The 126,222-nt window shown below is 43.2% G+C and overlaps 4 protein-coding genes across 4 annotated transcripts; 2 read left to right on the top strand and 2 right to left on the bottom strand.

Annotated features, from left to right (window-relative positions):
- Positions 1-10,607: 10,607 nt before the first annotated feature.
- On the top strand, positions 10,608-24,728 carry OLAH (oleoyl-ACP hydrolase; the record flags this gene model as incomplete). Its single annotated transcript, XM_080717214.1, has 8 exons — positions 10,608-10,639; positions 12,964-13,094; positions 14,984-15,122; positions 18,084-18,183; positions 18,643-18,729; positions 19,875-20,044; positions 23,938-24,020; positions 24,586-24,728. 8 exons carry the CDS (start codon positions 10,608-10,610, stop codon positions 24,726-24,728), a joined length of 885 nt encoding a protein of 294 aa, XP_080573340.1.
- Positions 24,729-29,827: 5,099 nt separating this feature from the next.
- On the bottom strand, positions 29,828-32,544 carry ACBD7 (acyl-CoA binding domain containing 7; the record flags this gene model as incomplete). The annotated part of the gene is made up of 5 exons (XM_080717212.1): positions 29,828-29,901; positions 29,989-30,051; positions 30,167-30,284; positions 31,448-31,498; positions 32,389-32,544. 5 exons carry the CDS (start codon positions 32,542-32,544, stop codon positions 29,828-29,830), a joined length of 462 nt encoding a protein of 153 aa, XP_080573338.1.
- A 9,811-nt stretch (positions 32,545-42,355) lies between these two features.
- On the top strand, positions 42,356-43,207 carry RPP38 (ribonuclease P/MRP subunit p38; the record flags this gene model as incomplete). Its single annotated transcript, XM_080717021.1, has 1 exon — positions 42,356-43,207. One exon carries the CDS (start codon positions 42,356-42,358, stop codon positions 43,205-43,207), a length of 852 nt encoding a protein of 283 aa, XP_080573147.1.
- Positions 43,208-46,676: 3,469 nt separating this feature from the next.
- On the bottom strand, positions 46,677-74,831 carry NMT2 (N-myristoyltransferase 2; the record flags this gene model as incomplete). Its single annotated transcript, XM_080717211.1, has 13 exons — positions 46,677-46,697; positions 46,885-47,022; positions 50,480-50,647; positions 52,759-52,929; positions 62,426-62,534; positions 64,297-64,467; positions 65,936-66,052; positions 66,167-66,258; positions 66,355-66,473; positions 70,111-70,255; positions 73,915-74,074; positions 74,228-74,348; positions 74,660-74,831. 13 exons carry the CDS (start codon positions 74,829-74,831, stop codon positions 46,677-46,679), a joined length of 1,704 nt encoding a protein of 567 aa, XP_080573337.1.
- Positions 74,832-126,222: the final 51,391 nt, after the last annotated feature.

Here is a 126,222-nt window from a genome sequence, read left to right as displayed (position 1 = left end):
GGTAAAAAGAAGGCAAAACCAGCCCAGTTTTTGAGTGAGACCAGGCCTCTTTAATTAATTGGCACCTTTGGGCAAGGTCTGCCGACCATGGGAGAAGGGGCCAATTGATGAGCAGAGTCGCCCCACAGAGAGGAATTGAGGGTATTTATGTAGCTGGGGTCTTGGGCTGGGCTAGCGCCGTGGGAGAATGCAGGTCCTCTCGTGACATCTGGAGTCTGCCCTGCAACATCTGATCCTTTCACATCTGGAGTCTGCCCCATCTCCACTTCTGACTTCCAGGGTTCCGCCTACTGTCCCAGCTGCCCATGAGGGGAGGGGGAGGGACGGGACCTATCATCCCAACCTTTGGTGATATTGGTTGATGACTGAATCAACCACTACTTCCTGCTGTCAGAGGGGACACCGTTATAGGGGCCCCTTGGCCAGGAGAGGTCAGGTCATTCGGAAGTGGGCAGGCAGGAGTATGGCTGCAGCAGGAGTTGATTGAAGGTTACCCTGGACAGCTCAGTAATGCATGTTTGAATAAAATTTAGTAGACAAGGGGCTATTAAAAATAAAAGGCAAATCATGATAAAGGGTCCCAGAAGGGGAAGGAGTCAAGCAACTACCAACCATTGGAATCCTTCCAGATATGAGGTAGACTGTCGATATCGTGTTTTTAGATTTTTGCCTAACCTGGTCAGAGTTTGGACATTTTCCTCCACTAGACCAGATTTATTAATGTAATAGCAGCATTTTTCCCTGGGAAAGAGAGACAAACACCACCCTTTTCAGAAGTGAGTAAACGGAAAGCCCATCTATTTTGGAGGGCTATCCTAGCAAGGGAGGTAATTTTTCACTGAGGCCAAAGAGGAGACTGTAGATTTTAAGAATCACCTGACGTTGCCTCTACTTGGGTTAGGCGATGTGGGTCAGTCTGGTCAAAAGGAAAACAAGCTATTGGGTCAGGAGCATCAGTAACAGATTTTAGAGAGAGCTCAATATTTATGGTTGTTTGGCATCCAGAGAGAGAGAGAGAGAGAGAGAGAGAGAGAGAGAGAGAGAGAGAGAGAGAGAGAAAGAGAGAGAGCGAGTGCGCGCACCGTGCTGACCCCACCTTGTGGTTGGTCCAGTGTTTTGTGGAAGGGGCAAATAGGTCTCCTGCATGGTGAATTACCAGACATAAACAGGTGGGCCTGCTTTCCTGATGGAATTTTGGCTTCTCATTTTGGCTTCTGTGGGTGAAAAATAAAAACAGGAGACAGGCGTCCCCATTGTCCCACTCAATGTCTGGTAACAGGGCCAAGAGGAAGGGAGGAATATCCCCACTCCCTTTTCAAGGCTGGAGGAACCAAGAGGACAGGAAGGATTGCTCCACTCCCTTCTCAAGGGCGCAGGACAGCCCAGTGTTCCAGAGGAAACTCTGATGCGGCTGAACATTTGAACAAACAGAGAAGCTGGACGCGAGAAGCTTGCGGAGATGACCCGCTGACCAGAGGAAGGGAAGGGAACTCACCCTGTCCAAAAGTGGTTGGTCCAATTAAGGGTCAGAGAATCCAGGTTCCTGGGAGTAAAGAGGAGGGCTGTCCTCAGGGGACCTGTGGAACCACCAGGGCTTGGGGATGGGTAAAAAAAAGAGCGAGAAAAAAAAAATCCTCCTGGATTTGGTACCCAATGTAAGGTTGAAATTGAGTCAGAGTCCCAAAAAAGAACAAAACCATCCAAATTTTTGTGTGAGACCAGGCCTCTTAATTAACTGGCACCTTTAGGTGAGGTCTGCTGACCGTGGAGGAAGGGGCTGATCAGTCAGCAGAGTCACCCTGCAGAGAGAAGTGAGGATGTTTATGTAGCCTGGGTCTTGGGCTGGGGCTAGCGACACAGGGTAATGTGGGTCATCTCGCAATATCTGGAGTCCGCCCCATCTCCGCTTCTGGCTTCCAGGGTTCCACTTCCTGTCCCAGCTGCCCGTGAGAGGTGGGGGAGGGACCTAACCTATCACCAGACCCATTTATTTATTTATTTATTTATTTATTTATTTATTTATTTATTTATTTATTTATTTTTGCTGGTACTGGGGTTCCTGGAAGCCCTTCTACCTCCGGGCTGCACTCCCAGACCTATTTTATACTTTTTTATTTTTTGGAAACAGGGTCTCTTAAGCCAGTGAGGCTGGCTTCAAACCAGTGCGATCCTCCTATCTCCGCCTCCCAAGCGCGGGGATTACAAGCATGCGCCACCACGTCCAGCTTGCTTATTTATTTATTTATTTATTTATTTATTTATTTATTTATTTTTGTGGCACTGGGGATGGAACCCAGGGGCATTCTACCTCTAAGTGACATCCCCATCCCTATTTTTTATTCTTTATTTTGAAACGATCTCAGTGAGTTGCAAAGGCCCTCACTAAGTAGCTGAGGCTGGCTTTGAACCTGCAAAGTCCTCCTGTCTCAGCCTCCCAAATGCTGGGATTACAATTGTGTGCCACCATGCCTGGCTAGGCCCATACTTTTAAATCATTATGTGCTGACTCAGGAAATTCTTGAGGCAATCAGAGTTTCACCTTTTGTCTGCTTCCAGGAAGACCCTCCCCCCAAAAAGTCACACTTTTAGTTAAAGAGCCCTGTACCCCAAACAGCCCTGCTTCCTGTCTCCACTCCCTAGAAATCTTGTCCCAAAAGGAAATCCCACCTTTTCCTAAGCAGAAAGCTTCAAAGAAAAGAGGCCAGCCAGCCCATGTGCCCTGGCCACCTCCTTTCTAGTAAGCCCTACATGAAAGTATAGCTCTGAGGAGCTCTGGGCCATTTGGGGGCCATGGTGGGGCCATTTGAGGCAGCTCTGGGGCAGCTTTTGCAGCTCTTGCCCCAGTCCCCACAGCTCTCACGCTCTTTGAGATGTCCTGCATTTCTCTGAATGTGTTACTTTACTTGAATTAAAACCTCTGTCTTTATCCCTGACTGGCATGAGTTGCAATTCTTTTCGCCGTGGAAACCAAGAACCCACCGAAGGTATCTTATGACATATTCTTTGTTTAGCCCAATGTGGAACTTTGAGAAATCAGCAGTGGTAATTCCATTCATGGCATATTCTTTGGCACTCAACTGCAGGGCTTTGGAGAAATTGGTATTTGTAAGTCCACTGAAAAAGTTTGGTTGTCTTTATCCCGGTTTTTAACTGTTCTGTTTGTGTGTGCAGATCTCGGGGTGATGCTGGAGGAGCTCAGAGGTGTATGGATTAGAGAAGCAAGTGGTGGGGCTGAGCCCGCAGAGGCGAACTGGCCGCCCACCACCCGGGAGAAGGGAGCCAGGGCTACTCCGCTACCTCAAGCTGAGGCCCACGCGGGACCACACCCAGGGTTGTGTGCTGGCATTGGCCTGCGGTGCAGTCTGCCACACTGTCCACAGTTGCGCAAAGGCCCACCCCACCCCTCTTGCTGTTTGCTGGGTGTTAGCAAGCCGCCTGCAGGGGCAGCTGCCACCCCCAGCCGAGTGCCTGCCTGCTGCCCAATAAAGGTGTAGGACTTTAATACTGTTTCTATCTCTCCATCTTTGTAATAATAAAATCGCTTAAGCTTACAGCAAAAAGAGGAGTTCTGGCCATTGTTTTCTACACATAGCTAAGAACAACCCCCCCATCTCACCCCCCATCTCACTGTTACAGAGAGCCAGAGGCAGCTTCTGAAAAGCAATTCACCTCACTTCACCATTGAATGGATTCTGTGACCAAGACCTTCTCTCTCTTTCTTTCTTTCTTTCTTTCTTTCTTTCTTTCTTTCTTTCTTTCTTTCTTTCTTTCTTTCTTCCTTTCTTTCTTTCTTTTTTTTTTTGTGGTACTAAAAAGGAAAAGCGAGGGAAGTCCTACCCCTGAGCTACAGCCCCAGCCCTATTTTATTTTTTATTTTCAAACAGGGTCTCAGTGAGTTGCTAAGGACTTTGCTGAGTTTTTGAGACTGACTTGGAACCTCTGGTTCCCACTTCACTTTAGTGTGTGTGTGTGTGTGTGTGTGTGTGTGTGTGTGTGTGTGTGTTCCTGGGGATTAAATCCAGGGGCATTCTACCTCCATGCTACACCCTCACCTTGTTTTGATTTTTTATCCTGAAACAGTCTTGCTAGGTTCCTGAAAGTCTATCAGAGTTGCTGAGGCTGTCCTTGAACCTGTGATCCTTCTATCTCAGCCTCCCAGTTACTAGAACTACAGGCATGTGCCACCACACTTGACTTTCTTTTGGCTGATTGAACATTTTTGTTTTTCAATTTGGATAACTTAGGTTCTGTTTTTGTTCTTTTCAGGGTTTCCCCTAAAATTAAAGTCTAAATTTACTAATCTATCATCTATCTTTCTTTCTTTCTTTCTTTCTTTCTTTCTTTCTTTCTTTCTTTCTTTCTTCTTTCTTTCTTCTTTCTTTCCCCTTTCTACTTTCTTTTCTCTCTTCTTTCTGCTTTATTCTGTCTTTCTTTTGTAGTACTGGGGATTGAACCCAGGGGCATTCTACCTCATTGGGATACTGGCCCCAGGGGGAGAATTGGCATACCACGAGGCCACCATTAAAAACCTTACACGTGCTCTTGAGGGTTTTAAAATAAGTTCCAGAGATGCTATAAGAGCCCTTAGGAAATTGGGCAAATCCTTAGTGAGAGTGGTACTTGACAATCAAATGGCCATTGATTATTTGCTTGCAGACAAAGGTGGTGTGTGTCCTATCCTAAATAAGACTTGCTGAACTTATAGTAATATCTCAGAAATAGTTTAAACTAACATTAAAAAAATTTATGAACAAGCATCATTGTTACAGGACTTTAACAAGTAGACAGTTCATCAGTGTGGACAGCTCTTCAGTCTGTTCTGCCTTTCATGACTTGGTTTCTACCATTTTGGGGGACCTTTAGTGGTCATTGTACATCTGCTTATATTTGGCCCATGTGTATTAAACTATGTGGCTAAGTTTGTTTCCAACAGATTTAAGCCATCAAACTCCAGATGGTGTTACAGATGGAACCATCTCATGGTGCCTCCTGGATGGTGACACCACTGGGAACGCCAGCTAAGCAACAACCCCCCCACAAGTAACTTCCTCACATCCTCAAGGCCGGGGCCCCACTCCAGCCCCTCTCAGCATGGAAGTAGCTCGACTGACTTTCTTTGTCTCTAGTCCCTTTGGCCTGATGGGTGTCAAGAAGTTAAAAGAAAGAGGGGGGAATGTGCCGGTATTAGAAAATTGCTCTGTATTAATTTCCAAAATGTAAAAAGTCCATGAGAGCCTGGGTGTTGCACAGGCATTCGGCAGGGAAGGTTGGAAGCTGTTACAATGCAGAGTTCCCCTCTGTGCCTTTTGTCCTAATTTTTACCCATAGTAAATCTGTTAGCTCTAAAAATATGTAGAAACTATTAAAAACCCTAAGACCACAGTGACCCTGCCTGGGGCATTTCTCAGCCATAAAGATAAGGTGAAGCTAGGTAGATAATTGACCCTGCACTTGGTAAGCACACTGCCCAGAGGCAAAGAGGTACCACTTGGCTAAGAAATAAGTTACTAGCCCATTGCCTTGGTAACGCTGATAAGAAGATACCAATACAAAATGTACCAGTATTGGGAATGGCCTAGGAAGATTTGAGAAAGCTCTGATTATTAATATATTCCAAAAATCGGGTGAGGGGCAAATCTGTGAAAGGACTTGGTTTCTGCCTAGAAGCAGGCAATTATTCCAATGTAAATTAATCGCCAAAGGTAATTAGCAAGTCTACAGGAGAGGGGAACTAGGACTTCCTCATCCTCATTCTAAAGACCGGTTTACATAATAACTGGATAGTCTAGCTAGGATGGGAGGAGGGGTCGACCTTCGTGAAAGGAGACACCTTGCCACACCTTGCTGGGGGAGGAAACTTACAGGGTTTTTACTACCTCAGAATTACGTAAACAAGATGGAAGTCATGGGTATAAAAAGTCTGGTCCACGTGTTGTATCTTTGGTGGGGCATTTGAAACCCCCCGTGCCATTCTGGCGTGGGGCTGTAACTGTCTTCTGTATTTCTATCTTTTTAATAAACTTCTTTAAATCTTCAGCAAGAGTCCGGGCTAATGTGTATTTGCCCTTAGCTCAGGACAAGAACCCGCAGTTTTTCTGTTTTTTGGGTTTGTTGTGGTTTGAGGGGAATTGTGTCCGGGACCCTATGAGGGGTCCCTGGGGACAGTTTCCCCAAAACTATACATTCCCAAACCGTAACACAAAATATATTTAAAGGCTAGGGTTCTGAGAGGGGGTCAGAGTTCCATTTTTGGGCTCTCTGGCATGTGTACCAGCAGGTTGCTTTTCCTTTTTCTTCTCTTTCTATTTCCTACTGGTGTGTGTGTGTGTGTGTGTGTGTGTGTGTGTGTGTGTGTAACCCAGGGGTATTGTACCTCCAAGCTACACCCCCCCAGCCTTATTTTTTAGTCTTTTTATTTTTTGAAACAGGGTCTCACTGAGTTGTGAAGGACCCCTCTAAGTAGCTGAGGCTGTCTGCAAACCGTGATCCTCCAATCCTCCGGCTCAGCCTCCGGAATCCTGGGATTATAAGAGAGCGTCACCACGCCCGGCTCCTACTGATTTTGTAATAAAGACCTGTTAAAGCTGCTGCAAACTGCCCGTTAGTTTTAATTCTCCTATTCAACAAATTTTAGTTGAATAAAGAAAAAGGGCTCACAGCGCCATTTACAACTGTAACACAAGGTCTCACTAAGTTGGGGAGGGCCTCACTAAGTAGCTGGGGTTGGCCACAAACCTTTGATCCTCCTGTCTCAGCCTCCCAAATGCTGGGATTCCAAGTGTGCACCACAATGCCTGGTTTTAACACCTTTTTCTTTACCTATGCCTAACATGTTATTTTTGTCTGGTATTTTAATTCTTTACATATTTTAAGACCCAGTAAACATTGCCATAACTACTTTTGCCATGTCCAGACATATTTGCTCATCAGATTTGATATTGTGTTTGTTTTTCATTCTTTTTTGCACTTCATAAATTTAGTCTGGGATCATTTTCTTCTACCCAAGCATTTAATTTAGGGAATGTCTCCTGATGCCACATGCCTGTAATCTCAGTACTTGAGAAGAGAGGGTCATAGGTTCAAGGACAGCTTCAGCAACTTAGTGAGGCTTACAGTAACTTCGTGAGATCTTGTTTCCAAATAAAATATAAAATAGGGCTGGAGGTATAGCCTGGAGGTAGAATGCACCTGGGTTCGATTACTAGTACCAAAATAAAAACAAAAAGCAAAACAAATCAAAACAACAACAAACTCGGCCTGGTGGCGCACCCTTGTAATCCCAGCATTGGGGAGGCTGAGACAGGAGGATCATGGTTCGTGGACAGCCTTGGCTCTTAGTGCGGTTCTTTGCAACTCAGTGAGAACCTGTTTCAAAATGACAAATAAAAAATAGGGCTGGGGATGTCACTCATATGTAGAATGCCCATGGGTTCCACCCCCAGTACCGCATAAAAAAATAAAAATCAGAGTGCGTTATCTCTTGGTGACAAGTTATGATTTTACTCATCTAAAAATGTCTTTATTCAGCCGGGTGTGGTGGCGCAGCTTGTAATCCCCACGCTTGGGAGGCTGAGACAGGAGGATCATGCAGGTTCAAAGCCAGCCTCAGCTGGCTTAAGAGACCCTTTTTCCAAATAAAATATAAGATAGGTCTGGGAGTGTAGCCTGGAGGTAGAAGGCCCCTGTGTTCCATCCCCACAGACATAAAAAAAAAATGTCTTTATTAAAAAAATAAGAATGTCTTTATTTTGTAATTTTCACTGGGTATTAGAATTCTAAGTTGGTGGTTCTTTCTTTCTTTCTTTCTTTCTTTCTTTCTTTCTTTCTTTCTTTCTTTCTTTCTTTCTTTCTTTTTTCTTTCCTTCTTTCTTGGCAGTACTGGGGATGGAACCCAGGGGCATTCTACCTCTGAGCTATACCCTGATCCCTATTTTTTATTTTTATTTTTTTGAAACAGGGTCTCGCTGAGTTCCAAAGGGCCTCACTAAGTAGTAGATGAGGCTGTCCTCGAACTGTGATTCTTCCATCTCAGCCTCCCAAGTGCTGGGATTACAAGCGGTGTCACCGGCTTGCTGTCAATATTTTTTCCTGACTTTATTTCTTTGTTTTATAGTTTCATTATGATACCTCTGTATGGAGATATCTTTCTTTGCAATCTGTTCTTCTTGGAACCCAGTGGGCACACTTTGTCTTTGAGCTGGTGTCAAGCTGGTGTCATGTTCTGAAAAAATCCAAGCTCTGACTGCTTGAATATTATCTCTGTCCCTTTCTCCTTCTTCTGCTCTCTAATCAAAGGAGCGCTTGTAGTGTTTTTCCTGGAGGGAAGGCCACTATTGTTTTATTGGAGGAATCTGCCAGTGTTAAGAAATGATGCAGAACATCTTGACTTTCAGAAAACATTTGCCGAACAATCAGTTTGAAACCCAAGTTAATGTTTAATCTCTTAGATAGAAGACCCATGGTGTGCCAAGTCAAAAATATAATATCAAAATAGAAGGGGCTTAACCTACTTCAATTAGGAACCGCTGGAGTAATTTAACCAAATTCTCTTGAAGCTTCGTAGCCCTCAATAACAACCTTCAGTTGTAAATACACACCAAAAGTGTGTATTTCACTTTTGTTTTCCTGTTTTCCTTGGAAGGCAAAAGTAGGTATATTTGTCTAGTATTTATTTATTTGTAATACTGGAAATTGAGTGCAAGAGCATTCTACCCCTGAAGTACACCCCCAGCCTGATTTTCTTCTTATTTATTTATTTACTTTCGTGGTACTGGAGGGTGAACCTAGGGGCATTCTACCTCCGAGCTACACCCTCCAGCCAGATTTTTATTTTTTGTTTCTGCAAGAGGGGCTCACTGGGTTGCTGTGTCACTGAGTTGCTGAGGCTATCATCGCACCTGCAGACCTCCTGTTCTAGCTTCCCAAGTGCCGCTATGCCTGTTTTATTTTTTGTTTTGAAACAGGGCCTCACTAAGTTGCTGAGACGAGCCGTAATTCTGTGACCCTCTTGTCTTAGCCTCCCAAGTACTGGGGTTACAGGCATTTGTTATCAAATCTGGCTGCATTTAATATTATTACCTGGGACCAGGGGTGTAGCTCAGGGGTAAAGCACTTGCCTAACTGGTACAAAACTCTGATTTTTATCTCTAGCATGCACATATCTATGTATTTTAACCAAAGAAGAAAGAATTTGCATACAGTAAGTAGAATTTGCATACTAATAAGTTAATGAAACCGAATAAGTAGGTGAAATTTCTGAGAGTTTATTTACTGATGGCTCTAGTCTATTGCAAATAAATGCTCCGAGGAACAAACAGGACTTCTCACCTTCTGTGAACTTTCCTCCTCTATTTAAGCAACTCTCTCTCTCTCTCTCTCTCTCTCTCTCTCTCTCTCTCTGTCTCTCTTTTTTTTTTTTTTTTTTTTTTTTTTTTTTTTTTTTGGTTACAGGTCTCAGCACTTATTCTGTGCAACTCTGGCTGAGGGTATGAAGTAAATCCTGGCCTTAAAATGATTACTGGAGATTCAAGGAGCATCTAGGAAAGTTAAGTGGCTTAAAATATTTACAAATGACAGATCCTTTTGGAAATTGCTTTTCTAAATATGTGAAGTTTACAAAATTGGAAGCTTGGTATGTCAACCCTTTCTTGGAATCCTTAATTCTTTCTTAAGATTTTTTTAAAAGAGTACAACTTTTAGCCAGACATAATGGCACATGCCTGTAATCCCAGTCTTTGGGAGGCTGAGACAGGAAGATCACAAATTTGTGGTCAGCCTCAGATACTCAGCGAGAATTTTAACCTAGTGAGACCCTCCTGTCAAAACAAAACTAAAAAAGGACTGGGGTTACATACTGAAGGTAGAGTGCCCCTGGTTCAATCCCCAATGAATAAAATAAAAGAATACAACTTTATTTACCAGAAAACTATGGCAACTCTATTTTCAAAACAAATATTCCCTACTCCAATTATCTAGTAAGTGCAGAATGTTTTCTACTTATCTTTAGGATTTTTTTTTTGGCTAGTGTTTAGAAAGATTTTATCATTGTCTTCCTGTATATTCTCCAAAAGTCCTGTTAATACTTGAACTTACTGGTTATATAATATGAACAAAGGTAAGATTCAATGTACAACATAGAGAACAGTTTTCAGCCGAGACTCTAATCTGAAGCTTCTCAGAAGTATCCCCCACCTCCTGCCTCTCAGGCCTATTTATATGTTGATGATGAGAGTGTGGGTCTCACTAACTTGCCAAGGGCCTCACTAAGTAGCTAAGGCTGTCCTTGAACCCCAATCCTCCTGTCTCAGCCTCCCAAATGCTGGGATTTCACGCAGGTGCCACCATGCCCAGCTCCTCTTTCTCCTCCTCCTCCTCCTCCTCCTCCTCTCCTCCTCCTCCTCCTCCTCCTCTATTTCTTTAACCTCCTCCCCTCTACTTTTTCTAACAGGAATCAGAGCAGTCAATACAGTCATTAGATGTAAAAATTAATCTGGCCACTCCCCTGTGTGCACAAGGCTGATTGGAGGTTTATACCTAAAGAGAAATTGAATTCTGCATCGGTTCCGCAGGTTGCTCAGAGCAGTGGTTGTGCAGCAGTTCTTCACAGCATGGAGAGAAGAGACAGAGCTGGAAGAACCAGGTAGGCTACTCCTAGTGTGACTTGGCTCTTTCCCATCCTAGGTGTGCCAGAATCTTGTATTTACAAGATTGCCCTTTTATTTTTTATTACTTTTTTGGTACTGAGGATTGGACCCAGGGGCATTCTACCTTCAAGCTACACCTCTAGTCCTTTTTAATTTTTCATTTTGAAATAGGGTCTCACAAGGTTGTTGAGAGTCTCTCTAAGTTGCTAAGGCTGGCCTTGAACCTGTGATCCTCCTGTCTCTGCCTCCCAAATATTGGGATTACAGGCCTGCACCACCACTCCTGGTTTAAAATCGCCCTTTTAGATTGAAAGAGACTTTCACAGTAGCCTAATTTGATGGTCACTGATGCTAGTTCGAGGTATTATAAATGGCATCAACTATTCACTATGTAAAATAATATTGACTCGGAGGTATTTTTAAAGTAAAAATGTATATATCTGTCTTGTGTGAAGAGGTGAAGCCAAGAGTCAATTTACACACCAAAGTGGAGAACACCCGGGTGTGGTGGTGCGCTCTTGCAATTCCAGTACTTGGAAGTTTACACAGGAGGATTGCAGATTCCAGCCCAGCCTCAGCAACTTAGTGAGACACTTAGTGACACACTTGGCAGTATCTGGTTTCAAAACAAAAGATAAAAAGGGCTGGGGATATAGCTTGGAGGTAGAATGCCCCTGGGTCCAATCCCCAGAGCCACCACAATAAAAATCATTGGACTATGATTTATGATCATTGGGAAAGTTATAGATCTTTGTAAGAAATTCAGTGGCCAATTTTAAAATGTTAAGGGAAGGATTTAAATTGCGAATAATATAATATTTACATTTAGGATAACTTTTGTGTGTGTGTGTGGTACTGGTGATTGAACCCAGGTGCATTCTACCTCTAAACTATACCCCCAGCCCTATTTTATTTTATTGTTTTATTTGGAAACAGGGTCTCATTAAATTGAGAGATTGCTGAGGCTGTCCATGAACCTGTGATCCCAAGTCTCAGCCTCCCAAGTATAAGGATTACAAGTGTGCACCACCATACCTGGCTATGAGAACTTTTTTTTTTTTTTCTTTCTTTGTGGTACTGGGGATAAAACCCAGGGCCCTTTTACCTGTGGGCTACACACTTATACCTATTTTACAATTTATTTGAAGCCAGGTGTGGTGGCACACGCTTGTAATCCCCTTGCTTGGGAGGCTGAGATAGGAGGATCGCACAGGTTCGAAGCCAGCCTCAGCTACTTAGTGAGGCTCTCAGCAACTTAGTGAGACCCTGTTTCCAAATGAAATATAAAAACGGTCTGGGAGTATAGCCCGGAGGTAGAAAGCCTCTGGGTTCCTCCCCCAGTACCACCAAAAAAACCCCACAAAAAACAAAAAACAAAAAAAAACCAATTTATTTGGAAACAGGGTATAAGTTGCTGAGAACCTCACTAAACTGCTGAGGCTGGCTTTGAACTTGCGATCTTTCTGTCTCAGCCTCCCAAGTACTGGGTTTAAAAGTGTGCACCATCATGCCCAGCATTAGGATAGCTTTTTAAAAAAGAAAATTTCCTAATATCAGGTGATTGGGTACTTGGATATTGTTGTTGTTGTAGGTACTGAGGATTGAACCTAGGCCCCTTTACCAACAAAGCAGTACTCTCAGCCCTTTCTTAGTTTTTATTTTTGAATATAGTTTTATTAAGTTGCTGAGGTTGCCCTTGAACCTGCAATCTTCTTGTCTCAGCCTTCCAAGTACCGGGGTTGCAGGTGTGAGCCACAGTGCTAGGCTGGGTACTCGGATCTTATGATAATTTTTCCAGTGACATCGTATGCAGATTCAAAAGCCCTGTTTATTGGATGCTCAGAAAGGAGTAGGAATTATATGCTCTGGAAAACTGTAGGATCATTTGGCTTTGGTGTTAATGAACACAGATTGAAGCTATTCAGGAGAGTTTGGATACAATTAACTTTTTGAATTGTGAACAAAAGCAGTTCCAATACTGATAGTATATCACTTTCACTGAACTACTGTCAGTGAACTGCCTCACTGTCGTGTTAGAAATTTGACTACTCCACCTAAATCTCTAAAAGTTTATATATTTAACTTGTCAAACGCAGACCATAAAAAACCTTTTTTGGCCTTTCTTCTTGGAAAAAAAATGGTAATCATCCTATATTTGAAAAGATGCTCCTTAAAATTAATAAAATTTTTCATGAACACATTTTAATTATTATTAATATTTATTATCAATAATTAGTAATAATATGGTTATATTTAAGTCTAATTCAGTTTGGAGAATTTAATTGAGGCGATGTTAAACATATTTCGATTTTCTTTTTAGGAGTGAAAAAATTTTGAACTGCTTATACCAAAATCCTGATGCAATTTTTAGGCTGATTTGCTTTCCCTGGGCAGGAGGTGGTTCCATTTATTTTGCCAAATGGGGTGAAAATATTCATGATTCACTAGAAGGTACGTTCACTTTTGTCAATATCTAAGCAATTTAGGTCAGATGACATGTATATATAGAAATTTGATCTTGTTGAGTTTCTTGGATTATGATTATTTAATTTGAAAAATTTTCAGTCACTATGTCTTCAAACATTTCTTTTCTGCCTTTTTCTCTGTGTCATGCCACCTGATATTATCTTCCAGGTCACTAGGGGCATTCATCCTCTGAGCTAACCTCTCCCAGCCCTAGTATTTTGAAACAGGGTCTCACTAAGTAGCTGAGGCTGGCTGTGAACCTGTGATCCTCCTGTCTCAACCTCCCAAGTACTGGAATTACAAGCGCGCGCCATCACACCTGGCTTAAGACGTTAGTATTTGAGCCGGGTGTGGTGGCGCACGCTTGTAATCCCCACCCTTGGGAGGCTGAGACAGGAGGATCGCGCAGGTTTGAAGCCAGCCTCAGCTGGTTTAAGAGACCCTGTTTCCAAATAAAAAATAAAATAGGTCTGGAGGTGTAGCCCGGAGGTAGAAGGCCCCTGGGTTCCATTCCCAGTCCCACCAAAAAAAAAAAAAAGTTAATATTTATTTTAGTGCTACTAAATTATGATATTATATTATACTCACCTCGGCACTGAATTCTTGAGTTTTGGACAGCCAAAAAGAACCTTTATTTAATGTTCACTTTTGAAAAATATCTCACAAGTTATAGAATTCTAGGCTGACAGTTGTCCTCTCAGTGTTGTCCCCTAGTTTGCAGTTTTCTGACATTTTTACATTTGTCCGTGGCTGCTTCATATTTGTATTGTGTTTTTAGCAATTTGTTTATAGTATGTCTTGATGTGGTTTTCACTATTGTCTGTGTTTCTTTGAGCTTCTTGGCATCATCCTTTGTATCAAATATAGAAATATTTGGCCATTATTACTTCAAATGTCTTTCTGTTTCTGATTGAATCCAGGGGAATCTTATCTCCTAGCAAAACCCACTGTGTTTTTAAAATTTAATATAATTTATATATTTGTGTATGTATGTATGTATGTATGTATGTATGTATGTATGTATTTGCTTATTTTTCTGGTGCTGGGGATTGAAACCAAGACATTCTGCCTCTGACCTATACTCCCAGCCCTATTTCATTTTATTTTTTTATTTGGAAACAGGGTCTTGCTAAGTTGCTGGGGTTGGCCTTGAACCTGCAATTATCCTATCTGAGTCTCCCAAGTACTGGGATTATGGGGGTGCACCACCACGCTCAGCTCAAGGCTCCCTGGATCACCCTTGAAAGCCCATGTTTTATTTTTCTGATATCAGCAATAGCTGTCAGGGTTCCCATTCATTACTACATATTCACCTCTGCAAGGTTCAGTTCCCTCTTATTTTTTCTTTAGGATTTCCCTTTACTGTGAGCTAATAATATGTGTGTTTCATCTATCGTTTCTACATATTTTGAAGTTACCATTATTTTTCAGCTAAGTAGTCTGTTATTACTCTGTTATTGTTTTTCTTATTAGCAACTTCTAAACCTTTTACCTTTCTGAACCTGGCCATTATTTGTTTTTTTGAAATTGTTTAAGCCGGGCGTGCTCACACCTGTAATCCCCATACTTGGCAGGTTGACACAGGGTAACGGAGACCAGCCTCAGCAACTTTACGAGTCTCTCAAAACCAAAAGGTAAAAAAGTGTAGGGGTGTAACTCAGAGGTGGAATGTCTGTGGGTTCAATCCCCAGGACCATGTAAAAGAAAAAGAAATTGTTCTCCTGGTGTAAACATAGGCCTCTTATAATATTGCAGCATTTCCTTCATTAATAATATTCATATAATATTCATATAAATATAATATAAATATAAATTCATGTAATATAATATTCATATAATATTGCAACATTTCCCTTGTGTTTCTTAACCTCCAGTGCTCTCTATAAGACTTGCTGGAAGGGAAAGTCGTCTTGAGGAACCTTTTGTAAGTGACATCAAGCAGGTAGCCGAAGAGATCGCTCAGGCTCTGCTGCCGGTCATCCAGGACAAGCCGTTTGCTTTTTTTGGCCACAGGTAATTTGAGTTTTATTTGAAAAGGCGTTTGGGGGAGTTTCTCCAATCATGAGTCTATGGGTAATGTTGTTCTTTGTGTCTTGTGAGTTGTATACCTTTTGTATGGATGAAACAGCCTGGGTAATTAGGACCAATCACAACTTTTATGGTGCTCCAGTTTGTAGAGTAAGTATACATTTTTTAATTATTTATTTTTGGTACTGGTGATTAAAACCAGGGGCATTCTTCCCCTGAACTACAGCCCAAGCCATACTTTTTATTTTTACTTTTTTTTTTCATTTTTAAAACAGGATTTCATTAGGTTGATGAGAATCTCACTACTTGCTGAGGCTGTCCTTGAGGATCCTCCTGTCTCAGCCTCCTAGGTTCTGGAATTACACATATGTACCACAACGGTCTGGCTCCTTTTTTCCTTTTAGGCAAAAGACCAACTTATACAATGAATACCATAGCAGCAACTTACATGCAATTCATTTTTTTAAATATAAAGTTTTCAAATGTTTCTCCAGTTTGGTTGTATAATTTTGAGGCTAGGTCATTGATCCTGGGGTTCTGACTGCCTCTTAGTGGCAATGTGACACTGGGAAAATTCTTAGGCTGGTGAATTCCTTTTCTCCTCTATATATCTGGAATAATAATAGTCCCTTTTTGGGGAGATTAATGAGAAGTGATCATAAATAATTTGGTGTAGCCAAGTGTGGTGGTGCACAACTGTAATCCTGGTACTTGAGATGCTGAGACAGGAGGATCACAAGTTCGAGGCCAGCCTCAGAAACTTAATAAAACACAGTTTCAAAAAAAATAAAAGGCTAGGGTGTAGCTCAGAGGTAGAATGTCCATGGCTTCCATCCCCATACCACCCCAAATTAAAAAAAAACATGGCATATAATAAGGACTCAATCATTTTGGCCTCTACATAATTTTTATAAATATAGCAAAAAACTGAAAAACAAGAAAGTATTCATCATTCTCCCTACCTGAATTTTATCACTTAAATATTGCAATGAACACCTTTCATAGCCAGTAAGTATATATTGTTTCCTAATTTATTAATCTCCTTTTATGAATTATTTCTTTTTATATTATAAGCAACACTTTAATTAATATTCTTATAAAAAATTTAGCATAAATCTTCTCTCTCTCTCTCTCTCTCTCTCTCTCTCTCCTCTTTTTATACTGGAGATTGAACTCAGGGGCATTCTACCTCTGAGCTACATCCTCAGCCATACTTTATTTTTTATTTTGAAATAGGGTTTTGCTAAATTGTTCAACATAAATCCCATTACTTTCTTAAGATAAATTTCCAGGATTCAGGTTAAATGAGAGGCAGCTGTCAAAGTCTCAGTATACGTTTCCAAATCACTTGCACTTTGCAGTCGCTTTATCAGCAACGGGAACGGGATATAGGACTTTATATTTATTTATGTTTATTCCCAGTACTTGGGAAGCTGAGAGGAAAGTTGCAGGTTCAAGGACAGCCTCATGAAATTGTGAGACTCTCATTAACCTAGTGAGACCCTGTTTCCAACAAAAAATAAAATATAGCTAGAGTGTAGAATGCTTCTGGGTTCCATCCCCAGTAACACACACACACACACACACACACACACACACACACACACACACGCACGCGCACACGTGCGCAATAATAGTAATAATAATAATAATAATAATAATAATAATAATTTCTAAGCTGCTGTGTGTGTTAACCAGCTTCCTTTATTGTAACCAAATACCTGAGACAATCAAGTTATATAGAAAGAAGGTTTGTCCTGGCTCATAGTTTTGGAGATTTCATTCCATGATTGGTTGGCCCTGCTGCTTTGGGCCTATTATTTCTGGAAGCAAACCCTGACCTTAGAGCCAGGAATTGAAGGAGAAGCAGAGAAAGGGCCTGGGATCCCATGGTCCCCTTCAGAGGCACTTCCCCAAAGGTCTCCCACCAGGCTCTGCTTGGCAGCATTGACACTAGAATTACCAAGGAAACTTCTTTTCCTTGCTTTCAAGAAGAAATAATTATTCCCTGAAACCTGGAGATGACGAAGTCCATTTCCAAAGCTCCCCCACTTTCCGAAAGTGCCAGGCTGGGAAACATGTTTTTTTTTTTTTTTTTTTTTTTTGCGGATCTGGGGATGGAACCCAGAGGCATTTGACCTCCTAGCTACAGCCCTGCCCTATTTTTTATTCTTTATTTTGAAACAGAGTCTCACAGAGTTCCAAAGGGCCTCACTAAGTAGCTGAGGCTGTCTGCGAAACGTGGTCCTCCGGTCTCAGCCTCTTGAATGCTGGGATTAAAAGCATGCACCACCACGCCCGGCTTGCCCTTTTTTTTTATTCTTTATTTTGAAACAGGGTCTAAGTTGCGGAGGACCAAAGTAGCTGAGGCTGTCCATGAACCGCCATCCTCCAGTCTCAGCCTCCCGAATGCTAGAATACTGGAATTACAAGTGTGCGCCACTACGCCCGCCTTGAAACAAATCTTTGACACATAGGCCTCTGGCGGACATTCTAGCCCCAACGTATAACACTGGGGAAATCAGTACAAAATATTAAGATTGAATTATCTACAATCTTTGAAATACTTTTTCTGTTTACATTAATCACTGAAAGTATACCTTTATGGGGATAGGGTACTGGGGACTGAACCCAGGGGCATTCTACCTGCGAGCTATACTCCCACACCAGTTTTACTTTTTACTCGTAAACAGGGTCTCGCTAAGTTGCTGAGAGCCTTCTAAGTTGCAGAGGCTGGCTTGATCCTCCTGCCTCAGCCTCCCAAGTAAAGGATTACAGATGTGTGCCACCATGCCCAATTTGAAAATATGCCTTTTATAAATCAGTTAGTGTGACGAACCAATGAACTTCTGCTTTTGACTATTACGTGGTCATTGCTGTGTTTATCCAGATGACTTATCATGAACCTTGAACAGTTATTATTATGGTTGTCTTTTCCTAATTTAGCATGGGATCCTACATTGCTTTTATGACTGCTGTGTACCTAAAAGAAAACTACAAATTGGAGCCTGTGCATTTCTTTGTGTCAAGTGCAACTCCTCCCCACGTAAGTACTTTAGTTTCTTTTGGAGAGGAGTGTGAGGAGAAAAGCAATAGGAAAATAAAAACCAAGCTGCTAGGCAGGCATGCTGGCTCAGCCTGTGATCTCAGTGCTTGGGAGGCTGAGACAGGAAATAGCAGGTTTCAGGCCTGTAGTGGATGGTGTTGATCGATTGATCAGATGTCTCTTGCATGAATGATAATGCAATCATAATGATATTTAGAGAAAGAGGGAAGCTGAAGAGGCTGGGAGGAGAGTTATCTCTTCTACCTGTCCTTCTACCTGTAATCTTTCTTTTATTGAGAGTTTTAACTGAAACATCGTAATCACAGAAGACAGCAAAGCAGTCATGGGTGAGTCAGAAAAACATCAGTGCAATCATGGATGAATCAGAGAATGAAAGGGTAAACTGGGAAATAAGGAAGTCGCCAGGGTCCTTGTCAGCCTCATTTGGTCCTTGGGTAGGCAGTTTGTCGTTGGGGGGGCCAGACCGAGGTGACCTCAAAGCTGATGATTAAGAAAGATCCCAACGGAGGGCAGCGCAGCGAACTTGTGAGACTCTGTTGCAAAACAAAAAATAAAGAGGGCTGGGTGTGCGGCTTGGTGGTAGAATGCCCCTGGGTTCAATCTCAAGTTAAGAACAAACGAACAAACAAACAAACTTGAGCTGCTATTTTCCTAACTGGCCAGCTTTGGTCCGGCATGAGAAAGATGGTGGAGAGCCTGTTTGGTAGGAAAATCTCTCAAATCTCTTTCTTTGCCATTCTCTCTCATTTCTCTGGGCTGCTCTTGAGCTGTCGCTGGTGGGCCTGTGCGCTCCTGTACCTCTGAGGTCTGCTGACCATCAGGGGTCACCTGGGGACTTCACCAACTTCCAGAGAAGTAACCAATCAAAGCTGAGAAAGAAATTTCAGAAGGCAGACAGTGATGTCAAACTTTTGGAACCACTGTGACTATTTATTATTTATTTATTTATTATTTATTTATTATTTATTTATTTTGTGGTACTGGGGATGGAACCCAGGGGCTTTCTACCTCCAGACTACACTCCTAGACCTATTTTATATTTGATTTGAAAACAGGGTCTCACTAAGTTGCTAAGAGCCTCACTCAGTAGCTGAGGCTGGTTTTGAACCCATGTGATCCTCCTGTCTCAGCCTCCTTAGTACTGAGATTACAAGCATGTGCCACCATACCCGGTTTACTGTGGATTTTTAGAACAAGGTCTGAGCTGAGCGTGGTGGCGCACGCTTGTAATCCCAACATTTGGGAGGCTGAGACGGGAGGATCCCGGTTCTTGGCCAACTTCAGCTACTTAGCGAGGCCGTTTGCAACTCAGTGAGACCCTGTTTCAAAATAAAAAATAAGACATAGGGCTGGGGGTGTAGCTCGGAGGTAGACTGCCCCTGTGTGCCATCCCCAGTATCACAAAAAAGTAAATAAATAAATAAATAAACAAATAAAATAAGGTCTCGCTTATTCCGGATCCAGAATGCCATTTTGGTGATATTATGAGACTAGAATTACCGAGGGACCTTTTTTCCCACTTTCAAAATAAATAATTTTTCCCCTGAAGCCTATAAATGATGAACTCCATTTCCCACCCTGGTTTTAAAGTCTTTTCCTTTAGAGAGTTTTCAGTTTATGTGAAGGTGTATTTTATAACATCTCAGGCCTGTGTTTGTTGATGTTTCAAGTCAGAGGCCTGGCCTCAAATTCCCAAACTTAACGAACTGTCGGAAGAACAAATTATCTCTTACCTTGTGGAATTCGGAGGCACCCCCAAGAGTCTGATTGAAGACAAGGAACTTTTGAGGCAATGCATTCCCATGCTACTGGCAGACATACAGCTTGTTCAGAATTATGGGTAAGTGAGACCAGTTTTTGTGTGGCTAGTTATAGAAAAATATAGGCTGGGGTTTTCAAAGGCTGTGTATATATGTAAAGACAACATACTAAGAATTAAATTTCATTTCCTACGGGGCCATCTGTGATATCTGTACTGCCTTAGACTGTAGCGTGGGCATAGAAATCGTATCTATAAAAGATGACCAATAAAGCCAGGTTGCAGCGGTGCACACCTGTAATCCCAGTACTTGGGAGGCGGAGACAGGGAGATCACACGTTCAAAGCTGGCCTCCACAATTTAGTGAGATCCTGATTCAAAACAAAAAATAAAGTAGGACTGGCGGTAGAGCTCAGAGGTAGGTTGCCTCTGGATTAAATCCCTAGTACCATACACACACAAAAAAAAAAGAAAAAAAGAAAGGAAGGTAGGAGGAAGGAAGGAAGGAAGGAAGGAAGGAAGGAAGGAAGGCAGGCAGGCAGACAAAAAGAAAGAAAGAAGCCGAATGTGGTGGTGCACACTTGTAACCCCAGTGCTTGGGAGGCTGAGACAGGAGGATCGCGCAGGTTCGAAGCCAGCCTCAGCTACTGAGTGAGGCTCTCGGCAACTTAGTGAGACCCTGTTTCCAAATAAAGTATAAAATAGGTCTGGGAGTATAGCCCGGAGGTAGAAAAGCCCCTGGATTCCGCTCCCAGTACCACACAAAAAAAGAAGAGTATACATTTTCATATATATATATATATATATATATATATAATACATATATATTACATATATACACATACACGGTAGACAGATTTTTTTTTTTCAGTACTAGGGAATGGAACCTAGGGGCATTCTACCTCTGAGCTGCACCCCTAGCCCTATTTTTTATTTATTTATTTATTTATTTTTTGTGTGTGTATGGTACTGGGGATGGAGCCCGGGGCTTTTGACCTCCGAGCTACACCCCCTGCCCTATTTTTTTATTCTTTATTTTGAAACAGGGTCTCACTAAGTTGTGGAGTGCCTCACTAAGTAGCCGAAGGTGTCTACGAGCCACGATCCTCCTGTCTCAGCCTCCTGAATGCTGGGATTACAAGCGTGCGCCACCATGCCCGACTTATTCTTTATTTTGAATAAGAATAGGGCCTCACTAAGTATCTGAGGATGTCGTGACCAGATCCCCCTGTCTCAGCCTCCTGAATGCTGGGATTACAAGTGCGCACCACCACACCTAGCCTGATATACATGTTTTACCATATAGTGAATATTCATTGAATAACTTAATGGAAAAACAGTCTCATCTTAGAGGGATGGTCAGAAGCAGGTCACTACTTTTTATTTTATTTTTTTAGTGTGTGTGTATGGTATTGGAGATTGAACACAGGGACATTCTACCTCCAAGCTATACCCCAGCCCATTTATTTATTTATTTATTTATTTGTTTGTTTATTTATTTATTGTGGTACTGGGGATGGAACCCAGGGGCTTTCTACCTCCGGGCTACACTCCCAGACCTATTTTATGTTTGTTTGTTTGTTTGTTTGTTTGTTTGTTTGTTTGTTTGTTTTTAGAAACAGAGTCTCACTAAGTTGCTGAGAGCCTCATTAAGTAGCTGAGGCTGGCTTCGGATTTGCACCATCCTCCTGTCTCAGCCTCTCAAGTACTAGGATTACAAGTGTGGGCCACCACGCCTGGCTCATTTTTATTTTTTACTCAGGGTCTTGCTAGGTTGCGAAGAGTCTCACTAAGTTGCTGACGCCGATCTCAAACCTGTGATCTGCTTGCCTCAGCTTCCCAAGCACTGGGATTAGTTAGTTGCTGTTTGTTAACTGTGGAGACCAGCCAGCAGACAGCAAGAGCTCACTAGATTTGCTTCCTTTTGAATTTATTCCAGAAATCATTTACCTCCATGACACGCTCCACTCCTGTCTCGTGGGATATCTGGAAGGATGCTTGATTCTTGTAGGACTGAAGTCCTGACACTCTAAATCCTTTCTTGTCCAACACCTAAGCCTGCGAATGGCTCTTCCTGGCCTCGCTTCCTCGAGCGGATCCAGGGGACCACTCAGAATCAGCGTCTTCCCTTCTCTGCCTCCCCCGGGTCTTGTTCTCCGGCTGTCCATTCCCTGAAGCAGATGGTTGGGCGTCTGTTCCTTTAATTTCCTCCACAATGTCGGGCTGGCACTGGACGGCCAGGGCCTGTGCCTGAGACCCAAGACACCCACCATCACAGAGCCCTCCATTTGCTGCCCACCCCCAGTCTCTTGGCAAGTCCTCGACTCACTGCCTAGAGATCCCAATCCTACCCGTGTCCCTCCATTTCTATCCCGGCCATCTTAGTCCAAATGTAATTTGGGGGGGGGGGGTTGCTGGAAATTGAACCCAGGAGCATTCTACCTCTGAACTACACCCGCTGCCCTACTTTTTATTTTTTCATTTTTGAAACAGGCTCTCGCTAGGCTAATGATAATCTCACTACTTGCTAAAGCTGTTCTTGAACATGCAATAATCCTGTCTCAGCCTCCCAAATACTGGGATTACAAGCATGTGCCACCATGCCTGGCTGGCCTGTCTTGTGTTACTGGCTTAGTATATGATCGGGATCAAATTAATATTTATCTCACAGTAAAAATAAAAAAAACAAACACACATATACACAAACAAAAACGGATGAAAGGAAAAGAAACTTGAGATATATATATATATATTGGTGGTACTGGGAGTGGAACCCAGGGGCTTTCTACCTATAGGCTATACTCCCAGACCTATTTTATATTTTATTTGGAAACAGGGTCTCACTAAGTTGCTGAGAGCCTCACTAAGTAGCTGAGGCTGGCTTCGAACCTGCGCGATCCTCCTGTCTCAGCCTCCCAAGAGTGGGGATTACAAGCTTGTGCCACCATGCCCGGATTGATTTTTTTTTTTTTTAAAGCCACAGTAATCAAATGCATGGTATTGGCACAAAAACAGATATATCAACCAACAAACAGATAAGAAGTCCAGAAATAAATCTACACATTTATGTTAATCAATGAAAGCTCAAGAACGTACAATGGAGAAGGGAGTCTCTTTAATAAAGGCTAGCTGGGCGTGGTGGGCACACTTGTAATACCAGCATTTGGGAGGCTGAGACTGAAGGATCATGGTTCATGGACAGCCTCGGCTATTTAGTGAGGGCCTCCGCAACTCAGTGAGACCCTGTTTCAAAATAAAGAATAAAAAATTGGGCAGGGGGTGTAGCTCAGATGTCAAATGTCTCTGGGTTCCATCCCCAGACGCACAAAAAAATGAAAATAAAAATAAAAAACACTAAAGAATGAAACTGAACCTTTACCTCACACTGTATACAAAAATCAACTCAAGCTAGACATGGTGGCCCATGTACTTGGGAGGTTTGCAGGTTCAAGGCCAGCCTCAGCAACATCAGGCAGACTTTCTGCAACATAGTAAAACTCTGTTACAAAACAAAAAATAAAAAGGGCTGGGGTAATGCTGGATGTGGTGGGGCACTCTTGAAATCCCAGTAACTTGGAAGGCTGAGATGGGAGGCTTGGGATTGTGGACAGCCTCAGCTACTTAGTGAGGACTTCTGCAACTCAGTGAGACTTTGTTTTAGAATAAAGAATAAAAAATAAGGCTGAGGGTGTAGTTTAGAGGTAGAATGCCCCTGGATAACACACACACACACACACACACACACACACACACACACACACACACACACCTTAGATGATGTTTTGAGGCTGAGACCCCAGTGAGTGGGACCACAGGTTCTGAGAGGGAGCGGTGCCCCAGGAGACAATGGGTTTGCATTGCCAGAAAGCAAATCGCAAGGCCATTCCATGTTTCATTTCCTTGAAGCTATGAACGGGAAAGGCTGTGGGAACAACATCGTGAAGAATGACTAACCAGCTCTTTCCCGTTGACAGCTTTGACCCCCCCACTAAGGTCATTCTTTCTTGTGACTTAACATGTTTTGTTGGATCTGAAGACCTTGCAAAGGATATAGAAGGTGACGTTATCTTTATAGTTTGGGGGTATTTTATTGAAATACGTGTTCGAGCCAGGTGTGGTGGCGCACGTTTGTAATCCCCGCGCTTGGGAGGCGGAGACAGTAGGATCGCGCTGGTTTGAAGCCAGCCGTGCTGGCTTTAAGAGACCCTGTTTCCAAATAAAAAATAAAAAATAGGTCTGGAGTGTAGCCCAGCAGTAGAAGGGCTTCCAGGAACCCCAGTACCACCAATAAATAAATAAATAAATAAATAAATAAATAAATAAATAAAATTTAAAAATCTTAAAAAAAAGAAATATGTGTTCGATGGTTTTTAGCAAGTGCCAATGAACATTGCAACGAGTGACCGTTGGCCAGCGTTTTCTGTCATCTAAGTGGGGAGATACTGATCTCATGTAAAATGAGAGGACCCAGTAACACTGCTGTCTACTGATAGGTCACGTAGAACCCGAGACCTTGGAAGTAATTCTACCACGGGGTGTCAGCTTCTAGAGGAATACTATCCGGCAGTAAACCTCTAAGTGTAGTTGGGAATGTCATTAAATTAGCTTTTGTTTGTGTTTAGCCTGGAAAAATGTAACCAGTGGCAGTGCAGACTCTCAGGTGCTGCCAGGAGACCACTTTTACCTCATGGAGCACGACAACGAGAAGTTCATCAAGAACTATGTGACCAAGTGTCTGGAGCTGTCCTTGCTCGCCAACCTCTAGGCGCTCTTGCTTTTGGCCTGAGTGTCGGCGGCCCTATGGCGTTCTTCTTGGTTATTCAGATATAGCTCATTAGTTTTATTTAGCGATTGGAAATCATACACTCTCTACGGTCAGGGCGATTGATTATATGTTAATGCATTTCTCCACGGAGTCTTTGTATCTGGGGTGAAGAACAAACGGTAAAGAACATGTCTGGCAGAGGTCTTTGTCTCCGTACTAGACTCTTACTTGATTCTCATCTATGGGAAGGTTTTCAGGAAAATGTATGCCTTGTAAAATTATCTATTTTTCCTTCAATTATTATTTTTTTCCCCCAGGTTTGGGATGGAATCCAGGGTCTGTGCATGCCACGCAAGCCCTTACCATCGAGCCCCACCCCCAGCCCTTTTCAGTTGTTTTTAATGGTGAAAATGATTTGCCAGGGAGAATGCTTGAAATTAAATCATTGTTCAACATGTGCTGTGACTCAAAGATTGATTTGATCTTTTGAAATTGAGAGCCGGGCATGGTGGCGCACGCTTGTAATCCCTGCGCTTGGGAGGCTGACACAGGAGGATCGCACAGGTTTGAAGCCAGCCTCAGCTACTGAGTGAGGCTCTCAGCAACTTAGTGAGGTCTTGTTTCCAAATAAAATGTAAAATAGGTCTGGGAGTATAGTCCGGAGGTAGAAAAGGCCCTGGGTTCCACCCCCAGTACAATAAATAAATAAATAAATAAATAAATAAATAAATAAATAAATGAAAAGTAGTCCTATTTAATAAGAAAATGTAATTCGAAGCTGGGCATGGTGGCACACACTTGTAATCTCAGTACTTGGAAGACTGAGAGAAGAGGATTGAAACCAGTCTCAGTAACTCTGTGAGGATCTCAGCAACTTAGAGAGATCCTTTGTCCAAATTAAAAAAAAAAAAAAAAAGGAGCCGGGCATGGTGGTGCATGCTTGTAATCTCAGCATTTGGGAGGCTGAGACAGGAGGATTGCAGTTCCCAAACAGTCTCAGCTACTTAGCAAGGCCCTTTGCAACTCAGGAAGACCCTGTTTCAAAATGAAGAATAAAATATAAGGCTGGGGGTGTAGCTCACAGGTAGAATGCCCCTGGGCTCCACCCTCAGTACCACAAACAAACAAACAAACAAATAAAAATAAAAAATAGGGCTGGGGGTATAGCTTGGAGGTAGAATGCCCCTGGGTTACACACACACACACACACACACACACACACACACACTCACACACACACACCACACACGCCGACGACCCCAGCCTTCTTTGTGATGAGTTCCTTCTCCATCAATTACTGGGAGGCTCTGTGGCCCTGATGGTGACTGATGGACCCAGGGCCTTCCTCCCAAGGACAGCCAGCCCACGGTGTATGTAGTGGTCATGAGGAGGTAGAAAGGAAGTAGGCAGATAGGGAAGAGGCCTCGGTAGAAAAACTTAATTTCCTGAGGGGTGACAAATACTAATTAACTTCCAAGGTTCCTAAAAGAGGCCAGCTCTTCCAAGGTTCAGAGATAAGAATGACCAAAGCTTCACAAAACCATCTGTTTACTAATCAACAAACCCAGGAGACATCACTGGAGCAAGTCTGACACCCCTACTGAAAGGAGACCGCTCAAAGGACATGCAAATACCTTATGCAGATTTTAAGAACTGCCTTCCAGACTCCAACCAACAGAAGACATGCAGAAATATATAAACCCCTAGACCAGTCACCAGGACGGTTGCCCACTCTGGGAACCCCTCCCCATTGGGGAGCTTTTCTCTCCCTCCCTCTCTCTCTCTCTCTCTCTCTCTCTCTCTTTCTCTCTCTCTCTCTCTTTCTCTCTCGCAGGTCGCATTAGCTTTGAGAGAAGGTGGGGTGCAATTGAAGGCACTTGGCCCAGGATACACTCGGGTAGTGACCTGAAGGCCTCTGCTGGACATCAAGGCCGACCAGGGCCCCTAGGGGTGACCTGCACTTCTTTTCTGGCAGATCGCGTGGACTTTAAGAGAAAGCAGCTTGCAACTGAAGGCACTTGGCCCGGGCTACACTCGGGTAGCGACCTGAAGGCAGCTGCTGGACACCAGAGCCCTGATAGCCCTTAGGGGTGTTTGGCCACTTTTTCCTATTCCCTGTTGCTTCCAATAAACCTTTTACTCCTCTTCCTGTGGTCTGCAGGTGTTATTCTTTGCTCACCGCAGACAAGAATCTGGTAAGGAAACACCGTGTTTTTTCTCAAGAAACCCCGTTTCAGTCACATGCAAACGCCATGTCCAACAGCCTGCCCAGCTTCACTCTCTGATAGCTTGAACTTAACACAGGGAGAAAGCAAAGCAGTTGGAAGCAAACAGGTACCAAAGAGAAAGAAAAGCAGAAATAGGAAAATTTAGCTGCCATAGAACAATAGCAGAGTCCCAGTATCACTAAATAGGTAGGTAGGTAGGTAGATAGATAAGTAGATAGATAAAGATAAGTAGATAAACAAATAAAATGTACTTCATTCATTTCATAGGATTTCCATATTATCTATTACAATTACATGAGACTCTGTAGTTATCTCAAAACACCTAATGTTTACAAATCAAGGTTGATTTCTCATTTAAAAAAGTGGAAAGTAAAAATGATTCTCATCCCTACTAAGTGTTATCTAAGGATAGAAGGTTTCCAAACTGAGCTCAAGGTCCAAGTCCTACAAAGGGAAGACACAGGCAAAGACAGGCCTGGTCCTCTGCAGTCGAAGGCTTGGAAAGTCTTTTCCTCTGGAAAGGGCCAGCACAAAAGCCTGGCATGGCTGCAGTGGGAGGCTCTCAAATGTGAACTGCACTGACTAAAGTTTTATCAAATTAATAATCACAAATACAAATTACTCTTGTACCAATCCTTTAGGAAGGGAGCATGGGAAAGTGCATCAAATTAAGAGCAAGATACAACACAAACTACGCATGTGATAGAATTCACTTGAGGCGAAGCCCAATTTCATTATGTGATTTCTAACTCACAAGGTTAATTTTATATCACTTGCCTCAGCAACTTAGTGAGGCTCTCCACAACTTAGCAAGACCCTATTTCCAAATAAAACACAGTGCTAGTAGTGCTAGAACTTTGATAGAATGCCCCCGAGTTCAATCCTTACCACCTCACACACAAAACAAAACAAAACAAAACGAAAACAAACAGAGCTGGTGAATGAATCATAGGTCAGTATTCTGGGTTCTATGTTTTGTTTTGTTTTGCGGGTCTGGGGATGAAACCCAGGGGAATTCGACCTCCAAGCTACACCCCCTGCCCTATTTTTTAATCTTTATTTTGAAACAGGGTCTCACTGAATTGCAGAGGGCCTCACTAAGTAGCTGAGGCTGGCTGCAAACCGTGATCCTGTGGTCTCAGCCTCCCGAATGCTGGGATTACAAGCATGCACCACCACGCCTGGCTTGGACTCTGTATTTTCTACTCTGACAAAACTGAACTCAAGGGCGGAGCAGTGGTACAGTTTGTCACTAGATATGTTTTAGTTTGATTATTTTATTTATCTTACATATAAAACTTGATATTTTCATGGTAGCTTCTTTTCTTTCTTTAAGGAGTTATAGCAGAGATTCCAAAATTTGCAGAATCACCATTCTGTTTTCTGAAAGAAAGTTACTCAGCACCCCTGTGGGTGCTTCTGCTGCCCCTTATTTTTATTCAAGGCCCCCCACTTGCACCACTGCCCTGGACAGACACTTTGGTGGCAACAAAGTGGAGGATGCTGATTTTAGGAAGCTCTGAGCTATAGACAGGCTCGCAAGTTTCTTTCTTTCTGCATTTTTGTTGTGCTGGGGATGGAACCCAGGGCCTCATGTATGCTAAGTAAGTGCTCAACCCCTGAGCTACTCCCAGTCCCATATGTTTCTTTGTAAAAGCATTTGCAAAGCTACCCAGTGTGACAAAAAAAGTCATCTTGCTCCTGATTCCTAATAAACTGCTTTTATTACCTCAGTAGAACTAATTAATTTTGAGCCAAAAGATAAAGGACCAAATAACATTTACAGTTTTGGTGTACATCCTACCAAAGCCATAGTGTGTGTGTGTGTGTGTGTGTGTGTGTGTGTGTGTGTGTGTGTGTTACTAGGGATTGAACTTGGGCATTTTCCTCTGAGCTGCACCCCCCCAGCTCTATTTTATTGTTATATTTTGAAACAGTGTCTCACTAAGTTGCAGAAGGTCTCAGTAAGTTGCTGAGGCTGGCCACTAATTTGTGATCCTCCTGTCTTGGTACTAGGATTACAAGTATGCACGACCACCCCCGGCGAGCCAGTTTTTCTAATGTTTTTTTTGTTTGTTTGTTTGTTTTTTTGTGGTACTGAGGGTGGAACCCAGGGGCTTTTCTACTTCTGGACTATACTTCCTGACCTATTTTATACTTTATTTGGAAACAGGGTCTCATTAAGTTGCTGAGAGCCTCACTAAATAGCTGAGGCTGGCTTTTTTATTTTTATTTTTTGGTGGTACTAGGGGTGGAACCCAGGGGTTTTCTACCTCTGGGCTATACTCCCAGACCTATTTTTTATATTTTATTTGGAAACAGGGTCTCACTAAATTGCTGAGAGCCTCACTCAGTAGCTGAGGCTGGCTTTGAACCTGTGCGACCCTCCTGTCTCAGCCTCCAAAGTGCTGGGATTACAGGCGTGCGCCACCATGCCCAGCTTAAAAGAACTTTTACTGGGTGTGATGATGCAGGCCTGTAATCCCAGTACTTGGAAGGCTGGGACAGTTGGACTGCAGGCTCCAGGACAGCCTCAGCAAGTAGTGAGATTCTCTGCACCCCAGTGAGACCCTGTTTCAAAACAAAATATAAAATTGGGCTGGGGGTATAGCTTGGAGGTAGAATGCCCTGGGTTCAATCCCCAGTAACACACACACACACACACACACACACACACACACACACACAGCCTTTCAGTAGCTTGGTTTTAGAAAGTGAAATTTACTTAGCTATGTCATTTCAGCATACTCCAATTCCCGCTCACAGCAAAAATACACTCCCCAACCCACAACATTCACAGTGCTTCCCCTCTAGAGGCCAGGCTGTGATACCACGCTGGAGGCTTTGGAAGAACTTTCCCATCTGTGAGTTCTAAATTCCATATTTTTCAATCAGCTCTTTTGCTTTAGAAATATAGGCACTCATGGCATCTTCCCTGGACAGCCCTAGAAAGACACAAAGAGATCGTGTCACTGGTGGGCGCAAGGGGAGAACAGGAAGGTAGGTCTGAAGCTTGCTTAGGAGTCAAAAACCTTTTTGGAGGTTCCAGGCTTCCCACTTGGCCCTGCCTTTTACATCCAACATTGCTGGACACGCTGCGAAAAGAAGGGGAAAGAGAGAGGGGATTCAAAGCTGACTTCTTACTGTGCACGTCTGCAGACACTGCCCAAACCAAGGATGCGAGTATTTTAAAAAATGATGGTTTGATACCGATATCAATGTCTCCAATGATGGCTTGCTTGTAAAGGCCGTAGAGTACCTTCAGCTCTTCGTCCTCTGGTCTTGCTTTCAGCTTCCTCACGTCTTTTGTGGCCTGGTCAAAATCATCCTAAAGCCAAAACGAGAAAAGAAAAAAACAGAAGGCTCACAGTGCATTTGTTAACAGGAAAGCCCGTTATGACTTGGAGTGTTTACCACTGGGAAATGGGAACTGGAGGAGAAAAGCTTAAAAAAGATACGGATTACTGCCGTCTGGGCCCACCAGCGTTGTCCTCATCTACTGCAATCATGGGCACCATTCTTGGTACTGAACTGATGTACAGACCAAATAGAGACAACTCAAAAAAACCCGTAACACTGAAAATGATCAATTCATCTACATATTTTAAGGGTATTACACTCAGTGCAGCTTTCTGGATCACTGCATGTCTACCACCTTCCTCTTCCTAAATCTATACTTGACACAGGCAGGCGGGTTTGCTTCATGTTAACCCCTGTGCAAGACACTTCTCTCCCAGGGCCTGTGTATCCACATTCAACATCAGCACACTGATACTCACTTAGTGCAGTGGCTGGTTTCTGAGGGCGATCAAGATTCCTGATTTACTTAGATTGCCTGTAGAGATTCCTTTTAATTCAGAAACCAAAAATTATGGCTTAATTTCACCTGATTTCAATAAAAAGGAATTTTTTTTTGTCAATTTAAAGCTAATTAGCAAAACTTTATACAAATATACTTGAATAGAAAACCTTGTCTGCCCTATCCTGAGTTAACTCTGAAAACTTCGAATACTTTGTATCGGTCAGTTTTCCATCACTGTAACAATTACTGGCGATCAGTGAACTTATAAAGCAGAAAGGTTTTATGTTTTGTTTACAGAGATTAAATAACTATGCCACAGGCAAAGTTGTGAGGGATGTATGTGACCCTCCATGACTCTGGAGGATGTCCCTTACCCATGATAACATCTTGCTCAAAAAAGAAAAAATGGTTAAAAAAGTTAACCACACTCATTCTGTGAAATTTTATGCATTGAAAATAATTGCATTTTGCCGGGCGTGGTAGCGCATACTTGTAATCCCAGCGCTTGGGAGGCTGAGACAGGAGGATTGCACAGGTTCGAAGCCAGCCTCAGCTACTTAGTGAGGCTCTCAGCAACTTAGTGAGACCCTGTGTCCAAATAAAGTATAAAATAGGTCTGGGAGGATAGCCCGGAGGTAGAAAGACCCTGGGTTCCACCCCCAGTACCACAAAAAAATAAAAATAATTACATTTTTAGGAGAATCTTTAATGATGAGGAACTGTTCATAATACAGTGTTGCCTGCAGGGAGAAAATGGTATATACACAATAACACCACACGTATGTTGCTATATCCACGTATTTGTGCATGCATAATCATGCACACCACACATGTGAAAAATATGTACAAAGAAGTAACATGTCAAGTGGTTTTCACTTGGCAAAGGAATTCCTGATAATTTTCATTTATTCATATTTGTTTGCTTTCCCAAAGTTTTCCAGCTTAACATATCAATAAAACTGTCCTTTAAGCAAGGCATGGTGATGCATGCTTTTTTTGCTGTTGTAGTACTTGGGGTGGAACCCAGGGGCTTTCTACCTCCGGGCTATACTCCTGGACCCATTTTATACTTTATTTGGAAACAGGGTCTCACTAAGTTGCTGAGAGCTTCACTAAGTAGCTGAGGCTGGCTTCGAACCTGCGCGATCCTCCTGTCTCAGCCTCCCAAGTGCTGGGATTATAAGCCTGCGCCACCACACCCGGGTGATGTTTATAATCCCAGTACTCGGGAGGCTGAGACAGGAGGATCACATATTCGCCGCCAGCCTCAGCAACTTAGTGAGATCTTCTTTCAAAGTGAAAAGTAAAACGGGGTTGGGGGTATAGCTCGTGGGTAGAATGCCCCTGGATTCCATTCTCAGTACCACAAAACAGAACAAAAACCCCATGCATTTTATTTTTATTTTATTTTTTGGTGGTACTGGGGATGGAACCCAGGGGCCTTCTACCTTCAGGCTCCACTCCCAGACCTATTTATTTTATATTTTATTTGGAAACAGGGTCTCTTAAACTAGCTGGGGCTGTCTTCAAACCTGCAGGATCCTCCTGTCTCAGCCGCCCAAGCGCGGGGATTACAAGCGTGAGCCACCACGCCCGTCAAACCCCATGCATTTTAAAGTTTAAATTTCACAGAGCTCTGCTGTTCAGAAAAATACTTGCCTAATAACCCGTGGCGGCCCCAGTGACCAAGGAGGTGCGGGATGACACCTCCCTCCACGAAACAGAAGACTGGGTGGAGGAGGGTTCGCTCCTGCTCCTCAAGGGCTGTGTCTACTCCGCTCGGCATACGGCATAGCTCAGCCATTCCCGAGGGCCAGAGGGTTACCATAGGGAAGCTGAGCCCTAGTCAACAGGCTGCACCCTGCAGGGTGCTTTGCGGCGAGGAGGCGCTCGGGCAGGTGTTGACGGCCGGCACGTCGGTTCCACGCACCTTTTGAGCGCTTTTCTTACATAGCATCCGCATCCCTCCCGCGCGGCCTCCGCCCGCCCCGTGTTACCTGCAGGGACATGGTGAAGACGGCGGGGATGCTGCTGCTTGCTCTCCTGGCGGCGGGTACTTACTTGATCAGGTGCTGGGATGCTACTTAAGGCAGATTTCTGCTGGCGGCTCCCATTGGCCAAGCTCGGAGCCCTGCAGGCTCCCATTGGCCAAGCTTGGAGCCTTGCAGGCTCCCATTGGCTGGGGGGGCGGGCCGAGGCCAGCTGGAGCAGGGACCGCGCCCCTCTGCGGCCAGCCTCGCTGCTGGCCAAGCAGGTAGAAGGGCGTTCTAGAGAGAGCCTCTCCGCAGCTGGATCACCCTTCTAATTTTTCTCAAGAGGTTGTTTTCAGGAAACCCAGAGAGGTTTCCCCAGAGCACGGACCTCACCTGAGATTCATTATTGATTCATACCTCCCTCTTCTCCATAATTTCTGGAAACCTGAGCAGAAACGGTGATTCTTCGGGCCACCCCACCCCCCCCGAGTCATCGCCGGTATCTCTAGGCGCCGTTCATCACGAAGGAAAAGGGCTGGGGGCTTCCGACGTTTCACTTTGTTAAAGCAAAACTGTCTAAACTTTTGAACACGAGCTGCAAACATCCCAACTTGTAATTATTGGTAAAAGCTCCTGTTCAACCTGACCCAGTTTTTCAGGGGAGCAGACCCAATGTCTCATGAAGCCTGCAGGCTCTCCGAACCCAACTATGAGTTGCGTTTTACTAACATTTCCAAAGAACTGGAAACAGATGCCCTGGTCACGTGAGTGAATTTCCACTTCTTCGTTTAAACAGCAGCATTCAAGGAGAAAGGTCGCCAGCAGAAAAGAGACTCGGTGTGAAGAGTCTCGGTGTGGAGCCCAGGGACTACAGACAGGGCGAAAGGCCCCTCGACTTGTTGGCTTGACTTTGCAAAATTACGTTTTAAAAACATTGGCCTTTTCATGCAAATCTCTTTTCTCCCTCTGAAAATATTTTTGCTGTAAAACTAATGAATTTCAAAATCAAGGACAAAAAGCCAATTTTAGAGAACTGTCTGGGCAGCGTGCGAGTGAGTGTGTGTGTGCGTGTGTGTGTGCGCACGCGTGTGCATGTGTACGTGTGTCTTTGATGATGGCACACGCATGGTGGGGCAGAAGAGCGAATGGGAACTTGAGAGCAACGTCATTCAGTATCCTCAGTGGAGACATTTGGTCACTGTAGTCAGTATAAGAAAGTAGAAGAAGAGGAGAGGAAAGCTACACTGCGCTCCGTGTTATTCTGTAAGTCTAGAAAAGTCTCTTCAAAATCCTTTTTTCCTGAGCTGCTGTCCCCCATGGACAGGCCAGGTGCCCAGTTTCAAGGAACAAGAAGGCACCCCGGATGCCCCCACCCACTGACATCATATGCCAGGTGCATCAGACACTCCGCTCTCTGCAGTGCTTAAGGAATGAGTCGATTTGGATAGACAATGTTTTTAAAAGATCTTTATTAAATATATATAATGTAAATCAACATTCATACATGAATATCTATGTAACATTAGGAGAATCAAAGGCTCATCCATGAACTTCTCACCAGTTTAAGAAACAGAACTTTCCCTCCAGCTTGGAAGCCCTTTGTGACTCTGCCAATCCCTTTTCCTCTCATCTTGCACAAGCGCCCACTTATTCAAACATTTAGCAAGTGCCAAAGAGGAGCCGGGTGCTGTTCTAGGTTCACCTTCCACGGCAAGTACGAGCATGACCTGCCTTCTCTGCGTTGTCCTCTTCTTTATCACTGCCTCCGTAGCCCACCACACGAGATTTGGTATGCCCCCTCGGCGTCTGGTTTTCACATTCTGTTTCTGGTAAACCCCAAACACAGATGTCTCTGTATGTACTTGAACTTGAATCTTCAGAAGCTCCCAATGTTCTGTGCCAGCCCTGATGACTGTCGGAATGACAGGCGGGGGGCATGCCAGCGAGCAAATTCTGTCACCAAGTCATAGGTGCCCAGTGGAGTCTCCTTTGGTCACACCTGTGGAAATTGCCTGACACATAAAGGACTCTCAGTAAATACTGTTGAGCTAACAAAATAGAATGCTATTTATATATTTTTGCTCAATAGAAATACATGATACAAGCCGGGAGTGGTGGCGCACACTTATAATCCTAGCATTCGGGAGGCTGAGACCTGAGGATCATGGTTCATGGTTCGGTGAGGCCCTTTGCAACTTAGTGAGACCCGGTTTCAAAATAAAGGATAAAAAATAGGGCAGGGGGTGTAGCTCGGAGGTCGAATGCCCCTGGGTTCCATCCCCAGACCCCCCCACACACACACAAAAAGAAATACATGATATGTATACATACATAAACACATACATATTTGTACTTCAAAGTGTTTCCTCAACCAGTTCCTCTACTTCTATTGCTTCAGAAAGAATTATGAAAAAAAGGCAAGTGTGGTGGCACAGCTACTCTGGAGGCTGGGGCAGGAGAATCGCTCAGCCCAGGGCTTACGGGCCAGCCTGGGAAATATAGCAAGACCCTGTCTAAAAAAGATCTGTGATCATTTAATTCATACAAACATCAATATTTTAATTGTAAAATATTAGGGTCTGTTTATGTGCTTTATGACATATTTTGAACAGCTACTTGCAGCTAATTTTATGAGTGCAATTCATTTTCACCATTGATGCTGTTATTTAGGAGATATGGAAAATTTAAAGGTCGGCATCATTTTAGACCTCTTTCTTTTTTTGGTGGTACTGGGGTTTCTGGAAGCCCTTCTACCTCCGGGCTACACTCCCAGACCTATTTTTACATTTTTATTTGGAAACAGGGTGGCGCACCCTTGTAATCCCCGCACTTGGAAGGCGGAGACAGGAGGATCGCGCAGGTTCTAAGCCAGCCGCACTGGCTTAAGAGACCTTGTTTCCAAATAAAAATAATATAAAAAATAGGTCTGGGAGTGTAGCCCGGAGGTAGAAGGGCTTCCAGGAACCCCAGTACCACCAAAAAAAAAAAAAAAAAAAAAGAAAGAAAAAAAAAGAAAGACAATGAGAATGAATACTGCAGACTAGCCTTGTGGCCATTTGATTTAAGAGGGCCTTTCAAATTTCTCTCTTAATAAAACAGCTCTGCTAACCTTCAACATCTCTACAGAGCCCCACAGGCAAGGCCTGCCTGCATTCGGACCTGAGTTTTGGCAGATGCTCTATGATTTCTCCTGCAGCAAACCTTCCCTGTCTTGGGGAAGACTCTCGAAGGCTGCTGCTTGTCCACTTCCCTAGTTCCAGTTGAGACTAGGGCTTTCTATTTCCCTCTCTCTCCCTTCCCTCCACACTCTACCCCAGGGTCCTGCTGCAGGCTCCCGTGGAAGTCCACAGAACTGCGTGCTGAAGTTCAAGTTGGCTCCTCAATACCGAGCAAGCTACCACCCCATCACCGTTATGTGACCTCTGGGATTAAGGATGTCATCCCATGGGATGAAGGTGCAGGGAGCTAACCACGTGTTGATCTTTGTTTTGTTGTCCTGTAGATATAAGAGGTGGCTTGAATCCAATCCGGGTCTTCTCCTTCCTGGCCCTATCTGTGGATGTGTGCCGTGCTGTGGCCAGGAACTGCTTGAAACACTGCCTTTGTGGACACATGGTCTTTGGAGTGCCACATATTCATAGCTAGCAGCACTTCCAATAGTACAGACTCAGTCTGTATAATCCTCCCTCCCAGCTTATCCTTAAAGGGCTTGTAATTTTGTTGTAATTCTTAGTAGCTGATGGAAAATGATTGTTGTGTATGTAACAATTGTTGTAGCTATAACAGCACACACACAGCACCAAGGTCAGAAGGCCATGGAAGGAATGAAGAATCTTTTACATTTTTCTATTGAAAAACTGTATTGGGAATTTTACTTATGTCATCAAAGGGATGTAGCTAATCACATAGTTCATCATCCAGAATCTTAAACCTCTGCTTTATCATGGCAAACATATAAATCAAACAATTGGCTGAGACAGGAGGATCGCACAGGTTCGAAGCCAGCCTCAGCTACTTAGTGAGGCTCTCAGCAACTTAGTGAGACTCTGTTTCCAAATAAAATATAAAATAGGTCTGGGAGTATAGCTCAGAGGTAGAAAAGCCCCTGGGTCCACCCCCAGTACCACAAAAGAAAAAAAAAACACAAAACAATTGTCCAATTCTATAATATAAAACATATAAAAGATTCTTATAAAGCTTTATAAGTTATTTAAAGCTTTCATCAGTCATTCAAGGAACTATTGATACTTTAATGGGTAAAATCATGCCGGGCATGGTGGACACGCTTGTAATCCCCGCGCTTGGGAGGCGGAGACAGGAGGATAGCTCAGGTCCGAGCCAGCTGTGCTGGCTTAAGAGACCCTGTTTCCAAAAATAAAAAAGCATAAAATAGGTCTGGGAGTGTAGCCCGGAAGTAGAAGGGCTTCCAGGAACCCCAGTACCACCAAAAAAAAAAAAAAAAAAAAATCACTAACAGCTGTCATTTCAAAGTAAAATTGACCATGGAGTGCCAAAGTAAGAGTTCAAATGACCACTGGGAGCCTCTAATTGAGAAACATGGGAGATATAAAAAATTCAGAACACAAAATGCATATAGATGAAACAAATTAGAAGGTAACAGGGAAAGAGAAATGGACGTGACTGGGTCAGGAAAGATTTTAAAAATTTATCGTAATATTTGTGTTAAGCAAATGGGAGAGAAATTACCTCGGAAATGTTATTACAAAAGTAATTTGAAAAGTTGTGCATTTCAGCAAAATTCTTGCAGAAATTAATTGCTAGATTTAGAACACAGGCTTTGAGGCCACACTTACTCACTTAATTCTGCCGAGGAAGTCACTGCTTACCAGGCACTTCCTGTGCGCCAGTCTCTATGTGAAACATCTTATACAGAGCATGTCTTCTAATCCTAACAGTAGGTACTATTTTTATCATTTCATGAAGGAGGCTGACTAATTGGCCTAGGGTATTATGTTAGTAAGTGATGAGATTAGGATTTCAACCTAGGTAGCCTGGCTGCAGAACCATGTAGTGTAAAGGCCAGTAATCTCCGAGGAGCAAATGCAAGTGTAGATAATGCTCAAAGTATAAATCTGAACCTTAGAGGGACACAATGTTATGTCTGCTTCCTTCACACCGCTCTAGTATTTCACTCAGATGTGTATGTTTTTGCCTTTAGACCTGCATTCTGCTTACAGTTTATCATCATGAACTAATCTGATTCATTTTAATGTTTTTATGCATAGAATATATTTATTGCACTAATACTCTTTTATGAGATACTCTTATTTTGTGTGTGTGTGCACTTATTGGTGCATTATAGTCTCATATAATAATGTAAATCACGTTGATTTGACAATGATATGCACGTACACAGCTCTTGGTGCCCCCCTTCCCATTTCCCTCCCTCTCAACACATCTGATTCATTTTATAAAACAAAAACCTATTAAGCCAGGCATGGTGGTGTACTCTTGTAATCCCAGTATTCGGGAGGCTGAGACAGGAGGATCGCAGGCAGCCTCAGCTACTTAGTGAGGCCCTTTGCAACTCAGCGAGACTCTGTCTCAAAATAAAGAATAAAAAACAGGGCTGGGGATGTAGCTTGGAGGTAGAATGCCCCTGGGTTCCATCCAAGTAAAAAAGAAAAAAGCCTGTTGATACACTCGAATTCAGTGTAACCTCATCCTTTTTAACCTTTCTCATTGTGATAAATCACATTGTACTTTATCCTCTCTAATCTGCGATGATCTTTGACCAAAACTCCCTCCTGTGTTTACTTCCAGTTAGGTACGTGACAACTGAAAATATAGAAACTAGATACAAAAGTGTGTGCGTGGGGGATGGTGGTTGGGGGAACGATCAGGGAAGAGACTGAGAAAAGGAGGAAAATATGAAAAAGTGGATAAGGAAGAGGATCCAAGTTAGAATGAGAAAGAAAAGGGAAGCGGGGAGGGCAGCGGTCTGTTGGGTCAGAAGCCATCTACCTTCTTCCAAATTCTTGGCAAGAATAGATTAACAGCCAATTCCTGGCTGTTAAAATGTTATTCAGAGCTTTTCCCAATTATTCGCCATTTTCCAGACTCCATTCACGATAGCCTCTCCTCTATTGGTTGGGACAGCCGCAGGAGACACTTGATGGAATATTCCGGAGTGCGGTTGCAGAACTCATTACTTATTTCCTTGTCTCCCAGGGGCTCAAGATTCCCTAGGTTCTTTCCTACAATTAGTCTTATCCCCACCCCTTAATCTGATTGTCATGATGCTGGGAAATCCGCAGGGATTTGATGCACTTGGGGGCACAGAGATAGGAGCAGAGATTTTGCATCCCGAGAGCGAGTCCTACACTCTTGGAGATTTTCTTGTTTTATTAAAAGAAAAAAAAATTTTTAAATCTAAACGACGGGGCCTAGCTCTGAGGCTTCCAGGCCAAGCGACGACGCGGGATGACAGCCCCGCGGGGAGTGACGTCACGCGCAGCAGCGAGACGTGTAGCGACGCGCGGCCCCGCCCACCGCGCCGGGAGGGCGGGGCCACTCTGCGCACGCGCGGCGGATGCGCACGCGCACGTGGGGCCCGCGCGCAGCCGGCGGGCTGCTGGGAAGCGAGATCCGGAGCTGGGGGAGCTGCAGACTCCGAAGGGTCGCTCTGCGTGGGTGAGAGCGGGTCTGGGGTCTGCGGAGGCCGGCGCCGGGGGCAGCGAGATCTCCACGGTCTCCGGGGCGGGGACTGCGGGGAGGAGACCCTGGGGAAGAACGCGGCCTGGGATCCGGAGTCACCCCGGAGCCCGTCCTCCTTTACCCTGGGGATCACTACTTCAGGGACATCTCACCTCCTGGCTCAACTAAGTTTCTTCTCATCTATCCCGCAGTGTAAGCCACCATACTTTCTTCCCTAAATTATGCTGGGAGCCTCTGCTGCTTAAAAGGACTCTTTTGCCCAGAATTCACAGGATCGTCCTAAATCGCCTAATGCTATTCATTTGTTTTAAATGTTACCTTCACTTGAGTCTTCATCATAGGTTATCACCTGACTTTTCTATCGTCTACCCACTTTCTCGAGCATCTCCGCTGCAGCGACTTTGAACTTGCTTCCTCTACTGCTGCTCCCAGGGGCGCCATTCTGTTTAACTCCCTTGGGTAGGAGTTTTTCAGATGTGGGTTAAATCACTTCCTGAAGCCTCTGGAACTTGGCGAGACGCTGTCTCAAGAAAAAGCATCCGGGCGTGGTGGCGCACGCTTGTTATCCCAGTACTTGGGAGGCTGAGACAGGAGAATCGCAGGTTCGAAGCCAGCCTCAGCAGCTTAGTGAGACCGTTTCCAAATAAGGTCTGGAGGTGTAGTATGGGTTCCATCCCCAGTACCAGTACCTCAAAAAAATTTAAATAATAAAGCTGGGGATTCTAGCTCAGTAACCTTGGGTTCAATCTTCTGTACCACAACGGGGGGGGGGGGGGGGGGATCCAGTCTTCCTTCTTTGACCTCCCTCAACTAAGTTGGGCCTCTGCTAAGTTCCCGAAGCATCCTGTAGTGCCCTGACCTTAACGTGCAGTATTACTTTCTGTAGGTTTTTGGCCTACTGCCTCACAGTATTTGTTGTAATAAATAATGCGGTATTTAAGAAGGTGGCCATGGGGCTGAGGGTGGGAATGACATTCTCGGAGAGAATAATGTGATTAAAGAAATAATGAATACGTATAAATAATAGTGGTAAGAAACTGCTGGCCTCCTCAGTTAGATGCAGAGTTGGTTGTAATAAGCTTAGGGTGGAAGAATGGCCAGAGAAAGGTGTGGCCAGCATGTGGCCTGTAGTCCATAGAGGCTTCCTGAGAACTCAAAAAGCCGGCCAGCCAGCCCCTCCTTTTTCTTTCTCGGAAGCTATTCTTATCTAGTTATAATTATATTGCATGAGATTCCATTTATCAAAACATCGTACCTCTTTCCACCTCCCCTACCAGGTTCTTCAGACCAGAGAAGTGGAAGCCTGTCTTGCTGTCTCTGGGTTTAGAGCATTCACTTGTACGTATGTATCCTGTGCTGTTCAGATGCTGAGACGGGGCTGAACTGAGCTTGACAGGAGCTCCGTGAGCTCATACTTGTCTTGCTCCTCTGTCATTTGTCTCCCATCTTCCTAGCTCCCGTCACCCTTTATGGATTTGGATGAGCTGCTTCTCAGTTCTCTGGGTGAGGCAAGGGCATGAGTGGTGTGAAGGCAGCAGCTTAGGACACACTCCCCTGCAGTGGGAGGTACTGACAGGATCTGGCCTCTCACCCCAGGGATCCAGCTTTCTGGGGGAAGGTGACTAGGACTTTCAGGAGACTGGGCGACGTCAGGGGACGGTTTTTTCAGGGCTGTCTCACACCAGCAGTTACTAATTTGGGTTCTACATCAGATGCCTAGGCCATACTGCTAGAGGGTCTGATTGAACCCATCTGGAGTGAGAACCAACTATCTACAAGTTATTTTTGAGGTGTAGCCAGGATTGAAAGAGCAAAAATTTAGAAAAGCCAGTTGTGACTTTGAACGCTGAGTCTGTTTCCTCATCTACATGTTGGGGAATTCTACGGGAATGTTGGGAGAACAAATAACTCATGAAGAAGGTGCTTTGTACATTCAGGAGCACCACTGCCAGCCAGTTCCAGCATGTGGAACTCTAACCGGAAAGCCTTTACTTCCTTTAGTTTTGCCAAGGTGTCTCTGTGGTTCTCAGCTGAACCCTGAGAGGAGGAGGAAGAAAGCTGAGGAAAGAGAAAGCAACATGCAGTTACCTCTAGTGAGATAAAGAAGGCACGCTTCCTAGACCAGTTTATAGCATTTCTCCAACAGAGATCCCCTTTCTTCTCTATAATGGACTGCTGTCTTTACATTTCATAATACTTTTCTAGTTTTCATGGGAAAGTGAGCCTATAAAGCAGCCAGCTTTAATAACCATGAGGGGAGGGAAGTAAATGCCTATATGTATGTGTGTGTGTATTAAATGTTTACGTGTGTGCGTGTGTAATGTTTTAGGAAGAAAATATGAAAAACTCAGGGACCAGGAAGGGAGGGAAACTTACAAAAGATACAGAACAAAGGTAATATTTGAAATTTTAATCATGTGCAGATTACTGTTTTAGTTCTTAAATCATATCTGCTTAACAATTGCAGTGGCCTCCAAGGGCCCTTAGAAAGGGAGCTCTCTGCAGGCAGACACAGACTCTGCTCACCAACAGCTCCAGGGCCTCCAGCACCACCTACACCCTGGATGTGCTTAATGAGCATCTTCTCACAGCGAGTGAATGAACGGAAGCCCAACTAGAGAGCAATTTCCAAAGTGCTAGTAAATCTATACAATTACTGCCAGGTCGGCACTAAAATAATTATAAACAAGTAGGGAACATTTTAAATAAATGAAGCACAGGATTTCACTATCATTGCACTCATAAAAATTCCCATATTGCCTGTATGTGAAGACAAAGTCATGGGGGAAATTAAAATGACTTAATCTTAGGTCAATGTTTGGTCCTCTGATTAGACGTATATAATTAGGCCTGCTAAAATCAGTAACTACAAAAATGGTCTCAAGATGTGCATATTTATTTTGTGACATTCCATTGTCATTTTGCTTTTCTCTGAAGGATTTTCCAATGGCTGCAGCCCCTCAAGCACCGGGAAGGGGATCCGTCCGCAAGGCAAGACCTCTGCTTGTCAAGACCTCCTTGAACAACCCCTATGTCATCTGCTGGAGTGCATTGGAGAGGGAGGACACGCACTTCATACTACAGACACTTGAGGACAAGTTGAAATCTATCGGACTTCAGAAAATTGAGGACAAGAAGAAAAGGAAAAAAACACCACTAATAAAAAAGCCCAGCAGGGAAAAATGCAACGTAGACATGGATGCTGGTGAGGAGCCAGAGGAGGAAAAGCCTAATGCCAGCCAGCCGGCGTCAGGGTGGACGCCCGCACACGTGAGGAAGCAGCTAGCCATCGGGGTCAACGAGGTCACCAGAGCCCTGGAAAGGAATGAGCTGCTCTTGGTTCTGGTGTGCAAGTCCGCCAAGCCGGCCATCATCACCTCCCATCTCATTCAGTTGAGCTTAAGCAGGACTGTGCCTGCCTGTCAGGTTCCCCGGCTCAGCGAGAGAATCGCCCCGGTCATTGGTTTAAAATGTGTGCTGGCCTTGGGGTTCAAAAAGAGCACCACTGACTTTATGGATGAAGTGAGAGCTATCGTGCCCAGAGTGCCCAGTCTAAATGTGCCCTGGCTTCTAAACAGAATCGAAGATTCCGGAGACAAGTTAGAGACAGCATCTCTGGAAAGCCAAGACAAAGAGGTTCTGGAAACTTCACTGGAGGACCTTTCAAAACAAAAGAGGAGGCTTGTTGAAAGCAGGCTGGCCTCTGTAGCATTACAACCCCTCAAAATAAAGAAGCTGATTCCTAACCCTAATAAGATACGGAAACCTCCCAAAATTAAAAAAATGACTTCAAAGTAATCGTGTATAAACTTGCCATTTCATAGCTGTAAAAGGACACCTTGCAAAAAAGCCTTGAAATAAATAAAGTGAGATATTTACAGATATTCTTCAACTCCTGGTTGGTAATATTCTTTTCAGATGTATATGAGTCTGCAACTGTATGGCACAGATATGCTGAAGCAATAACACTTAGGTGCAGAAAATAATAAAAAATATGAATAGGAAAACAAAAGTTTATTGAAACTGATGTCCATGCTTATATAAATTCACTGTTTTAAAGGCTGGTACAATGCTCATTTGCAAGAACATCTGTATCCTAAAGTACCTAACAATTTTCTATCAAACTTGGAAAATGGGCCACAATAGACATGGTTCCTGTAAGTAGGGTAATGAACCTGGATTAGAGAAGCATTATCAGTTTTAAAGGAAAGATACTAAACGCCAAGCAACACATTAGCTTTAGAAGCAATACATCATTTTTACTTCATGTTAATTTTGCTTTATTTGTAGGTAGGCACAGATCTAGGCTTGATATGGACAGAAAAAAGCCAGGTAAGGTACTTGAATCAGAATTCCCTTCCTGTACATGGTTAACTTCCTTGGAAGTTGATGTGTGTAAAAGTATAATGAGGGCTGGAAGTGTAGTTCAGTAGACTCCTGGGTTTGATCCCCAGCACCAACACCAAAACAATAGCAACAGAACGCCAACTGTGATGGTAACTAGGTGAAATGTGGCAAGAAGAAATAAAAGTGGGGGGCTTGGGTTTTTAGAAATGGGTTCACACAATGACAGGTCCTTCAGGTTAGAATGGAGCCCAGTCAAGCTATGGCCTGTATGAAGTGTCTACAGTGTGTACATGGAAAAGTTATTTTTGATAATTTGGGGGAAGATAATGGTTTGCCAAAACCCTTTTCAGTCTAAAATCTGACCATGACACAAATTAAAAAGAAAGGTTACCTTGCCAAAAAATAGAGCATTTTCATTATAGACAGTATGGGATGTTATAATTTTTTTAATCTCTGAGGTACTATATATTGCATTTAAGTTTAGTTTTAATAGCTACTTTGTAAGCAAGTAGTTTTATTGATTTTCTATATTATTTATTTAATTTTATTTATTTTGTGGTACTGGGGATGAAACCCAGGGGCATTCTACCTCTGAGCTACACACCCAGGCCTATATTTTATTCTTCATTTTGAAACAGGGTCTCACTGAGTTGCAAAGGGCCTTGCTAAGTAGCTGAGGCTGTCCACGAACTGTGATCCTCCTGTCTCAGCCGCCCAGATGCTGTGATTACAAGCATGTGCGACCACACCCAGCTTAATTTTCTATTTTAAAATGTTCATTTGTAATCTCTTAAATTATGAAAGGGCCAATGTAGTTTCTAATTACTGTATTTAAAAATCAAGTAATATAGCTGGATATGGTGGTATATGCTTGTAATCCCAGCGCTTGGAAGGCTGAAACAGGAGGATTGCACAGGTTCGAAGCCAGCTTCAGCTACTTAGTGAGGCTCTCAGCAACTTCGTGAAACCCTGTTTCCAAATAAAGTATAAAATAGGTCAGGGAGTATAGCCCAGAAGCAGAAAAGCCCCTAGGTTCTACCCTCAGTACTATATATATAGTAATATAACAAGTAGGTGAACTTTTAAAGGAATAGTGTTAACAGTTTTTTCATGAGGTAAGCTCATGACAAAATTTCTAACTGGCAATTCTGCAATTGGTTGAGTACTACTTACGTATAATTACGTATAGGACTATGCCGTGAAAATGAAGGAATTCCTAACTGGAGCCTTGACTCCAGACTAAATGGATTGTTTAATTAATGCTGGTGTTCCCTCCAAATTTTCCAGGGAAATTGGTACAGTTTTGTTGTGAATGCCTTTCTCCTTACAGGTTAAGAAACACTGGTAATGCACTGGGTTTGAACCACTTGAAATGCCAAGTCTTCTGGTGTGTCTTCAAGAACACTGGGAGTCCCAATATGTACTACTGCGGGGCTCAAGAGTTCCCTCTAGTGGCAGGCTCGGGTGCCTCCTTAGCACTCCAGCTCTACAAACATGAGGCTTTCTTTGCAGGTCATGTGGCCAGTCACAATTACTCAACATGCCTCTGTGGTGTAAAGTGACCCCAGGCAACACATCAACGAAGGTGTGGCTGTGTTCCAAGGAAACTTACTTATAGATGCTAAAATCTAAACTTTGTACAATGTTCACGTGTCACAAAATGTCATTGTTTTGACTATTTCCCCCAAACCATTAAAAAAAAAAAAAAACATTTTTAGCTTATGGACTGGACGTAGCCCACGAGCCGTATATGAAGGGAGTGCCGTAGGTTGTCTAACATCATTAACTTTTTTCTGGACTGAGTGGCTGAGGCACTGGTACAGTAAAGGCAGGAAGAAGTATCTACTTTGTGGTATTTGAGTTAAGGCCAGCCTATGTGGCCTCCTTTAACATATTTCTCTTGAATTACTAGCAATATATACATATATATGTACATGTGAAACTTTTTCAAGTTCTAGGTAAAAACACCATCAGTAACAAAATTATGAATACTTATTTACAAGTAAGACATTTTCCATTAGCATGACAGTTTTCATGGCAAATTAAAGTCAGCATAAAGGAATATGTGCAAGTTTGCATAAGTAATAAAAACATTCAAACTATCAATTTCCTGATAGCACTAATAAATCCACCGGACATTAGTTTTGACCTTAGGGCTTTTATTTCCTTTCTCTCATAAATCCTGATGTTGCTGAGGAGAAACTGAAGATTGTGCAGCAGTGGAAAAGTCTGGCTGGGCACAGTTGCACGTTCTTTCAGAGAACACTAATATTTGCCCCAGAGTTTGCTTTTGAATCTACCCACCTGCTTCAGATCGAAGTATAGACCTGTGTGTTTACTGATTTGGCAACTCTGCTTAAAGAGTAGTAAATGTACTAGTCACTGATATAGTTTCATATTGTTCAAACTTAAATATCCACCACTTGTAATTCCACAAATGTTCCCAGTGATATATCATGTAAGGTGATATAATTTTTCAAATGGACCCTTTGTTCTGTTATATAAATATACCACCACTTAATAAATAGAAATGCAGCTGCTTATCTTACACAACAGCAAAGATTCTCTTACACAATGCTATGACTTTATAGAAAAACAGTCCCATTTCTAAAGAGTAGAAAACTACCCTTTCTTTACCAAGAGCCAAGACTTTGAAAACTAGAGGAATGTGCTCTTTGAACCTTTTCATCCCTCCCACAAGTGGGTAAACAGTGAAAAGAGGATGCACTGTAAGGTTCTAGCTAGAAATGTGCACTATTGGTCACATACAGGGGTGTTTTTTCATCTTTTCTGATTGTTATCGACTACTTCAATCACCTACGTTGTGCTTTTATTCTTCTTTGGAATGGCAGTTCCAGGAATCATTAAATAGAATATTAACAAATGAGGATATCAGAGTTCTAGAAATCAACATAGCCATCTATTGTAGTACAAGTCCAACCTAAAAGGGAGGGAAAAAATGGAATAGTAAGACCAAGAAAGGAAAATTAAATTACATGTAGTACCACACATGCTTGAAAAAGCTAGTTAGAATGCCCTCTTAATCCTAAGGGAAGCAAGAAAGATTCTGGGCGAATGTACTGAATTAATAAAATGTACATTTACAAAACTCCGTCAACTTCACTTACCTTTTCAGAATCTGTTCCTGGACATCTCCAGTTATACAAGTAATATTGCAAACTGCCATCTCCTATTCCAAACTTGAGTTTCTCTAAGAATGTCTTGTTTTCCATCAAATCTAGTGCATTGAATACATCAAATCCTTTCTGCCAATGTAAAAAATGAATATACAATTTAAAACACAAAAGGACTATTTAGAATTAACATATACCAGAATAACATTTAATTACTCTCCTTTTTTTTTTTGGTGGTGGTACTGGGGGTGGAACCCAGGGACTTTCTACCTCTGGGCTACACCTCCAGACCCATTTTTAAATACTTTATTTGGAAACAGGGTCTCACTAAGTTGCTGAGAGCCTCACTAAGTAGCCGAGGCTGGCTTTGAACCTGTGTGATCCTTTCATCTCAGCCTCCCAAGGGTGGGGATTACAAGCGTGCGCCACCACGCCCGGCTAATTACTCATCTTTTTTTAAAAAAATTTATTGGTGGCTCGGGAGGTGGGCAGGCGTCATGCATCCCAGAAGGTCCGGTCCTAGCAGAGGGCAGGCTCCATGTGCCCCGGAAGATGTGGTATGGAGGCTGGTGTGCCCCTCAGCTGAGAAGGAGATGTGTGGTGTACACATTTCTGCAAAGCCCAGGAAGGAACATCATGGTGTCCAGGCTGTAGAGAAGGACTCAACTCCGAGGCCGGGACTGGAGCCTGCCGAGGGGTTAGGCTGGTGCTGGGGCCAGTGAGGCCGGAATTGGAGCCTGCCGTGAGGCAAGGCCAGTGCTAGGGCCTTCGAGGCAGGGATCGGAGCCTGCCAAGGGGTTAGGCTGGTACTGGGGCCAGCAAGGCTGGGATCGGAGCCTGCCGTGAGGCAAGGCCAGTGCTGGGGCCTCCAAGGCCGGGATCGGAGCCTGCCGTGAGGCAAGGCCAGTGCTGGGGCCTCTGAGACCAGGATCGGAGCCTGCCGAGGGGTTAGGCCTGTGTTGGGGCCAGCGAGACCAGAATCGGGGCCTCTCATGAGGCAAGGCTGCTGCTTGAGCCAGCGAGGTCTAGATCAGTCCACCAGGTAGCCAGGCCACTACTGGGGCCTTCAAGAGTGGGATCGGTACTTGTGATGCGGCATGCACAGAGAAATATCGCAGAAAATAAAAACCAGATGCTTCCTCTAATCAGCAATAACTAGGAGGAAAGGGGCAACAGGAAGAGGTCGAGTTATAGAAAGGGCCCTACAGTGAAGCAATTAAGGTGACCAATCAGAGGGTATGAAATAGGGGAGGATGGAGCCTCTTTAAAACTCAGGAGGTACATAAACAAATGTATCAAAGTTAATCACCAAACAAGCATGGGATCGAGGGAGGGGGAGGGAATGGGATGGGGGCTGGATGAGGGCTAATTGGATGATGTGTGCTTGTATATCCTCTCAAGTCTTGTATTCCAATGTGATATATGATTACAATGCACCAATAAAAATAAATTAAAAAATTATTGGTGCATTGTAGTCATATGTCTTAATGGGTCACAATATGGTAGAGACAAACATGCAGTAATTACTCTCCTAACAGCTTGAATATCCACTTGTAGGGTTTAATGCCTGCAGTGTAAAGTACAGGTTAAGATTTCAGTTCAGAATTGTCTTAAAATACAAGCAGTGAATCTGATGATGTCAGCAAGATATTTCAGAAATGCTGAATCAAAAAGTGTAGTCTGATGGTTGGCAATAACATTAAAATGTCATAAAAAGATTTTAGAAAATATCTGGCTCTTGTTTTGGAAGAGAACAGTTGTCTAGATGGTCCATCTCCAGGATTATTAATTATTGGCCTTTGTAATTCCTAACTGAACTGAAGCTATTGCTAAGGAACTAAAGTTGTAAAGGCTTTACACAGCATGTTTAAGCCGGGCGTGGTGGTGCACGCTTGTAATCCCCACCCTTGGGAGGCGGAGACAGGAGGATCGAAGCCAGCTTTGCTGGCTTAAGAGACCCCATTTCCAAATAAAAATATTTAAAAAAAGGTCTGGGAGTATAGCCTGGAGGTAGAAGGGTTTACAGGAACCCCAATACCACCAAAACAAACAAACAAACAAACAAACAAACAAACAGTATGTTTATCTTGGGCTAATACTGGGAAGTAATTTTTTTTTTTTTTTGGTGGTACTGGGGGTAGAACTCAGGGGCCATTCTACCTCCGGGTTATACTCCCAGACCTATTTTATACTTTATTTGGAAACAGGGTCTCACTAAATTGCTGAGAGCCTCACTAAGTAGCTGAGGCTGGCTTTGAACCTGTGCCAGCTTTAAACCTCCTGTCTCAGCCTCACAAGTGCTGGGATTATAAGCATGAGCCACTATGCCTGGCTCGGGAAGTAAATTTTAACAATTAGATTTTCTTAAAACACAGGCTAATAATGCTATGTAAAATGTGACATAAAAAACACCTAAATTCTTATTTCTCAAAGGTTTTTACCTTAATTAACTTACTGACCATTTTGGGGGGATATAGCTAAAAATGAGCAATTGAAGATAATGTTGACTTGGGGATCCAAAAGTAGATTTGTAATTTTATTTATTTTATTTTTTTGCACTACTGGAGAGAACCCAAGGGCCTTCTACCTCCAAGCTACACCCCCATCCCTATTTTCTTTTAGTCTTTATTTTGAAACAGGGTCTCAATGAGTTGCAAAGACCTCACTAAGTAGTAGCTGAGGCTGTCCCCAAACTGTGATCCTCCTGTCTCAGCCTCCCAAATGCTGGGATTACAAGCATGTGCCACCACTCCGGCTGTAAAATGTTGTTAATGATTAAATACTAGAAAAAGACAAGGAAGATATTTTTGACATATTGTTTCTAGTTTCTCCTGTACATTTACGTTTCCATATTCAATATGTAATATCAAATGTATATCAACAGATTAAATTTTCTTTTTAAAGAAGTGCTTATTTGTAGCAAGAATTGAACATCCTGATTTCTACACTGAAGAAACAAAAATAAGTCGGGCATGGTGGCACATGCTGGTAATCCCAGCATTGGGGAGGCTGAGATGGAGGATCACGGTTGGTGGACAGCTTCAGATACTTAGTGAGGCCCTTCGCAACTCAGTGAGACTCTCTTTCAAAATAAAGAATAAAAAATTGGGCAGGGGTTGTAGCTCTGAGGTCAAGTGCCTCTGGGTTCCAGCCCCAGACCCACAGAAAAACAAACAAACAAACAAACAAAAATAAAATATATATCTACATACATATATGTGAGCTATAGAAAGTATACATGATGTAGTAAACATTTTGAATTTAATTCCAAAGGGCCTCACTAAGTAGCTGAGGCTGTCTGCAAATGCAATCCTCCTGTCTCAGCCTCCCAAATGCTAGGATAGGCCTGTGCCACCATGCCCAGCTTAGCTTTTTTTATTTTTTAAAAATTTCTCAGCTACTAAAGTTTTAAAAGAAATTTAGCAAAATTCTTGCATTGATATGTTAATAGAAAAGAAAACAAAAGAAAGAAAAAAAGAACTCCTGCATGCTTCCCCCTGGGAGGAGGTCTGCACAGCTAAGGCACTTTATACAGTTTGGCAGACACAGCTGGAGAACTAAGCAGCACACATGGGAAGGAGCCTCTCACCAACTTGGCTATGATGAGAGCATCCGTCATGAGGTCCAGCAGGGGCGTCTCCGTGTGGATGTTGTAGAAGGAGTAGGCAGCTTTGAGGCTCTTGTGAGCAGGGTGGTGCATGACCGTGGAGGGGAGCGTGTAGAAGCTCAGGAAGTCCGTCAGCTTCCCACTGGAGTTCTAAGGGACAAAGGTGATGTTAGCTATGTTACCTCCAACACACTGTGGCAGCTAACTCTGTGATCTCTAACTTGCACCCAACTTTCTGTCCAAATGAAAACACCGACTCAGACATTTTACGGCCAGCCTTATTTGAGCCCCTTGTTAAGTTGGGTGGAGGCCAAGATGGGAATATAGTTGGAACTTTAGCCCAAGTGCTGGTCAGAGATGTGCATGAAGCTCTTTTTTTGTTGTAGGTACTGGGGATTGAACCCAGGGACATTCTACCTCCAATGTATACCCTCAGCCCTTTCTTCTATTTTTTGTTTTGTTTTTGAAACAGGATCTTGCCAGGTTGCTGAGTCTCGCTATGTTGCTGAGGCTGTCCTTGCCCAGCATTATAAGTTCTTACAAAGCAAAACAAGCCAGGCACAGTGGTGCATGTCTGTAATCCCAGTACTTGGGAGGCTGAGAGGAGGATCACAGGCTCAAAGACAGCTTCAGTAAGTAGTGAGACTCTAATCAACTAAGCAAGACCCTGTTTCAAAACGAAAATAAAATAGGGCTGGGGTAGAATAAAATAGCCTGGAGGTAGAATGCCACTGGGTTCAATTCCCAGTGTGTCACACACATACACACACACACACACACACACACACACACACATACATACACAATAAAAGAAGGCTGACTAATGAATCAATTTTCTACACTTCTGGAAAGGTAATCAAAGTTGACTCACTGGTTTTGCAGACGGGAGAACTCTAAGGATTAGAAGGCTGCCTTTTCCACTAAAGACACACTCGGGCTGCCTCCTGGAGAATGTGACTGAGTTGTGAGTTGAGCTAGCCACCTTTTCATTAGAAACCACTTCAGGGCAGAACTGGCAAACTAAGGTAATTTGGGCTTGGTATTTGTCCTTTTTCTTGAACATGAATGATGTAAGCCTGTTACTTCCAGGGGGAAAATGGCAGGAGTTTGTTGCCAAAGATAAAAATTGAGCTTTCAGGTGCAAGTAAAAGTTTCAAGAAAAATGTATCCTCTACCACGAGCCACATTATTGACCTTTCTGATGACAAAGGTGGAGATATCTATGAATATTTTTTAAATATCCTTGTATCAAATGTCAATATTTGAAAGATCTGTGTAACTCAGTGAATTAGTATTTTCCAAATGACCAATACACAATGTTATACACTCACACGTGGGTAAAAGGTTCTTTCAGAGGCCAAGCTGTAGCTCAGTGGTAGAGCACCTACTTAGCATGTGTGAGGTCCAGGGTTCAATCCCCATCACCAGAACAACAACAAAAACCAAGACAGACCAGTGGATTATAATGAAGGAGTATAAAAAGTTTACTTATAATGATTTTAGGTAAGAATATATGGTTATTGGGAAAGGCAATTCAAATGTTCTTTACTTTCCAAATCTGTAGTACATTTTGTGAAATATTTTCTTCACATATTTCAATCAAAATAACATAAGCCAGGTGTGGGGGCACTCTCATGGCATCCCAATACTTGGGAGACTGAGACAAGAGGTAATTTGGTGAGGACCTGTTTTAAAATAAAATAAAAATAAAAAATAAAATAGGGCTGGAATATAATTCAAGAGGTAGAACATCCCTGATTCAATCGCCAGTACCACCAACCACCACCACCACCAACAAAAAGGCATGATGTTGAATGCATCTAACATCAGAAAATCTAGACTGTTACTTTTCCTTCCTTCCTTCAACAAAGGTTAAATAGCCAAATCCATGGCATCTCAACAAAAGACAGTTCAGTTCTAGTAAGTTTTGCAAAACCAAGAGTATAGCCTTGGAAAGTAGCCACCTGGGATAAGGTCAACCAAACTGGCCTTTCAAGAATGAGGAAATTAATAATCACACAGGTAACAACAGCAAAGCATCCCAATTTCCAATTAGCAGGAAGTAAGAATGTGCTCTTGTCCAGGAATGGAAATATAAAAGGAAGATATGGCTTTGTCAAGGTGAGCAGAAGTCTTATCCAGAAGCCCTGAGTTAAGGAGGAGAGGAAAAGAGACACTCATGGTCTTTCTGGAAAATACGCATCATAGCAGAGGCAGAGTGCTTTCATACTTCTCAATAGGTCTTATCACCTCATCTTTACCTCCACTACAAAGGTGTCGATGATGTGCTCCCGGGGGAGGAACCAGTGGGCCACTTCCTCTTCGTCCATCACTGGAGCTAGGTGGAACTGCTTCAGGTAACTGTTGATTAATTCTCGCACTGCTTTGATATCCTTTGGTTCCATGGGTCTCAAACCTGAAGTCTTGGTAACCTTGTTAGAGGAAAAATAAAGTCCAGAAATCTAAATGTAAAAGAGGTTGAAAACTCTGTGCCCCACCCCAGACTCAGTGTGGTCAGCAGACCTAGGGTATCCACAACACACACGAGCTTGTTCATATCTGCAGACTCTTGGCCCCACCCCAGACCCACCCAGCAAATCAGAACTTGCACTTTAACAAGATTCCCTGGTGATTCAAATATAAAGTTTGAGAAGCACAGGTGAAAACATATGCATTTCCTTATTTCTGTATGGCAGGTCTTTGGTCAGTATTGCTCATGACCCAAACAGACCAAAAGGAATGTGACAGGTTGACTTATATACCAATGCCAAGAATTTTACCAGTCTACATGATAGGGCATAATAAATGCATGACTTCTGGGGTATTTGCTTAAAGCTGATATTTTAAAAACACAGTCGAGAAATCTGTTTTATTCAATAGTTTGTGAAAAGGGTATTATGACTTTTTTCTCTTGAACAACAGTAGCAAGGCTGCTGAGGACAGGGCCTGGCTTTCATGTGGACTTGTCTTTTGATTAAAGGGAATCAGGGCAGGCATTTTGATCATCACCGTAGAGATTTGTAATTTTAAAATGAGGCCACAGGAATGAAAAGAATATAGTCACGACAGGTCCCCATCTGAATTTGTTCAACTGCTGCCCTCAAAAACACTCCCAGCATCTCTTCAGCTCTCTGTAACTGTGTAGACACCAAGGTGAGTACCAAAGGCTAGACAGAGAAAGCCCAACAAACAAAACCAACACCCAAGAAATGAACTTTATTTTGTTTCAAGTAAGCTTGATTCCTGCTCCCTTGGCAAAATATTGGATCATTTTTAGGAGATTAAAAAATATATATATTGCTATTCTAACCTTTTCTATAGTTTAAAATAAAAAACTCAGCTGGGTGTGGTGGAGCATGCTTGTAATCCCAGCATTCGGGAAGCTGAGACCAGAGGATCACGGTTTGCAGACAGCCTTAGCTACTTAGTGAGGCCCTCCGCAACTTAATGAGACCCTGTTTCAAAATAAAAAATAAATAGGGCAGGAGTTGTAGCTTGAAGGTTGAATTCCTCTGGGTTCCATCCCTTTACCTTTTGATTAAAAATAATAAAATAAATAAATAAATAAATAAATGAACTCTCTGTGGAATTAGATCATTAAGATTTCTGCAGGTCCCTCAGTACGTTTTTGTCTTGAATGCCAGCTCTGATAGACTGTTAGTGGTTGTGCTGAGGCGTCAAGGGTTCAGCGATAGAGTGCTGATTGATTCTTGATTAGTGTAGGGGAGGGGAGGATGGTGAGGGGTGCTTATTACATTTACAGACCCACAGTTCTCAGCTGAGTATTTACTGTGGGGTGTTCAAAGATAACTTGTGTAATCTCTAAATATATAGTACTACAGGTAACATAGCATTTAATCATTTAAATGTAGAAAATTTAAGTCCTACTAAATATTTAAAAAGCAACTCATGTATTTAGTCTTTTTGTGTCTCTCAAAACTGACACATCAGAAATATCCATGTCCCAGTTGAAAAAAATAAAATACCCATTTCTAATTGCTAGTAAAAAGACCAAAACCATAAAATATATGTATACTTAGTCATTTAAAAATCATTTTCTGGGGGACTTCGGGAAGATGGCGACCGAGAAAAGCGGGGCTTAAGAGCCCCGCTAACAACCAATCTCTATTACCACAAAATCAATGCCTTTCATAGCCAGAAAACACCATCACCAGAGAAACAAAAAAATCACCAGCCCCAGAGAGGAGGGGGTCTCATAACAGAGCTCAGAGCCACAGAGGAGATACGCCAGCCTCACAGCCGAGGACGCAGCAGCAGTGCCTTACTGCCAGCAGCAGCGGCAAATTCACTGGACGGCTACAGCTCCAGACCAATGCACTCAACAGCCCACCAGGCTCCAGAGAGAAGCGGCGGACAGCGAGCCGAGATGAGCTGCTGTGGAACAGCCCGGCGGGGTTCGGCAGATTTTTCGGCATAGGGAGCATCTAAAGCTCCCAGTGGCTGGGCTCAGCACACCCTGCAGATACTCAGAGTGGAGCTCAAAAACAGAAAAGAAATACACCAGCCTCATGGCCGAAGGCGTGGCAGCTGCGCCATATTGCCACTGGCGGCGGCAGCAGCAGCAGCGATTTCACCGAATCCACTACAGCTCCATCTGCGCACTCAACAACAGTGAGTCAATTGCAGGCCCCAGAGGAGAAATCCCAGTACTGACTCCCAGGGACTTGACCCAGTGGGGGAGTGGCGGTGGCAGAGATATCACACCATAGGAGAACGCACAATCTGGCACCCCCCATAGTCTAAAGCAGCCTCTATTGACTCCCTGGGTCTGAGACTTTGCGATACAACCCAGTAAAGGAGTAGTGGTGACTGAGATACCACAGACTGAAGATCCAGAGCACCTTAAGTGAAGTTGTAGTGACCCAAGGGAAAAACCCAGAGAAGGCACAAACTTCCGAAATCATGGGAAAGACAAACAACAATGGAGCAGTGAATGCCCACAACCCCACAACATCAGAACCCGATAAAACAGAAATTCAGAGATTTCTAGAAGATCAAATCAGAAAAATAACTGTAGAAATAATAGAGGTGTTTCGAAAAGAATTCAGAGAGAGCCAAAAAGAGATAAAGGATGCAATTAATGAAGTAAAGGCCTCAATTAAAAATACAAACAACCGATTAGACCACATGGAGAATAGAATCTCACTCTTAGAAGATGAGCAATCCAAAAATGAATGCATAGTTTCTAATCTAGAAAAAAAAATCCGACAGCAGGAATCTGACATTGAAGAAATATGGGCCCATTTTAAGAGAGCTAACCTAAGAATAATTGGAATAGAGGAGGGAAAAGAAGGTGAAACCAAAGGGATCAAAAATCTCTTCAAGAAAGTAATAGCAGAAAATTTTCCAAACATCGAGCAAGAGGTCGATACACAAGTCCAGGAAACTTATAGAACTCCCTTTAGACAGGATTGGAGAAGAGGATCCCCACGTCACATAATTGGCAAAATGACCAATGTGGAAGCCAAGCAGAGAATCTTAAAGGCAACAAAAACAAAGGGCCAAGTGACATTCAGAGGCAAACCAATTAGAATCACTCCCGACTTCCCAAACCAAGTCAGGAGAGCCAGAAGGGCTTGGAGTAACATATTCCAAACTCTGAAAAAAAAAAAACCTTCCAGCCAAAAATTTCCTACCCAGCAAAAAAAAAAAAAAAAAAAATTTAGATGGAGAAATAAGAAACTTCCATGACAAACAGAAACTGAAGGAATTTATGTCTTCAAAACCAGCACTAGAGAAAATACTCAAAAGAGATTAACTACAAAGAAGAAATAGGTAACACACCAGAACCAGAGAAACAAGATTTTCCATCCAACAGATAACTAAGATTAGTCATTATTCATTATTTTAGTCTTATACCTATCTCTAAATTGTACTGTTTGCTTTTATTGTTGTTAATTTTTAGGATTTCTAGTTGGAATATTAATATACCTTCAGATATAGCATTTGGAAATATTTTCCCATTCTATCAGTAACTTTTAACTCTGTTTACATTGCCTTTGGATATACAATATTTTATTTTTTAGGGAGTTTGTATACCCTTCTGTTGCCTGTGCCATTGAAATCATATCCAAGAAATCACACTGCCAATTTCAATGTTGTGAGGTTTTATGACCCAGATTTTCTTCTAAAAGTTTATAGTCTTAAGATTTATATTTAGGTCTTTTATCTATTTTGAGTTAATATTTGTATATGGGATTAGGTAAGGGTCCAATTTTATTCTTTTTCATGTAATTATTATTTTTCAACAATATTTAGTTAAAAGATTATTATTTCCACCACCAAATGTTCGTGGAAACCTTGTCAAAAATAACTGGACAATATATGGAAGAATGTATCTCTAGGCTTTTATTTAACTCCAATGGTTTATATATCTGCCTTTATAACAGTACTACACTGTTTCAATTATTGTAGCTTTATATGGTTTGAAATTAGAAAATATATATCTTCTAGCTTTGTTCTTTCTCAAGATCGTTTTGGGTATCTAGAGTCCATATTCCATATTAGGATAGATTTTTTCTGAAAAATAAATATATAAATATATGATAGTTTCACCTAAAAAAAAATATTCTCTGGTAAGAAAGAAAGCAAAACGAAATACTGAAATGTTATCTTTAAGTTATCAAAATCTTGGTATCAGACAAATGAAAATGTTATGTGAGATTATCATTTTTAATTTTGGATAAATTGTTATAATACTAGATGTCAACCACTAAGCCAAGCATGGGAAGGAGGGATGGGGAGGGAATGGGGTGGGGATCGGGGCTGACTGGGTGATGTGTGCATGTATGTCTACAAAAGTTTTTTTGTATCCCACTATGATGCATGAATACAGTGCACCAATAAAAAATAAAAAAAAATAAAAAAATCATTTTCTGCTGTTAAGACTTTACTTAATTAAAAAGCTAATCTTTTTTCTTTTGTTACTAGTTCAGTAACAATAATATAAAATAATTCAAAATGGCAACAGGATATATGATGTAGAAGAGAATATTTATAAACCAGAAAAATATTTATAAACCAGTACCACCAAAAAAAAAAAAAAGTTGGTAAACTTTTTTTTTTGGTGGTACTGGGGGTGGAGGGCTTTTCCACCTCCATTCTACACTTCCAGACCTATTTTATATTCTGTTTGGGAACAGGGTCTCACTAAGTTGCTGAGAGCCACACTAAGTAGCTGAGGCTGGCTTTGAACTTATGTGATCCTCCTGTCTCAGCCTCCCAAGCGCTGGGATTACAAGTGTGCACCACCACGCCCGGCATTACCAACTTCTTTCCAGAGCAAAATACTCACTCCAAGCACAATTATTGTTGACTGACTATTCACAATGTGAAATCACTAAAAGCAACACACCTTTAGCCCAGCAGACATCCCTAAACAGCAGCTCTCAAACATTTCAGTCTCAGGACCCCTTCACACTCTAATTATTAAGGACCTTTGGGTTATATCTACATGTATCATATTAAGACAGAAGCGCATATGGACATATTCCATATAGTCTCTGAAAGACTCTTTCATACACTCATAAGAGGATGAAAGCAAAAAAATCCAAATTGTGTATTTTAGGGTTATTATAGAAATGGTCTTGATTTCACAGATTTGAAGATGCTGGGGGCTTTCATAGGTCTCTGAGCCACACTCTGAGTACTTAGGTAGTAGAATTTAGACAAAGAAGACACAGCAAAGTAGTATTTTTGGGCAAATATGTAGAAAGCATCAAAAATAGCAATTTAAAACATTTCAAACATGTATTTATAGAATCAATGATGCAGAAGAGAACATCAGAATGTATCAGCTACAGGAAAAAATATTAAGGGCTTAAAATATAGGGAAGACTATTTAATTATGTTGACCAGCAATGGATAATAAAATCTAAGGAATAATAATAATAAATATATATATGTTTTGCAGTACAGGGGATGGAACCCAGAGGCATTCTACTTTCAAGCCACCCCCAAGCCCTATTTTTTATTCTTTATTTTGAAATAGGGCCTCATTAAGTATCTGAGGGTGGCTGCAAACCTACGATCTTCCTGTCTCAGCCTCTCAAGTACTGGGATTACAAGTGTATACCACCACACCGGGCTATAAAATAATTTTTAAAATATAAACTATAGCTATTGTCTTTGGAGAAAAGGTGAGAAAACTCAGATTTTGATAAAAATGTATAAATTTTCCCATAATTAGAATAACATCATATTTTCTGAGAGGTTCAATGAAAAGCAAAGAAACATTTCCAGGAACTGAGAAAATCTTTTGTATCAAAGACAAATTCTATCTCTGAGTCAAATATATTTTCCTAGGGCTCAACTCATGGGTTCTATGTATATTGGAGTCCGTTAAAATCTGCTTACAAGTGCAAAAAGAAATAATGCTCCAAGTCTATTAAAAAATAAAAGTAGTGTTGCTATTTGTCAAACTATGTAGCTTGAAAGCCAGATTCCAGAGACGAGATATAAGCAATGATTATGGTTATTTATATGATTAAAAAAGAAATAGCAGTATACCAAACACTAAAAAAATGCAACAACCACCCCCCAAAACCAAACCATCTAATGCTACTAAACACAGAACATCTCATGTCTTAAGACATGTCTTAGTAAGTATATCCTTGTAGCACAAAGCTAGACCCTTGGTAGATTAACATGACTCTTTCTTTTAATTACCATATTCCTTTACCTTTAAAGCCTCTGTCTGTCTGTCTGTCTGTCTGTCTGTCTGTCTGTCTGTCTGTCTCACACACACACACACAGTCTCTCTCTCTGTCTCTCTCTCTTTCCAACTTTGTTTGGAAACGTTCAACTCCAAGTTAAGAAAAAAAAAGTTGATGGGTAGGGAGTCATGGGAAGGTGTGGTTCCTGGGGAAACCTACTATTTCAGAGAAGAGAAGGCAAAGCCAAGCGAGTTCCATGCCTGCCTAGCATGTTCTGGCCATGTTTACCTTGTGTTTTAACATCCTCTTCTGAAATGCAAGGACCTGCCTTCTTACAATTGTTATGGACAATATATAAGATTATGCAGGTTAAGTGGCCCCAGTAAATGTTAGCTCCTCTATTCAGAAGTCCATGAAGGAGACATAAAGCAAACAAACAAGGCTTTTTTTTTTTTTATACTGAATGGTACAAAAATGTCCTTGGGTTTCTTGATGACTAGCAGGGTTTTATCCATCTGGGCCCACAGGAGAGGAGAGGGGTCTTGCTTATGTTCTGCTGCCCAGCATCTACCTCAAGAGGAAGACACCTGAGCCACTGCTGTTGGCAACTTTTAATTTTTCAGTATCTGCACTTTCATATCTTTACCCACTCTCTTTTTTTCTATTAATTGTTCTTCATTTTCCTTTCCTGCTTTAAAAGGGGTAAAGGAGGCTGGCACAGGCTGATGAGAGTTGACAAATGTCCTTTCCGCAGCTAACCTACACTACAGGGACTGCAGAGTGGGCCTATGGTGGCCCTGGGCCCTGGTGCCCCTACGGGGCGTGTAAGAGGCGAAGGCAGAAGCAAAGGCACCTAACAAGAAGCACTGAGGTCTGGGGCTTGCACCCCGAGTCCTCCACTTACTGGCCAAGTGCCTTGACTTATGAAGGTTGACACTTTTGTTATCTGTATAATGAGGATAAAAAATATTAACAGCATATGGTTGTGAGAATAAACTAAAAGCATATTATAAATTTCAATTTACTGACGAAAAAGTCACTACAACAAGATGGCAGTTACACAGGATCCCAGGCGAACTGTGAGACAGAGGCCAAAGTCCAGTTTTGCACCCAACACCTGGCCTGGGATTTATCATCAAGTAGTCAAAATTTTGTTTTCCGTGGGACTTAATTTTTGTACCAAAATATAAAGGTTGAGTCAGGCCAACAATATGTTTACATCTTAAATTCTAATCATCCTGAATAAACTTCTTCATTCCATTTCAGAGAGTCTACATGGAAGTGGGTCTTTTCCCTACACTTAAGGCTGACTGCTTTAGGTTGAATGAAAAAAACTTGGGGACTAATACTACCTCTTAGTTAAAAAAAAAAAAAAAAAAAGACAAAACAAAACAGCCGGGCGTGGTAGCAAATGCTTGTAATCCCAGCATTTGGGAGGCTAAGACAGGAGGACTAGTTTATGGACAGCCTCAGCTACTTAGTGAGGCCCTTTGCAACTCAGTGAGACCCTGTCTCAAAATAAGGAATAAAAAATATGCCAGGCGTGATGGTGCACGCTTGTAATCCCTGTGCTTGGGAGGCTGAGACAGGAGGATCATACAGGCTCAAAGTCAGCCTCAGCCACTTAGGGAGGCCCTCAGCAACTTAGTGAGACCCTGTTTCCAAATTAAATATAAAATAGGTCTGGGAGTATAGCCCAGAGGTAGAAAAGCCCCCGGTATCCACCCCAGTAACACACACACACACACACACACAAAAAAAAAAAAAAAAAAAAAAAAAGAAGAGTAAAATATAGGACTAGGGCTGGGGGTATAGCTCAGAGGTAGAACGTTCCTGGTTCCATCCCCAGTACTACAAAAAAACAAACAACAAACAACAAAACAAAACAAAAAGCAACCAGATATGTTTAAAGTTTTTATTTCAATTCATATATAGCAAAACTTCATACAAAAGATCCCATCTGTAGTAGATAGATTCTAAGATGGCTCCTAGTTTTCCAACACCTGGAGTGCACACTGTGTGATCTGTTCCTGTTGTGTGCTGCCAGGAACTGTGATCTTCTTCTTACCAACAGAAATAGAACCTGTGATTTGTTTCCAACCAACAGAGAGAGGACTTGTGATCTGCTTCTAGCCAATAGGGACAGGACCTGTGATCTGCTTATAACCAAGAAGGATTAGACCTGTGATCTGCTTCCAACCAATAGGGATAAGACAAGTGATTTGCTTTTAAATAGGGATCCGCCTCTAAATTAGTACAAATGAAACCTCTGATTTGCTTCTAAGCAACGCATAGGACCTGTGATTTGCTTCTAACCATTTGGGAGAGGATCTGTGATTTGCATCTAATCAATAAAAATAGAACCTCTGATTTGCTTCCAAACAACAGAAATGGCAGCAGGGACCGGATGTCACTTCATGAACTGATTAAATGAGGTTCTGACTTCTCTGGCACATCTTCTCTACAGACTGTCTCTCGCTGGCTTTGGTGAGCAAGCTGCCATGCTGTGAGCTGCCCTGAGGCGAAGACACTGTGTCCAAGAACTGAGGGTGGCCTCCCTCAGCCAGCAAGGAGCTGAGGGATCAGTCCTGTCAATGCTATGCGAGCTTGGAAGCAGATCTCCCCAGTCAAGTGAGATGAGACCCCAGCCCTGGCTGACACTTCGACTGCAGCTGCAGAGACCCCAAGGCATGGAACGCAGTCATGGGCCCCTGAGCCCCTGCAGAATCAATGTGCTGTACGAAGCTGCTCAGTTTGTGATCATCTGTTACAGAGCAAAAGATAACATACCATCCAAGCCCCGAATAAAGCAAAGACTGGATGGCACATTTAAATTCTTCTTATTAAGAGAACCACTTTTCATATTGGGAATTTGCTAGTTTAAAAAGACGACAATTTAATGAAACATTATCCCCTCTCCCTGCGCCTCTCCTCTAAACTCGACTTCTTGGTTCTATGGTTTTAAGAAATCAGCAGGAGCCTGAGCTTTTTTTCCCTCTTACTTAACAAAATATCAAAACTTACTTGACTTGCATTCCATCTCATCCAACTACAAAATTCAAAATGCTTACAAAGAAAAGAAAGACTAACCTGGCATTTCTAAGCAAGCTCCCCTACCTTCCTAGCTCATGAGTTCTATGAGGATTTTTAGCTACACATGCCCTTCCTCAGGCACACAGGTCTATTCGTGAGCCACTGCAAATCATTTTTCAACTGTCAAAGCTTCAAAAAACTCCAAATCATTCTTACTTACATCCGGAAGTCTGTAAAGCTTCATTGTTCTCTGTAATGTCATATTTCTACTCAAGTGAGAAAATTTCACTTCTACCAATTTTCTGGGGTTTAGGGATCGATGCCAGTATCTGGAATACAATAAAGGTTTTAAAATCTAATTGGTTTCTATCTCTATACGTTTTTTACTCTGTCTCAGCTCGGCCGGTCCATAGCATTTACTCAATACTTATGCTGGGCCTGGGATGGGCAAGTCGCTGGCCCTCTTCCTAATTTTAAATTTCTAAAACATCTTATATTCCTACTTTCCTACTTATATTCCTTTGGAGTTTGTGAGCTTTTATATTATTCACTAAAGAGGAATCTTAAAACCTCAAGAGAAAGCTAGGCGTGGTGGCACACGCTTGTAATCTCAGTACCTAGGAGATTGAAACAGGAGAATCACAGGTTCTCAGCCAGCCTCAGGAACTTAGTGAGGCCTCTGCAACTCAGTGAGACCCTGTTTCAAAATAAAGAATAAAAAATAGGGCTAGGGGTGTAGCTTGGAGGTAGAATGCCCCTGGGTTCAATCTCCAGTAACACACACACACACACACACACACACACACTGAAGAGAAATATTAATCATGCCCAGGTTTGCAAGTATTTAATGACTATTGCCAATTCTATAAAAGGCAAACCAACAAGTTTAAAAACATGAAAATATTTCCTCTAAAGAAATGTCCATCACTTCATTCATTCGTTGACTTTTTGGGGTGTTAGAGATTGAATTCATGGGCGTTTTATCTCTGAGCTACACCCCGCTTCATTTCAGTTTTTATTTGGAAATAGGGTCTCATTAAGTTGCTGAGAGCCTTGCTAAGTTGCTGATGCTGTTCAAACCTGGGATTCTCCTGCCTAAGCCTCCCTAGTACTGGGATTACAAGTGTGCGTCACCACTCCTGGTTCTTGCCCTTCACTTTACTAAGATACACACTGAAGAAAACAACTTTTTGAGAAACCTGAATTTCTTAAATGATTCCAGTTTAGGTACTGTGATAAATGATTTGTATTAAAATATACCCATGATGCCTTTATCCTTTCTATTTATAATGTGATAATTTAGTAAGTTATAGCAATTTTGCAGCTCTACCTTTTATACTATGCTTACTTGAAGTTTCACCTATTGGAGTCAATAAAAATAGTGGAAGGCGATGACTCTGATGTTTTATAAACAGGGTAGTTGGGGATGTAGCTCAGAGGTAGAATGCCCCTGGGTTCCATCCCCAGTACCACACCAAAAGAAAAAAAAAAGAAAGAAAGAAAGAAAGAAAAAAAAAAGAAATAGGGTAATCCAGTGACAGTCTGCTTTCTCACTGGAAAAATTCTTAAAAGCTTGATTAGAGCAGATGAAGTCATAAAAACAGCATAAGCCTTCTTTTTATTTTTAATAAACAAGTACATCTGGCGCTTTTCAACTGATGCTTATTAGACTTCTAGAATAGTTCTGTAGTGCCTCAGCACAGTAGAAAACAGTTCATGGGTGAAAAGAAAAGAGTGTGTCAATGGACATTTCAAGGTCACAATGCCCTAGGCTTCCCCATGCACAAAGAACACGAGCTTCCAGATGGAAAATGGAAAAAGAAATGCAGATCTAGCATTACTGGCAGGAAAATGTTAACCCCCAATTTTTTTCAAACTACCAAGTGGCCATATGATATACTGGAACAAATAATGTGCCCTATGGTTCAAAATTTTGGTCTCCATCTTGGCTACCAACAAACTACATAATCCCCATTAAGCCAAAATCCCCCTCAGTGACACCTGAGGGAGTGACAGTTCTAGCAACTTGGATGGGAGGTGACACGTTTGGTAAAGGGAACACCTGGGACCGAGCAAGGGCACTGTGATTACCTGCACGTGGCCACTGGCTTAGGAAGAACTACTCCAGCGGTATACACAGCTTGAAAGATTCCTTCCAGGTTCACTCTTCTAGTTATTTCTCGAATTAACACTGGGGCTACCCGTTTTGATCTCAATTTCTTATGAACACAAAGAAAGTTGATCTCTACCATTTTCTTCACGCTAAGAAATAAAGATGTCAAAAATTAGAGGCAATACAAGGGGAACACATTTTATTTATTTTTATTTTTTTTGCAGTACTGGAGATTGAACCCAGAGCATTCTACCTCCTATTTTTTTATTCTTTATTTTGAAACAGGGTTTTGATAAGTTTCGGGGGGGGGGCTCATTAAGTGGCTGAGGCTGGCTGCGAACCTGTGATCCTCTGGTCTCAGCCTCCCAAGTACTGGGATTGCAAGGGTGCACCACCACGCCCGGTTTGAGGAACACATTCAAAAATATAAAGACGATGCCCGCAAAACTTCAAAGAATCATAACGTAGAAGACATCCTTTAACCCAATATTTAAGAAAAATATATCATCACGTAGACATTTTATAAATTCAGACTGAAATACTGCCACATATCCCTGCCAAAACAACTGCAACTCTAGGACAGGAGGCTCAACCTGCTTGTTCTAAATAAGTTTTAGCACTTTGGTCTTTTGTAAGTTTTCATTTTAGAAACTGGATCATCATATGTGCTACATGGTTTCTATATCTGTTTTTCCTGTAATATATATAATTATGGCAATAACTGGGTCATCCCAGCACAGAATCTGATGAGGTTGCTTTGGAGCATGATACAAATCCCCAGGATTCCTGAGAGACCTGGGGCTTTTCTGAGCTACAATGAACCTTTTAGAGCTTCAAAGCCTGTTCCTGACTCTGCTTCCAGTATGCAGGCATTTTTTTTTTAGCACTTGATATTTCCTGATTGCACATGCTTTCATCAGTAAATAAACTAACTTAATATAAACAGACCTATTATATATTAGGTCTTTGACTTCCTCGGGTAGAGCAAAAAGCAAAAATACAATATACTTATCCTATAAAAAGTTTTAATTTCTCCTAAAATTTTAGGTAACTGTTTTTCCAGAAATAAATCCGAAATACTTGTGTATTTGGAAACATGTGTATGTTTCCATATATGTTATTTGTTCATGCATATACATGTACACAGTACAGATAGATGTGTGTGTGTGTATGGAACTGACAGGCAAAGAAAGAAAAAGACTAATAAGAGAGAGAAAGGGAAAGGAAGAGGGACAGACGGGGAGAGGGAGCGGTGTTGTCCTCATTCTTTTGGTTCACCATCCAAGTTTTCTTTTTTCAACAACTAATTAATAAGCTTAACTTTCAGTTTCACAGCAAAATTTATCAGAGTTACCACACAGCCCCTGCCCTCCTCCCAATATCCCCCACCATCGACAAAGCTTCAAAGCCTGTTCCTGACTCTGCTTCCAGTATGCAGGCACTTTTTTTAGCACTTGATATTTCCTGATAGCACATGCTTTCATCAGTAAATAAACTAACTTAATATAAACAGACCTATTATATATTAGGTCTGAGTCATTTTTAAAAGTCTACTCTCATTGCAATTCTTGAAAAAGACACACACAGAAACTGATACGGTTAAACTTTAATGTGTACCTGTCATAAATCCGGATGTTGGCTGGGATGGCGCTTATAAACCCTACAAGTTTTTTATTTGAAGACACTCTGACCCCACAGTGCCACTGCAGGAGCCAGCCTGGGGGACGAAGAGCCCTGCGGTCAGGGTAGACAAGAAAAGCAGTATCAGTTAGGGTCCAAGAACACAGGAATGCACGAGACCTCCCAACCCACGGCCCATCCACGGCCCCTGGGCCCTGGGAGACGTACCACAGTAGAAACTCGGGCGAATAGTCGAAGCGAAACATGTTGTCATCATCTTCTACATAATTCTCATTTAACAACGTGTATAACTCCTTGAGCTACAAGATACAACAAGCGTCCTATCTACAGTGCTCAGGACCAACTCAGAAGCAGTGAGCATGAGCGCACATGTGGAATCCAAGAGTTCTACTCACCACGTCAGCGTTACTCAGGTCCAAGGTGTCCCACATAAAGCCCTGTGGCAGAGAGTACGGTTCCTGGCGTACATTGTCTTTGTCTGGTTCAATTGCACCATGAGATGTTATCACTTCATCTGGAGAGAAGGGCCAGAGAAAGACAAAGGGGAGGGTACTGAATTACAAAGTATCCAGATAACCCCAAACAGTCAAAGGCGGAACAAAATCACATTTAGGGTGCTTGGGTTTAATACAACCTGAAATAGAGAGGTAACAAAATCAGATTTAGGGTGCTTGAGTTTAATCCAATTTTTAAAACTGGATTATTAAAAATATTACATTATTTTGGCATACTCTGGATGACACAAGCAAGCTAGGTGGGTGTGGAATACTGTTACTTCACCAGGGAGGAATCTTTTCCTACCCAACGACAATGATGACATTATGATAGTGATTTGCAGCCTCAACCCTCAGCTGCAGATTACCATCGTAAGCAACAGTCTTAATAAGATAGCTGTAGAGATGATCTCTTTTTATACCATGTTTCCACAAACCAGGGAAGGGGGTGTAGTGATCTCTGACCCTCCCAGCAGCAAGACCTAAAATTAATTTCAAGGCTGGTGACTTCTCTCCATGTGTTGCTAGCATGCATTCATGCCTTCAGTTTCTGGTGATTTCCATTTCTTCTTCCAATTCACCCTCTGCAGAACGTGCCTCCTCACTGGAATAAAACACATGCTGTTCCTGTGGCCGCTGTCTGCCCTGCCACCTCCTCCTGCCTGCCCTGCCCATCTCTCCCTGCGCTCAGGCCTGCCCCAGCTCAGCCTTCCTGCTGCCTCCCCTCTGCTGAGGCCTCCCTGTGCAGGGCCCTGGGGACTTCTCAGGTGCTTCGTGTCACTTCCTCAGAGCACCTTTCCCTCACTAAAGGTTCTCCTGTATCAAGTGTGTCTTCCTCTATGGCCAGCCTGGCCACCACTTGTTCCACTTTCTGTCACTACTTCCCCAGCATGTACCCCGTTACACTCAACAGACCAGTGCTGAGCGAGGGACCTCGGGGCCTGTCTTCCCATCACAGAACCTTCCTGCAGGTAGAAGCCTCATGGTTTGTACCAGCTCCAATCCTGTGGGTTTAATCCCTAACTTGGTTCCTCTTGTTTTATTTCCACTTTACCAGCTCATCTCCATAGACTTTCTCAAGTCAGCCCAAGTGGCCAATTCCCAGTCCTTCTCATTCAGAGTTCCTCATGAGCATAGCTCAGCTCTTAGCCCAGATATGGTTGTCTGTAAGACAGCTTCAAATATCTGAGTGTGTTCAGACTCTATGGGAACACTCTCTGGGTGGACAGAAAAGGAAAGGCAGGGTCTCCCCGACTTTCCAATGTGCTCCCTGACCTAAGGCTCACTCCTTCCCCCAAAACCTGGCTTCCCTCACCTGTCACGGCCACTGATGAACTGAGGTGCACACTGGGAGTTCTGGGAACTGGAGAGCCATAATGGGCGCACTGAGGATGGACCAGGGCCCTGGGCTATCATCCCAGAGGTGTCCAGGGGTTAGTGCTGGCTGAAGTGGCTTTCTCCTCCAGCAGCTTGGTGAATGTCTTAACCTAATACATTCAGATCAATAAATCTAGATCCCCTTCGTAAAGGGCCATTCAATTTGGTGCTTTTAAAAGTCTCGTGAATTATTATTATTTTTTATTTTTGGTGGTACTGGGGGTGGAACCCAGAGGCTTTCTACTTCCGGGCTATACTCCCAGACCTATTTTATATTTTATTTGGAAACAGGGTCTCTTAAGCCAGCTGAGGCTGGCTTCGAACCTGCACGATCCTCCTGTCTCAGCCCCCGCAAGCACAGGAATTACAAGTGTGCGCCACCACGCCTGGCTAGTCCTGTGAATTACATGGGTGCAGTGATGCACCTGTAATCCTTGCACTTGGGAGACTGAGATAGGAGGATCACAGGTTCAAAGCCAGCCTCAGAAATTTAGTGAGACTTTCAGTAACTCAGTAAGACCCTTTAACCAAATAAAAAATAAAGTCAGTCTGGGGGTATAGCTCAGAGATAGAATCCCCCGCACCACAAAAAATAAAAATTAAAAAAGTTTTGTAAATTATTTTTAAAGAAATCTTCCTTCATTACAGACACATTTCTAGAAACCCCCTCCCTCTAAGAAGGGCAAATGATCATCTCTCTCTTCTTTATCTTTCTGTGGTGGTGGAGATTGAACCCAGAGCATCATGCATGTAGATAAGTGCTCTACCACTGAGCTACATCCCAGCACTTCTTTTTCCTCTACTTCTCATCCACTCTGAGGCTCATTCCTTCTAAGCTGTTGGGGTGGAAGAGGAGTGGTGGCTTCCCAAAGTTTGAGAATATTTGAAGGTCAGAAGAGATTACTCTTGACTTAGACTTGACAAAATGGACAATCTGTACATAGTTGAGCTAGATATTGGGATGACAACTCTTTATATGATATAGATTTAAAACCTGAACAATCAAGAAAGAAAAATAAAAAAATAGGTATATGGTAATCTGCTTTCATGCACACATTAAGATGAAGGAGATTTATGCTGCGGTGCATTTTTACTATTTTTATATCATCATCTTTTTTGCATAATGAGAAAGAGGGACAATTACATTATGTTTATGGGAACTTAAATGGTAAATGTCTAAGTGAATCTGATAGAGCAGGGACGGTATTAAGGCAGGAAGGCCTGTGGTTTCTTAGGCAAGCAAACCCAAGGCCAACCAAATTGCCTTCCTTAGGTGTCTTAATTCCCACGTATACCGGAATGTTACTGAATCGATAATAACACCCTGATGAGTGTCCAGAATCTCATTGTAAAATGGTATAAAAATGTCCATTTCAGTAAGATATTATAAGGCAGACTTCCTGAGTTGTTGCAGTGAAAAGTATAAAAAACTTATGTTTAAGAAAAACACAACTCCATGAAGCTCAGAAGCAAAAAAATAAGGGTGAGAGAATGGTTCTCTGACACACACACACACACACACACACACACACACACACGCACACACACGCACTCACACGCACACACACGCACACACACACTCACACACGTTCACACACGCACACACACACACACACTCACACACACACACACTCACTCCCCACTATATATATGTATATACACATATATAATATTATGGTATTGTATATATATTTTTTTGGTGGTACTAGGAATTGAATCCAGGGACACTGTACCTCTGATCTTCACAACCACCCTTTTTTATTTATTTTGAAACAGGGTCTCATTAAGCTGCTGAGGGCCTCACAAGGTTGATGAGCCTGTGATCTTCCTGTCTCAGCCTCCCAAATACTGGGATTACAAGTGTGCACCACCATGTCTGGCTTAATTTAATATTGTATTTTAATTGTGGAAAAATTGGATATCATAATAAGGATAGGAATCAGGCTAAAATCATTGCTATTGTTTATAATTTTTCAAATAATATTTATATTACATTAGTAATATAAATTATGTTTATAATATAATTTATATTATAATATAATATATTATATATTATATTATAATATAATATATTATATATAATATATATTATAATATAATTAGTAATATAAATTATGTTTGCAGCATAAGCCAATATTTATATTTGTATTTTATAAAAAGATAAACATTATTTTTGTCTAAATTTTGAACCTGTGCTGTGAAATAAAGTCTCTTGTGTTTTTTTTTTTAATTGTTTTTATCCACCCTTGTTTTTGGGGGGAAAAAAGGAGAAAAGCTTACTTAGTTTGGGCACTGGCTGAGTGTCCCAAAACTGGTATTTGCGCTTTGCAGCCTCATCAATGTTCCTGGCCGGGCCGTGGCAGGCGGAGAGCAGCTCCATTGCTCTCTGGATATCCTGCAGCTTCTGCATGGGGACGGTGGGGTTCTAGAAGAACAAAGACACAGAGACCTAAGACAGACGTGGAGGCCGCTGCTGCTCCTGCTCCTGCTCCTTCGCAGACACAGGCTGGTCTGCCTTGGAGACTGCAAACCCTGAACACTGCCCATCCGCCTTGAAGCCTGCTCAAGACCACGGCTCCATTATACTAACCAGTGCTGCTACAGGTAACAACAGTGCTGCGGTCTTACTGGACTCTGGAGGTTGGGGATATCTACAGTGAATCGAAGCAGCTTTGCCTCAGGCTCCCAGCATCTGGGGGTCCAGCCACTGCTCCTCTGGGAGCAGCAGAGGGTACCATGCAGTGCATGCATGACTATCACACAGCAGCCAGGCAGCCGCAAGCCTCGGTGGCACTGTCAGGTTGATGCTCTGCAGTAGCAATGAGGGTGAATGAAATAACTACAACAGAAACTAGGCATTTTAGTTTATTTAAAAAGAAAAAAAGAAAAAAATCTGAACTTAGTGCTGAGCCGGGAAAGAAATGATTAAGAATGGAAGCCTCTAGCCAGGCCCCTTCCTTCAGGACACACCCAGCCCCTTCTCACACCAACCTGCCAGGAGGCTACACTCCAGTGGAGTGGAGCCCTTGGCCCTCGGCCCTGGCTCCTGTTCTGACCCCAGAGGTGGAAACTCACCTCCTTTTCAGGTAAAGAATATTCAAGTTGATAAAGTGGGTGACACTTTAAATTCTAAAGTTCTTTTCTGAAAGCCAGTATTCCTGCCATCTCTTGAATATTCCCCCCTGCTCAGTTTTAATTCCCCCAATAATATAACAATACATAGAATATGGGACTATACTCAAAATGAGAGGGAGGTGCAGAGAACTGAATTTAAAATCAGTGATTTTTTTTCTCAATATGCAAAACAACTGAAAAGTTTAAGAATTTTGACAAAATTTAAAAAATATTATTTTTTTGTGTGTGGTGCTGGGGATTGAACCCGGGGGCATTCTACCTCTGGGCTACATCCTCAGCCCTATGTTTTATTCTTTTTTTTTTTTGGGTGGTACTGGGAGTGGAACCCAGAGGCTTTCTACTTCCAGGCTATACTCCCAGACGTATTTTATATTTTATTTGGAAAAAGGGTCTCACTAAGTTGCTGAAAGCCTCACTAAGTAGCTGAGGCTGGCTTCAAACCTGTGCGATCCTCCTGTCTCAGACTCGCAAGCGAGGGGATTACAAGCATGCGCCACCACGCCCAGCTCTATTTTTTATTCTTTATTTTGTAACAGGCACTCAATGTTGCAAAGGGCCTCACTAAGTAGCTGAGGCTGTGCGTGAACTGTGATCCTCCTGTCTCAGCCTCCCAAATGCTGGGATTACAAGTGTACACCACCAAGCCCAGTTCAAAGAATATTCTTTATTCCAATTTAGAAGTGGTTATAAGAAATTCAGGGAAGCCAGGTGTGGTGGTGCACCCTTGTAATCCCAGCATTTGGGAGGCTGAGACCAGAGGATCACAGTTCACGGACAGCCTCAGATACTTAGTGAGGCCCTCTACAATTCAGTGACACCCTGTTTCAAAATAAAGAATAAAAAAGGGGATGGGATGTAGCTCAGTGGCAAAGCACCTGTTTTGCAGGTGTGCGCTCTGGGTTCAATCCCCGGTTCCAAAAAAGACCAAAAAAAAAAAAAAAAAAAAAAAAAGAACCCCTTTAAAAGAATAAAAAATAGGGCAGGGGTGTAGCTTGGAGGTCGAATGCCCCGGGGTTCCATCCCCAGACCCGCAAAAAAAAAAAAAAAAAAAAAAAAAGAGAGAGAGAGAAAGAAATTCAGTTCTTCTGTTTTGCTGAATGTCAACGGGCTATGGCCCAAAGGAAAGGTACAACTGACTCTTAGTGGTGTATGAACAGCACCTTTGGACTTCTGCTCAACTTTGAATTTGAAATCGGTGGTCTGAAATCTGAATCTTTTAAATGTGGGAAGCTTATCCATTTGACACAGTAAAAACCAGGCTCCTTTAACATGGACTGTCCTGCAGCTGCTTTATCCACTGGCTTCTTTAGGGTTCTTGACACTAAAATGATTCAGAAAACAAAGTCTAACTGGGACAGGTTTAAAGCTTAATGCCTCCACTCAGAAGCCTTACAACATAACCCACAAGAGCCACAGTTTTTGAAAGCTGTTTATTTTACATGCTGACTGAGATCTAAATCATAAGGATTATATCTTAATTACACATACAAACTTATCAAAATACTTTTCCTGTTCTATCATATTTGCATTATTCTTTTTTGCTCAAGTCTCTTTTGAGCCCCAATATTATTAGTAACTGATTTCTGGGAAAACAAAACTTATATCCATTTGAAACCCCAACAACACAATCTATTAGGAAACCTATGACTTCAATAAAAACTAAGTCATAGCATATTTCAACTAATAATATCTGAACATGCATTTAAGTTATGCTTAAAAAGGCAATGTTGAACCTAGGTGTACAGAGACATACCTACAGGGTCTACACTGAGTTTGTAAAGGTCATTTTTCTTTCCTGGTAGTTAAGTCTTCTAACACTAATATATCTAAAGCAAATGATTTTGCAGCAAACATAAATCAGCATCTTTGTTCACCCCCAAAATGAATAATCTCCCAACTCCAGGAGGAAGGCCTCACAGTGGTTTATATCTCACCTAGTTATTTAGCCTCATCATGCTGACCAGCACCCTCCACATGAAATGACCACCTGTGAAACACTCATATCCCAAAGCTCACTATTTAAATGTGTCTGAAGGTAGATTCAAGTAAGTATGATTTTCAAACCCATGGTGAAAAATCAGTAAGGAAAATTCAGCTATGATAAATCTTTTTTTTTCTTCTTTTTTGTTGTACTGGGGATTGAATCAAGGGATATTCTATCTCTGGGTTACCCTCAGCCCTATTTTATTTTTTATTTTGAAACAAGGTTCCACTGAGTTGCGGAGTGCCTCGCTAAGTTGCTGAAGCTGGTGCTGAACCTGCAATCCTCCTGTGGCAGCCTCCCAAGTACTGGGATTACAGGCTTGGGCTGCCACATCTTGCTCAATAAATTCTTTTTCTTATTTTTTATTTTTGTAGTTCAGGGATTAGACCCAGTCCTGCACATGCTAGGCAAGCACTCTGCCACTGAGCTACATCTCCAACTGTATGATAACTTCTTAAACCCACCCACTCCCCCTCCACAGAAGCCCCTGGATTGCAGGTAAGGAGGCACAAGTAGTGGCCCACCATGATATTCCTATGCAAGGGATGGGCAGTCCTCTTTCCTTCCACATGGAATACTAAACAGCTACTATATTCCTTAGCCATTATTTTCTAAACTCAGTGCCTTGAAAAGAAGACAGAAGTCCTCTGCCATTAAAAAGTCTTTAAGGGGCTGGGTTATAGCTCAGTGCTTGAGGACTTGCCTGGCACGTACAAGGTTCAATCCTCAGCACAGCAAGAAAATAAGTCCATAAGAAACAAGACAAATATTTTAACTTTTGAGTGTAGACCAAAATAGTGTCTGAATGTAGTCCACTGTTAACTAGTGTTATCTACAGCTGGTATATATTTAAAAGAAAAAAGCCCTGGTGTTTAAAAATGTGATGGGAGAAAAACCCACATTAAAATACTGCTGTATTGTTCCTAATTTAAAAAGGAAAATACACTGGAAAGTCTCTATCCTACAGTGCTGACAGTTCCTGCTGCCTTGTTTGGCTCCAGTTTCTTATCAGTGATGGGGCGAGGGAAGGGCTCAGAGTCACTAGGGTAGAAGGGATCGCGGAAGCCGATGGAATGGCAGAAGCAAGGTGCTGCCGCAGCTGTAGGTGAGCGCCGCTGTGTTTCTCTGGCAAAGCAACACTGAGAAATGGGAAAATACACTGCAAGCTTATGGGGGACTCCTCCTACGAGTTACCCTGGAAATTGCATCTAGCAATGGAATGCTAATCACCTGAGAACCAAGCTAAAGCGCTAGGCAGGAAGCTTTGACTTTCTTTACTCCCCACAAAGGCAGTCAGGGCCAAACTGGAGTGAGTAATTCTCCTTTTCAGTGATTCCTGGTCCTTTTGTATAGAGGAGGTAATAATGATAACAACACAACGACCTGCAAGACTCGTTTTCTGTGATGTAAAGCAAATTTTATGCAAGAAAAATTTTAACACATAAAACTTGCAAAATGAAAATAGATACCTGCTACATATAGAGTGCTTTGTAACAGACACTCTTTCATAAAACTGATCTCATTTTAACATCATGATGGCCCTGCCTTAGGAAAGATGGGCTAAAGGGGTGTGATGCCATGGGTAAAGGAACAGAGCCTGCGAGCAATGGAGCCAGGAGCCAGGCCCAGACTCAAGGTCTTGGCCATGTCCCTGACATCACAGCATCTGAGGGAAACTCAGAGGGGGCCGCATCCATCAAAATAATTTACTTCCTTCGATTTCTAAATCTGCCCCTTTGGGAGCTGGGTTTTCTGTCTCAAGAGGGCCTTTTGCTTCCTGGGAGGCAGCACCCAAGAGCTGTGTTCTCAGCCAGTGTGACACAGGGTGGGCTCCACAGACTGGGGTGGCTGCCATCTGTGCCACCAGACGCCTACGCAGCATAACCAACCCTCTGTTCCTGGGCAGTCTGCCAACAGGGGGCCCGGCTGGACGACTGGGGTTTCCTCTAAAATGGGTGTTTCTTCAGGAAGAACGTCAGGAGATAGTCCGCACCCTTGGTGACAGAATGAGGAATGGCCACGGAAGTCTGGTCTGATTCAGTCAACGGAAGACTTACCCAGGGCGGCTCCCGCTGAAATCTGCTGCCAGATGGTGTGCTATGCAGGTAATTAGACAGACACCCAGAAAAATTAAAATGTGAATATCTTCTGAACCAAAAGTAATCAAATATTAAGTGTAATTTCAAAACACCTAACAAGCTCCCACTGAGACACTCCTCCACAAAGACAGTCTAAATACTAATGCACCAGGAAAGGGGAGACACAGAAAGTATCTTCATACACACAGAAGCACAGCGTGTACCTGCTAGTTAGGTGGGTGTCAAAGTCAGTCTGAGGGAGGCTGTAAATACCCTGCAGCTACGGTGCCACTCAACACAGTCACAACAAAGTGCTAACAACACAGGCTCTGGCCCAAAGGGTGCTACGCTGCACAAACCCAATCTGTCTGCACGAGGAGACACACAGAGGAAAATAAAACAAGACTCTCACTTTTGAAGGTGGCTGATTTCTAATCTCCTGGGAATCAGATGCAGAATCAGACTTGGTGCCGCCAGAATTTGGCTTCTCCTTTTTTCTCTTCTGTTTCTTCTTTTTCTTTTTCGCTCCCAAATCCCCTCCAGGACTTCTGCAAGAAATGCAAGGAGGGTATAAAACGAGCCAAAGAGAGAAGTCATTATATAAAACTGAGCTGCAGAAAATTAATCACTTAGAAAAACACTTAAGTTATACACAGTAGAAAGTAAATGTGCATAAAATAACTGTTAGGATGTAAGTAGGAAATGAAAGGTAGGTTAAATCATCAACACAGGAACATATTGGTCCATGTTCAGTCATCCTGCAGGTGCTCAGAGTCATGTAAGCAGGAAAATTATATACAGAAATCACATTTTACAACTGAAGACAAGTAGCTTTCATGGTTATCACGGTTTTACTAATCTACTTTTTACTCAGCCCGTGAAGGAAGAGATACATGTAAAGAACTCCATTATAACATCTCTGGCATCTCTTGGGGGACACTAATCTTTCCTATTTTTTACTTTTTTTTGTTGTTGTTGTTGCTGTGGTGCTGGGAATTAAACCAAGGGCCTCACACATGCCAGCCAAGTGCTCCATCACCAAGCTACATCCCCAGACCATCAAATGACCAATCTTGAAGCAGCAGAAATGAAAAGAAGCTGCTTTTCTGCAGATGACAAAATCTCTCCTGATACAGATTTTCACGAGAAGAGCTAAGAATAAAAAGCTCTAAGTGACAAAAACAGTATCTGGTGAAATGGGACCTTTATCATCTTACGGCTGTTGTCTTCTGAAAGAGCAAAAAGGAAAAAGGAAAAAGACACAAGGAGATTTAAATTTTCCATTTACTTAGGTCTGCTCTACCACAAAATTCCCAAAAAGTAAATCAAAATTTCTCATCAGAGATTATTATTAATTATTGCCCACTCTGTGTCGGTAAAGGATGGAGACAATTCTCATCTACTGCTTTAATCAACAGATCAGAATAAAGCTATCTGTCCCTTTGTAGCTTCTTCCTTGATTTTCACCTATCATATACACACATTCATTCATCAAACAAAACTCAAATGTCATAACATACATTAGTAGCCTTATAATTTCAAGTATAACATGATTATAGCATATAATTATATTATATAATATACAATGTATAATACAATATTCAAATATAATATTCAAATGTAATTTCAAATATAATTTCAAAGGTATGTATACTCTCCAAAATGATCTTACTTTTCTAAGCCTGTCCTAATTTTCACTATGAATAATTTTTAGACACAACTGAATCTTAAACATAACATTTGAACCTGCATTCCCCCTTCTACTTAACAGTGTTGTCTTGGGGCTCTCGCCATGTCAGGATACACTGAGCTACCTCATCTCCCTTCAGCAGCTGGACAGCCCCCACTGTGGTCCACTGTGGGGATGGCCACATTTTATCAAACCGGTCCTAAGTTCAAAAGCTACTGCTGCAGAGAAAAAAAAAAAATTCAGGTACTGTTATGGTTAGATATAAAATATCCCCTAAAGAGCTCATTTATTAATATTCAAGGTTGATGCTGTGGAGTCATGAGGGTTGTAATCTCAGCAGTGGATAAATCCACCAAGATGGGTTTATCTGGGTGGAGACCCAGGCCACTAGGGTGCAGCTGGAGGTGGGTCCCTGGGCGTGCAGCCTTGGGGATTGTACAAATGGTTCCTCCTCCCCCAGCTCTCTGTCTGGTGCTGATGCAATAGATGGAGAGGTAAAGAGCACAGTGCATGTGCTCCCCCTGCCTCCCACTGCCATGTGCGGAAATCCGCAGTCCCAGCCTCACAAGGACTGAGCCCAAAATGGTAGAAAGTAGGTCTTCTTTCCTCTAAGGTATGTGGTCAGATATTTAGATTATGGCTGCAACCATGCTGACAGATACAGGTACTACTTACAGCTTTCTGCATTTAAGCTGGCTCGTATGAAGGTAGAAATCTACGCCAAAGGGCATGTTCATGTTTAGTTTTATTAAATAATTAAGATTCTTTCCTAACTACTGGACCAATTTCCACTCCAACAAGAGCTCAGAGCATGTGCCTCTGTGTGTGTGTGTGTGTGTGTGTGTGTGTTTGTGTGTATACACACACTGGGGATTGAACCCAGAGGTATTCCACTTCCAAGATACATCCCTAGTTCTTCTTTGTTTTGTTTTGAAACAGAGTCTCACTAGGTTCCTGAGAATATGTTGCTGAGGCTGTCATCAAATACATGTCTTAGCCTCTTAAGAACTTGAATTATAGCCGTGTGCCACTATGCCCAGCTAGCACCTATCATTTATTAAGTATTTACTTCAGGCATTAAGCCTCACAACAGCCCTAAGAACAAAAAACAACTTTATGTTTAGATTACATCACTTAGCTTGGGTTTGTTATTTTTTGTGTGTGCCCCCCCCCCCCTTTTTTGGCAGTACTGGGGATGGAATTCAGGGGTATTCTATCTCTGAAATATATTCCCAGCCCAAAGCTGGGACCAGTAGCCACCTTGTGAAGGAGCCCTTCAGCTGCCTGCAGCCCCACCAAGATCGCACTGCATTTATGAGACCCCAAGCTGACCCTCCCCTGCACTCCCAAACCCCTTGTCCACAGGTGGGTTCTGTGGGCACAGGCACACGGTTGTTAGTTTATTCCACAGAGACACAACAATGACCAGGGCAAAGCCGTGTCCTATACAACTTAAGACAACAGACGATACACAAATGCAAGGCCTGTGGGAAATTAAACAACACAGTCCCATGAGTGGAGCCTGCTAGCTGGCACAGGGGAAGCACTCAGTAGAAACATCAGTACTACCCATAGACATGCAATCATGCTGCTTCCTCTTCGGGGGCACCCTTCTCTCCTTCATTTCCTGGCTAGCTGCTGGTCACCCGAGAGTCAGGCCACATACCACCTCCTGTGAGAAACTGAGTTGCCCCTCCCCCTAAGTCAAGGTTTCCGCTGCGTTGTTCTGAGCATCCTGCCCCAGCCCACTGCACACTTGCAGTTGTTTGCTTTCCCACTGGAGTGTCTGCTCCTGAGGGCGTGTGGAGACTTGTCAGTGTTCGCGGATACTCCTCAGGCTCCCCTCGGCGGGCTCTGGAGAGCACTGTGAACACCACTTGGCCTGCTCTTGGTGTTAGGCAGGAGGCACTTTAGCCAAGGGGCTGGGGATGACGCGCCCCGGCACAAGCATAGAAGCGCACAGCTTTCTCTTGCGGTCTTCCACGCCAAGCCTGCAGTCTGAGTGGGGGGGGGCGCATCAGAGGGTGGGGCTCCTCCAGCCTCAGTACCTGGGCAACTCACATAGCGGCCCCACGCACCCCCGTGTGTGGGAAGGAAAGAAACCTTTGCTGATCTAAGTAACAGAACTGTGGGGCTGTTTTCACTACTATCTACCATGGAGTGTCCCAAATGATAAAACGCCTAATGTCTAGGTTATAATGGGAGTCCTCTTTCCATCAGTTATTCATGTGTTAAATAATCTTTAAATTTAAAATGGATTATTAAATTCCTCTGTAAAGCCAAAATATGAACTGTATGTTTAATAGTGAGAGGAATTATTTAAGAAACAAGTGCTTGGGCTACAGATTCATATTCCTCTGTTCCTAATCCTAAAATAGAAAGTAGTGCTCATTTTAGGAGAGACATTAAGACCTTGTCAAGTGGTACTCTAGTGGTCTAAAAATAATACACATTCTCATCCCAAAAAGAGCAGTTTATTTTCATCAGTAGAATCAATTTGTATTACTATGATGTTTACATTTAAATCATCTGGTGACTAAGGGCACCCACAAATATCTGACTAGCAATTGTGCTTAAACAAACATATCTCAGCCAGGTACTAGGGCTAAAAATATGCTGTAGATATGGACAGTTTTGTATATTCTCTGATTTGGGAGGAAGAATATTTTAGGCTGAAACCTTATAAAGTGGTAAATCTGCATACTGTTATGTGATTATGTTTGCATTTACGTGCATATGTTACAGAATAAATCTACTCGTACTTGTGTCCCTAAGGTCTCTGATGCCTTACACTAGTTGGCACTAATCACAAATGTCTACAGATAAATGATGAATGGTTCTGACTCCTGAGATGGCTCCCATCCCATAGTGCCAAGCGGTAAAACATCTCTGAAAGACCTCATCAAGTACCTACTGAACGCGACCTGTGCTGAGCATTATGTCGGGTGCACAGGGAGGCCGGGGTGGGGGTCACTGAGAGCAGGCCCTCTGCTTTGCAACCCAGAGATTATCCTTCTCTTGCCTCACCCTTTATTTTTACTAATACTGATTAAGGCTTTTCTAGAAATTACTAGGAACTCAGGACCTTACAGCTTTTCTGTATAATACATCCAGTGTAAAATGTCGCCAAATTTTCAAGATGCTTTCTTACCGAGGAATACAGAATGAGAGACTGTGGTTGGTTTGGATGCTTTAAAACAGATGCCTATCCAACTGGATAAAAATACCTCCTTCAATGAATGATCCACAGTATTTTTGTCCTGTGTGAATTAATTTTATCTAAAGCAGATAAGTTATGGAAACTCATGGAAGATGGAGTGGAAGCATAGATATTAAAAAATAAACACCAGACTCATCAGAAACTCCTTAAATAAGTTTACATTATTCTATCATTTCCAGAACATGTATATAATAAAAATTTCCCACAACTTACATCCTGGGAGTTAATACTACTTACCAATCCACCCCCCCAAGCACCACTTATAAGGTGTCAGCCTAAAATATTGTATTGCTAAAATTATACTTTATTATTTTGTCATAGTGGAGAAACTATAGTCATTTTTGTTAACTCTATTCTAAAGGGTTTCCCCCTCCCATTCTCACCTGATAAATTAATTAAAATTAAATAAACTGGCAGGGAGCTACAAAAATTGGCACTGGAGTCATCTCTCTGCCAAACTCCCAAACACATACTCCAAATCCTCAAGCTTCCCAATCCTGGAGTCAGAAAGACTTAAGAAACAAGAATTGGGATTGCAGGATGGTGGTGAGGAGTTGGCTATGATTTCCTAGCTGGGGTCTGCTCCCCATAGCAATCCAGGGGCTCTGAAAGAACACCCATGTGACTGAGAGAGCTGCCACATGCCTGGTAGGAGGGAAGCTGAGCAGGCTTCCAGGTAGAAGGGAGAACCCTTGCTCAGGAGAAGATGCCTTTGGAAGCCCGGTGAGGAAGTCCAGTGAAGAAAGTCTGACCCAGACTCTCAGTGCCCAAGGCTGAGTACTGAGTCACAAAAACCTAGCCATGGAGATCATGCCGCCCTTTCATAAAGCTGGAGTTTGAAGAAGTTCCATTTTACTCTTTTCCTCAAGATTTCACATGAAAGATCCACAAAGAGAGGTTCTCGGTTTTCCTTCCTCAGAGAGCACAGATACTCCAGTGTTTCTAGGGAGAATCTGTGGGAACATTCAAACCTCAAGTGGAAACCAATACACTCCCCAGCCATGGAAATGTCAAATACTTAATTTGACACACTAGCAAATTTTCATGAATTATCTACCAAATCTACAAACAGGACTTAATGTAAGAGCCAAGGAAATAGAGCCACAGGAAAATGTCCACAAACATCCATTCTCCTTTCTCCCTGGGCTCACACCTAGATGGCAGTTCCTAGCTCCCTGATGGAGTTCCAGCCAATGAAAGGAGAACAGACGTGACATGGACCACCTCCTGTTGGCATGGGGACCCTCTCAGGCTTGGCATGGTCTTCCCTTGCCCCGTGCTGACTGGATGCAGATGTAGGATAAGGCCCTAGAGGATGGCAGCCACATGATGAACCCCTGACTGACAGGCTGATGAGAACCCCCTTCCCACTCATGTGAACACCTGCTCAGCACTGGCATATGGACAAGAAGGAAATGCCCATGGTGTCGAGTACCCACATTAGGGTGAGTTACAGTTTGGATCTGGAATGTCCCCTATGGGTGCTCGTGTGCTCAATGCAGCAGTGCTCAGAGGCAGGCCTGAGGGACAGTGTGGATCTCGAGGGCTTTAACCTATCCATGGATTCACCCACAGATGGGGTCACAGCTGAATGGCCTATGGGAAGATGGTAAAAACTGCAGGAGGCGGCACCCTGAACTGAGAATCTTTGATGGTGTATTGGTTTTGATTGGCGGAGCTGTTATTGACCCTTTGTTACTCAGCTACCAGAGAAACACAACTTAAAGGATGAAAGATATCCACTCAGGGATTCACGGTGAGGCAGAACATCATGGCGGAAGGGAATGGCAGAATGAAGTTGCTCAACTCATTGCAGCAGGAAGGAGAGCAGAAGCAAGAGAGAAGAAAAATTTCATAGCAAAGTGATTATAAACAAAATTTCAAAACAACACAATGAGGCAACATATTACTAACACACGTGCAAAGTATTAATAGCCAGAATATATAAGAAGCGATTTTTCCTTTTATACTTGATCTCCAACGTAGTAAAGAGAGGCAAAATAATATACTGGCTAAAAATTCAGGCACTGTCTAGGACTGGGTTTGAATCCTGATCTCTGACTTCTCTGTGCTTCAGTTTCCACAGCTATAAAAGGATAAAGTTTTCAGTAAGGAGTACTAGAAAACTATGAGAATAAAAAGACCTCATGTATGAACTTAGTATAATAGCCGACACACTGAATATATGGTTAGCTATTATTACGACTGTCCCACTTTAATTTTCTTTATAGATCATATTGCTATCTAAAACTGTATTATCTCTCTTCTTTTAACTAGAACTTAAGATCCATAAAAACAGGGTTTTCCATTGTATCCCTGGCACCTAAAACAGCATGTGACATATAAAAGGACCTCAATAAGTATTTTCTGGGTGAATGAGAAGTCAATAAAAAAAAATCAATAGGAAAAAGACAAAAGACTGGCAGAAGAATGAGTTGCGGATATGAATAAGCACTTCACAAAAGAGGATGCCCTAGCAGTCAATAAACTTAAAAAACGATGCCATTTTATCCACTAAAATGGACTAAGTAAGCACTTTAGTCTAATAATATCAGAAAAATGTGAGTAAAAGGAACACTTATATGCCTCTGGTAAATGTATACTTACGCAATTCCTGGGAAAAACAATCTGGTACTACCATCACCATCACCACCAACCCGCACTACCATCATCACTATCATCATGATCACCACCACAATCTGCCAAGACATCCTGCTGCCTCGGCATCTATGTGTTGAGACCCCACTCCACATAATTAATCGGCAAAAAAAAAGCCCCGAGAAGGAGGTATCGTCTCTGGCCAAAGTACCCCCCACTTTTAGATACCCTTCACTATTATTCCTTTTAACTTTCTACACGAATTGCTCCAGTGATGTGAAATCAGGACTATAAAAAGAAACTGAGTCCGTGGAAATAAACTCTCTAATAATTTGTCTAAACGTCCTTGGCTTTGCTCAATAGTAATGAAAAAACTGGCCAGAACTCAGATGCTGTGATAAACATTCCAGCTGCAGCAATCACTAGGTTAAGCCATTAACTCTGGTAACCGGTAGCTCAGTTTAAGGTAACTGTTTATCCTTGAGATCCTGCCTAGAGACAGAGAAGATAAAACCTTGTGTGTGACCTTAAAGCAATTTAGTTGATAAACAACTTAGCTGCCCAAATACAATAGACCCAAGGAAAAAGATTGTTGACTTTTACCTCAGTGTGAGCATTCCTGGAGAAAGGGAGACTGGCCGCATGGTTAGAAATGAATATGACAAAATAAAGGACAGATGTTCTAAATATATATGTATGAAGGAAATGAAATACCGTAAGAGTAAGAAAAGCATTTTTGCATGAAAAAGAGCTTATCATAAGGAAGTCCCAACTGGGAAAGAAAGGAATTAGAAGGTTAAAAGCAGGTTGCAGAGGGTTTGTGACAGGGAAATGGATTATTAAAGATGAGTAGGCTTCTAATAGGCTTGTTGTCTAAAGAAGAGTGCTCAGCAGTTAAGGAAATACATCTGACAATTAAATCCAAGAACTTCATGGTGTTGTTTGTGGTGTTTTGTCTGCCAAACTGTGTTGTGAGTTTGCTTAAGCTTTCAGATTTAGAAGGTAAAATGCCAACACCTGAAGAAACCCTATCACATCCACCTGAATCACCACATCTCCCCACACTTGCTATATGGACTGAGCACAAAAGATGGAAAGTTCCAAGAAAATTAAAGAAGACTCCCGGAGAAGCCTCCAAGCCTTGGGCGTGCCTGTTTCCTCTGGAAGATTGCCCTTTGGAACTGCTTGTCTGCAAGATCAGGGAGGAGATCCGGAGTTAATCTCTTGAAAGCCAATAGCCAGCTGAAAACCGGACTAGTTTTTTTTACCTTTGTTTACGTGTCATTCACTATTGTTTCACAGTGATTGCATTCACTTCTTTTTCTCTTATTATTAACTTTACTGGTGAAGGGTATAAATTCTTCGGGGTTCTTGTAATAAAGTGTCATTGGCTCAAGAGGCCTTTGTCCATGTCAGATTCTTTCTAGGGAGCGCCGTCATTCAGGGACCTAAAGAAATTTAGTCCCTAAAGGGAAAGAATCACTGCAGATAAGAGGCTGCAGCATTTCACTCTAATCCTTCCCCACCTTTACTGAGGTTCTCGATTGAGAATGGACTCGCCCCCCACAGGACTGAGCCGGTTTGCGGCAACAATCCCCATCCCCACTATTGTCACTACCATCCCCAGCACCATTATCCCTATCATCAATATCACTACTCGCCATTACCAACACTGTCATAACCCCACTGCCATATAACTATCACCACTGCCACCATCACTATCATTATCCCCATGACCACCATTACTATCATCCTCCTTATCACCACTATCATTGGAGTCACCATTATTGTCATAGCAGCTAACAACATGTAGCCCTTACCATGTGGCAGGTGCTATACTAAACACTTTAGTCCTATTACGTCCTATTATTATTATCAACCCCATTTTAAATTAAAAGAAACTAAAATATAGAGGTTAAGGGATCCATTAAAAATCCACACAGCTAATAATGGCAAGACCAGGACCCAAATCCAGCCAGTCTGGCTCCAGAATCCATGTAATTACTATTCTATATTGCTTCTTATCTATGCATTTCTCTAGGTCAGCAAATTTTTAGATATTGACAATTTTAACCTTTCTTTGTGAACTGCCTATTTATGATCTTTGAATATTTTATTAGCTCACTTGTCTTTTATCAAATTATAATAGATATTTAGTGCCTACACACATGTGCATGCACCCTGGTGCTCTGAGTAGGATACCACATCACTTCATTCACTAGAAGGAAAGGCTACGAAGACATGAGGAAGTTTTGGTTAGTTTATAAACAACAGCAAAGGCATAACACGTTGCCCAGTTGATGAAAGCAATGTCAGACCACTAGGGATGTGGACGGAGTCAAATTATCACCTGAACTGGCCACAAACCTGTCCTCTCCCTGGCTCAGGGGCATCCATCCATCTTGTAGGTTATCATGTGGCCACCCAATTTTCCTGTACTTCAGGTTCTTGAAAAAGTTATGCAACTTTTTGTCATTGGCCCATCTATGCAATTTCAGTATTGATTTATTCACCCTTTTCCTCAAATATAACCCATAATCCAACACAGAAAACCAGCTTTTCAGCTGTCATCATGAGGCTGGGTGATGGCCTCATCTAAAGTAGGACATCGGTCATTATGTGGGTTTAAGAGCTTCGCCCCAGTAGGCACATGCTCCTTTCAAGGGATTGATGTAAGAACTACTGTTAGAGCTCCATCACCTCTGGTCAAAGCAGTAAGTCATGGATAAGCCCTAGAAGACTCCACTTGATGTGCCAGTGAGGTACAGGGATCACTGCAAGGGTCTGTAAAGCAGGCAGGCAGCTGCAGTTGTTAAGGCTGAGCTTTGGGTAAGGGTGACCATAGGGCCAGCCACAAATTTAAATATTTACAGGGTATACAAGCCTGGTTGAAGCAGAACTCTCAGGACCCCCTTGGCTAGCTTCCAGTCTAGAGTTTGTTATCAAATCCCTTTTCATTGATAGATATTAGGCTACTTCCAAAGGCTGGTTACCTTCTAAATGTGGGAAAATATGTCCTCTCTCATTAAGAGTTCTCTTCATATAATTTCTTCATTATCATCCATCCATTAGGTCAACTTCATATAAAAACCCACTTCTAGTGGGCGTGGTGGTGCATGCTTGTAATCCCAGCATTTGGGAGGCTGAGACTGGAGGATTGCGGTTGGCGGCACCCCCAGCTACTTAGTGAGACCCTGTTCCAAAATAAAAAAAACAAAAAATAGGGCAGGGGATATAGCTCGGAGGTTGAATGCCCCTGGGTTCCAACCCTAGACACACACACACACACACACACACACACACAAACTTCCGATAAGTGATAATTAAACCATTAAATTATAAAACAATTTTACCCAACACTCACTGACCAGAAACTAGTATAGTATGAAGTCTGGTTTGTGAAGTAAAAACTATCTTTGCAAACAGTCCAAGACCAGAATAGAGGATGAAATACTTAAGGTTAAAAAAAAAATTGCATCTGTTTAAATCATTACATATAAATGAAATACTAAGAACAATTTGTTCAGTCATTCAAGTGTGTGTGTGTGTGTGTGTGTGTGTGTGTGTGTGTGTGTGTACATTACCATGGATTGAACCCAAGGGCATTCTACTTCTGGACTACCTCTAGCTCCACTGTATTTTGTATTTTGAAACAGCATCTCCCTAAGTTGCAGAGGGCATCACTGAGGCTGGCTGTAAACCTGTGATCCTCCTATCTCAGCCTCCCAAGTACTGGGATTACAGGTGAGATAAATTCTTTAAAGGCTTATTTCTGTGTCCCCCTACCCCCTCAGGTAAAACTCTTTCTAAAGATGAAATGAACAAAACAAAGAAAAAAATAAATTTTTTTAAAGGCTTAAGGAAGTTGGCAGAATACATCCTTCTGCCAAAGTTAGTAAAAACATATCCATTGGTACAGCCTTTTCTCATCTATGCTCACAAATGTTTTTCTGATGTGATAGCTCATATACTAGCATATGACTTTTCTCATTCCTAGGCAATTCTCAGTTTACTAAAGTTAAATAGTTAAGTAAAATGGGAAACTTTTTTTTTCTGGTTGAGATTCATTTCAATATTGTATTACCTTTGTTATTTTTAGTAATATTAATGTGTGCCAGCAAAGTTAATAATTTGATATGCTTTTCAAATTATATTCCTACATCTAAATTCCCTTACATATCCAATTTTCATTTTATACTTCCTTTTTTGCATACCCCAATGCTAATAAAGGAGCTAGTTAATTTTTACACTAAGTGAATGTCCCATATTTGGATAAATCCTTGGAGTTGCAGGGTATGGAGAAATACTATGCTTCTTTTCCTTCCAAAAAAAAAAAAAATTATGTGAAGAGAGGTAAGATATGCTTAGTAGAGAAAGAACACTAAAAATCTACGAGGGAAGCTGGGCGTAGTGGGGCACGCTTGTGATCCCAGTACTCGGGAGGCTCAGATAGGAGCATTGCAGGGTCCAAGCCAGCCTTGGCAACTTAGTGAGGCTCTCAGCAACTTAGTAAAACCCTGTTTCCAAGTAAGAAATAAAACTGGGCTCAATGTATAGCTCAGAGGTAGAATGTCTCTGGGTTCAATCCCCAGTACAAAAAAAAAAAACTATGAGGAAGAAAAATGAGGTTGCAACTGTAGTAAGATTCCTCAGTTCTGAAACAAGGACAGATCCCTGGCTTATAAGGTGAAGGAAACCTAGGGAGCTAGTGCTAGAAAGATTGAGTAGAGTTATAGATGGGTTTAAAGAGAAAAACAAAATAGAAAAAGACTTAAATAGAGAAAATGGAATAGACAGACCCAAGGCAGAAAAACGGAGAAATGGGCCTATGATACATGCGTAAGAGCAAAGGAGAGAACACGATTCCAATTTTTATGGACAAAGTCAAAGGTCATGGTCAAGTAGGCAAGACTGTACAAATGGCACTTTTTACCAGGTATAACAAAGGTAATCTTGTAGCCCTCAAACACACAAATAGGCTTTTCTAGAAGGGATCCTGGACAAGTTATTAAATCTGTGATAAGCCTTGGTTTCCTCATCTGTTACTGTAATGATTCTACAAGAGAAAAATGCATATATATAAAGCACACAGCACAAACCATGACTTCAAAACTTTAGCTATTATTTTACCATGTTGAGTCCAGACGGCATAGAACACAACTAAAAATTCTAGAGTCTAAACCCTTTCAGTCTTTTCAATAGAAAAAGAAACCTCTTCTTATCTTTTATGCACACAGGGGGACATTTTAAATCTTCAAAAGTAACTTATCAATGAGAATTCAAAAGCACTGGAATCCATTTAAAAAATCTGTGTGTGTGTGGGGGGTACTGGGGCTGGAACTCAGGGCACTCTACCTTCGTGCTACACCCACAGCCCTATTTTTTATTCTTTATTTTGAAACAGGGTCTGAGTTGCAAAGGGCCTCACTAAGTAGTAGCTGAAGCTGTCCATGAACCATGATCCTCCTGTCTTAGCTTCCTGAATGCTTGGATTACAAGTATGCACCACCAAGTCCTGCTAACAAATCTTGATTAAGCTACCAATAGGTGCAATGTAGCAGATATTGCAAGAATCAAAGACGGAAAGTGCTATTTCCATGCTTGCGCTCTATCTGTGAATAGAGAGATATCCTTTGTAGACATATCAACCTGCTATTACAAAACACCAAAGACTGGTGGCTTAGACAACTCACATTTGCTTCTCACAGTTAGGGAGGCTAAAGTTCAAGATGAGGCAGCCAGCACTGCCAGGTTCTGGTGAGGACTCTTTCTGGAGGAAAGACAGAGCTCCCATCTCTTCATCACTAATCTCCAGTGAGGGCTCCACCTTCAGGACCTAATTACATCCCAAAGGCCCTGCCTCCTAATACCATCACCTTGCAGATGTAAGGCTTCAACATGGGGACTTGGGAAAGACACTATTCAGTCCACAGCACTGTTCACTATCTCCTCCTTTGAAAATTACCTCTGCCCCTGTGTTGGTCAGCTTCCCATCACTGTAGCAAACAAGATAATTAACTTATAGAGAAAAAGGTTTATTTTAGCTCACATTTGTGGAGGTTCAAGTCTATATCAACTGGCTCATTGCGTTGGGTCAGTGGTGAGGAGGTAGTACATCACGGCAGGAGTGCGTAGTAGGGTAAGACTGCTTATGTCCCAAGCCAAGAAGCAAAAGGGAGTATGGAAGGGAGCCAGGGTCCCACATCCCCTCAAGGGCAAGCCCCTAATGATCTAAAGACCCCACACTAGGCTCAACCTCTTAAAATTGGAGCACCACCCTGTGGTACAAGGTTTAACAGACGGGCCTTTATGCATCCAAATCATAGCAGCCACCAATCTCACCAAAGGCGAGGCCCTTGTGACCAAGTTGGTGATGAGGAATAATGAAAAGTAATAAAAATAATAAAGTTGTCAAAAAACTTTTAAAAGTTTTTGAAAATGTGATTGTGAAATATAATAATTAAGAAATCTTTTTTAGGGATATAAAAACAAAAAATTTTAAAGCCACAGGTAGCTAAAATTTCAGGTTATTAACAAAACAAAGAAAATGAAAGCAAAAAGTCAGAACCCCCTACACATCTTTGTCCTGAGAAATGGTAGAACATTTCTGATAGTGGTCAAAATTGACCTTGATTGGGAAATGTGAATTAAAAATATGCTCGTTCAAAATTTAAAGATATGCCCCAGGAGAGGAAAAAAGAATAAAAATGAGACATGTTCTGCAAACGACAGGAAAATAAATATCTTGAGTATTATGAAAACTTACACAATTCAAAAGTGGGACATGATATGAACTGTCTCATAGATTGCTACCAACCACACAGGGCTATTTAAATTTAAATTAGCTGGGCATGTAATCCCCGGTGCTTGCTGAGGCTGAGACAGGAGGATCTAGCAGGTTTGAAACCAGCCTCAGCTGGCTTAAGAGACCCTGATTCCAAATAAAATATAAAATAGGTCTGGGAGTGTAGCCCAGAGGTAGAAGGTCTCTGGGTTCCATCCCCAGTACCATCAATAAATAAGTAAATAAATAAATAATAAATTTAAATTAATTGAAATAAAACAAAGTAAAATAAATACCCAGTTCTTCAGTCATGCTAGCCACATTAGTGTTCAACAGCACCATGTGGCTAATGACTACTGAAAAATATATTTTTTTTCTTTTCTTTTCTTTTTTTTTTTTTGCAGTACTGGAGATGGAACCCTACCTTTGAACTACATCCCCAGTTCTATTTTTTTTTTTTTATTCTTTATTTATGAAACAGGGTCTTGGTGAGCTTCAAAGGGCCTAAGTAGCTGAGGCTGTCTGCAAACCAAGATCCTCCTGTCTCAGCCTCCCAAATGCTGGGATTACAAGCGTGGGCCACCACACCCAGCACTAGATATTTTTATTACCCCAGAAAGATCTAGCAGACAAGACCAGCAGTGAAAAATGTAATAAATGAACCCATGAAAAGTATGATTTTATACTAGTCATATATACACAAATTAAAATGTGAGTTAATTAAACTGGCCCTCTCTAGGAAACAAGATGACCAGGAGCTTTCACTCATAATTTATTTTACTGTTTGGACTTTGGTTTTGTTTTTGTAGTACATATTACTCTTATAACTTACTGGTTATAAGTAAAAATGATGAAGATTTTCCAATGGAATAACAACAAACCAATCAATCTCTTTCTTTCATGAATTTGGAACATGATTTAATTCTGTAATATTACAGTAATTTTAGCTAGCATAGATTTAGAGTATATACTGGTGCTAATTAACAAAGCTATCATGGTATGTGTCCTATACGCAGAAATTTCATTTTAGCCAACTTCTGGAAAAATGTCTGTTCTGGGCCAAATGGTGATGTCACTATCTCAGATACAATTCTCAGCTGATACCTGATCATTTAAAACTGCATTTCTTAAACCAAGGAGGTCTCTTGAGCAAAGGCTGTCAATACATCTTTCCATTTAAAGATTTATACAGTTTGTAACAGACTAAGTTTCAGAAAGGGCAATTTTGAAGTATTCCTTAAATTTCCCATGATAAGAAAATCCTACTAAGACTTCTAGTAAGTTTTGGTATTTCTCACTGATTCCATCTAAGGTGAAATTTCCATAGTCAGACTCAAAATAACTTAAAATTTACCCCCAAATTAATGGTGGCAAAAAAAAGTGGTTAAAAGATTTTCAAGGTTTTCACCTTTGTCAAATGCCATGTCTTTCATTTTTCTAAGATAAGATTTCTTGAAAAAGTCTTAACTTTCCAAATACTAAAACTTTCAATATCTACCCCAGGGACTTAAATTAATCATTACCTGCCAATCAAGCCATATCTACATGTGTTTATTAATATTCCCTACATAAATATTCTTGGTAGCTACTTCACCTCAGTGAATATCGAGGGAGAAACTCTTGTAAAGGGGATGGAAAACGTCAGTATGTGCAGGATATATGCATTCTGAGAATCAGGGTTGGCAAAGCAAGGAGAGAGATTTGGTTTTGTTACCAACTTAAAACACCAATTTTGTTGGAGGCCAATTGTATGACTGTCTCACACAACTGTTCAACACTGGACAGTAACTGTGCTTAAAGGAGGGGAGAAAATGACCCCTCCCAGATGTAGTTCACAGAGGAGAAAGGTATCTATGGGGAAAGAAGACTGCAAAGCATAAAGAATTTTTCAACAAAATTTTTTTGGGGGGAGTCCTCAACAGTTTCCCCAAATCCATTCAGAAGAGGGTGAACACATGAACTCATCAAGATTGAGAGGAGTATTAAATATTAAAATCTCTGAATATGTACCTGACCTCAAACTCAAGTGTGAAAGTTCCTAGGAAATTCACCCTACAGATAATCTCTTCCATACCATCACCACCCAAAGCAAAATAGAAATCTTTGGTCATTTGAACTTTTTCTCTTTCTTTCTTTCTTTCTTTCTTTCTTTCTTTCTTTCTTTCTTTCTTTTTTTTTTTTTTTTGGTGGTACTGGGGTTCCTGGAAGCCCTTCTACCTCCCGGCTACACTCCCAGACCTATTTTACATTTTTATTTGGAAACAGGGTCTCCTAAGCCAGCACACAGGGCTGGCTTGGAACCTGGGCGATCCTCCTGTCTGCCTCCCAAGTGCGGGGATTACAAGCGTGCACCACCACGCCCAGAGAACTTTTTCTAATAAAAAAGGCTGGCCTGAAGCTCATTTTTATCTATGTCAAAAGTCCTTCTAAGGAAATAATAGTATAAACAAGATTATCGCCTAAGAACTTTTCATTTGCTTGAAAATTTTCAGTATCCCTCAAACCTAAAATACCTACTTTATCCCACTTGTATGTGATATGTAAAAGCGAGTTATAGAAAGCATCTTTCTAGGTAATCCTTCATTATGCTTGTTCTAATTTGTCACATATCGTTGAAAACAGTAAAATTATACCTGGCTGAATATAGTATCACTCATTAAAACTGACAATCTCTTTCTTCAACCATTTTTATAAAGTATGAGATTTTTATTGAGTATGCCACTTCCATACTTGGGTGGGTGGACAAAAAGTTAAACAAACAGCACATTTTCCATGAAAATAAGATCTGAAGATAATAAAAGTTAAAGTATTCAAGCATTTTATAATACTTGTGATACTTAATGATTTTGGTTAAACATAAAACATCTATTTCATTCATGGACTTTCAGCATTACCAATGCAATGAAATACTCCTTTTAGTTCATAAAAAATTCTATAAAAATCAAAATCATATGTGCTAATATTTATATTTTAGTACAAAATAAAAATCTCTCTGGGTGCGTTTCTTTTATTTGAGACAATAGTTTTAATCCAATAGGTTAAAACAACTATTAAATACATTATACTGACTGGGCTCCGGTAAATGATTCCTTCAGGCCACAAGGGTACTGTTGTAAATTACCATTCTGTGTGTTGACTGCTGCCCACTGGCCTCAAAGTCATAATCTGCCTTTTAAAAGTGATTTACCTTCTCTTTCTTCCAGTTTCTTTCTTCATTATTCTTTCCTTTATTATTCCTTGCTTATTTAAATTGGTAGAGAATGAAGAGGCCAAGTATAGAAGAGTCCTTCAAACTTAACATTTACAAACTTGAGCTACTTAAAGAAAACCCAGCTTTCTACCCAGCAGTATCATCAGTAGAGGAGCCAAATCAAACACAACCACTCCCCAGATCTGGCACACACTACCTAAATTCAAATCCCAAAAAGCAGCCCGATGGGAGCAGCAACCTGGAGTTTTACTAATCTTCTTCCATGCTAATAGACTACAATAAATCCATTATATTAATCTTTTCCCACTCGAAGCTATTATCACGTTAGGAGCTCTGAGTTAAACCATTTTAATCCACTGGGCATCCCTAGATTTTGATTAACCGTGCTAACACATAATTAATGTGCTGATGCACAAAACTGGAAATCTCTCAAGAGGGCTCCAAGATGCCTTTGGGTGTTGTTCTGGGAACTTCACACAGTCTACAAGCTAGGTGCCAGGAGACAGTCTCATAGCAGAGGGCCCCAGATAAGTAATTCTTCACACCATGGACATTCTTAACGGTGTAAGCAACCAAGCCCTAAACAAATCCCCTACCCAGAATATCAATCAAAAAATAGCAGAAATTACAAAGGGGAAGAGAAAAGTCCCAGGACTTCCCCAGAAAGGTAAGACAGGTGTTGAAGTTATCTCATTCATCCATCAGTGTGCATCTGGACCTATTTCTGGCAAAAGAGCAATTATTGTTTCAACGATCTACTTTATTTAGAGATCACAGGCAAAGTTCTATCATTGCATAAACAGAACTTAGTCTTTTATTTCTGTACAATTTCCTTTTTAAAAAAAAATTCTAGACCTGAATGATAACATTCAGTACTTGCAGCTGCCACTGAAGTGTTCGCTGCAAAAATAAAAAAAAAAGCAACGTGCCAATGGCAGATACATGTAGTCAGCTCTTCTTTTTCTTGATCTGTCCTTTAGTATTTCCGAACATATTAAAGGTCAATAATGGTTCCTTTCTTATATAAATTTTCCAGTCGGCATTAACTAGAATGCAAATACTTTACACTCTCAATCATCACCCATTTAAAGGCTCTCCATGAATTGAATAAATAAGCCATCTGTGACTCAGGCCTCCCCAATCGTGTTTTTTAGGCTGACCCACTTCTACAGTCACCATGATTCGCAAAATCTCACTTGTAAGGGGGCTGCTGTAACCGCTCTGAGCCGGCGCTTAGTTTGAATCCAACAGGGTAAAAAAAAGGGCGATGCAAACAACACCCAGGAAAGGCCACCGTTCTTTATTTAAAATGCCATGCGTCCCCTCCCGGCGCCTCTCCAGGGAGGGTTCGATACCAGCTCCGACCGGAAAGCGAGTCTTCTTCGACAGAAGCGCAGATGGGGTCTGCAGGCTAGCAAGGCAGGCGCACGAGATTTCAAGAGACGCCGGCCAGAGCTCACACACTTGGCGCCCCTGGCCTGGGGGCGGACGGCGGCTTCGCAGGCAGGACGCGCGAGGTCGGCGGGGGGCGCTGGGGGTCGGCCGGGCTAGAGAGCCGCAGCGCCGCGCGGGGGGCGGCGGCCCCGAGCCCCCGGGCCCGCGCCCCGCCCGGCGCCAGACACAACTTTGCACAGCCCGCCGCCCGCCGCCGCCGCCCGGGCCGCCGGCTCCCACGTGGGCTCCGCCGGCGCGGGGCGGGGGTGAGGCTGCGGGCCCGCGGGGGGCGGGGGGCGGCTCGCTCCAGCGCGGCCCCCCGCAAGGGCGCCGGAGCCGCCGGAGCCGCCAGGGCCGGGGAGCGCGGCAGGTGACAGCGCGGCGGCCCGGCTCCCGCCTCCGCCGCCCGGGACCGGCCGGACCTCACAATGGCCGGCCGGGCCCGCGCGCCGCCTCCTACCCTTTGGCGTGCTCCGTCTCCTCCTCATTGTCCCCGTCGATGCCGCACGTGTCCTGGTCGTCCAGCTCCAGGCTCTGCTGGCTGGCCGCAGACTCGCTGTCCTCCGCCATCGCGGCGGCGCGGGCTGAGGAGGCGGCGCTCCGAGCGGCGGGCGCGGCGCGGCGGGGCGGGCGTGGCGGCAGCTCCCTCTAGCGCCGCCCGCCGTCCTGCTCGGAGCCGGAGCTCGGTGCGGCGCCGCCCACCGCCGGCCACGCCCACCGCCGGCCACGCCCACCGCGCCGCGCCGCCCACTCGCCCGCAAACCACGCCCACCGCGCCGCCCACAGCAAACCACGCCCGTGGGACCGCCCACCGCAGGCCACGCCCATCTCGGCGGCTAGGGCGCGAGCGCTTTCTGCTGAGCCCGGGCGAGGGGCTGAGCCCGAAGCTGCGGTGGGGCCGGCGGGTTCTGCACCCCGACTCCGCTCTCAGGACTGCAGCGTGCAGACTAGTAATGCCTTGACTGCAGCGTGCAGACTAGTAATGCCTTGCGTAGGCATTTTGGGAACACAGGCCACGCGATTTTACTTCCCCACTTGTTCCGGAGAGCGCTAGCTTTTTGCAGGCAATTTTCCCCGCGGGGTTAGGTATGCTGAGGCCCGTGACTTCCAGAAGCTCTTCCCGCCTGCTCACACTCATGTACTTTTAAAGTTTCTATCTTCTGTATCTATAGCTGCTATCAAAGTCACAACCGAGTGACCCTAACTTCTCACCTCCCAGCTCCAGGGCTCCCCATAGCCCTAAAACTCAGGAGGCGGAGACAGGAGGAGCCCAGCTTTGAAGCCAGCCTCAGCAGCTTAGCAAGACTCAGCAACCCAGCAAGGCCCTGTTTCAAAACAAAAACAAAACAAGCAAAGAAAAAAGTTAAGGCCGGGGGTGTTCCTCAGAGGTTGAACATCCCTGGGATCAATCTCCAGCACCTTAAACAAACAAACAAAAAATTAACAGCAAATATCTAGAGCTGCCCCCTAGTGAGCGGGACAAGCTGGGCGGAAATCAAAACCAACCTGGGGAAATGGCACAGTTTCCGAGGTCACTGTGCCTTCCCCAAGCACCCAGACCGCCAAGCAGTGTGGATGGCGGGACTAAACCTCCTGTCTCTCAGTGCGCGGAAGAGGGAAAGGAGGAGCTCTGTCCGGCTACCAGACAAAAGACAGGTGAAGGTCAGACTCATTTGCTGTGACTCCGAGCACAGCGGCCCTTCGCTTGGCTTCCCTGAGAAGGGTGGTGTGGAGTTTCCGCCAGGCCACCGGAAGTCAGCCCTGTGGTTTTAAGGAGGCAGTGGTGAGATGGTTATCAGAATTTAAGCGATGAGAAAAGGGAGACTTTTTAAAAGCCACCTGAGTTTTGTGATGTAGGTCATTTATTTGCAGAAAGAATTGGGAGCATTTTGTAGCTTCTTTTCCCTGCCCCCAACCCCTTCCCCATTGAGCGAAACCATGTTCTTAAAAAGAGAAACGGGTGTGGTGGTGTGCGATTGTAATCCCAGTACTTGGGAGGCTGACACAGGAGGATTGCGGGTTTGAGGCCAGCCTCAGCAATTTAAGAAGGTCCTCGGAAATGCAGTAAGATCCTGTTTCAAGATAAAACAGGGGTAGGGATGTAGCTCAGAAGTAGGATGCCTCTGGGTTCAATCCCTAGTCAGTCTGTCTGTCTGTCTGTCTGTCTGTCTCTCTCTCTCTCTCTTCTCTCTCTCTCTCACACACACACACACACACACACACACACACACACACACACACACACACACACACACTGCAATGAAATAGAAGTATCTAAAGACAGAATTTGCAGAGCAGTTTCAAAGTCCACCACTTATTTGATGTGGATCCAGCTACAGTTCTGTAAGAAGTGAAAATGGGGCCAAATACCAAGGAAATATATTCTCATCTTTAACAAACGCAGCTATTTCTGAGGCCGAGTCAGATGCGGCCTCAGCTTCAGGCCTGAGAGAGGATGAAGGCAAAGGCAGGTCAGCGGTTCCCTGCAGCCCATCCCTGGATGCAGAGTAGCTGGATAAGGGAACCTCCTTGGTAACCAGTAGGAACCTGACCAGGGCGGCTCATCACATCCGCCACTGTGGACGTCCAGAAAGGCTTCCTTAAAGATTTTTTTTTTTTTAAATACAAGGCAAAGGAAACTTGGCAGACATATATTTATTTGAATTTTCAAGTAGCACTGACTAAGAACTTCTCAAAGAAGAACTAAGAAAACAAATGATTCTGGGGAAATAAAGCGAGGGCTTCAAAACCCACGTAAACACCAGAAAACAACAACAACCAGGGGAACATCTGTTCTCCAGAATGGAAAGAAGTTTGCCCAGACATTTGTACAGTACTGAAGTGTTATATAATACAAATGTTTCTCAGCATTAATCTTTTGAAGGAGGAAAAAGTTTACAGATGACTCTGGAGATTCCCAAATCCTATTATCACATACAGAACCTTACTATGTTTCTAAAAAAAAAAAATTCTTACTTTTTTTTTTCTTTTTTACTGTGTTCCCTGGCTTAATCCCAGAGTTTGGAGAATCAGAGCCAAGTGGTGTCTTCTAGAACCTCAGATCCAAATTTTTACAGAGTGGCGACCAGTGTGCTAAGAGGCGCCCGGGAATTTCCTGTTTTTCCTGGTTCATATCCTATTACAGATGTAAGACCATAGTTGTATAATTGGTCTCATTAATTAAAGTATTATAACTTCTTTTTTACAAATTGTGGCAAAATATACAACATAAAATTTACCATACCAGCCATTTTAATAGTATAGTTTGGGTGTATGATAATGGGAATATACCTAACAGTATTAATCTTCAGCACTATATCATCCTGCAAAACTGAAACTTTACACCCATTACACAGCTCTCCATTTCCCTCTCCTCCCAGATTCTGGAAATCACCATTGTACTCTCTGCTTCTGTGAGTTTGATTATTCTAGATACCACTTATAAACTCTTTGTCTTTTTATGGTTGACTTATTTTACATAGGATAATGCCCTCAGGATTCATCCACGTTACAGCACCTGGTGACTAAGACTAAATAATACTCCACTGTATGTATGTGTATATATTGCATTTTATCTCTTTATATACCGACGGATGTTGGATCTCATCCACCTTTTTCATCCACTGTGGGCAATGCTGCTGTGAACACAGGTAAAGAAATCTTTCTTTAAGACCCCGCTTTCAGTTCTTTTGGACAAATACAAGAAGTGAGGCTGTTGAATTGTGTACTAGTCCTCTGTTTAATCTCCTTTGATGGGTGATGCATTTTTTCTGTAGCAGCTGCAATATTTATACCTCTCCCAACAGCACAGCTATTCCAGTAGCTCTGTATCTCCTCAGATGCAAAAGGAGTATCCAGCCGCAGGGCTGCAGCCCCGCGAGTGGTCTCCCTGTCGCAAAGTTCTACCACTGGTCTCAACAGCAGCGCTTGAAAACCCTCTGACAGCCGGGCGTGGTGGCTCACGCTTGTAATCCCCGCGCTTGGGAGGCTGAGACAGGAGGATCGCACGGGTTCGAAGCCAGCCTCAGCTACTTAGTGAGGCTCTCAGCAACTTAGTGAGACCCTGTTTCCAAATAAAATGTAAAAAAAAGTTCTGGGAGTATAGCCCGGAGGTAGAAAGCCTCTGGGTTCCACCCCCAGTACCACCCAAAAATAAATAAATAAATAAATAAATAAATAAATAAATAAATAAAAAGCCTGGTCAGGTGTGGTGCCTCACACTCATAATCCAATGCTTGGGAGGCGGAGACAGGAGGATCGCAGGTTTGCAGCCAGCCTCGGCAACTCAGTGAGACCCTGCTTCAAAATGAAAGAATAAAATTGGGCTGGGAGTGTAGCTTAGAGTTTAAAATAAAAATGCCCCTGGGTTTCATCCCCAGTAACACACACACACACACACACACACACACACACACACACACACACACACACACGGGACTGGGAGTGTAGTTCAGAGGTAGAATGCCTCTGGGTTCAATCCTCAGTACCAAAAAAAGAGGAGCCCAAGACCCCCATGCGCAACGTGCATCTCACTTGCAAGGTGGCCCACACCCCTTGCTTTCCTGAATAAATCTCAGGCTGTACCTCGCCTGACACACCTTGACATCCCTTCCTGCCCTGTTTGCCAAGGACCCTGTCATCCCGAGCTGAGGTTCCCTTCTCCAGGACCCCCTGGACTCTTCCCGTGACCCCAGGGGAGACAGCTGTCAGCATGTGAGAGAACACCACTGTTGCTGTGTTTTATTTTTGTTTTGTTTCATTTTTGTGGTACTGGGGATGGAACCCAGGAGCTTTCTACCTCTGGGCTATACTCTCAGACCTATTTTGTATTCTATTTGGAAACTGGTTTCACTAAGTTGCTGAGAGCCTAAGTAGCTGAAGCTGGCTTTGAACCTGCGATCTTCCTGTCTCAGCCTCCCAAGTACTGGGATTACAAACATGTGTCACCACACCTGGCTCTGCTGTGTGTTTTAAAATTAGCTGATTGTAGCTGGGCATATATGGTGCACACTTGTAATCCCAGCATTTGGGAGGCTGAGACAGGAGGATCGCAGGTTCAAAGCCAGCCTCAGCTACTTAGTAAGGTCCTTTGCAACTCAGTGAGACACTGTTTCAAAATAAAGAATAAAAAATAGAGCTGGAGGTGTCCCTCAGAGGTAGAATGCCCCCCCCCCCCCCCGGTTTCCATCTCCAGTATGGCAAAAAAAAAAAAAAAATCAGCTGATCATGGATAAATAGAAGAATGGATAAATGGACAGTTATGTGATAAAGAAAACATAATAAAAATACTTTTTATAGACTCTGATGGGTAGATATAGGGAGGTTCACTTTGCTCTTAGTTTCATTTTTCTCTCCTTGAAAAATGTCCCAATAAAGTGGTAAGTGGAGCCGGGTGTGGTGGCGCACGCTTGTCATCCCCGCGCTTGGGAGGCAGAGACAGGAGGATCACGCAGGTTCAAAGCCAGCCGCGCGCTGGCTTAGGAGACCCTGTTTCCAAATAAAAATGTAAAAATAGGTCTGGGAGTGTAGCCCGGAGATAGAAGGGCTTCCAGGAACCCCAGTACCACCAAAAAAAAAAAAAAAAAAAAAAGTGGTAAGTGGTCAGGGAGAAATTCTAAAAATGTAAGAAGTTACCGAATCAAACCCTAAACTCTCTAAGGGTAAACTCTTTTATCTGAGCTTTTAATAAAGTGCACACATTCTCGGTGCTACTGAGATCCAAACCCAGACTTCTTGGCGTCCAGCTTCCTGAGGGACAAAACCCCAGGGGACTCTCCACGCTGGACCGCTGGGCTGGGCTCCAGGTGGGAACTCCTGGGAGAAAGGCACTTGTAACTTAGAATGGGTAGTTTCACTGGATCTGCAGTCAAAGCAGTTACTTGCAAAATTTGGAATAAGAAAGAGTTCCCTGGTCCCTCAGTTTGCAACAGAGAATCCTTGTAAAACCAGTTACTTGCTAAACTTGGCATTCCTTTAATTGAAAGATAAATAAACAAACAAAAAGGTGATTTTTTAAAAATAACCACTTTGAACAACTATTGCTAATTAAAGCTCCCTGGTGCATCAAACATCTGTTTTATACAAGCCACTATTTTAAAAACGATGTGACAAAAACACTTAATATAAGATTTAGCTTCTTCTACAGAATGTAAAGTGTACATTACAATATTGTTAAACATACAATCTTGTACAACTTAGAACTTTTACAGCTCTAGAACTTATTCATTTTGCATAACTGAAACTCTAAACCTATTGATTTTTGAGCCTCACAACAGCCTAGGAAGACTTCTTTGCTCTTCTCATTTAAGCATTAAAAAAAAATTTTGCTTTTCTCATATTTAAATGAGAAAAGCAAGAGAGGAAGAGCAAGAAATATTAAATAATTTATCCAAACTCACTTAAAAACTCTTGCCTGAAACCAGATTCACACCTTCCTGTTTAACCTTAATGCCTGTGATTTTTATTTTGCCCAGTGTTTTCTAGACCTAAGAAAATATCCCTTTCAATGTTATTAAGTGAAATGCTTTGCTAAAAATGTTTATATGTAATAATGTAATAATGATATGTACTTATTACTTTAGTAATGGTATTAATATATCACAATAATATAATACTACTGTGCTTTTTTTTTTATCCCTATTGCTCTTTCCCCCTCTGGTTTTCTTACAGTTCTTCTGTTGTATGGCTCATGCAGTTATCCTTATTTCCCCAAATAGGTGACACCAAGCTTGGGGGAAATAGCATCACTTACCTAAGGTAAAGCTGGTGCATCATTGATAAATCAGATCCAGACTTAGCTCTGGACCCCAGCGCTGCACAGCTCAAAATCTATCTGGTGCCTCAGTTTATTATCTGGGTCCACAGATTTACATCAATGGTATTCCTTGACTTTGTCAATGATCATTCTGGCATAAGAGTCAGAGGAAATGTCCTGTAAGTTCAATGGATCTTAGTCTTTTTTTTTTAATTGGTGCATTGTAGTCATATATCAATCACATTGGGGTACAAGACTTGAGAGGATATACAAGCACACATCATCCAATTAGTCCTCATCCAGCCCCCATCCCATTCCCTCCCCCTCCCTCGATCCCATGCTTGTTTGGTGATTAACTTTGACACATTTGTTCCTCCTGCGTTTTAAAGAGGCTCCGTCCTCACTATTCCATACCCTATGATTGGTCACCTTAGTTGCTTCACTATAGGGCCCTTTCTATAGCTCAACCTCTTCCTGTTGCCCCTTTCCTCCTAGTTATTGCTGATTAGGGGAAGCATCTGATTTTTATTTTCTGCGATATTTCTCTGTGCATGCCGCGTTGCAAGTACCGATCCCACTCTTGACGGCCCCAGTAGTGGCCTGGCTACCCGGTGGACTGATCCAGACCTCGCTGGCTCAAGCAGCGGCCTTGCCTCATGAGAGGCCCCGATTCTGGTCTCGCTGGCCCCGGCACCGGCCTAATCCCTCGGCAGGCTCCGATCCCGGCCTCGGAGGCCCCAGCACAGGCCTAGCCTCACAGCAGGATCCGATCCCGGCCTCACTGGCCCCGGCACCGGCCTAACCCCTCGGAAGGCTCCAATCCCGGCCTCGGAGGCCCCAGCACTGGCCTTGCCTCATGGCAGGCTCTGATGCTGCCCTCGCTGGCCCCAGCACCAGCCTAACCACTCGGCAGGCTCCGATCCTGGCCTCAGAGGCCTCAGTAGCGGCCTTGCCTCATGGAAGGCTCTGATGCTGGTCGCTGGCCCCAGCACTGGCCTAACCCCTCGGCAGGCTCTTATTCTGGCCTTGGAGGCCCCAGCACTGGCCTTGCCTCACGGCAGGCTCCTATCCCAGCTTTGCTGTGTCCGTCGCCGGCCTCACCCCTCGGCAGGCTCCAATCCAAGCACCGTCTTCGCCCAACCAATTGTCCCACTTTCTTGAGGGTGCGTGGTGGTAGCATTCTGCCTCTGGGGTTATTATTTCAAAGGTTCCATGTGTAATGCATCAGATCTCTGCCTCCCCTGAGTACTGGCCACTGCCATTGCCACTGCCACTCTACATCCTTACAGGTGATGTCCAAGATTCTTAACAATATAGAGAAACAGCAGTCCTCCTTCATAGGGAATTTTTCCATAAGTTCCAGTGCATTTGGATAAGTTTTGTCTGCATCTCCAGTGTCCTGGCATCTGCCACAGCTTTCTTAACTCCTCTCCAATATTTTTTCTTTTTCTTTTTCTTTTTCTTTTCCTTTTCCTTTTTTTTTTTTTTTTTAAATGAGAGAAGACAGTATATGTGGTTTAAGGAGGTAGTGGGATCAGGAACTCAGTAGCACTGTGACCCAGTCGGTTTTCCCATGGATCCAGCATGCTCCACACTACTCCGCCTGGGGCCCAGATTCTCACGACCCGGGCCCCGGATGAAGTGCCCCGCATGACCCCCGCCTGGGACCCAGGGTACTGGGCCCAGTTTCTCCAGGGGTCTGGCGTGCTATGTGCAGTCCGGCCCGGGGCCCAGAGTCCCAGTGGACCTTAGTCTTGAATCCATAATAAATTTCACAGTGCTTAGTTTGACTAGCTAAAAGCTTCCATCTACTCTATCAATCCCTTTGAAGGATGTGAGTTTTAAAAGAAAAACTAAATAGAGAAAAAATAAAAGTACTTAGAGGGACACAAGTTCCCGTAGCAAACACTTCTGATGTGGGAGAGGAGGCGACCCTTGGGAACTGAACATTACTAGTTGGTACAGACATGTGGCAGGATCCCACAGATGAGCAGTCGTGGTTAGGGAGGTGCCCCAGGTATTTGGTAGATGTCGCCTATCCCATTTGCCAACTAGTTCTAATGCATATTTTGTTTGAAAATTACCTTTTTCAGGGTGAGGTGAGAAGGTCACGTGGGAACAATGTTGGGCCCTCGTGTGTCCACAAGATCTTGGAAGCGAAGCATCACCTCTGGAGATGAGATTAGGAGGCCTCCTCCGTCTGCAGTCAGCAGCGCGGCCCAAGCCCACCCACAGGAACCCCATTTTACAAACGCTCTGCTCCGGTCTCATTCTGGTTGTGTTAGCTTTTTGTCAATGCACAAAATTCCTGAGAAAACAACTGAGAGGAAGAAAGAAATATTTTGGCTCCCGGTGTCAGAGGACTCAGTCTGTGGTTGGCTGGCTCCATTGCTCTTGCCTGAGGTGATGCAGGGCATCAGTGGTGGCCTGAGGTGATGCAGGGCCTCAGTGGTGTGGCGGTGGAAAGCTGCTCAGCTTGCGCAGCCAGGAAGCAGAGGGAAAGAAGGAGGAAGGGACTGGGGCAAAATACACTCTTCCAGGGCGTGCCTCAGGGACTGACTTCCTCCAAGTAGACTCTGATGGCTCCGATTTCCACCTCTCAATAATGCCATCAGATATGAATCTTTTAATGGACTAGTCCATTGACGAGGTCCGAGCCCTCAGGATGTCATCACTTTCTAAAATTCTCATCTCTGAACTTTGGGGATCAAGACACATGAGTCTCAAGGGACACTTTATCTCTAGACCATAACACCGGCCATAAGAGGCAAATCACAACAATCCACTAGACATCTTTGAAAAGATTTAATCCCTCCCATTCCCCTTCCTTCTTGTGTCTCTTCTTCTCCTTCCACTTACATCCTCTCTCCACTTCCAGGATAGCTAGGTATTTGCAGCTTTTACATGTCTAGAATGGTATATTGATCCAGCCTTTTGACGCAGTGAGTTGGTCTTTTCAGTCAGAACTCTGCCGTGGTTAAGGGTGAGGGACGTCTAACTGTGCTGAGGATCCTGCGGGGGAACGGACAGTCTCCCCGCTGTTGGAGGAAGTGCAAGTTGGTGCAACCTCCTCACTGAACGTTTTGTAAGATCTACAGGGAATTGACCCTTTGAATATATAGTTAGCCCACTGTATCCACAGGCTCTACATCCAACTGAAGATGGAAAATATTTGAAAAAACTGTCTGTACTGAAAATGAAGACTTTGTTGCCCATATTCCTGAAACAATATAGTATAACAACTATTTATATAGCATTGATTTTGCATTAGGTATTATAAGTAAGCTAGAGATGACTTAAAGCAATGGGGACATATGTGCAGGTTATTTACAAATACTATCCCACTTCATATAAAGAATTTAAGCATCCATTGATTTTCATAGCTGCAGGGGGTCAGAGACCTATGCTGGAACCAACCCCCACCCCCCGAATATGAAGGCACAACTGTACTCTCAGAGGCTCACAGATATGTGCACTGCAAGATAGTTTGAGTAACAGGATGTTAATGGGACATTTCATGTCTCAAAGTGTGGCTCCAGGACTGGGGATGGAGTTGAGTGGTAGTGCCTGTCTAGCATGTGCGAGGCCCTGGGTTTGATCCCCAGTATCGAAAAAAAAAAAAAAAAAAAAAAAAAAAAAAGAAAGTCGGGCTTGGTGGCACACGCTTGTAATCCCAGCATGTGGGAGGCTGAGACAGGAGGATCGTGGTTCGCAGATAGCCTCAGCTACTTAGTGAGGCCCTTTGCAACTCAGTGAGACCCTGTTTCAAAATAAAGAGTAAAAAATAGGGCTGGGGGTATAGCTCAGAGGTAGAGAGAAAGAGAGAGAGAGAGAGAGAGAGAGAGAGAGAGAGAGAGAGAGAGAGAGAGAGAGAGAGAGAGGTGTTAACTTCCTGTGCTTGAGGGACCAGTTAAGAGGAGGCAGGACCAATCCAGTGACCAAGAGTCTCCTATCCCACCCAGCTTACAATAACTGAAATAACTAGAAAACCACTAGATAACTGAGGCATTAACAGTCCACCAGAGAGGTTGAGGTGAGGATTATCCCTTCCATTCTTCTGACTGGGGCAGTCAGCGACTTGATGCTCCTGTAGGAAGAAAAAACAGACGTCTCACTCTTGAGACAGAAGCTTGCTAAGATGCAAAAACTTATGGACCCAGCTCTGGAATCTGCCCGAGATGTCATTAGGGTGAGGAAAGGGAAATGTGAAAGAATATGAATAAAAGCACTGATTAATATATGTATTAAATTAATATATATCATATAAAAACAAAGCAAAAATCCCTTTATCTTATTTATTTATAAATAGTCTTCCAGCAAAAATAATACCATGTTCCTCTTAAGAAGGGACTATAGATAGATTCAGAGCCTTTAGTGTTCCCCATTTGATTTCCTGGGCAAATAAGATTCACAGGTGTAAACTTCAGTACAAGAATCAGTTGGGAGTCATGGTCTTGCTGAATTTATAAACTCTAAGTTGCTTGGAGAACAAACTGTGGAAAGCGGTTCATCTTAAGTCATAGTCTTTCACTGGACACACGCAGTCACCCACGACAATTGCTTTATGCCATCCTTTTTGCCTGCTAGGTCAGGGACTTCTGTCACTTGCTCAGGGTGGGAACAGCCTGGTGCTGGCCCACCTGCCATCCCTCATCCTCTTGGCCTCAACCTTCCCTTCTTTCACTTCACTGGAAGTCCATCTACTGGAGATATAGTTTGTGGCCATCAGTAAATAGATTAAACAAATAAACTGAGCCAGGCATGGTGGCATACTCCTGTAATCCCAGCACTTAGGAGGCTGAGAAAGGAGGATAGCAGGTTCAGGGCCAGCCTCAACAACTTACCTAGACCCACTCAGCAACTTAGTGAGCCCCTGATTCAAAATAAAAAATAAAATGGGGCTGGGAGTGTAGCTGAGAGACAGAATGTCCCTGGGCTTAATCACTTGTAATACACACACACACACACACGGAAACCTGAACATTAACATGGTCTCATTTTGTGGACAGATATGGCTTCACACCATTGCTGGTGCGAGTTTCCTGGAGGTGGAGGACTCTGAGATGAATTTCAAATTACAGGAAGAATTCTTGGATCTTGGGCAGACAGCAGGCGCCTCTGATGACAAGTTGTAGCAGAAAGATAGAAACCAAAGGTCTTTTACATAATTGGCAGGGAAAGGATCCATAAATGGAACTGAGGTGATATAATCAGGGATAATTTGATAAAGAGTCTCGAAATCAAATGTGAATAAGTTGAAGCCACAGCAGAAGCATTCGCCGATTATGTTGTCAAAGATGCAGGTGTGAGAAGTGGATTTTAACTAATGTTTTGAACCATTCATAAGGAAGGAAGTGTGGAGGCAAAACTGCAGTTAGTGTGGTTTGTTTCACATGAGAAATCACCCCAAACTGTTTCAGAGACTCTACAGTGAAGGAGGAAAGAAGAAGGAAGAGGAAGAAGAGGAGGAGAAGCAGGAGGAGGAGAAGGAGGAGAAGGAGGGGAGAAGGAAGAGAGGAGGAGGAGCAAGAGGAGGAGGAGGAGGAGGAAGAGAAGGAGGAGGAGGAGGAGGAGGAGGAGGAGGAGGAGGAGGAGGAGGAGGAGGAGGAGGAGGAGAGAACTCCAGTTTAAGTTGTTCCCATTGCAGGAAGAAGGGGAGATTATTCAGAAGTTCCAAGTTCCAGGGAGGTAACAATGGGTAATCAGATGATCTAGAGGAAAATGTGTTAGATGCTTAAATGTGGTTACTGAGCTTTCTTTCAATACAATGAAGCATGATTGCATTTTAAATTAATTCCTAGCATGCAAGACTTTGAATTTTTCATGTTTACTTTTACTTTGCATGTCAAATTGATCTTCTTTTCTTCTTTCTGCAAATATCCAACAAAATTAAAGAGGCTAATGTCCCTAGATAAGTAATGTTTATGGTTACCAGGTTTTTATTTTGTGTTTATAGGTGATGGGGAAGAAGAGACAAATGTGTATTGCATATATATCAATGATTAGCACAGACTTTCTCATATTCTATTTTACATGGGTGTGGTGACACATGTCTGTAATCCTAGCACTTGAGAGGCTGGGACATGAGGATCACAGGTTTAAGACCAGCCTCAGCAATTTAGTAAGGCCCTCAGCAACATAGTGAGACCCTGTTTCAAAAATAAAGTAGGGCTGGGGGTATAGCTCAGAGGCAGAATACCCCTGGATTCAATCCCCAGTACTGCCCATCCCCCAAAATTATTGTACAGCTCTGTGATGTAGGTATTATCAGTCTCATTTTCCATTTTAGGAATCTGAACCCAAAAAGGTTATGTAACTTATCCAAAATAGCATCTTAGCGAGTTCTCACAGCAATTGCAGCACTGGGTTGCAGTTGCCTGTTTATTTATCAGGGCAGGATCTTGCCTACACAAGGTGCCACCTCTGCCTTGTCATTAGAATTCATTTCCCTTCTCAACATAGCTAACTCCAGTTACTTTTTCTCCCAGCCTCTTGTAGCTGAAGGGACTGTAAGTAGTTTGTTGTTGAGACATAAAGGAGGGATTGGTGAAATCTTAAGATGCGATGCATTGAATAAACTTCTGCTAACTATTGTTTAGCAACTTGGTAGAAGGGAAAAGGAAAGAAAGATGTCTCTGATGGGGTCGCAGAACCACTGAGCTCTGAGACTATCCAGGTCCATATTCTCACTGCTATAATCTAAAGCAACTGACCATACAACTTAGAGAAAGGAAGATTTACTCACAGTTTTTTGGAGATTCTGGATTCAGTCTATGTCAGGCTGGGTCTGTAGAGCTCAGGATATGGCAGAAAGAAGGAGAGAGAGAGAGAGAGAAAGAGAGAGAGAAAGAGAGAGAGAGAGAGAGAGAGAGAGAGAGAGAGAGAGCGAGAGCGCACACAAGGCTCTGCTCTCACATCATGGAGGCTGGAAGCAGGAGAGAGCAAGCAAGCAAGCAAGCAAGCAAGCAAGGGGAATTCAAGGACCAAAACACAATTCTTAAGTCTACACCCCCAAGAACCCATCTTCTCCATCCATGCTTTACTGGCCTATGTTACTACTGATGAGATTACAATCATCATGATATCATGATATCAACCCTGAACACTCAAACTTGAGCTCTTCAGGAGACATTCTATATTTGATCATAACAAAGACCATCTACTACAGTCTTCTTGCTATGTGAGGAAAGCAATTGCCAAGTGTTCAGGTCTCTTAAATGTCATATTTTGTTGTTTATAGATGAAATAATTCAGTTCATTCCAGCAGGGCAGGCTTGCCTCTGTAAGCCTGGATTCTCACCACCCCCTCGGAGGGAAAGGGCCCTGCCACAGGCCTCTGCCAGGAAGGCCAGCGCAGACTGCCCACAGGCTGGCGGACCATTAAGTGGCCCTGCAGGAAAGCAGTCCACTAAAGAGGGATAGAAGGCCAAATTAGATTCTCTCTTGGGATTTGTACTGGAGATGCAGAGAAATGGTTGTTCATTTAGCAGAGAAAGGAGAAATAGAAGCAAAAAAAAAAAAATGAGCCTTAGAGAAAAGTGGAGTCAGTCAGAGCAGACACTCCAGTGAATATCCATCCATAAACCTCAGTGCCTGGGAGGCGGGTGGCCAGGGGTGAAGGGTCAGCATTTGGGAGGCAGAGACAGAAGGATCCAGTGTCAAGGACAGCCTTAGCTATCAGTGAGGCCTCTTCAACTCAGTGAGACCCTATTTCAAAATAAAGAATAAAAAATAGGGGTGGGGGTGTAGCTCGGAGGTAGAATGCCCCTGGGTTCCATCTCAGTATCGCAAAAAAAAAAATAATAATAATAATAAAACCTGAATCAGGAGTAGCTACTTCTTTCTAGGTGATATACATAAAATTATGACCTCCCCAAATTCATACATGAAACCCTAAGTTCCAATGTGGCTATCTTGATATATGGGGCCTCTAAGGAGGTGATAAGGATTAAATAAAGTCAAAAGAACAGGGCCCCAATCCAATAGAATTAGTGTCCATATAAGAAGAAACTCAGCCGGACACAGTAGTGCACACCTGGAACCTCAAAGCTTAGCAGGCTGAGGGAGGAGGATTACAGGTTGGAAGCAGCCTCAACAATTTATCCTTTGTTTCAAAATAAATGAAAAAAAAAAAAAAAGAAAGGAAATGGTGCAGCTCAGAGGTAGAATGTCCCTAGGTTAAATTCCCAATACAAGGAGGAGGAGGAGGAGGAGGAGGAGGAGGATGGAGGAGAGGGAAGGGAAGGGAGAAGAGGCTGTGCTTCAGAAAGAAAGAAAAAAATAGAGAAGAAAACTGAAGAGATCACTCTCTTTATGCAGCCAGTCGTACCCAGGAGAGGGACAAGGGGCATAACAGGGCGTGGCTGCCTTCACGCCAGGAAGAGCCCTCACCAGAAGCCAACCCGATGGCACCTTGATCTTGGACTTCTAGCTTCCAGAACTGTGAGAAAAGAAATGTCCCTGGTTTGTCCAGGCCACCCATCTGTGGCATTTTGTTATGGCAACCTCCACTCACTTAGCACAGGAGGCCAGCCTCAAGAAGAGGAGGCTGGTGTGTAGTGTATGGCTGGCTATTTTGCTTGCAAAATGTGTCTTAGCTCATGTCGGGTTGGTGGCTTCCTCTAGAGATGCTCATGACAATGAAGCAAACCAGGGACTCTTGAAAATGCGGAAGCAGCCTTACTGCCGGGCCTCACAGAGAGAGCTGAGGGACTGGGCAGCTGCCATGGGACCAGGATTCATAGCAACCAGTGCACAGGTGGATGAGAGATTGGGACCACCAATGGCAGGGAAGTATGAAGCTACCTCGACAGTACTGGTCTATCTAAAGGACTTGGCAGGAGAGCAGCCTGGCCGTCACTGTGGGGAGGAAGCCTCAGCCACTCCGAGCTCCCGAGTCCCTCGCCTCGGCATCTCAGGGCCTCTGGAGCCCAAGGCCTGCAAGGCCAGCATGCCTAAGCTCCTAGCACTTCTGGAGCAAACAGCAGAGCTGACTTGTCTCAGCGCAGTCTCGCATGTGCTCACTAAGCCTCCTCCCCATGGAAGGCCAGTCTTCCCAGGAACCGAAAGCAACGTTGAGAACAAAGGCTCCTCAGACAGCAGAAGGCAGTCCATGGAGATGTTGAGGCTTCGCACTTACTGTATGCAACAGGTTTCCAAGGCCCATGGAATGAACAAGGATTACAAGTGTGCGCCACCACACCCGGCTCTGATTCAGGTTTTAATCCCCCCTGTTAGAGTATAGTTCTGATAATCACGGTGTCCAATAAATGTTAGCTCACAGAAATCTTGAATGAAATGGATGAAGTGAGATATTAATCCAGGCCTAATCCCCAGATCAAATGCTGGATGTCTCAGCTGAACATCTGTGGGAACTAAGGGAAGAGGAAGATATGGTTTGCCCTCCAGGGGCATAATATCGTTATACGGGCAGGACACAGAACTGAAATAAATTGTGTGTTGAAGCATCATGCCTGGTGATTGGTCCAGCATGAAGTACAAAGAAGAAGTTTAATAAAGGATGCCACATAAGCTGTCCTAACTAGCAGGTTTGTTTGGAGACTTTGGGGGAATGGAAGAATGAATGGGCAAGGATGTGAAACCCAGGCAGGAAACCTCAGAATCTGTGATCTGACATTGGGGTGTGAGGCTTGGAATGGTGGCGAGGACTCAGAGAGAAGATCACTGGGGCTGGAACAGGTAACAGGGCATGGGCGGTAAAGAATTACTGAGTGGAGGGACCATAGAGCAAGAAGAAGCAAATTCTAGAGGGTCTGACCTAGAAGAACACATGGAAAGTAACCTTTCCAATCAAACAATAGTCCTGACCTTTTAATCAACCATTTAAAAGTTAATAGAAAATGTAATACTTTTCTTAGCAGAAGGAATTATTTCATGGCTATGTTAATAATGGTGAATAGCTTAGGAAAGAGGTTTTAAGCCTATGAATTATGCATGTGGTTATGCAGAAAATTAGAATTGCATTCAATATTCATGATGAAATTTTAAATGAATTCTTTATATAACTAAGTATAGCTTTTCATACATTTTCCCAAGCAGCGTATTGAATGGCATAACACCTACAGTTATATTCTGTGTTTTAACATGCACTAGTTTTCCTAGAATTATTTATTGTTTGGAATTCATGAAAATATGTTTTAGAGATCAAACACAACTCCAGAATTTTTACATATAGAGTTTGGGAGAAGATGCTAAGAATAGTAAAAAAAAAAAAAAAAAGAATAACATAAAAGACGGAATGTTACACTGCGTGCTACTCTTAAGCAAAACCCGCTCTTGGGGAAATATTCAGATAGTGTGATAAAAATGAACTGCTCTGTAAATGTTAAGAAATTCAAACTTTAAAGGCCACTACCCTCCCGTCCGTCACTATCTCCCATGCGCCATCTTCTCCACCCCCCATCACCTCCCATGGGGGTCAGCCCGTGGAAGTGGTGATGCTGGGAATGGCTGCTGAGACATTTAGAACTTTAATAGGTATTTCAGTCAGGCAGAAGCGTAAGGAGAGCGGGCATTTGAGAAAGCCGTTCTCCATGTGCCTTCCGCTGTGTGTCTGTGTCATCTGTGACTCCCTTAATTCTGTAGCAGGAGGAGGCAGCTCCTTTATTTTTACTTTCCTTTATGATTATCCCTTTGCTGATGTCACACAGCTCCCATATTTAGTGACTGGCTGGTATATTTATTCCTCCATTCTTTCTTGAATGAATTTGAGGGTATAGCATCACCCTAATTTTGTTTTTTGTTTTTCTGGTGAAGTTTTTTTGGTCTTTAGAAATTTATGGGTATAAATTTCATAATAGTATGTTTAAAGATTTTCTTTTAGAGCTAGACATGGTGGCACATGCCTGTAATCCCAGTACTTGGGAGGCCGAGACAGGAGGATTGTAGATTCAAGGACAGCCTCAGCAAGTAGTGAGACTGATTCAAAATCATCAACAATAAAAAGGACTGTAGGTGTACTTTGGAGGTAGAATATCCCTGGGCTCAATCCTGAGTACCACCCCCAAAAAAATTATTTTAGAGGGGGTACTGGTGAATGAACCCAGGGGCATTCTACCTCTGGCTATACACTAAGCCCTTTTATATTTTTAAACAGCATCTCACTAAGTTCCTGAGGATGGTCTGGAACCTGAAATCCTCCTGTCTCAGCCTCCAATTACTGGGATTACAGGCATGTGCCACCATGCCTGGCTTTCTAACAATATACTTTTACTTATTTTCCTTATTATTTTTTATTGGTGTGTATACCTTCAACTAATTTTGTTTGGGCATATTTGGGACATGGTAGAAGAGTTCTTGAATCTGTAAGAATCAAGCTAAAATCCACACTCAGCCGGGCATAGTGGAGCATGCTTGTAATTCCAGTACATGGGAGGCTGAGACAGGAGGATCGCAGAGTCAAAGCCAGCCTCAGCAATTTAGTGAGGCCCTCAGCCAACTACTGAGACCCTGTTTTCAAATAAGAAACAAAAAATGGGCTGGGCGTGCAGCTTGGAGGTAGAATGCCCCTGGATTCAATACACACACACACACACACACACACACACACACACACACACGATCTCCACTCAAACTTAACCTCTAGTTACCCTGCCGGCCTTCTGCCCTTAAGTCCCCTCCCTCCCTCCCTCCCTCCCTCCCTCCTTCCTTCCTTCCTTCCTTCCCCTCCCTCTCTTTTCTCTTTCTTTCTTTCTTTCTTTCTTTCTTTCTTTCTTTCTTTCTTTCTCTCTCTCCCTTTCAGTAATATAAAGGGATGACAACTGGAATTATTTTCCCTTTGAAGGTTTTAGAGGCTCCAGACCTCCCTGGAGGTCAAAGACAGTGTAAGCCCGAGTGAAGGCCGAGTGGACTGTGGTGAAGCTCAGGCTTGCTTGTCTCACCAGTGGGTTTGTCTGTGTGGCTTAGAGCTTTGAATTATTCCAACTTTTAGAAGAAAAAGGCCAGCCTGGTACTTACATGTCTTTCAGCTGCTTCCAACACAGAGAAACCTGGTAGAAGCAATAGAGAATCAGCATGCTTGGATTTATAGGAAACTGAATTTCTAGTTTTCTTTTAAACTTTTTTTTTTTTTTTTTTTTTTTTTTGGTGCTGGGGATTGGACCCAGGGGCATTCTATCTCCAAGCTATATCCCTAGCCTGATTTTTTTTATTCTTTATTTTGAAACAAGGTCTCACTAAGTTGCAGAGGGAACTTGGATCCTCCTGTCTCAGCCTCCCAAGTACTGGGATTACAAGTGTGCGCCACCACGCTCGGCTCTTTCAAGCTTTTGGTTAAGCCATTCTCAGTTTTTGGATAAATGGTGGATAAGATACTGAGCGCTGGAGGGTGAACAAAAATACTGGCTCTGCAGGTCCACCATCCAGTCCTCTGGCATCCCGCCTGGGCCTTCCTACTTTCCACCCAGGCCCTGGCTCTGACTCAACACTGTGAATCTGGACTGTTAAATCAGGGTCATTTAATTCCTGGCTCTGGACTGCTTGCTTCTTAATTTACTCTCATCTGGCAGCTTGCATGTGGCTTGAATCCTGGATTTCAGAACCTGATATGGGGTCCTTTCTTCCTGTCTTCTAGCCTAGATTTTTTTCCCTTTGCTGTTCCGTATTCTCAACCTTGGTTTGTGCCAGGTCAGGGCTAAGGAGTTGTTATGGTTCAGACCTGGTCTGTCCCCAAAAGCTCATGTGTTAGGAAATGTAGCAGTGTTCAGAGGTGAAGAGATTTGAGTCCTAAAGGCCCTGACCTCATCAGTAGATTAATCCATTTGATGGGTTAATAACTTGAACGAATTTACCAGGAGGTGGTGGAAACTATTGACAGGTAGGGTGTGGTCACTGGGGCAAGGCCTTGGGGACTGTAGCTGTCCCTGGTCTGTTCTTCTTTACTTACTTACTTACTTACTTACTTACTTACTTACTTACTTACTTTGTGTATGTGGTACTAAGGATGGAACCGAGGGGCATTCTACCTCTGAACCACACCCTCAGTCCTTTTTATTTTTGTTTTGAAACAGGGTCTCACTAGGTTGCTTAGCTGGCTTCAAACTGGCAAACTTCCTATCTCAGCTTCCCAAGTACTGGGATTAGAGGTGTGTCACCACACCTGGCTGGCTCAATCAAGGTTCCTGGGTCTCATTCTCACTTGAGAATCCATTCTCTCTTCCCTTCTCCCTCTCTCTTACTCTCTCTCTCTCTTTCTTTCTGTCTCTGTGTCTCTGTCTCTGTCTCTCTCTCTCTTTCTCTCTTCTCTTCCTCTCTCTCTCTCTCCCTCCTCCCCTTCCCAGCTTCCATGAGCTGATCACCTTTCCTCCACCATGATATTTCTGCCTTGGAGCCATCCAACCATGGACTGAATCCTCTGAAAATAAACCTTTCCTCCTCTGAGTTTTTCTGATTAATACAGAAACACAACTGGGTCCTTAGTGAGTGTGTGGGTTCCCTGCTCTCTGTACCACAGCCACTGGACACCACCCATCGGTAATTGGTCTCCTAGGCTCGCATCCCCTTGGTTCCACAGTCTGTATAAGGTCAGGAATGAGCATGTGAGCAGGAACTTGCAGGTCCAACATTATCAGCAGAAGCCTGGGCAGAAAGAACCAGGGGGCGGCACTTCCCGATACTTGCCTGGCGACCCCAGCATGCGGAGGCATTGCAGGCATCTTTGCCCTCCCGGGTTGGTGTGAGAAGCTGTGAGCAATGGCCCTCTTTGCTTGTGGCGTCTCAGGCCCTGTGTTTAAAGGACTGAGCTTCAGCCACCTCTGCCCCTTCCCACTCCTGCCAACCTAGATTTCCACCTGTGGACTCTTTTAGACACTACATAACAACCCCGCCTCCTAAGGCTCTCAATTTGTGTGTGTGTGTGTGTGGGGGGATACTGGGGATTGAACTTGGGCATTCTACTGCCAAGCTATATCCTCAGCCCCCTTTTAAAATTTTGTTTGTTTTGAAATAGGGCCTTACTAGGTCACTGACACGCTCGCTAAATTGCTGAAGTTGGCCTCGATCCTACGATCCTCTTGTCTCAGCCTCCCAGGTGCTGGGATTATAGGTGTGAGCCACCGTGCCTGGCCTCAAGTCTTTCATTTTTACTTAGCTTTACAAAATAATTCCTTCTACTCCTGTGGTGTTTCTATGGCCAGTCCCCACCCTCTTATCCCATGATAAGCAGGAGAATATCTAACCTCCCCTCTCTCTAGGCCCTTCAATGCCCCGCGGAGGCCGGCATCTTGGGCCTGGGGCTTGCCTGTCCCCATGCCATTTGCTGAAGGGAAAGTTTGGATGTGGGTGCCAGAGAAGGTTCAACACTTCCTGGAAGTTGGATACTTCAGGAGTCCCCAAGTGCAGGGACCTGGGGTCACAGTTGTCATGAGGGAATTTTGTTCTCTACTACTATTGTTGACTGGAAGGAGCTGCACTTAGGATTTTCCCAAATGACCCTTCTTGGGGATTGCTGAGGCTTTGCCTTGCCGTGGGTGGGGCCACTCCTGCCTGGATTTGCCCTCCTGACCACCTGATCAGCACCCTGGCCTGCTCACTGGGCTCATTTCTTCCAATGCTCCTACAGATATTTTGGGGATCTTATAATCTTCATTGCTATAATTTGGTGTGTGTGTGTGTGTGTGTGTGTGTGTGTGTGTGTGTGTGTGTGTTTTACTGGGGGTTGACTCAAGGGCATTGTATCTCTGAGCTACAACCCCAGCCCTATTTTATTTTATTTATTTTTTGAAACAGGGCTTTGCTAAATTGCGGAGAGCCTCAGTTAGTTGCTAATGCTGGCCCTGAGCCTGTGATACTCCTGTCTCAGCCTCCCAAGTACTGGGATTACAAGAGTATGCAACCATGGCTGGGTGATATAGGTTTTATTTATTTTTTCTTTTTTTTGGTACTGGGGTTCCTGGAAACCCTTCTACCTCCAGGATACACTCCTAGACCTATTTTTATATTTTTATTTGGAAACAGCTATCCTCCTGTCTCCGCCTCCCAAGTGCAGGGATTACAAGCGTGCGCCACCACGCCCGGCGATAGAGGTTGTTTTTTTTTTTTTTTTTTTTTTGGTGGTACTGGGGTTCCTGGAAGCCCTTCTACCTCCGGGATACACTCCCACGGGCTACACTCCTAGACCTATTTTTTTTTTTATCTTTTTATGTGGAAACAGGGTCTCCTAAACCAGCAAGGCTGGCTCCCAACCAGCGCGATCCTCCTGTCTCCGCCTCCCAAGTGCGGGGGATTACAAGCGTGCGCCACCACGCCCGGCAAGAGGTTGTTTTTTAACTTTTGTTTTTCCTTTTTTTTTTTTTCATAGCTAACAGGTCTGTCCATAGTTTTTTATAACTTGAAACACTGCAGAGAAGTGTCTGGGGTGTATGGCTCCCCTCTTTGACAGGTCTTAGCACCTTAAATAAATACAGTTTCTCCCCAAGAAGATGTTTTTGCCAAGCCAAAGATAAAAGTCTTTTCCTGTTTGTTTCTTTGTGTTTTAAAAAACCAGAGATTGAATCCAGGGGTATTCTACCTCCAAGATACACCCCCTCCCTATTTTATTTTCTATATTTTTAAAAATTTTGGAACATGGTCCAGACTGCCAAGGCTGGTCATGAACCTGGGATCCTCCTGCCTCAGCTTCCCAAGTACTAGGATTACAGGTATGCACCATGGGGCCCGGCTAAGATATACGTCTTGCTAGACTTTCCTCCAGATGAGAGGTTGCTATGTGCTTCAAGTTTATGCAACCTCCTGATACTTCTAAGGACTAAAAAGTATAGCCAGGTCTCTACTTCTTGTCCTTACAGGTAAGCTGGAAATTTAAATGGCAGTTTCTGCCTTCAGAAAGTTTGGGTTTCTCCCACCAGGCACCTCTAAACATCTACGCCACTCCTTTTCCTTTCTGATGACCAGGAAAGGGGGGGTGTCCGTGTCTCACCCCATATCAGTGAGCCTTTTAGTCTTAAGACTTAATTTTAAAATCCTTTCTCGCAGGGCGTGGTGGCGCATGCTTGTAATCCCCGCGCTTGGGAGGTTGAGACAGGAGGATCACGCAGGTTCGAAGCCAGCCTTAGCTACTTAGTGAGGCTCTCAGCAACTTAGTGAGACCTTGTTTCCAAATAAAATATAAAATAGGTCTGGGAGTATAATCTGGAGGTAGAAAGCCTCTGGGTTCCACCCCCAGTACCACCAAACAAACAAACAAACAAATAAATAAATAAATAAATAAAATCCTTTCTCTTTTACACAGGTAGAGAGTATTCTTTGTGTTTGGCTGAGAATAGAACACACCCTTAGTGTTGTTTGTAATCTGAGATGAGGAACACAGGTTTTTTCCTCATCAAAAACCTCTAAATTTCCTGTTGAACTGAGAGTGGAATGGCTCCTTGCTTTCTTCTCAAGTGACCACACAGCGTGTCCGCCATACCTTGCGTGGCTCCATGCTGGCATCCCCCCCACTGCAGTTCATTGGGGGGACCCCTGGGGTTCACCGGAATCATTTGCAGACATTCCATTTCAGTTCCAGTTCTCTGTCGTACACCCAAGTGGCTGGATCCAGCGAAGTATTTTTTTCAATACCAGTATTAGGAAATTAAAATGTATTTTACTAGCCAGGCGTGGTGGCGCACGCTTGTAATCCCCGCATTTGGGAGGCGGAGACAGGAGGATTGCTCAGGTTTGAAGCCAGCCCCGCTGGCTTAAGAGACCCTGTTTCCAAATAAAAATATAAAATAGGTCTGGGAGGGTGTGTTCTATTCTCAGCCAAACACAAAGAATACTCTCTACCTGTGTAAAAGAGAAAGGATTTTATTTATTTATTTGTTTGTTTGTTTGGGTTTTTTTTTTGGTGGTACTGGGGATGGAACCCAGAGGCTTTCTACCTCCAGATTATACTCCCAGACCTATTTTATATTTTATTTGGAAATAGGTCTCCTGTAGCCCGGAGGTAGAAGGGCTTCCAGGAACCCCAGTACCACCAAAACAAAACAAAACAGAAAAAACAACAAAAAACAAGTATCTTACTGAGTACATGAACAAGAGGAAAAGGTAAAAATTAGCAAAGGAAAACACTGGCCCACTCTAGTTTCTAACGCAGGCCATCATCTTTCTCAGGAAAGATTTGGTGGTGGCAACGATTCAGGACATTCTCAGGCCAGGATTGGCTCCCTGGGTCTCTGCTCTCACTTGGTCTTTTGTTCTTGAGAGGTCCAGAAGGGCCACGCTGGATGTCAAGATACTGGAATCACGTGGTGGCACGCGTCTGCGATCCTAGCACTTGGGAGGCAGAGGAGGTGGATTGCAGGTTCAAGGGTAGCCTCAGCAACTTGGAAGACCCTCAGCAACTTAACTAGATCTTGTTTCTAAATAAAAATAAAATAGGGCTGGGGATGTGACTCACAGGTAGAATGCCTGTGGGTTCAATTCTCAGTACCAAAAAAAAAAAAAAAAAAAAAAGTATTGGATTAAGCAAGATGTCAGCTACAGCAGCAGCTACCAGGCCTCTGTCCTCTCACAGAGCTCTTTCCAGCCTCAGAGAATCCCACTTCTCCTTTCTCCCATGGTTGCTACAGAAGATGGACAAGAAAAGGCTTGTCATATCCCACTAATTTTTATATTACACTCTTAATCTCCATTAGACCTCAATACATTTCTTTGTACATCTTGTGCTGACCAGTATTGTGGTTTTTATTTTTTGTACTGGGGATTGAACCCTGGAGCATTTTACCTCCTAGCTATACTTCCAGACCTATTCTTTTTTTTTTTTTTTTTTAAATCTTGGAATAGAGTTTCTCTAAGTTGCCGAGGGTCCCAATAAATTGCTGAGGCTGGCCTCAAACCTGCAATCCTCCTCTCTCAGTCTCCTAAACAGTGGGATTAACAGGCATGTGCTACCGAGCCTGGTTTTTAAATTTTATTTTTTTTGTTTTTTGTGATGGGGGTCTTGCTGTGTTGCTGAGGGTGGCCTCTGATTTCAAGGTTCAAGCTGTCCCTCTTCTCAATCTCTCCAGCAGCTGGGGCTCCAGGTGCATGCCACCATACCTGGCCAGAAATTTTTTTCAATTTTCTATATGAACCCTGAGCATTGGCACGACTGTAATAACTTATGATATAAAGGGCCCCTCCCTCCCTACACTAGGGGAAACGGTTTCTTGCCTCTAACAAGGGGAAATGGTCACAAATAGAACTTAAAAATTACCCATTATCCATTTCGCCGCGACTGCTGGCTTTGGAGAGGTGTGGGGACAGCAGCCTGCAGCATTCGGCGCCGTGTCTCCAGGACTTCACTGAGCTCTTGCTGCAGAGTTAGTACTCGAGAAATGGCTGCTAAGTCGCACATGGTATTGAATGAACTAAAACAGCATCCACTATTATTAGAGACTTTGTCCTCTAGTACTTCAGTCTTTAAAGATCTGGGCATGAGTCATTACAGGAGTCGATAGAAAACTGGAGAGATAAAGATGAACTCATTCTCACTCTTATTCAACAGGAAATTACTGCTTAACGAAATGCACCCACCTTCTCCAATAAAGAGGCGAGCGAGGAATAGTTAATGCAAATTCAAATTAAAAATAGCAACGTGTAATTTATGCGTAGATGTTTTCCAGCCGTCACTCCTCCAAATATCTTCAGTGTCGAGTACTTTGGATGGGTGATGCCAGAGCATCCATATGTAGGCAAGAGCAGAGGGGAAAACTCGCCGGTTACATCACGTTCCTGATGCATCGTCTTTGAAGGGCCTCAAAATAATTCTCTTTTGGCACAGCATGTCCATTTTGAAGGGATTCGGCTTGGCTTGGGCTCTGTTGCATTTCAACACTAGAGGTCACCAGTACGTGGACAGTGAACCTGTCTCAGCCAAGCCCTTCCTTACAACTGCAAATGAGCCAGGCAGGGGCACAGGGCTATAATGCTAGGGCTTGGCAGGCCGAGACAGGAGGACTGCAGGTTTGTGGCCAGCCTCAGAAACTTAGATAGGTAATCTGCAACTTATTGAGACCTGCTTCAGATGAAAAGATAAAATAGGTATCTTGGAGGTAGAATGCCCCTGGCTTTCATCCCCAGCATCACAATAAACACCTGCAAATGAGAAGACTGGACCAGGGGCCTCTGAGTCCTTTTCATTCCACATTGTGTGGCATCAGTCATGAGCCCTGTGTCTGGAAGCGGCAGTATTCTCTCTCTCTCTCTCTCTCTCTCTCTCTCTCTCTCTCTCTCTCTCTCTCTCTCTCTTTTTTCTCTGGTTCTCCTGGGTTACAGCTTTGAGAGCAGCTGCTGAGGTTAATGTTTTAAACCCCTTACGTGGCTCCATGTGAGGGATGCCTGCTCTCCCTGGTCCATGTCCATACCTTGACAGCTGATGTGGAATTTTGCTCTTACTTCAGAAGACAGTGATAGATAGACCCAGGCTCTCCACCTCCTCTCTTTTTCCGATATGAGCCCACAACAAACGCCCCATGCTGTGAAATCTTTCTGCTTCAGAAGTGTGATGGTCCTCCTCCATGTCCTCCTTCTACCCCATTCTCCCTGCTAGATATGTTAAAAAAATCATGATTGCAGGACTAGCTAAGAACAAATCCTGTTGACATTGCCTGGGAAAATATTTTTCAAGTGTGTGTGTGTGTGTGTGTGTGTGTGTGTGTGTGTGTGTGTACTAGATGGAACCTAGAGCCCTCTACCTCTGACCTACATCCCAACCCTTTTATTTTATTTTTTGCTTTGAAACTGAGTCTCACTAAGTTGTTCCTCATTAAGTTGCTGAGGCTGGCTTTGAACCTGCAATCCTTGTGTGACAGCCTTCCAAGTAGTGGGATTACAGGCACATGCTATCACACCTAGGTTGGCTTTCAATTTTTTTTTTTTTTTTGTAGTACTGGGGATTGAACTCATGGGCATTCTACCTCCAAGCTACACTCCCTGCTCTATTTTTTATTTCAAAACAGGGTGTCACTAAGTAGAGGGCCTCACTAAGTAGCTGAGAGTGTCTGCGAATCTGCGATCCTCCTGTCTTAGTGGTGCTACTATGCTTGGCCTGATTTTTAATTTTCTTAAAAATTGGGCTGGGGGTGTAGCTCAGAGATAGAAGGCCCCTGAGTTCAGTACCACCAAAAAAAAAAAAAAAGAAAAAAAGGTGGAATTGTTTTTTTTAAATAGTAATTGTGCAAATTTCAAAACATACACATCAATAGAGGTCATAAGATCCTTTTGGCCTCCCTGGCTTCCCACTTCAAAGAATCCTGGTGTCCTTAAAAATTATTTTAAAACCAGTTACTATGTCAGCTGTGGTGGTGCACGCTTGTAATCTGAGCATTTGGGAGGCTGAGACCAGAGGATGGCGGTTCAGAACAGCCTCAGCTACTTAGTGAGGCCCTTTGCAACTCAGTGAGACCTGGTTTCAAAATAAAGAATAAAAAATAGGGCTGGAGGTGCATCTCAGAGGTAGAATGCCTCTGGGTTCCATCTCTAGTACTGCAATAAATAAAAAAATAATAAATAAATAAATAAATAAATAAATAACAACCAGTTGCTCTGTGTATTGAAGAGGCAGAAATTATAGAGAAAATAACATCAATTAAAATGCTTCCTTAAAGCCAGGCATGGTGGCACACACTTGTAATCTTAGCACTTGGGAGGCTGAGACAGGAGGATCGCGGTTCGTGGACAGCCTCAGCTACTTAGTGAGGTCCTGTGCAACTCAGTGAAACCCTGCTTCAAAATAAAGAAGAAAAAATAAGGCTGGGGATGTAGCCTGGAGGTAGAATGCCCCTGGTTCCATCCCTGGTACCCTCCCAAAAAATGCTCCCTTAGATATTACAATTGAATGGTAGAAGCAATCAGACCATCTTAGACCTGCTTTTAAGACAGTTCTCTCTCTTCATACTTATGGAGCATTATAACCCAGGTCAACAACAACAACAAATGTAGGACAGTATGCCAGAGACTAAGAGTGCATACAGAGCTGTATCTTCACCAGGACTAGATCCAAGTAAAAGAATGATGAACGGGAAATTTTCAACATCACGGTGTGTGAGGTTGAAGTTATGGGAACAAACCCTACTAAGTATAACATAAATAAAGTTATTTTCATTGGGCTTGTACCTACAGCTAGACAGCGGGTCTAGAGTGGTCTTTTAACCCAGAACTCTTCCTGTTAGCAGTGTTTTATCCTTGCAGAGCTCTTACTTTAATGGCCATGTTTCCATCTAGGCTACTTCCCTGGGGAAATTGGAAATAATGCTTTGGAGCTGGGCAGGAGGATTTCAATTTCGTAGCCAGCCTCAGCAACTTGAGAGCTCATTAAAAAAAAAATAGAGCTGGGATGGGGGTAGAGCTCAGCCCTAGAATGCCCCTGATTTCAACCCCCAGTACTACAAGGATAATAATAATAACGATAATAACAATAACAAAGCTGCCTTCGAATGGGGCGGCACAGGTGTCCCTCCCCTGCCAAGGCTACTCCGCCATCTGTGAACCGTAGACACTTTCTCTTTGGTTAGCATGGAGGATCATGCCCTGCATGAACCTTTTTTCCTCTGCTCATTTGAAATAAACAGTTTGGCTTTATTGACCACATCAGAGTCCAGATTTTTTATATCCTCAGATATCTTGGATTGCAAGCTCTGTTAGGCATTTGCTGAGTTATGTTTTGGCAAAATAATCTTTCCTTTCTCTGGAAGCCTAAGTGTGCCTCTTCCCAGCAGGATCTATTGGATGGAGAGCAGCAAGCAATCAACACACACTGACATCTCCAATTTTCCTACAAAATTTTGTTAGGTCTTGGTAGGCACATCTTCTGAGCCTCGAGCACATTACTACTGTGTAAAACGATGGCCAGCTTCCCCGTCTAGTCTACAGTTACTGTGTTCCACTCCACTTACTTGACTTGGCCAATTTTACACTTTAGGGTTTGTTACGTGTAGTTCCCTATTTCATAGAATCAAAGTTACAAGATATAGCAGGCAAGCCGGGTGTGGTGGCGCACCTTTGTAATCCCCACCCTTGGGAGGTGGAGACAGGAGAATCCCGCGGTTTCAAAGCCAGCCTGGCCGGCTTTGGCTTAAGAGACCCTGTTTCCAAATAAAAATATAAAAAATAGGTGTCTGGGAGTGTAGCCTGGAGGTAGAAGGGTTTCCAGCAGTACCACCAATAAATAAATAAATAAAGAAAGAAAGAAAGAAAGAAAGAAAGAAAGAGCAGGAAGAACAATTCAAACAGACTTGAACATGGAAAAGAATTTATTAGATTACAGTCCAAGAGTTCTATGTCATTGTAAAGCTTCAGGTATGGTTTGATCAGGACTCCCATCCAATTTCTCTGATTCTTCTGGCTTGGCCTCCTGCTTTTTGTCAGTGGAAGCCTCTGACTTCAATCCTGGTAGCTAAATGACTTCAGCATTTTCAGCCTTTACCCACATAACAGAGAAGGATAGAGCATCTTTTCCCAGCCTTTCAGCAAAAGAATTTAGCTCTGTTCTAATTAGACTAACTTAATCCATATGGTCATCCCTCAACCAATCACTGGGCAAGGAGGATGCATTTCTGTTCATTATTATCGGGGCCCACTCCCTTCTGCAGTCAGTCCTTCCCAGAACAGCTGCTGTGTGACACAGTAGGTGAGACGCGAACGCCAGACCTCCCATGTCCACCGGACCTCTTGGAAAATGTGCACTCATTAAACTGCAGTTCACAGTGCCGGTCTACAAATGTGGTCGTGAGAAGCCCAGTCCTGCGATCTCTGGATCAAGTGGAGTAGGAAGGCAGTTTCCAGAGAGGGGGCCTCAACAGACAACAGAAGGGGGGCCGGCTATACCAAACCAAACACAAACTTCCTTACTTCTGTTAAAACGTGCTCTGAAACATCATGTCAGATCTGGGTGTGATGGCACACATCTGGAATCCCAGTACTTGAGAGGCTGAGACAGGAGGGTTTCAGGTTCACGGTCAGCCTCAGCGATTAAGTGAGACCCTGTTTCACTAAATTTCACTATGATAATAATAATAATAAAAAAAAAAACAGGCTGGGTGTAGCTTGGAGGTTGACTGCCCCTGGGCTCGCCCCAACCCAGGACAACTAACCTGCCCGTGCTAATTACTACAGGCATCACAGATTTTCAAGAAAGAACACAATTTTAGAATAGCCCACACACAAACACAGAATCTCAGGATCTGAAGAGCAAAGCTGACGGAGACCACAGTCTGTGGTCGGCCTGACCATCATACCCTCAGCCGCCTGTCACACCTGCGGCCGAGCGGCTTCCTGCTCTGTGACGGACATGGGTCTCAGCCCGAAACCAGGAGAGGAACAGCCATTTTTAAATTTTTATTGACTTATTTTTTCGTGGTACTGGAGTTGAACCCAGGGGCACGCTATCTCTCAGCTACACCACTAATCCTTTCAATCTTTTTTTTTTTTAAATTTGAAACAGGATCTTATTCATTTGCTTGAAAGCCTCACCAAGTTGCTGAGGCCGGCCTCCAGCTTGCAGTTCTCCTTCTTTAGCCTCCTAAATATTAGGATCACAGGTGTGTGCTTCCATGCCTGGCTTGCTCCTTCCTTCCTTCCTTCCTTCCTTCCTTCCTTCCTTCCTTCCTTCCTTCCTTTTTTTGCAGTACTGGGGATGGAACCCAGGGGCATTCTACTTCCAAGCTATACCCCTGATCCTATTTTTTAGTCTTTATATTTTTTGAAACAGGGTCTCACTGAGTTGCAAAGGGCTTTGCTAAGTAGCTGAGGCTGTCCATGGACAGTGATCTCCTGAATGCTGGGATTACAAGCATGCTCCACCATGCCCGGCTCCATTTCTTTCTTTTTAAAGGCTTCTAGATGTGATTTTGAGACCCTGGGGCCTGGATTAGTGGGAAATCTAATCTCAGACATTCTAGGAGCACTGCCCCTGCCTCAAGGTCACTCAAAGGTCACACTGAGATCCTTTGGAGTCTTTTCCCCCACCCGTTGTCCTGCTGGACACCTGCGGTCCATGTTTGTGCCCAGGGCTCTGTTCCTTCTAAGCCTTGCTGGGGTGGAGGCGTGGCGGGTGAGGCTGGCCACTCTGGTGCCCAGGGTCCAGCATCCTTCACAACCCTGCTGTTCCTGTTCTGCACACATTTTCAATACCCCTCACTGTGCACCGAAGAACCCAGTCCAGTTCTGCCATATGCTTGGAGGGCAGCAGAGGAGAAAACACAGGCTGTTCCACTGTGAGCAGGATGCTGAGGGAGTCCGGCTTGAACACACTCAAACACAACTCTGTTCTCTCCCTTACAGTTCTTTGGTGGGAGACGTGGGAGGAAACTTCCTTTGCCCATTGATTAAAAACTGTCAGGATGGTGGCATTTTTTTTTTAATCACTCTTAAGGAAAAACAGTGTAGAAGTCCCACTGGGTGACACAATGAATCCCTGTCCTATACTGGGAATTAAACCCAGGGCACTGTAACTCAGATCTACATCTCTGGTTCTCTTAATTTTCTTCTTCCCCCTCCCCCCTCTTCCTCCTCCTCCTCCTCCTCCTCTTCCTCTTCCTCCTCATTGTCATACTGGGGATTAAACCCAGGGGCGGTCTACCTCTGAGCTATGCCCCCCAGCCCTACTTTATTTTTATTGTGAAGCAGGGTCTCACTAAATTGCTAAGAGTCTCCCTAAAGTTGCTGAGGCGAACTGCAAACTTACGATCTTCCTGTTTTAACCTCCCTCCCAAGTATGGGTTTACAACTGGGTGCCACCATGACCGGCTGTTTTGTTTTTAAATTTGAGACACGGTCTTGCTAAGTTGATGGGGCTGGCCTTGGACTTGCGATCCTCCCGCCTCAGCCTCCTGAGCAGCTGAGCTTGTAGGAACGTACCACTGTGCGCAGCAACAAAATGAGCTGCAATCAATTAGTCCCAATATTCCGTCCTGTGAACAATTAAAACTTCTGCCTACTCGGGCAGTAAATCTTTCCTCTTGAGGGAGGTGGCCACCATGGAGAACATTTGGTGAGGGGGTGGGTTGTGACTTCACATCTTCAGCCTCTGCTCACAGAACTTCCTGCCACCTTCCCCAGGCCGGGCCTGGGCGCAAGAGCGCATGGGCGGGGCCGAGTCCATAGCACGGCTTTGCCCAGAAAAATCCTCCCCAAGTGTTCTCATTCATTCTTGCCTCTCCTCCCCCCATGGAACTGGAGTGGAACACAGGGGCATTCTACCTCCAAGCTACACCCCTAGCCCTGTCCACCCCCATGGAACTGGCGGTGGAACACAGGGGCATTCTACCTCCAAGCTACACCCCTAGCCCTGTCCACCCCCATGGAACTGGCGGTGGAACACTGGGCATTCTACCTCCAAGCTATACCCCTAGTCCTGTTTTTTTTTCCTTCTGGACTACACTCCCAGACCTATTTTATACTTTATTTTGAAACAGGGTCTCACTAGGTTGCTGAGAGCCTCACTAAGTAGCTGAGGCTGGCTTCAAACCTGCATGATCCTCCTGTCACAACCTCCCAAGTACTAAGATTACAAGTATGCACCATCACT

Source organism: Muscardinus avellanarius (assembly GCF_963383645.1).
Source record: "Muscardinus avellanarius genome assembly, chromosome: 20".
Taxonomy (NCBI): Eukaryota; Metazoa; Chordata; class Mammalia; order Rodentia; family Gliridae; genus Muscardinus; species Muscardinus avellanarius.
Note: the sequence above shows the minus strand (reverse complement) of the source record. Positions and strands in the feature narration are given on the sequence as shown.